At 45.9% G+C, this 101,196-nt stretch overlaps 2 protein-coding genes and 2 long non-coding RNA genes across 5 annotated transcripts in view; 1 reads left to right on the forward strand and 3 right to left on the reverse strand.

The window, feature by feature from the left end:
• Positions 1-30,320: 30,320 nt before the first annotated feature.
• On the reverse strand, positions 30,321-55,205 carry LOC120100911 (uncharacterized). The gene is made up of 3 exons (XR_010064383.1): positions 54,545-55,205; positions 36,909-37,143; positions 30,321-36,342 (listed from the first exon to the last, which is right to left on the reverse strand). It is a non-coding gene; the product is annotated as an uncharacterized LOC120100911 (long non-coding RNA).
• Positions 54,814-66,889, forward strand: Kcna10 (potassium voltage-gated channel subfamily A member 10). The gene is made up of 2 exons (NM_001191713.1): positions 54,814-54,836; positions 65,158-66,889. The coding sequence occupies exon 2, from the start codon at positions 65,211-65,213 to the stop codon at positions 66,744-66,746; it is 1,536 nt and encodes a 511-aa protein (NP_001178642.1). The 5' UTR covers positions 54,814-54,836; positions 65,158-65,210; the 3' UTR covers positions 66,747-66,889.
• A 5,296-nt stretch (positions 66,890-72,185) lies between these two features.
• Positions 72,186-91,715, reverse strand: LOC102557194 (uncharacterized). Its single transcript, XR_591277.4, has 3 exons — positions 91,598-91,715; positions 76,633-76,748; positions 72,186-72,469 (listed from the first exon to the last, which is right to left on the reverse strand). It is a non-coding gene; the product is annotated as an uncharacterized LOC102557194 (long non-coding RNA).
• Positions 91,716-97,046: 5,331 nt separating this feature from the next.
• Positions 97,047-101,196, reverse strand: part of Cym (chymosin) — a 10,361-nt gene continuing 6,211 nt past the window's right edge. The window contains exons 5-8 of one of the 2 annotated variants that reach the window (XM_039102996.2): positions 99,944-100,057; positions 99,062-99,206; positions 98,429-98,527; positions 97,047-97,288 (exon numbers count right to left, since the gene is read on the reverse strand). In XM_039102996.2, coding sequence (XP_038958924.1) covers positions 97,157-97,288; positions 98,429-98,527; positions 99,062-99,206; positions 99,944-100,057 — 490 coding nt within the window. In that variant the 3' untranslated portion in view covers positions 97,047-97,156. The remainder of the gene's footprint in view (positions 97,289-98,428; positions 98,528-99,061; positions 99,207-99,943; positions 100,058-101,196) is intronic. The other variant, NM_020091.2, reaches the window with a different exon arrangement.

A 101,196-nucleotide genomic window follows, 5' to 3' on the forward strand; every position in this document is an offset into this window, starting at 1 on the left:
GTATGCGAAAAGGAAACAACTGATGGGAAGAACTGGGGTTTTGGAAGAAGCCAGACCTACATTTCAAACTCAAGGTGGACCAGTAGTGTAGTCCTGGGCAAGCTACAACCTTGGGATTTCTCACTGGCAACATGGATCAGTTTGACTTATTAAGCAACGGCTGCAGTGAGGCTTAAATAAGACAATAGGTTGGGAACGCCAAGACAGGATGCCAGGGGGTCTGTCTGTCCTCCTCCTCCTTGCTAGCAGCAAGTATCCAAACTCCAGGCTGAGAAAGGTAGAGGACCTCACTTGGGTTAAGGTGGCTGCTGCTGGCCCAGCCTGGAGCCTGTTACTGCACCCCCACCCTGTGCATGCAGCAGCCAATTTCAAACTATGTAAATATGCCAGGCTGCCGCCTCAGCAGGGGAACAGCTATACTTAGTGCAATTTGCATGTATTTTAAGCTGACTTGTTCCAGGCAAAGAAGCCGATTCATGAATTTAATAACATTCACAGATTCCCAGAATGTCAGCAGTGGAAGAGACGTCAGAGACCATCTAGCCTAGCCCCTCTTTTAGCAAAGGGGATGCCAAGGGTGGTGGTGTGTCCAAAGTCATGCAGCTGTGAAGGCTATGAGCCAGCAGAGACCCTTGACTTCCAATCTCGAGCCCAGAGATCTTTTCAGGGCTTTCCATATGCCATTCTATCCACCCCCATGACTCATTTAAGCAGGCTATGGTTTTCAGTCTTGGACCATCAAGTTCCCTGAACTTGAGCCTTTAAGGTATCCTTGAAAGCAGGAGGAGGTTGTGAGGGTGAAGGTAGACAAAGGAACCATTAAAGGGCAGGCCACATACAAAACACAAAGCAATACAATGGAGACCGAGTCCATAAATCCTGCCAAGGCATGGAGTGAACATGCAATGAAATCTTCTAAGCATTCCCCACTCCCCCGAATAGCCCATTAAGATGATGCATTAGATCACCCAGGGATTTACCTAGAGCATATTTTTAACTCTAGCCGACAGCAACTGCATTTGCCTGCCCAGCAAACCTGCTCCCTTCTGGTAACTGCACATGGTTGTTGCTTTATGGGAATAGTCCCTCACTCCTGAGTACACTGGGGCTGTCAATTAAAGGGCCTTAAGGGTCCTGCCATAGTGCTGGGCTTGGGACCTAGAGCCAATCTATTCCTTGGTTTAGAGGTGGTCATGTGACCCAAACAATTGTTTTCAGAGAGTGAGATGTGTGAGCTAGTCTCCTGGGAAAGAAAGTGTTGTTCTTTGCTCTGTAGCAAGCTGTGGGAGCTGTGGGATGTTGCAAATCCAGTGCCAACAGCAGTTGCCTTTGCAGCCACAGGGAAAGAGTCTGTCTGCGAGAGACACCAACGTAATGGAAAAGAGAGAAAGAGCGATGCAGAGTCGGTCCGCGAAAAACAACACGGAATTATCTGTATCCCGCTGCACCCGCTCCACTGCCCTGAAGCGCCCTTGTCTCCTCAAGCTGGCTTGGTTGGATTTCTTTTCTGGACTCTGAAATACTCCAAAATGAGGCTCTAAGCCACACCATCTCCTGAGGTAATAAAACCCATGAATTGACCTCCAGCCATGTTAGAAAGCACTGCTCTGTATGAGAAATCCTTAACTGATCTTCTTAAGCACAGAGAAAGTTTTCTCATTCTGATTAAATATTTGTACCTGGAGCCTACACTATGCTTGAGTGGTAAGGATTTAGTCACTTGGATATTCTAAAATTGTTCTGAAATTATCACTGTCATCATCATTATCATCATCACCATCATCATCATCATCACTATTACTATTAACCTGTTAGGCTTATGACAGTCAAGTACATTTACTATGGCTGCCTAATATTTAGATGTCAGAAGTAGCCTCAAATCTGGGTATTCTCACTCCCGATGCACTAATAGGAGTATCAAATGATGATAACAAAGATGATTGCAGCTGTAATTATGAAACATTCTCTGTACGCCAGGCACTGTGCTGTGTATATCTCATAAACCTATGACTCCTCCCAGTAACCTTGAAACTTGACAGCAGAAAAAACTGAAACTCAGATTATTTTGTTGACTCACTTCATCATGAGCGGGAGCTGGGGCTGCCTTTCACCACAACACTGCTGGCCCTCACCTCAGGATACAGGTTTTGGATGTGATATTTGCATCTGTCCAGACTCTAACTGAACTTATGGACACGCGTAACCCGATTGGTCTCTCCTCTCCTGCCCACTTCCTTCCCTGGGCTTTTTTCTCTCTGGACCTAGAAAGGACGACCCCCACCCCAGCCTTAGAGCTATCCTCAGTATCTAAGTTGAAGGTTAGATATTGGGTTATTAACAATTTTTCAGTTATCCTGATCTGCACAGGCACGAACTCCATCACCTGGACCCTTCCCCCTTCAGAAACTAAGGCCAGGTGACAGGGTTGCCTGAGACTCCTTTGTTCACTGCTTCCAAAGTACTACTCAGAGGTTGCCCACGATGCATACTAGGTTCCATGCCTCTAGCTCTCGTGGGAGCTCCAGGAGCCCTACCTGGAGGCATGCTGGGCTGTGGGTCTCAGGGGTGTGGGCTATGGCTGCACTGCATTTATTTACAGAGCAAGAATGGTGCCCGCCTGGAACACGGGCACACTGCCCACCTTCCAAGAATAGCTCAGTGACCTAGGCCAGAGAGGCCCCATATTTGGCAGAGTGAAGAAAATCTTTACGCAGAGAGCAGCAAAATGGTTGAGAACTGCTGTCCTTTGTCAAAAATCCTTCTCCTCAGGCTCCAGACTCCTGCCCCAGTCTCTGGGGATGCTTCCTGTCTCCTGCCAAGGCCCTGGATATGCCTCAGAGTAGCAAACAGTTAACAAAGAACTGTTTTCTGTTGGCTGTGGCCCGCCTGAGATGCCAGGGGGACATGTAGGTAACCACCTGGCAGGCACAAACTTGGTCTTTGGTCACCTAGTTGGCCAGACGGTCTTTCAGGCTGGGATTGGACTAATAATGCCAAGTCTACCCTGGAAGGAAACATCCAGAACAGCAGACACAAATGTCTCCATCAGAGCTGAGCCAATGAGACGTCCTGTAGTGCCTGTCGGGGTCATTTTGTCCAAACTGTAGCCTCTACTTTGGCCGTGTGTTAGAAGTTACAGACGCTGTTTCATAGATCCTTGGATTCCTCTAGCCTGAGTCTACCCTTCTCGCTCCTTGCCCCTTGTATGCCTCTATGTCTTATCACCAGATCCTCAAGTGATAGAAGACAGCTCGAAGGAGTGGACAGAGCACCAGCCCTCTCATCTGTATGAAAAAGATGATACTGTTCGCCTCCCCTTGACAGATAGCTATAAAAAATTAAAAATTATCTATATGCTAACTGTCTGGTACAGGTCATTGCTCAATAGAGGCCAGCTATTACCACTCTTGTTACGATTCTCCAACTTTCACCCTGTTAATAGCCAGTCTTTCTCCCACCAGACCTCACACCTTCCACAGCTGTTTTCCTGGATAAACATTTCTCTGTGCCCTTTGCTTATACCTGTGCAAGCCCTGGCCTTCCTGAGGCTTTCTAGAGACACTGATTGCCTCATTCCCACCTACTGAGTCCAACACCTGCTCTTATCCCTAGGCTGTTTGATCAGGGATATCTGCCTTCCCCTCTGGCCTGACTTTAGACAGACTTCTGCACCACCCCCAAGCTCTACACAGCAAGCTATCAGAATGTTCACGAACACTCACACCATATGTGAAAACGGACTCAAAGTTAATCATAACCCCAAAGGTCAAACAGAGCCATAAAACTTACGAGAGGAGACTAAGGAGAAAAGTCACAAAGTGTCTGTCACAAAGCGCTCAGAGCTCAGAAGTGCTAAAAGCACGCTCCATATCGTGAAGCTGGTGAGTTGAACTCTGCTGAAATGAAAACTGTTTGCTCCATGAACGAACGAGATGGCTGAGACTGAAAAGACAGACCACATGCCAGGAGAAACACTTTCAAACTGTGTGTCTGTCAAAGGACTATGTCTAGTTCGCATTTTTTAACTCTCAAAACTTGATAGTAAGAGCAACATAGTCCAAAAATGGGGAAAACATTTGAACAGACTCTACTGCACACGCGCACACACACACACACACACACACACATGCACGTATGTGTATGTGTCTGTCTGTGTGTGTGTGTGTGTGTGTGTGTGTGTGTGTGTGTGTGTGTGTGTGTGTGTGTGTGAATGGAAAAGAATCCCATGAAAACGTGATCGATTACCTTAGGAGAGATGCACATTAAGACTACATATGAAACACCACCACACACCTATCAGAAGAGTATAAAAGATTCTGACAATCTCAAGAGCTGCCGCTGAGAAACAACGGGTCCCTATGCTGACGGCAGACTATGCAGCCACTCGGAAAATAATCATTTCCTATAAAGGCAAGCATACAGGTAGCCTTGTAACCCCACCCTTGGATATTTCCCCAAGAGAAATAAAAATGTAAATGTTCACGCAGACCACTGTGTGAATAATTACAGGTGCTTTATTTGTAATCACTGTGAGCTGGGAACAGCTCACGTATCCTTCAGCCAATTGCCGAATGAGCAAGTTAGTGCGTTCAGCAGTAAAGCGGAGTGGACTCTGTACATACACACAGTGACGTCAATGAATCGCAAGTGCATTTTGCTAAGCAAAAGCAGTCAGGGCCCAAAACCTTTATAACAGATCTCTTCGCTTATTTTTCTGGAAAGCAGCGAACGAAGGAACAGGGAACAATCCCTCGCAGAGAATAGAGGTGTGAGCCTTGGGAGGAACTAGCTACAGAGATTGGACCAAAGGGGATGATTCAGGCTGATAGGCCGGCTTGGCATTGGTCAGAATTCATCAGGAAAGGTGAAAAGAGAACTAAATCAGAGAGAAGTGGAAGCAGTCTGGTAAGTGAAATGAGTCAGGCTCCAAAAGACAAATGCTGCATATTTTCTTATATGCAAAATCTAGACTGGGTGAGGGGCATGAAATCAAAGGGGGCCTATTTGGAAGGCGAAGAGATAAGAGAGTGAAGGATGAGTAAATAGGATCGAAGTCTGTTGGATATACATGCCATAATATTTTGTTTTATAAAAGTAACATATACTAACAATCTATTTTAATTTTTAAATACTGAAAATATAAATTAACCAAAGATAAATAACTAAATAACAAGTGAGCTGTTTAAATGCTTTCAAGAAGATGTCAGTCAGGACAGTGGAAATTATGAAATAAGAGAGGAAAATAAATATTAAAATATAATAAACAAAAATACCCAAAGACAAAGTATCATCACCATGTGCAGAGAGAATAGATAGTAAAACTGATATAGAAAACTTAAAGACAGTAAAATAAAACTTTCCCGAAAAGTCTTGCATATCAAAAAGCAGTAACAGCAAAGGGGCATAGCATTCCAGGAATTGAGAATGTATGAAGAGCAACCTATAAGTAGATGTTCTACTGAAAGTATTGAACTTTAAGGATAAAGAATCATAGGCTATTAGAAAAGAAATAAGCTACATATGATGTGAAAACTGATGACTTCCTAGTTAAGTTGTTAACCGCTTGCCCATGCTAGATGTGAGTTGCTTCAAAGTAATGAACAGAGCAAAGGTGGTTGTTGTTATTGTTGTTGTTTTGTTTTGTTTGTTCATTTGTTTTGGTTTTGCACAGAGACAGGGTTTCTCTGTGTAGCCCTGGCTGTCCTGGAACTCACTCAGTAAAACAGGCTGATTTCAAACTCAGAGATGCCTCTGCCTCTGCCTCTGCCTCTGCCTCTGCCCCTGCCCCTGCCCCTGCCCCTGCCCCTGCCCCTGCCCCTGCCCCTGCCCCTGCCCCTGCCTCAGCCCCTGCCCCTGCCCCTGCCCCTGCCCCTGCCCCTGCCCCTGCCCCTGCCCCTGCCCCTGCCCCTGCCCCTGCCCCTGCCCCTGCCCCTGCCCCTGCCCCTGCCCCTGCCTCAGCAGTACTGGAATTAAAGGCATGTGTCACCTACCACCCAGCTCAGAGCAAAGTTCTTAATCCAGAGCATCTTTCCAGTGAGAGGAATGGAGGAAAGAGGCATCGGAAGCATCAATCTCCACAATCTAAGTGATGAGGAGCACTAATACACCATGTTCAGAGGAAGTATCCTAACAGAGGTTTATTTCCTACTGTAGAGGTGGTTAGAAAAAGTCTCCTGGATGGGGACACTTTGCAACCCACGTCTGAAGGAAATGAGAAGGAAGCAACTGATAGGTTATTTCTCCACTGCCAGTGAAATGAGCCAATTTAAAGCAGATTAGATTACATTTAAGGAAGTTTTATTAGAAAGCTGCTCTCTGGTGGGCTAGTTTACTGGCCCCAAGAACCAAGGCCAGGGAAGTCTCCATGGGGAAAGGGGATGGAGGGCCAGGGAGGGGGAGAGAAAGAGAGAAAGGGCATTTGTGCACAGAGTGAGAAGGGGAGAAGAAAAAAGGAGGGAAAGGCCAAAAGGTCTGGATTATATAGGGAGGAGCCTCTGGGGGAAGGGCAGCCCAGCCCTGGGCTGGAAAGTTCAGGGTATGCCATGTACGGTATGACTGAGGAATGCTGGGAGAACCTGGAGGCCAGGTCTGCTTTGCTATGTAAAATATAGCCTCAGTCCCTTGTCTGGGGTCCCAAAACCAAACAGCTGGAGGATAGAGTACTCTGAAAACTAAGTAAGAAAAGAAAAACCCTAAGTTGGGATGCTGCATGCTGTTTCAAGGATCAACGAAACATGGTCAAGGCACATCGAGTAATTGGCTGGTGGCTGGCAGAAATGATGTCAGAGGTGTCACCTGGGTAGGACAATCTCTGGTCTCAGGGAATATATTTATTTTAAATGGGATGGGAACTATGAGAGGCTTCAGGCCAGACAATGATACAGTTCAATTTTTTAAAATGGTATTTTTTTTTTGGTAGGACGGGATAGAACAGTGCCAAACAGAAGCAAGAAATTAGCTAGGCAGCAATCACAGGAGTCTGAGATATTATTGGGGTTTTTTGTTATTGATTATTTCCTATCCTTTACATATTCTAGACATTAAATCTGTGTCACATGAATGGCTGCTACATTTTTTTCTTCCATTCTATCAGTTGTTTCTTCATGCAACTGCCTCCCTCTTAGTTCCAAATGATCCCATAAATGCTCACAGAGGTGAAAATGCTAATTTCCCTGATGTAACCCCATAAATGTTCAAATGATGAAAATGCCAATTGCCCTGATGTGGTTTCCTCATGCTGTGTACACATATGAAATTAACACACACACCCCCAAAACATGTACAACTAAAATAACAACATTTAGTAAAAATAGGTACAGAAAAAAATTGTGCAAAAGACAAGTGCAGTGATGACTTGTGCTGACACAAACAATGGAAGAGATGCGGGGGAGGGGACCTCGATTTGCTGTATTTTGAAGGTAGGGTAGTTGACTTTGCTTAAGGACTAAAAATGAGGTGTGAAAAGACTGTGAGGGGCACAGGGATTGGGGGCAGGGAGAGGTCAGTTTAGGTTACAGTAACTTTGAATATTCAGACTATCAAAAGGGAAAAACAGGCTTCTCCTTGCCTACACTCAGTCCCACAGACAGAGCAGGATGGCCGCAAAGAGACGAAAAGCATCATCAAGAAAACCAGGCATCTTAGCACTTGGAAAGCAGAGGTAGACAGATCTCTGAGTTCAAGGCCAGCCTGGTCTACAGAGGGAGCTCCAAGACAAGCAGCATAGGCTACATAGAGAAACTCTATCTCAAACAAACAAAATAGACCTAGATATGCCATACCTCCAAGTGATATCATCATGCGTACAAAATTAGGGGCCTTTCTCAAAAAAGAAACAACCAACCTGTGACAATAATCTTACCACCAAATAGTAAATCAAAATAGTTCAAAGAGCGGCGTTGTGGTTAAGTAACCACTGTCAGTGAGCATTTCACAGTAGTCCACAGCCCATGGACTAAACAATTAAGAATTATAGCCAGAGAACAAAAGAAGCATGTAATTAAGTTCAGCAGCACCAAACTAACACATTGAGTAAATCTTGTAATGTGGAAGGGAAAATAACAACATGGCAATTTCTTCATATTTTTTAACAAGTGTCTAAACCTAAAATCCTGCTTGAAACTTTTATTCCATCTTCTTAATCATTTTATTTTTCTTAATTTTACAGGTTATCTTAAGAACCAACATTTCTCTTTTCTATTGGATATTATACATTATATATTCTATTTATATTTCAAATATTATCCCCTTTCCCAGATCCCCCTCTCCCATTCCCCATCCCCCTACTTCGATGAGGGTGCTCCCCCTTCCTCAACACCCTGGCATTCTCCTACACTGTGACATCGAGCTTTCACAATACCAAGGGCTTCTCCTCCTATTGATGCCAGACAATGCCATCCTCTGCTACATATGCGGCTGAAGTCATGGGTTCCTTCATGTGTACTCTTTGGTTGGTGGTTTAGTCCCTGGGAGCTCTGGGTGCGGGGGTGTCTTGTTTGTTAATATATATAGTTGTTCTTCCTATGCTATTGCAAATCCCTTCAGCTCCTTCAGTCCTTTCTCTCACTCCTCCATTGGGGTCTAATGGTTAGCTTCAAGCATCCTCATCTGTATCAGTAGGGCTCTGGCAGAGCCTCTCAGAAGACAGCTATACCAGGCTCCTGTCAGCAAGCACTTCTTGACATCAGCAATAGTGACCGGGTTTGGTGGCTGCATATGGGCTGGATCCCCAGGTGGGGCAGTCTTTGAATGACCTTTTCTTCAGTCCCTGCTCCACTCTTTGTCCCTGTATTTCCTCCTGTGAGTATGTTGTCCCCCCTTCTAAGAAGGACTGGATCATTCACATTTTGGTCTTCCTTCTTCTTGACTTCATATGGTCTGTGAATTGTATTGTGGGTATTCCAAGCTTTTGGACTAAAATCCATTTATCAGTGAGTGCATACCATGTGTGTTCTTTTGTGACTGGCTTACCTCACTTGGAATGATATTATCTAGTACCATCCATTTGCCTAAGAATTTCATGAAGTCATTGTTTTTAATAGCTGAGTAGTACTCCAGTGTGTAGATGTACCACATTTTCTGTATCCATTCCTCTATTGAAGAACATCTGGGCTCTTTAAAGATTCTGGCTATTATAAATAAGGCTGCTATGAACATAGTGGAGCACGTGTCCTTATTATATGTTGGAGCATCTTTTGGGTATATGCTCAGAAATGATATAGCTAGAACCAACATTTCTTTTTTTTTTAAGATTTTTTTATTTTATGTATGTGAGTACACTGTCGCTGTCTTCAGACACACCAGAAGAGGGCATCGGATCCCATTATAGATGGTTGTGAGCCACCATGTGGTTCCTGGGAATTGAACTCAGGACCTCTGGAAGAGCAGTCAGTGCTCTTAACCGCTGAGCCATCTCTCCAGCCCGAACCAACATTTCTTATTTAAAAAAAAAAATCTATCTGATGTTCAGAAGTTCTTTGTCATATCCTGAGTTTCTTTTTTTTTTTTTTTTTTGGTTCTTTTTTTTCCGGAGCTGGGGACCGAACCCAGGGCCTTGCGCTTCCTAGGTAAGCGCTCTACCACTGAGCTAAATCCCCAGCCCCATATCCTGAGTTTCTTAATGGATTATTTAAATTATTTAAAGTTCTAGTTAAGTTAAATTTAATACATCTTAAAGAAATATTGCAGGATAGATTTCTTTTTGATAAAATCATTTTTCTCCATCTTATTGTACCCATCTATGTACTTCCCACCTATGAATCTCTACATAGATAGAAACTTACTTCAGATGCTTAGCTCAGATTTTTAATAATGATTCTTTAGGGATTAGTAATTTACTTTACTTCAAATATTTTTTGAAATATTTTAAAATATTTCAAAATCATAATTTGAATTTTTATATTTATCTTTTTATTTATAAGCACTTTCTAATATTTACAATATTCAAATATTTTCTTTTATAATTGCTTTTATATAAGCAAGGGAGAAAATTCTACTAATAGTTAAAACTAAGTAGCAAATGTAGTCTCCAAAGGTGAATGAAGAACAAAATGCAAAAGACCCAAGAGAATGAAATAGTTTCGTAGCCATCAATCATCCAGTCCCTAGTCACCATAGGGTCCAGCTTTCCATAGCCACCATCTGGTTCCAGCTTTCTATTGCCATCATCCGGTACCACTCTCCATAGCCATCATCCAGTCCCATCTTTCCTGGACATGAGCTCCATAGGAGGAAATCATTGGCCAAAGTCATAAGTCAGTGATCAAGGTCATGACGGAGTCCTAGGAAACCCAGAGCTTCCCACACTGAGGAAATTTTGTACTACTGAGGATCAGAGATGGGTGTGCTATGTGGCCAGGACCAAGATGTATTATAGGTGAGGAGAGGGATCCGGGCACTCCACTGGCTGAATCTTACAGTGGACAATCCCCACTTTCTCTCATCAGCTATGATATCTGTGAGCTTTTAAAACTCTAAGAAGCTAGGAACTAAATAGAAGCAGTGAAAACCCAGCCAACAAGGTTCTTATGTGATGAATCGGCACCTCTGGTGTCAGAAAGATACTCAGCAGAGCCTCTCACAACATCGTGTGGACAACCTCAAGAAGTTTCCAGAAAGCAGAGTCATGGAGGCTGCATGGTGCCCATGTTGGTCCTGTCCTGATCAGCATTCTTGGTGGCCCTTTGGATGAGGCAATTGATGACATGCTGATCAAACCTGAGATGGCATGAAGCCACAAGAGATGTTAGTGTCCATCTTCTTAAAGTCCTTAGGTTGAAACAATGTGCTGAAGAGTAACAATATCAGCTGAATAAATGGAAAATGGGAAGTGCCTACCATGGGAACATTTCCCCACTCAAGGACTCAGAACTTTAGTTGACTCATACCCTTATAACCTACTCAGATCCAAAAAGCCATTACTTGCAGATCCACACACACTGTCCTCACTTGAGTTTTCCAAAATATGCAGTCTCTTCTACCTTCATTGCCCTTCATCTTCATCAAGGTGTACACTTGTCAGTATCCAAGTGCCAGTCAGTGACTTCAAAAGGCCTTCTACCCACCACCACAACTCTTCTACAGTGTTTATCCCAAAGCTGTTACATCTCTTTCTTTATTTACTGTAAGTTCTTTTGCCCTCTGTGTTCCTATCACTGAATTCAACACCTAGTACATAATAATGAGTAAATACCTGTAGATGAATGGCTAGAAGAAGGGATGAAGTGCAGTGGGGGACTCAAGCAAGGCCTAGAGACAAATGGCCCATATTTTGTTTCCACGCCCTCCCAATATCAGTCTCCCAGTATTAGTGGCCTCATCACTAACACAAGCTCAGAGATAGAATCTCAGCATGATGGTGGTGCTTCTGAGGTTTCTGGACAGAGACAAAAGTGGTGAGCTTAGTGTTCTCACATGTGAAGAGCAAATGGTGTTGGCTGCTCCAGTCAAGGTTCTTGAACAAGATTTGAACAAGGTTCTTGGAATTTTCATTTTGCACTAGGCCCTACAATGATATAGTGAATCCTTCTTGTTTACTATAACCATTGAATGACTATGATTCTTTGATGAATATTGAAACCACCAATTTTCATCTCATTTTTGTCAATTCATTCTACAAATACAAGCCTATGTTTTATGTAATTATCATCACAAATGCATAAGACCTCGCCCCTTTCCAATTATTATTTTGTACATACCCACTTATCTATACCTTAACAGGGTTTCCATATCTGTCGTTTTTAATATTGACATAATATTCTAAAATGTAAATACACAATGAGCATTAAGCCAAGCTTCAATATCTTGGCATTTGAATTGCTTCCAGTTTCTATAAATAGCATTTGTAAGGGCAGCTAAGTACAAATTCTTTTCTTTTTAGCTTTTTTTCCCTTTGAGTATATTCTCAGAAGTGAAATTATCAGGTCAAGGGTTAGAAATAATTTTATAGTGCTTAAATATTACTAGATTATTCTCTTGAAAAACTGGATCATTTTATGGAATACTCAACAATATGCACATGTAGCTGCTTCTAAAGTAATGAAATAATTGTTTTACTAGTTTAATAGGTGCATAATGATTCTTAAATTTGAAAATAGCTTAAATGTTCAGTGGTAAGGAAGCAAGGTTTTCAAAGCATGATAAATCTTTAGATATTTTTAATATGGTCAGTAGAATCAGTTCTTAAAGCTCCTGACCTGACTCATGGTCAGTCCTCCTTTTCTAGCATCAACTAATTTGTTCTATTCAGTGGCAATGGGTGGAATGCCTGTGTCCCATCTCTGCACTATAGTTGCAGACAGGACAAGGTGAAGTCCTAGCACCAGATCTCCAACTCTCTTTTTCTCTGTGACACCCCCACCTCCATCTTTACCTGTGAGTGGGAGGTAATGTCAGCCAACCTCACAGTGTTGAGAGAAGAGTACACATGGTTTTAGTTGTTGCTTGTTGTTATAATGAAACACTGACCAAAAGTAATTTGGGAAGGAAAGAGTTTAGTTGCCTTACCCTTCTCTATCATTGAAGGGACTCAAGGTAGGGACTCACAACTGAAACCTGGAGATAAAAACTAAAGCAAAGACCTTGAAGGAATGCTGCTTACTGACTTGCTCTCTGCAGCTTGCTTGGTGTATTTTCTTATACACCTGCCCAGAGATAGTAACACACCCAATGGACTGAGCCTTCCCACATCTACCATCAATAAAGAAAATGTTCCCACAGGTATGCTCACAGGTCAATCAGACAGAGGCAATTCCTTCTTCCCAAGTGACTCTAGTTTGTGTTAAATTGACAAAAACTAATCAGCACAAAAGCATCACGTAGCAAGCAGGCTCTCTGAAAGCCACCAGGGTAGTTGCATAGTTGACTTGTACAATCACTGTTCAACATTGACTTGCCTAGTGTAATCTCAACCTTCCTCAGAAGGTTCACAACTGTGATCCCAATCTGTGGTCCTGTGGAAGAGAAAAGGGCAATCTGATGGCCACTCCCACCCTCCTGAACTTAATAGCGATATGTATTTATCCAGCAAATGTTGATAAAGTGCAATATGCTGTGTAATCTTCATTGTTTGAAAAATTAACCATTTAATCACCCTAGTCATGTGGTAAGGAAGGAAATATCTCTAAATTACAGATAAGGAACTAGAACATGCAGCAGTTAAGTGGCTTATTCACCCAGATGTCTAGAGGTCTAACCAAGATTCAAGCCCAGGCTGTGTATTCTAGCTCACAGTCTACACACAAATGTGGTTCACACTGTGCTATCTCCAGATGAGTAGAGGAACTCTAGAACCAAAACAGAACGTAGATGTCACAGACTCCAAACCCTTCTCCATGAATAAGTTAAATAGGGACTTAGAAGAGAAGCCACCTCAACCCAAAAGGTGAAGTGATTTGAGACAGATGAAACCCAGGCTCCTAACTCCAAGTACAGCTCCATATCACACCCACTATGACACTACCATTGCCTTTGGATCTATGACAGGGTTAAAAAAAACTTGTTCTGAAGTTTCTATGGGATGACCCTCAAGGCTTCTAGTCCTGAGGACCTGAGTACAAGAACTGAGCAGTCTCCATGGTGATGGAAAATCAGACTAGACAGGTCAGCAGTAGACAAGCCAAGCTGAGACAAGTGCTTTCTGGAGAAACACCAAAACCATATTTTGTTCTGACAATGAAACCATTTCGTTCAGGTTATTTCTGTCCAGGGGAGTCAAGGGCTGGGCACAGAAAAAAAAACTAAATCATATTTATTTCAAAGAACCTAATGCAGAGTGACAGAGGAGGGAGGATTCTCCAAGACCTGCTGCATTCACCCAGGAGAGGCTCTTTCTATCAGAATCAGTGCCAGGCTAAGCCCTTCCATGCTCCTTCCCCCTCCTCAGTTATACTCATCCCTCAAGTCCCACTTGAGGGACTCCACTCACCCCCCAGTCCCAGCTTCCTCACAGCCAACCCTTCCAACAGAAGCCCAGCCTACTCCTTGGAGAGAATCTCTATTGCCTCCTCCCCCTCTACTGCTGTGTACCTTCTCTGAGTTCCTGCAGTTATAAATAAATGATGTCTAGATTGATTAGAGGATTGGCTTTCCCTCTAGCAACAATCCTGGCCTCCCATTTCTGAAATCTTGCTGCCCACTAGTGCCACTCAAGTTCCACTTGGCCCTGGGATATTAGTGGAAAGAGTCCTCATCTGGGAATGCAAAATCACTAAAACCTGGGGTCAGAAAATGTAGTTCTGCAAATCCAGGGTTTGCAGAAGGCTCTTCATCCTTGACTAAGGTAGTCAATGCTCAAAGCCACAGTTTACTCCAGGAAATGTGAGCTGTTTTTCACTCTCTTTTTAAAGAATGTTGGGAGAAGTAAATAAGATGTGAAGATACCATGAACTGTAATGCCCAGTGTAGACCATGGGCTGTTCTATGCTGCAAGTGACAGCACAGTGTCCTGAGGAATATCCTGTAACTTGGCTGGCCTGTACTTTCTACTCAACATTAGGTGCAGTCACACTTGTTCTTCTTCCTCGCCTCCTAATGTTGTTTGAGTCGAGAGACAAAAATGTCCTATGCATAAGGATAATGTTGAACACTATAATCTCTCTATACATTTTTAAATGATGCTTAATGGAGAAATCTAACATATGAAGAAAAAACTCAGGGAAGCAATCAAAGGAAACATGATTCTATCAGCAGATACCTGGAGTATTAGTGTTTTTTACATGAATTCTTTTTTCTTTCTACCATGACAGTATATGATAATAACATGTTGAGGGAGAAAATAAAATGTGTTTTATTAAGTTTTGCTTTTTGTTAAGTTGTTGAGAATTGTCATTCTTGAGTTACTCAGATGGAGACATATCATGGCAACCAAATCAATTTCATGAAGGCCGTTTGCTGCATGAGGGAGTAAGGACAGTAGACCATAAGAACAGCCAGCCCAGGAATATAAAGGCATTTGGGTGTGACCCACATATAGAGCAGTGCCTATTTGTGATGTCGTAGGACAGCAAAGCTAGAGGGGTCTCACAACTCACTCATCTGCATTCCTCCAAGTCCTGGTTTTTGGACAAAAAAAAATCTGAAATCAAAATAAAAAAAAGAAATAGACTTATCTGAGTGCCAGGTGTTTTAGTACCTACTAATATAACAGCCCTTCTGTGTCTTCTCTGGGGTCTGTGGTCTCTTTGACCCAACCACCAGCACCCTCACCAACTAGAGTTGGTGCCTTTCTGCTTATTGACTCATATCCACCTGAATTCCCCGTTCTCCATTCAGCACATCCACGGAAGAAATCAGAGTCGCTAACAGCATGTGAACCTACCACACTGCTGTCCAGAAAATAAGGCGAAAGTAGACACAGTGGCTGAGGAATAAAATGCATAGAATTGGAGCTTCAGGCAGTAGCTTCATCTTGCAAGGAAGAAGACTGGGCACAGGGGCCTTGTGTAGATTCCATGTTACAAAGCTAGCTTGTGGGCGTGTCACACCAGAAACTCAATTCGTTTTACTTCTGTTCAGTGTTCTTCTCAACTATATTGTCCAGATCACCAAAGCAAATGAATGAAACAAGAGCAAATAAAAACAATAGTAGTGTCATAATTTGATAATTCTCACGGACTAGAATTTCTAAAACCTTTAGGACATATATAATAGTCAACATCTATATCTTTATATACAAACAATGGCTAAGGAGTACAAAGATATAATTCACAGGAGAATACAAGTAGCCAACGAAAATATCTTACTTTTCTAATGCATACTTCATGTAAAAAAGCTTAATCCCCAACACACTATTGAAAAGAAACATTGAGATGCCTTCACGCCTTAACATCATATATTTCTGGGGTTTTAAATTTATTATCATAAGTATATCGAAACTTTCCAAAAAAACTCCAAAAGATAAACAAATAATAAAGTACAAAATAAAATTAACATGATTTCAAAGACAAACCTTGCTTTAATGTTTGGAATTATCTTTAGTGGGGTTTGTCTATGTCCATGTGTCAACATATTTCTCTAAGAAATAATCCATTCATTACTCTCATCAAAATTAGTTAGAGGTACGTCAAAAAACTAGGACTGAAAAACAACTTTAAAATATTACACTATGGGGTCAAAGAGATGCCTCAGCTGCTATGAGTGTTTGCTGGTGTTCCAGAAGACTCAAGTTTGGCTACCAGCAACCAGGTCTAGCAGCTCTCAGCCATCTGTAACTCCAGCTCTAGAAAACCCAATGTCTTTTTCTAACCTATGCTAGTGCCTCCACACACAGGACATACACACAGTCTTTAAATTATAATATAACACAATAGAAAGGCTGGGGAGATAGCTCAGTTGGTAAAGTCCCACTAAAGCACAAGGTCTTGAGGTTCATCCCACAAAACACAGGGGGAAAGCCAAGTGTGTCGTTGCATGCTTGTCCTAGCTGTGATGGGGAAACAAAGACAAAGAGACTCTCCTGGCTTATTGGCCATCCAGCCTAGCCTATGTGAGTTCCAGGTCCTAATGAGAGATTTTAACTTTAAAACAACCCAGATGTCCCTTATGGATACAGAAAATGTGGTGTATTTACACAATGGAGTACTACTCAGCTATTAAAAACAATGACTTCATGAAATTCTTAGGCAAATGGGTGGGACTAGAAAATATCATCCTGACTGAGACACAAAAGGGCATGCATGATATGTATTCACTACTAAGTACATATTAGCCAAAAAGCTCAGAATACCCACGATACAACTCACAGACCATATGAAGCTTAACAAGAAGGAAAGCCAAAGTGTGGATGCTTCAGTTCCACTTAGAAGGGGGAATAAAATAATCATGGGAGGCAGAGGATGAAAGGGACCTGGGAGGGAGAGAAGACTGGGTGGGGAAAAGGGGGGCAGGATTAAGTACGGAAAGTGATAGGAGAGAAATCCAGAGGGTCAGGAAAATTAATAGAAATAAGTAGCAGCAGGGGGTGGGGAACAGAGGGGGTGGGGAACCACCAGAAAGTCCCAGATACCAGGGAAGTGAGAAGACCAACAGGGATGACATTAGCCAAAATACCCAACAAAGGGGAAATAGAACTGCAAAGGCCACCTCTAGCAGATAAGCATGGCCCCAGATGAGGGAAGGGGCCACCCACCCATCTCAAAAATTTTAACCCAGAATTGTTCCTGTCTAAAGGAAATGCAGGGACAAAAACGGAGCAAAGACTGAAGGAAAGGCCATCTATAGACCACTCCACCTTGGGATCCATCCCATCTGCAGACACCAAACTCTGACACTATGCTGATGCCAAGAAGTGCTTGCTGACAGAAGTCTAGTATAGCTGTCCCACATCTGCTGCACCACAGGGCTCAGGCTGCTTGGGAGGCAGGACACAGGAAGTTTGATACAGGAGGTTTAACCTTGGTTACCCCATGCCACAGGAGACAGTCTGTTGTTTTAAAGCGTTTCTTTTCATGGTGGAAAGTGGGTGAGTAAATCCAAACCCTACTTCTCAGAGTGGGCCTGAGATTAAATACCTTCCGCGAGGAGGAGCGTCTGGGAAGAAAAGGTGATTGGCTAAGCCTCCCGGCCTTTAGGTACCTCATTATAATGGGGATCTGTCTTGAGCCTATGTGAACTGTTGTCACATCATCTACCTATGGAGGGACTTGGGGCATTGCCCTTATGTGACTGATGGCCACAAATCTACGGAGGACTGCAGCAAGTGACTGGCCTTGTTTCCTGGGAGTCGGGCGAAACGCCTACCGTCCCTTTCAGGGTCACCAGGGTTTCAAACCTCTTCAACCAGGAACCAGGGTGCCTTTCACAGTTCCATAGTCCTCTGAGAGGCTTTGCAATTACCTAACTAATACAAATGCAGATACTCACAACCAACCATTGGATTGAGCCTTGGGATCCCAATGGAAGAGTAAGCAGGAGGCCTGAAGGAGCTGAAGGAGTTTGCAACCCCACAGGAAGAACAACAATATCAACTAAACGGACTCCTCAGAGCTCCTACTAAACAACCAACCAAAGAGTATAGCTCCAGCTATATATGTAGCAGAGGATTGCCTTATCTGGCATCAATTGGAGGGGGTGGGGGGGCTTGGTCCTGTGGCTGCCTGATGCCGGAGCATGGGGTATGCTAGAGTGGTGAGCCAGGAATGTGTTGATGGGTGGAGGAGCACCATCTTAGAGGCAAAAGGGAGGGAGGATGGGATGAGGGGTTTGCAGAGGGGAGACAGGGAAGGGGAAATGTAAATTAATAAAATAACCAATAAAAAATTTCGAAGTGTATGGCTCCCGAGGAATGAATGACATTTGACCTCCACACATACATGCATATGCCTGTATGCACATTCAAATACCCCCAACACACACACACACACACACACACACACACACACACACACACACACACACACACACACACAAACACAGTTAAAAGAAAGAAAGAGAAAGACACAGCAGAGCATTGTCTGCAATCTTGGACTAGGAGGATCTTTTCCAAATGAAGCATAATGCTCTAAGCCATAAAGAAAACGTTGACAAATTTCAACCAAATCATTACAAATTCAAACTTCCCTATAGCCAAAAAGTTTTAAGTGAAAGGACATGAGAAAAGATTTGGTTTTTGGGTTTTTTGTTTGTTTGTTTGTTTGTTTGCATTTGTGTAGCAGATAAAATCCTTAATGATGAATCTGATTAACATTCAATAATAACACACAGGCAGAGAAAATGACGGAGCCAGCCTCCTGCAAACACCATCAACTAAGGCGTTGTTGAGGTTGGGGTCAGAAAGGCATATTAAAGGTCATCAAATGTGTTAGCGTGGATCCCCAGGAAACAAAATGATTAATTGACAAGTATTAAGCAATAATTTTAAATCAATTTGAAAGACCAAATACCTAACATACATAAAAACAGGTAGGAGTTATTCTTAAAAGTCAGTAAAAATGATACTCGACTGGCTTGCACACCACTTAAGACCCTCCATTTCATTTATAACCAGAATGCATGTCAAAGATGGTTAAAAATTATAACCCATTCGTATTAAGGAACACCACAAAGACCTTCTTTTAATTATAAATGTAAGAAAGGTATCAAAAAATGTTATTCTGGAAAGCCATACAATCTCATTTATGCCTAAAACTTCATACCTGTTCTTGTGCACATACACACATGCCCAATGTGTGGGCAAGATTCTGAAAGAGTAGCTTTCACACTGCTAACTGTTCATCCAGACAGGAGAATGAAGCAGGTGGCTTGGGGACGAAAGGAGCTCCACCATTTGCTTTACCTAATGTATATGTTTCTTTTTATCTTTGTAAAACTATATTCCTATATTCGTATATTTTAGAAAGCAGCAAAGTAAGACAAAAAGAGAGATTGTTGTAGCCATGATTTTTCTTAAACCAAGCTGAGAAGAATTGTCTAGATCTTAAAAATAATTTTCTGAGATGAAAATGAGACAATTTAGAGTCATCAGGAAACTTCATCTAAAGCTTTCCTGGCGCCTCAGCTGGCCCGCTTAGTCTGTCCTCAGAGTGCGCCCCCTGCTGGCCAGACACATCTTCAGCTTCTTCAGACTGTATATGTCCCTACCTCCACTTCCCTTGCCTCTCAAGTTAGAACCCGTCTCTATCTCTAACCAGGATGGCTCTTCAAATATATCATCCATATGGTTCATCAACAAGTGAGGAACAGACACCACTGGTCAAGATCTAACCCAGGTATATGCAAGAACTAACGGTGAAAAAGCAACTTCAAGACCCTGCATAAAACACATGGCAGCACTCTCACCTCGGACCAGAGTAAGGATAGGGCCCTGGAGCCCTTCAGTCAGAAATGAAGTTTCAATTCCTGTGCAAGAAAGCCCAGCTGATGACATTTCAAGAGAAGAAAATTTACAAAGTAAACTGAGGCCACTTTTACTAGAGAGATGAGAATTTCCCCCACACAGAATGTTAAGGGACATCAGATTCAGAAGTTAGGTGTTGAACAGAACACGTGAGTATTCTCGGCCTTTCATCAGGGGCACTCGTTCCTCTCAGGCCACTCCAGCCCCAAGGCGGACAGCTTAGGTTGTCTACATTCCCCACGTGAGAATTCCAATCTCTAAAGGGTTCTTTTGACCACAAATCCACTCAGTTCCTCAAGAATAAGCCAAAGGGTTAGGGATACGTAGGAAAAATAAATGTGTTCCCCTCCTTTGTCATGTCCAGGCATGAAGAAGTTTGGAACTCCGAATATACACATCGGAGAAGCCAGTATCAAAGAAAGAGATTTCAGAATGAAACTAGATGTCACTGTGACTCAGACAGGAATTTCACTGGACACTGTGGAGAGCAGAGAGAGAGAGATCAGTAAGCAAGGTTTCCATTAAGGCATAGAACATGGAGGGGGTTCACAGAGGCTTCTCAAAAGCAGCAGGCCACACTACAGCCAGGGTGTGCCCACTGCGAGCCTCCTGAGTCCTTATAATCTTAGACCACAACGCCACACTTAGGAAACTTCTTTCTCACAGCGAAGAAATGTCAGGCTACCAATTATACTCAACAAGAGGGGCCCGACAGGCAAACAGAGCACCATGAAAAAGAGCATGACCCGTGTTAATTCAAACTTACAGCCTACAGTACCCCATACACCTTCGAAGAGACCAGCTGTCTCCTTTGCCCTTGACCTTAGGAAGCACAGCCCTACCTCACTGTATCTTTACAGTATCTTTATGCTCTGGGGGCCAATTCTGCTCTCCATGTGGCCTGTAAGAACTCCAAATTCTGTGGTGTATTCCTCCTTTTTAGGCCCACTTACTGACATATTCCTGTACTCTCTATCTTTCAGCCCGCTACTTTTGAGCTGATCCTAATGGCCACTTCTTGCAACCTCAATCCGTTTATCAAGTAGTCTGATCTAATTTCTGCACTCTTCATCCCTGCCTCTGGGACCGCTCCCAGAATCCACACAACTAGCTGCCCTCCCCACATCCTGGCTCCCCACTCTGGTATTGGCTGGGCCTGTCACATAATTCTCACTCTCTCATTAGCCCTGGCTTCAGTGGGGGCTACTCAGCTACATCAATGAATTAACTCATCACTGATTGCCTTCACTACCAAACAAATTTCTGGTACCCTCCGTTTTGGGGTAAAACCACCTCTTCTACCATTTTAACCCAAACCACTGCCCAGCAGACAGTCTTTATGTTAGATACTACGGAGAGGGGAAGTCATTCTCTAATCACAGATGGACTTTGGGGTCAGGATGGAGGATCTAAACTACACTGAAGACATATGCATACAGTTTGGTTTCTCTTCTTTCTCTGCATACACAAAATGCATGCCTGCCACACAGCCCTAGCCATTTAGATGAGGGCATTGTGTCAAAACACAATAAAAGCCAGAGCATCCATGTTCACTTTCCCTCCCCCAAATGTGGGTGCTGCAGATGCAGAGCTTGGCTGCCTGCCCAGGAAGCTCCCCATCCTCTTCAAACCCATTCACCCAGCCACCAGGAGCCTCCAGGAAACAGTACCTAACAAACTGACAGTGGCCACAGGCCGCCCCACATCCCCCTCCCCAGGCCAGAAAATCCCATTCAAGGCAGACAAGGCTTCTTAACAAACAATTAGCTTGAATTTTTCATTAGCTTCTACTTCCTTTGCAGTTCCTGCCTCCAGCCCTTTCATAGCTCTAAGCTATGTATAGCTGGGGAGGCCCTGGCCAGCCATAGAGGAGAGCCCACCGGATATGTGGGTTATAGCATCCATGAACTCACCTCTGAAGTAGACTCCTAATGAAGCTGATTGTAAATTAAACCCACTACTCCACATAGCCAACAAGTGGCCTACTTCAGACAGGCATTTCCGAGCACACCAGCAAAACCTGTCCTGTTGCAGGCAGCTTTGCTGTTGCCTGATGCTAAGGATCACAGTGATGGAGAAGATGCTAAACGTGGCGAAAACGGGACAAAGGCCTTGCACCAGTGTACAGCATCCCTTGCAATGCTCGCACAGACCTCATCCTGGCCCCCAAGCATCCCTGAGAGGTCACTGTGGTCATTAACATCCACCTGGGGACCTTAGAAGGCTATCAGGTGTGAAATGACTTCATTCAAGGGAAAGAAAACAAGTAAATGGCTAGGGCAGGGAACTGAATTGTCCTCCAATCATGTTTCCTCACTGAGATCTTAAAATTGGGAAGACTGATCACTTTCCTTTTCCTCTCTGGGCCCAGATCTAAGAAATACTGATGGGTCGACGAGTCTGTTCATGGATGATATTCTCAGTAGTCTTCTTGGGGGCTGAGAAGGAGAGAGGGAGAGAGAAAGAGAAAGAGAGGGGGGGGAGAGAGGGGGAGAAAGAGAGAGAGAGACAGAGACAGAGACAGAGACAGAGAGACAGAAAGACAGAAAGACAGAAAGACAGAAAGACAGAAACAGAAGAGAACCTCTGTTCCCACATATATACAGACTATCAGGAAGGAGCTCACACATATAATCTTACAAAGGTTCCCTACTGGTCTTCACAGAGGTGTCTAAATCTTATTGCTGCTTCCACCTCTATGGCCAAGGATGGCCACCTGAAATCAGAAAGACAGGGTTCTTCCCTGCTAAATGCCTATCCTTTGGGAGCCCAACAGAAAAAGAGATTCTGGAAGGAGAACAACAGGCCACCTTTCTAGCCCTGGTTTCTGGAACAGCTGCCACCTCACCTCTCCCTAGGACCCATTATTCCAAGTAGCCAGTCTATAGAGGATACTGTAATCTCCAGCTGAGAACACAAGTCTAGCCTGATCAAGTCACAGGTAGGGGGCAGAACTCTCCCCTGCCAAGGGCTGGTCAGGAGCTCTGGGAAAGAGGAAGCTACCTGCATTCCTATCCTGAAGTCTTTGCTGGGCATCTCTGCCCACTGAAACCTGTGATATATTTACAGCCAGCCAAGCAGGGGAAGCAAGGAGAGCTAGGGCATGAATTATTGACAGCTTCACTCTCATCTTGGCCTAGGCTGCTTGGCCGAGCAGAGACCCAGGGGAGACTCGAGGCAATCTGTGGGCATTAAGCAGTGTTCTTGAGGAAGCTGGGGGTAGAGGCTCCTGACTATCAGAGGGCCAGAAATGACTTGAGCCTTGTACCCCATGTCTCTTTGGGGTGCACAGTATTAGTCAAGTGAAATTAGAGTAATTATTAAAGAGCCTAGCTGCCCAAGACCCTCCTATCTAACCCCAACCATGCCACTCCTGCTTCTCCAGCTGCCTTCCAAGTGGCCCAAAGAGTTAGCACTTACTTTCCACCTCCCTCTCCTGCAAGCTGCTCACTATCCTGTCGTTACAGAAGCTGACTGCCCTCTCTGAGCTCATTCAAGACATCAGATCTGGTCCTGCACTGTACCAGAATCAGTTGACTGGCCCCTAGACCATCCCCAAAAGATGATTGGTCACATATTGCCCTTCTTAGACCAAAGGCAGAAAACCACAGAAGATGCTGACACTTCTCCCAAGCCTCCACACCACCCTCCAGGAATAAAATCCTAGGGAATTCTTCTCAGCTGGCTTCACTGGCTTCTGCCGAGGAGAGAAGCACTGGCTGCACTAGATGAAGTGCAGTGCTAGATGAAGAATGAGAGGACTCGATTCTGAGTTAGAGTTCATTTCCCCAGCCACAGCCCTGAGCCTCAGTTTCCTCCTCTGAAGCTGGAAGACATCTGCAGGAGAGTACAGTAATGACTCAACCCATACCTGTTATCTTCACAGCCCAGCTTCCCCTGCCCCCACCCCACCCCTGGCTGAAGCTGGCACATCAACCCTCCCAGGAACTGACAACTCGACAGCCAAGGTGGCAGGCCACCCAGTCGTGTGACTTGGCCCCAAGACCAGAAGCTTTTTATATTTTCACATTTGTCCTTCCAGGACATGTGGTGCTAGACTCATCCTCTCTCCCTCCCTTCCTCCCTCCCTTCCAAGCTATACTTGACAGCCCAGTTCTGAGTCCAGGGAAGGAACCTAGATGGGGAGGCAGGTAAGGTAACTCCTGACCCGTCATAAGGTAGCAATGGTGCTGAAAGCCCCACCTAGCTCACACCCTTGTGATGTTCTGCTTGAGGCATCAGGGACTCTACAAAGGAGACTAGAAAATGAAGGACAGAACTCTCCCAGAGGCCCACCCTCTCTAGCCTTTTGGTCAGATCTCCTGCATAGGCAGGGAGTCTGCCCCACAGGTAGAAGAAGGTCTAGCTACTTCTCACTTACTTTCCACCTCCCTCCCCTGGCTCACAGCAGTAACTCCAGATCTTCCAGAGAAGGAGAAAGGGGCTGTGTGGGGGGGGAAGAGAACAGGACAGGGAACCAACCACTGCAAGTGAGAGGTATAAAATGACCGTTTTGGCTGAACTCCATTTCTTAGGGAGGACGCACTTTTGGAGCTGGGAAAATTCTTGCTTGTACAGAGCTGTCCTTCATTACGGGACTCCAGAGCATGTCTCCCTCCTGGACATGGTCCTATATAAAGCACTGCCTGCTCCAGGTAGAATTATAGCCCCCAGACTTTTTGTGGTCTCCAGGGAGACGGCACTGCCCCATCCAGAACCATTAACAAGGGTTCTGTAGAGAAAGAACCAAGCCTCTCTATTGCTCTCTTAAACAACTCCTTTTGCCATAGCGTTAGTGATGGCTGCACTAGGGCATCCCTATCGTGGTCTCCGTAGGCAATGCCCTCCACTAGCTCATGTGCTGAAAACATGCTTATCTGGTAGGACTATTTTGGGATGTTCTGGTAACTTTAGGAGGTGGAGCTTCCCTCATGGAAATAGACCTGAGGGGATGTAGCTCTGAAGGTTATAACTCTCTCAGTGTCCTCCTTGCTCCCCGATTCCTGTCCACCAGAAAAGAAGAGACCCTTCCTCCACACTCTGGGATGCTCTGACTCACAGTAGACCAAGAAACTGTGGACCAAACTCTCTAAAAATAAAAAATAAAAATTTTATTTTTAAAAATAAAAATGTCCTCTTTTAACTTGTTTATGTCGAGAATTTCACCACAGTGGGGTCTGGGGGGGTGGACAACTGACTAGTGTGGTCCCTTATGGACAGACCCCAGCTGTCTCACCAAAGTGGCTGTCAACCAACTATTTCTGCCTATCAACTACCTGCTTGCCTATCACACCAACAAACAAATGCAAGATCACGCTGGAGCAGGAATTTCTTGGAATGGGAGCATAGAACTGCACCCAGACATGTTCCCTGGAGGGTCAGAGCCTCCATAGCCTCTTACAAGGTACCTGGACCTGATTTTTTCCTTGGGGAACTCTCTATCAGTCCCTTTAAGACACAGACACCATAGCTTCTGGTTCCCTGTCTCCAGGGTTTCCTCAGTAAAGTCCATCCACCAAGTGCCCACCTCTCCCTGATTCAGCACACAGCATTTGTCCTGACCTCAGGGATGTGTCAGAGTGAGTAATGACCGAGGACCTTCCCTGCAGACTCACGCCATGCAGGTGAGGACCTGCAGGGGCAGCACTTCCTTAGTCTCAACTGAGCAAGATCACAAGGGCTGCAAGGGCCGCAGGTGTCTCCTCCCCAGTTCTTCCCTGATTGGTTTGGCGTTTGTGAAATGTTAGTTCTTGTCTTCTCACCCTTCATCCTGTCCTCTTTGCAAACCATGGCCTTTTCCACAGTTTATTATCCATCTATCCATCTTCCATCTATCTATCTGTCTGCCCAACCAACCATCTACCTATAGCAATTCATGAACTCAATAGTCAGTAATTCTTAAACAACAAGGTGCCACAACTGACTATTGTCAATGAACCACCCCTAGTATCCCTGATTAAATATTCTTTAAAGGAGTTTTTTTAACTATGCCATTAGAAGTATACACTCATTCTATCTACTTTTATTGATCATCTACTCTGTGTCACGCACTGTGTTAGAAGTCATGGGTATGAAGAAAGGATGTGTTATCTGCTTACCAAGGGAAAGTAAGCAAGCCATTAAAGTAAAGCATATTTCTATTTAAGAATGGTGAAGTACACAATATGTCGGAGGACAAAGTCACAGTCACTAGCACTGGGGTGGAGCTCAGCAGATGTCTGGCACTTTTCTGAGTACTGTTTATACATTAACTCATTATCTCAGCGAAGTGGCTCTTACTCCAAGGATGAGAGGAGAGTTGTGCAAGTCAGATAGAAAGACAGTTTAAGTACAGGTAAGGTGGTGTAGTGATTTGAATAAAAATGGCCCCCATAGGCTCATATGTTTGAATACTTAGTGTTAGGGTTTATATCTCAGCCTGTGCCCAGACAGAACACATCCAGACAACATGGTTCCACGAGAGGTTTAATGAGAAAGGAAGAAGAGAGGAGAGGAAAGTCGGCCGGCCATGGGCACATGGGAAGGGGGAAGGGGGCCAGAACAGAGAAGAACAAAGAGTAAGGGGGCTAAGAGGGGAGTAAGAGGGGGATAAGAGAGGTAAGAGGGGGCAAGCAGCCCTTTTAGAGTCAGGCACAAGGGTTGGGGATTTAGCTCAGTGGTAGAGCGCTTGCCTAGAAAGCGCAAGGCCCTGGGTTCGGTCCTCAGCTCTGGGAAAAAAAAAAAAAAAAAAAACTTTAGAGTCAGGCACAGCTGGCTGTTGCTAGGCAACTGTAGGGCGGAGCATACCTGGCTGCTGCCAGGTAGCTGTGGGGGTGGAGCTTAGACAGAATACCAACACTTAGTCAACAGGGAGTGGAATTCTTTGAAAAGACTAGAAGGATTAGAAGGTGTGGCCTTTTTGGAGGAAGTGTGTCATTGAGGAAGGGCTTTGATGTTTCAAAGGCTCATGACAGCTTCTCCATCCCTCCCTATCTCCCTCCCTCCCTCCTTGCAGATCAGGATATAGAATTCTCAGTCACTTCTCAACTACCATGTCTGCCTGTGTACTGCTATGCTCTATCCCCTCCCCATGATGATAATGGACTAAGCCTCTGAAACTATAAGCCAGCCCTTAATTAAATGCCCTCTTCTAGAAGAATTGCTTTGGTCACGGTGTCTCTTCACAGCAATAGAACAGTGACTAAGGAAGTTGGTCACAGGGACCCATAAAGAACACAAAGGAGGGAGGCCTTAAAAGGAGGCTGAAGATAAGGACAAAGGTTACCTTCATCCGTTTTCAAAACTTGGCCACCACTATGAAGGAACTAGGCTTGTTATTTGGTCTTGGTTGGGTGACAGAGAGTTAATTCACCCCCCAGTCTACTGAGGATTTAGAAAAAGCCTCTGCATTCCAAAATGCACCTTTCCCTGGGTCCTGCTAAGACTGAACCCCCAGTGAACGAGACTGGTGGGGGGAGGGCGGCAATGGGGGGAGAGTTGGGAGGGGAACACCCATAAGGAAGGGGAGGGGGGAGGGGGATGTTTGCCCGGATACCGGGAAAGGGAATAACACTTGAAATGTATATAAGAAATACTCAAGTTAATAAAAAAAAATGCACCTTTCACTAAGCTAAGGATTATTGTACCAAATGGTCTTGAAATTCACTTCTCCCTCTAATGTCCTATAAACAGGTAGGAAAGAAAAAGGTATGAATTGTCCTGCCCTAGAAGTGTCCAAGAGATCAGTATTGGTCACAGAGACTGATCAGTAGTATTAGACACTCTGAGAGCCCTTCCAAGTGGAGTGATTCGCCAAACAGACCAATTTGCAGGTTGCACACCTCATGCCCACAGGTACTGGCAGCTTTTGGCTGCTGACCACTTACAACTGTTCCCTTCCACAAGTACTGCATACACCAGCGGACACAGGTGCATGTGAAAGACACTCCCATCCAATGACCAGTTGGTGGGCAGACATGATGGCTTTGCTCCTCAACCTAAAGAAGGAATCACTGAGAAGGGCCATCCTTCTCAAGGCCCCCTGTAAGGTCAGTTGGAGCCCCAACTGTGGCACAGAATGGCATTCTGTCCCCCTGAATCCGGCTGTCATTGTATCAAGCACCCTGTCCAATAAAAACATCCTGCATGAAAAATCTTTGTTTCAGGAAACTGACCTGTGGTGATGAGCCACGTTAATCAAGGCCTTTTGATGGTGCTGTCTGGGCTAATCAACCCTAGCAAAGTCTTCCTTCTCAACTCACTCTGGTCCTTATTTGGCAGGACCAATAAGGAGAACTGCTCACTGTTCTTTACATATCACTCTTTCAGCATCTCTGTATGGGGGTGTGACTGGGGGGTGAATTAACTCTCTGTCACCCAACCAAGACCAAGAAGCCATGGTCAAATCTCCCCACTCTGCAACTGGTTGTAGATTTAATTAACCTGGCCTCTGACTCCATCAATTCCACGACCTTGGCCCTCAACCCTTTCCTTGCCACTTCTTTTTTGAGAACATGTTTTTTGTTTATTTCTTCCCAAAGTCTTCCTAGGCTACTTTCTCCTAAATTTGAAGAATCCAGAGTCTGGGGCACTTGAACTCCCAGCTGTTGTTAGTTGGAAATATTTTATGGGTTTACAGATAATTATTTAAGCCACACTTGTGGATTTCTTTGAAGTCTGTCTTTGTATGTGTCACTGTTATCAGATATGTGTGCCTTGCTTCTCCAAAAAAATAAGTGAGTGTAGAGAGTCTCCAAGGTCAAAGTCCTCCCTCACCAGTCTCCTCTGTGCCCTCTGCTTGGCAACCACTTGATTGCCCACAAAAATGACCAGTGCAAAATCCATGGCAGTTCAATAACTCAGCAGGAACTCTACCCACCTACTTCTAGTCTTGTATTTCTGTCAAATACCTATGAATACAGTCCCTCTAGACTTCTGGGGAGAGCATAGGACAGCTACCATTATCTCTATTTTAAAGGTGGGTGTGTGGTTCAATTGCAGATACCCATCTAGCATGTACAAAGGTCTGGGTTTGGTTCCAAGTACTTCAGTGTGTGTGTGTGTGTGTGTGTGTGTGTGTGTGTGTGTGTGTGTCCATTGTATAAATGAAAACCCTACCAACAAAGAGACGAAGAGCCTTGCCCAAGGACAACCCAAGTCTCCTCACTCCTAGTCCATAGCTCCTTCTGCCACACTTTGCAGGGAGGGGACAGCCATGCATGGTGCGTGGGAGCTAAGGAATCTGGTCTGCAGTCGAGCATCATGCTCCCGGCAGGCTATATGGCCCTCGCCCACCCAGAGGGGCTGGATGATGTTGGCAGGCATTTGCGGGGGCATTCCAACTGCTATTCTTTTCCCAGATGGCCATGTACAAAGAGCTCTTTCACTAGACATAGTCACCAGAGAGGCCTAGGGAGCCACAGCTACAGGAAGGACCCACAGAGTCCTGTAAAGACAGTGCCAAAGACTAGGCCCATCTGCTGAAAACAGAGATGTAACCAAACACACGGCACTTCATTGTACCACTCCTCAAAGGCTTGTCCTTCATAACCTCACTTAAACCCTGGTGAGGGCACCAAGGGTCCACAGACCCATGAGCTTCACTAAGGTAGGACAAGAGGTAAAGAGAATGCTCCCTGAAGACCATTCTCTGGCAGCAGATAGTCAGTTGTTTGGCTATGGTTGGTGGAGGAGCCCTGTGAGAGCTTAAGGCTCCTTTCTGCTGCAGTGAGGTGCACTAGAGGCTCTAAGATCAGTAGAGAGCGTGACTGAAAGAGCCTTGCTTTCCTTTGGTAGACTTTGGGACTGGAAAGACGTTGGCATTGACATCAAGAGTAGATAACAAGAACAGCCCTGACCCTGTGTCAGGCTCTGTCCCCAAACTTTCTATTTAGGGACTCGTAGCACCCCCATGAGGCAAGTAAGATCACTGCATGCTTTGTACAGCAGCAGAGACCATGATGCAGGAGGAGGGAATAACTTGTCAAGATGCCCAACTGAAAATGGAATGGTATGGATTCAAAGGCAGGCTGCCTTCATATTTAATATCCTTGCTGCGAGGCCCGCCAAGAGTTTGGGGTATTCTTACTCTAAAATGCAACCGCTAACCCACTTTCCTGCTTCCCCCTAACCCCGCATGCACGCTTTGATAATGGTCTGTCAGGTGTGCTTCAGGAAGCAAAAGCTCGGGTTTGATGTTTCTGGTTGGGCTGGTCTCCGCGGACCAAGAGGTACAGACTAGGAAGGAGAAATGGCAGCAAAGCCCAGACAGATATCTGCAGTCCCGCAAGGGAGAGGCGTAGGGGTCGGAGCCCGGGGCCAGGGCGCATGGCCAGGCATATTGCACTCAGCACCACCCACCCACTGCCACCCGATCTTTCTCAACAAGATAAAAACTGTAGCATGCTCTAAGCGCCCAGCACCGGACTACAGGAAGACGTCTGAGAGAGGATGCGGGGGCGGCCACGGAACAGCTTACTCTGCAAGCCGCATTTGTACCCGCCCAGTGACCTCTGCTGGCCAGGCTAGCCATGTGCACCAGGGAATGGCCTCTAGGGAGGCAACAGCCCTGCAGGTACTGGCTCTTCTACCAAGGGAGTTTGTATCTTTGGACAAGAACCCCTTAACTATCCCCAGCCGGACCTGTCTGGTTAACTTCAAAAAGTGGGAGGAATGCAGAACCCCATAGAGCTGCTAAGATACACAGGCTGAGCCAAGAGAGGTGGAATTCTGTCTGTCCACACTGCCCAAGGTTCTGTGTGCATCCGTTTGCAAAGTTAAACCTCAGGCCAGGGTCATTTAAGAACTAAACGTAGTGAGGTGTGTTATGGTTCCGATAGATTCACAGGAATAATGATCTCTCCTCATCAGCACAAAGAAAGACTCTGAGCATATGCACTGGATTGCTCCCTACTGGTCCCCACTGAGACTAACCTACCCTCTGTGGGAGCTGGGACAGATTAAGTCTCTCTTCTAGGTATGGCTCTCCCCATAGCACAGAGCCTGCGAGATTCCAAGATACCACTCCATCTGAATTGCCTGTAGATTTCATCTGTCAAGCAGAGTCCTAACCCCTCCTCATCCTCCTCATCCTCTTCCTCTTCCTCTTCCTCCTCCTCCTCTTCCTCTTCCTCCTCCTCCTCCTCCCAAGACTCCCTCCTATTCAGGTGGGCTCTGGGAAACCTGGAATGTGCATTTTTAACCCCCTACCTCAATTTACCTCATGGCCAACGGAATTTAAGAAAGACTGTGCTACTCCAAGGCCCTTTAACCTTACTTCTGTTGAAGAAAAGGCTTGAGTTGATGGCTGAGATGGGGATGGGGGGGTCCAACCTGGAAAGGCTGCCATCTCTGAGAACAGCTCAGAGATTTCTCCTGTCTCCACTTCTAGTTGGCAGACACCCTCAGTGACCTTCAAAATCTCCACTCCCCCTGCCATCTAAGAGAATCTGGTTTGGTGAGGCTATCCCTTAATGAGAGACTATGGAGTAATCCTAATTCATTCAAGTTAATAATACATGAATCATACTGTGGACTGGTTTTGGCCAAGAAACTGTGAAGAGAAGTTGAATGGGGCACTGAAAATGATTACTTTAAATGGTACCCATATACTCATGACTGTATGTGATGTCTGGAACTTCAGCAGCCATCTCTTGCCTATGAGGAAACAATTTGACAACAAAGTCTCTTAGTGAAGTTTGGAAGCAGGAAAGAACTTGTTCCTTTTGTTTCATTATGGAGCCATTAAATTAGCTAATCTTGGAGATAACTCTTCTTCCAGATGTTGGGTTTTGTGTTACAATAGAAAATATTTTCAAATACACTCAGCACCTCCAAAACCTTTGCACCATGAGCTACCGGCATGGTTCCTGAAATAGGAAGCATCCATCCTTCCTTCAGTCTTTTCTATCCCATGGACTGCCAGTGTTTCTCGACTTCACTCATCCTCCTATATCTACACTGCCACCACAACAATGGGAGATGTTGCGTTTGCCTCTTTCCTGGTCCCCACTTGCTACCCTTCCCTCTCTGCCACCATGGTCCATCCCATGAGATGTTCTCCCTCCTGCTTCAGACCCTTGAATGACTTTCTGTTTTTCTTAGACAAAACTCCATGTGTTCCCTCTACACACACACACACACACACACACACACACACACACACACACACACACACACTGTACTTTCTTCCTCTTTCCCACCCCTGCTGTTCTGCTCGCTCCACATGGTGCTTCCCTCTCTCTGCCCTCTACTCTACTGGCCTCCTCTGCACTTCCTGAGCTCCACTAAGACTCTTCTAACCACAAGGTCCTCTCTGCCTTCCCCAGCCCTGGCCTCTCCACTAACCTGGCTTTTCTTCTCAAACATCCATCCTCCTCAAACACCACCAAAGAACTACCTACTCTGGACCAAAGCCTCCTATTCCTTGTGAATTTTTTTTCTCATCCTGATAAGCTATGGCTTTAATATATCCATCAAAGCCTACAGTTACCCATTTGTAAGATTATTTGGCCAGTTCCTATCTTCTTGACTAGAAAATAAACTTCACAGCTCAAGGACTCTTGCTCATGACTGGAATTTAACCCTAGCACCTCACATGTGAAAAAAAGGAACAAGTACATGGCCTATCTGTCATTGTCCTTTTGGAGGAACAGAGGAAGAACATAGGTCACATAGCCAAAAGTGTCCTGAAACTGGAACTGACTAGCTGGATCTGACCTCCTACGTCAGTCTAAGCTGAGGCTTACAGGTGTGTGGTCTTCTTCAGAACAGCACTCTTCTTCACGACCAAAGAATGATTGTGACTATCAGGAAGTTTTCACACAATAGATGGACTCCCTATGTATGCTCCATGTGGGTTTCAAGGAAGGGCCCAGACCTAACCAGGGCATGGGTCGTGGCCTCACATAGTTCCTGTCTGATTAATTTGTTCAGTGTCTCCCTCCCTCTCATTGTTCCTGACCCAGTTCCCCATCTGTTCTCTGGGCATTAACAACAAGACAGACAACAGTGACAGGAGGGACATCATGGGGCCCTATCCCTCTTGGGAGACACCTGGGGCCTTCCTGAAGCTTCAAACTATCAAAACAGAAAAGTGTCCAACCAGTGCTGTCTAGGGGTAGATAGCTATGAATAGCCCTTCACACCAGTCAACCAAAGCAGGAAGGCACCATGGAAAATCCAATGTACAGTGTGGATGCCTTGTAATTGTCTGTTTCCCACAGGGTAATCTGCCTCCTCAGAAGCAGGTACTTTGGGGGAGGATAATAAGGAGAAATTGAAGGTCCATCTCAAAAGATAAAAATGCTAAGGCTGGTCCTCAGCTCTCTCCCTTGGTACCTCCTGGCTCCTCTATAAGAAGACCAAGCTTTTCAGCCTGGGTAGGGAAGTCTGAAGACAGATGCACAGACAGCTGTGTCTTCCCACTTTCCAGGAAGGAGTTGAAGATACAGAGCTGAGAGAGCTCTCTGAAACTCTTCCAACAATGGACCACAATTTTCCAGCTGGGCACATGTTCCCCAGGCTGGCTGGACGCTACCATCTGAGCTTCTGCAGCCACCAGTGCCCTCTTTTGGTTTATTGTTTCACTTCACATGCCCCAGAGTAGATGCCACCATCAGAGGAGCTTCCACATGATGACAAGTTCAAAGGTCTGAAAATATTCACCCTTCTCTGAGTTCAGGTGGCTGATTTCAGCCAGGTGACCTGCTGGTGACAGCCAACTGGGAAAGAGTGTGGAAGAGGAGGGCTCTTTAATCTCTGAAATGTCCTCTCTCTACCTCCACCCTCCTGTCCTTCCTTCTACTCCCTCCTCCCTTCTGCTTGCTTGCCCCTCCCCTACTCCTTTCCTCTCCTCTCTTCCCTCCCTCATTTTCTTCCTCTCCCCTTTCTGTACAGAAAGTCTTTCTACCTTTAAACTAGGACTAGGTTTTCCAAAACTCTAAAATGCTCTTATTAAGGAAATTCAAGGGAAAAAAGAAACTCATCTTAGTTTCTTTAAAATGCAAAGTAGATGAAATTGATGTCACAGCCCCACCCCGTACTCCCCTCAGAGGAGGGCACGGTGCTTATCACCTATATGTCCCTGGCTCATATCAGGCAGCAGGATCAGCATGGACAAGGCCAGGCCCAAATTTACAGACTCTCGTCTGGTTCCTGAATCTCTCTTTGTGTCCTGCATTCTGCTTGACAAGGGAGGTTACACCAGAAAGTGCCTTTGGAATCAAAATAACACCTCCTCCAACAGCCCTAGGCTGCTCCCTTTCCCCTTGAACCTCAGCTAACCACACAGATCTTCATCACAGCAGAGTTGTCAGAGTCAATTTGAAGGGGGTTGCACTTGAAGCAATGGGATCCTGTGTCCTGTGAAGAGAAAAAAGCAGAAAATGACTCAGAAAGGGTCCGTTTTTCCCAGTAAGAGTAAACAAAGAGGTTAGAGTCACGGATATTCATTTTCTGGATTATTTTCACAATCTGATAAAAATGGTAAAATGGGGCTGGAGAGATGACTCAGTGGTTGAGAGCACTGACTGTCCTTCTAGAGGTCCTGAGTTCAAATCCCAGCAACCACGTGGTGGCTCACAACCATCCGTAATGGAATCTGATGCCCTCTTCCAGTGTCTCTGAAGACAGCTACAGTGTACTTATAGATAATAAATAAATAAATAAATAAATAAATAAATAAATAAATAAATCTTTTTTTAAAAAAAATGATAAAATGTGTCCTTTAAAATGTCTGTTCAAAACGAAAAATTAAAACACACATGCAGCAACTTCAGTGAGACCCTTGAACTCAGGTTAGTAACCCTATGTTAAAGAATCAAGCCACTGTCAGACTCTTCCAAGAGGAACCATACCCTGAGCCTCATGCCTTCAAGGGCTCAGCTCTGTTCCCCAATCCCAGGCCCTCCTATGGAGTAAGGGACTGTTCACCCCTGTACCACTCTGCAGAGCCTTGGGACCCAATTTCAGGGCCTACAAGGGCTCCTCACCTGATTCACCCTGTAAAGGGTATGTCCTACCATGATGCTTAGCACCACCCTTACATGTCATCTGTTGGCAAGGAGACGTCGAGTCCACACTGTGGGACCCTGCAGGAGACAGGAAAATACAAAGATGCCCCATCCCAACCCCAGGAATTGGGATACATTACCCAGGAATACATTATTTTACATGACAAAGGAGGATTTTAGACAGCATGATTGCTCCAAACATCATGAAATTGAGAGACTGCTCTGTATTATCCAAAAGGTTCAACATAATTAAAACAGTCTTCCTAAAGACTATTCCTGAAGAACCTAGGGATTGGGAGAGGCGCCATTGTTGGATTTGAAGGTGAAGGCTGACTAAAACAGCTTCTAGAAGCTATAAAAGGTGCCCTGGAGACTCCAGAAGTAATGCAGACCTACCACGCATTACTTCATGATACTACATTACTGATCTTGTCTTCAGCCCACTAAGATCCAGATCTCTGACCTACAGAAATATAAAAGAATAAATCTGGAGTTTGGGGTGATAACTCAGTGGCTAAGAGCACTTGTTGCTCTTACAGAGGACCAGGTTTAGTTCCCAGCAGCCACATAGTGGCTCACAGCCATCAGTAGCCCCAGTTTAAAGGAATCCAATAGGCACAGATATGATGTGAATTCATGCATATAGGCAAAACCCTCATATACATAAAAGCAAAATAAATCAATCTTTAAAACTAAGAGGAAAAACTCTTATTAAATTACAAAGTTTTCAATAACTTTCTACGTCAGCTGTAGAAAATCTTTACATACCCTCGGTGGGGCCAGACAGGGGACACAATACAAAGAGAAGGAAGCATGTGGCAAGCTTGGAAAAGGAGATACACAGTCAATGGTGATTTACACACTATATTGGTTATTTCTCTTATTGTGTAAAAAATCCTAACAGAAACAACTTAAAGAAAAAATATTTATCTGGGATCAAAGTTTAAGAAGAAATATGTCAGGACTAGGAGGTGACTGTATAAAGTCGGAGAGCAGAGAGAGAGGAATGTTGTGATGAGCTGATGTTCTGTTCTTGGTGTTTGTTTGTTCTATTCAAGCTGGGACTCCAGCCTAGAGGACAGTTCTATCCACATTCAGGATAGGTCTTCTCTCCTAAGACATGCCCAGAAGTGTCATCTGCTGGTAAGGGGTTCATTTTATCATATAGATCACAGTGCATCACGAGATTCTAAACCCTGTCAGGTTGACAAAAGCTATTAACTGCAAGTTCACTCCTTGTCGCCTTGATGCACAAGCATCACTTTAAAAATAAAATATACAAACGGTAGTGTTTGGGTTTCTGTGTGTCTGTCTTTCTGTCTGTCTGTCTGTTTCTATAGAGAAGCTCCTTTTAGTTTTTGTCTCCCGTTAGCATATCTCTTACATTTTTACTTTTACCTGGCATCAACAGAAATGGCATTTTCTTATATGTAGCATGACATAATCCTCATTTTATAGTGGTTTTCTTCTGTGGGTCTGCATTTAGCCTCTCTGCTGGGGTGTCAGGATACCGCTGAGACACTGCTCGGGGAGGCAAAATGCAGTTTAAGATAGGAGTCCCAGCCCAAGTTTCTCCAGGTAAGAAACATCAGAGACTGGGATAAAGGCCATGGTTCTCAAACTCCTATGTACCCAGACACTGCTGAAGACCGTGAGGAGTTGGGCCCTGGAAATGGGAGCCTGCCAGTCTGAGATGAGCCTGGGGCGGGTGGGGGGTGGTTCAGGATTAGATCAGGGTGAGTGCCAGGAGTGCAGAGGTGCCTTCTGTAGGAGACTTAGGCACAGCTCTGTATGATGAAGGCCTCCCCCCACCGAGGTCCTTGATGAAGGAGACAATCCTTAGTTGTCCAAACTATTCATAGCACGTGAGGATACATACAACTTACTCAGAATAAACCAGAGATTAAATACCTTATGCAGGAAGGGATGCCTAGGAAGGGATGCTCACTGGGGCCTGTCTACCTCATCAGCATGCAGAACTCCGGGTTTCCCTGCTATGTGACCAGTTGTCATGATCCCCTTAATGGAGTGTAGCAGTCATGTGTTCTAGGACAAGAACCCAGTCAGGAACTGATTTAAATGCCTACCGTTCTCAAATAGGAGATTTATTGATTTTACCAGTTCTTCTGTCTGGTGGCACGGTTACACTTGCCCCACAGTTAGAAGAAAATGATCTTTCCATCTTCATGGTGTCCATAATTGCCTTCATCCTTCATGATTTCTTCGTCCTGGTTTCAGCATATACCACAGGCAAGTCTTCCAGTGCCATTATCTTTTTGTCCACCTGTCTTGTATCCACTTCTCACCTACTGGGCCTGGATTCTAGACAACAGGAGGCAGGGAAAGCACTAAACCTTCAAAGGGACCTCGTAAGGACCATAGTAAGCACAGTGTCCCAGATGATGCCTTATCCTTTCATCCTGTCTTTCTTTAATGGCCTTTCCCTGCTCGGGACCTTCTAGGTTCTCTGATGCTCTTTGTTCTTTGCATGAAATGCGCTCATTAATTCTTACCGACTTTGCCAAGAGACTTTTATGCATCTTTCCCTCTTGCTGCAGGTGTGGGAAACTGATTATTTTAGTTTGCTTTTATTGCTGTAATAAACACCATGACAAAATACAACTTGGGGGAAAGGGGGTTCATTTTATCAAATAGATCACAGTGCATCACGTAGGGAGGCTAAGACAGGAGCTCAAGGTAGAAGTCTGGAGGCAAGATCTGAAGCAGAGACCATGGAGGAACTTTTGATGTGTACTAATTTGCCTTTTCTTGCTTGCTCGGCATGCCTTCTTATAGAGGCCCACCTGCCCAAGGATGTCACCTTCCTTTGTGCTCTGGCCCTCACACATTAATCAACAATCAAGAAAATTCCTCACAGGCACACCTACAAGCCAAACTGATGGAGGCAACTCTTCAGTTGAGATCCCCTTTTTCTGGTTATGTCTAGGCTTGTGTCAAGTTGACAGAAACTAACTGTGACACTGGTCCATTGTGCTCACTTCACAGCACAGGACACAAGCCACATTCTTCCCTCAGGCAGCCGATAAGTTGCCACACAAGACGGACTTGCAGTCCAGTCAGCTCCCTGCTCTTTTTACCAAATGAGCAAAGGCAGATAATGGAATATCAGATCTCAAACTGCCAGGCCCAATTAGATTCCAGGGCTCATAAAGGCCTTGGAGTCCAATTCAAGGGTGGCCATTGACCCAGCCCCATGATCTGTAAGCATGTCCAACAGCAATTTGCACTACAACTGTCCAAGGCTGTCTAGGACAACCTGACCAGTGGGAGTGACCCCACATAGGGTTACCAAATCTCATTACAAATTACACACACACACACACACACACACACACACACATGTATTTTTCAAATTTAACTGAATTATATAAGTTATATGTATCAATTAAATTTGAAATATAGATAAACAACAAATCATTTATAAAATAATTATGTACCAAATATTGAATGAGGCATATGGCTTTTTTTTAGTCATCTATCCGGATTTCAGTTGTAACCCAGTGCCCTGCATTCTGTTGGGAGACTCTAAACTCCAACACTCAGGTGTGGCCTTAGTGGTAAGGACATGAAGTTCTCTTTATACATTACTGGGGACATAGGTATCCTGGAACGATTGGGAAACACAGTCCTTTTACTTAGGGCTCCCAAGTCTCCCTTGAGGTCAAAGGACAACTTGCCAAAGTCAGTTCTTTCCTTTTACCCTCATGGACTCCATCTCAGGTCACCAGACTTGATGGCAAGCATTTTTTTGCACACTGAGTCATCATGCCAGCTCTCCCTTAATGTCTTTTTGTGCCCTAAGTCACCTTCTGACCCTTCTATTTGCCTCTCCTCAGACACCACTATCCTCCCACTGCCCATAAGGCCACCAGGTTCAGCAGGCCCCTTTCCGCTGAGCCCAACACATCTAGTCTACGGTTCAACCAAAACCCAGCCTGAGTCTCCTATGTCCTGATGTACCAAGCATGAAGCAGTCAGATCTCCAAACCAGCACAGATGCCTGGGATGCTGTAGAAGCCTCTAAGGCACACCACAGAGCTTGTCCCTGTGGAGCTGAGAGCTTGTGGTAGAAGGGCCTGGCTCTGAAGCCAGGACAGGCAGCCAGAAGGACTCTCTTCTGTCTCCATTCTCACCCCTGGGGATATGGAGGAACATTCCACAATCTCCAGGAAACTGTGGGCAAGTGTTTGTTATGCATCTTCCTTGAATGAACAGCTACCACAGAAGAGGGCCGGGGTAAGAGGACCTGAATGGATTGAGGGAGATAAAAAATGACTGCTGGAGTAATGGGTACAGCAGTGACACAAAGGCAAGGAGGCATCTAGAAAGTACCAACTGCCCATTGGAGAAGGTGGTCCAAGGGTATGGTCTCTGTCTAGGCTGATCCCAAAGCTTTTAAACTGACCTGATCTAGAGGATGGGTCATCGGATGGGCAAGCTCACCCCCTATCCTCAGTTAAGGGCCATCTCTGTGAGGACATGCCTGGAAGAGGCAGGAACAGAAGTCTATTTTGACCCTCGTGCTAGCACACAGTAACTGTGCTTCATTTATCCCAAATCATAAACTCTGGTGCCTTGGGCCCCAGGATATTCTTCTCATTATAGATGATCTAGGAGCAGTCCCTGGCTATCTCCTAGGACTGCAGTTTGTGGTGAACATCCATACCAAGCCCCCTACAGCCTGACAATTCCCAATTATGGGGACAGATATAAGATAAATGAGAAAATGGTGAACAGAGAGAAGAGAGATGGGGACAGCTTCTCGGACTAAGTAACCAGAGATGGCTTCATGGGAGGGGCTGAGCACCTGGAGGACAAGCATTCCAAACCGGAGGACAGCAAATGCACAGGCCTTTGAGATATCTAAAGATCAGCAAGGAGGCCATTGACACACCTAGGAAGAGGGAACCTCACTTGAAGAATTGCCTCCATCACTAGGCTATGGGCATGTCTATGAAGCATTTCCCTAATACTAATTCATAAAGGAGGGCCCAGCCCATTAAAGGCAGTCTAGACAGATAAGCATGCATTACTAAGAGGGATAGCTGAAAGAGCTTGAGAGCAGCCAGGAAGCAGTGTTCCTCCACAGTTTGGGCTTCAAACTTCTGTCTTCAGTTCCTGTCTTTGCTTCCCTCAATGGTAGACTGTAAAGTGCAGGATGGAAGAAACCCATTCCTCCTCCAAGCTGCTTTTGGTTGATGTTGGTCGGTTGTCACTGCAATAGCAAGACAAACTAAGACAGAGAAGCATAAAGCTTCTTAGTCATTGAAAGGACTTTGACTGGACAACCAGTGACATGGGGAGGACATTGGAGGACTCGAGGGAGAGGAGACACGAGTTAGATTTATACCAGATCATTTTGGCAACTGCTTAGCAATGGCTTTAGGGGATGGATGACAAATATTGGGAGACCAGTCAGGAAGCTCTTGGGACAGCTCAGTGTCATGCAAGAGTCTGAAACACAGAAGAGTGTATCGGGCAAACTGGGTCATAACTTGGGCACGTGTTGTAAGTAGAGCAACATTTCTGTAGAGTGAGCAAAGGAGGGGCTGAGAGGACCACCAGAGAAGCCAATCTAGACAACTGAAAAATGGCATTGCCACTAAGACGGGGAATATGCCGAGATAATCTGGTTCTATGGGAATGTCAGAAGATGTGTTTTAGACAGGTTGACTTTAAAAAGGTTTGCTTGGTATCAGAGTAGAGACATGGGATGGGCAGATAGGAGATGAGCTTAGAGTTCAGGAGAGAGTTTTGGGCTGGAAGGAGGGTTTGGAGTGGCCAGCATGCTATAGGTGCTAAACATATGCTAAATATAGATAGTAAAAGCATGCGACTGGATGAGACACTGGGGGAGATCACGTGGCTCACTACCATATGCAATTCTGGGAACTAGAAGCAGCTAGGGAGAGAGACTGAGGAGGAGTTGCAGCCCTGCAGACACAGCTACATCTGTGGTTCTGGTTTGTTAATGACTCCAATCTTTGTTAGTGGCTACATCCATGCCACTTAGGTCCTCAAGAGTGAAGGATACTGTCTGAGCCTACAGAAGGTGATGGGTCTGAAAATTAGATAATCATTCTCCCAGGTTAATTTTACTTCAAACCAGGTACATACATAGAGATAAGAGGTTGGGAGGAGTTGGGAGAAGGGAAAGGTAGACATTTCCAATACATAGAAGACAAAGAGGAGGGGAAGGGGGCAAGACATACTGTGACACCCAGGCAGCCACCTTCTTCACACAGCTGAAAGACAGAATAACCAGAGACAATGAGGAGACCAAAATGTGTTTAACTGCTGTCTTGCTTTTAAAGGATCAATTATACTCATATAATTAGGATGCCTTGTTTGATTGAAGGATGAAAAGCCATACTTGATTAGGACAAAAAATAATTAAAGAGGGCCACTCAGGAGCCGCATTTTATAACCAGCTGGCCCCTTTGTTTCTCATCCTGAAGCACATAGGAAACAGTATCTGGCAAAGGTGTGAGGTATTGTGTTTAGATGCACAGAGGTTGGAAGGCACCCCTGAGGATTGTGGTGAGTTGAATGTGGAAATGGCTCTTATACAGAGACAGCCCTCCAGGTACAGAGCCAAAGGCTCTTTCAACACCAGTCAAGAGGTTAAGCAAAAGCCTGACAAACAGATGACAAGGTGACAAGATTTCTAATGTGTCCTTGAGGGAAAGAAGAAATTATCAAGACCAAATCAAAGGACTTCATATTCCAAGGAGAGAGATAGGAGATGGTCAAACATGTGGATCTTAGAGTTGATGGTTGTTGTAGAACAATCCTTATGCTATCAAGATCAAATGTCTATAATAAAAAAAGACCACCCACCTTTTATTGAGCATTATCAAACATCAATTAAACTCTATGCATAAATTGTCTTATTTAATTCTACCAACAACCTAGTGTTATTTTTAATACTTTTTTACAAATGTATTTAGACCAACCAAAGGGTCATTTACACAGCTATTAAGCATCTAAGATGGGCCTTGAGCCTTGGCTGGCCAACTCTAGAGTCCCCAGTCACAGTCCTGTACCATTACCTCCCTACCCAACATTTCAAGGCTATCCATCTCAACTTCTTCCCATCCCTTCCTCTTTCTGGCCTCTCAGGCTGGCTGCCAATCAGCCTTCAAATCCACTGAGCTCATGGACAAGCATAGTGGTAAGTACTCCTTAGATGTTCAAGGATTACCTCCTGAATTAAATGACCAGGACCAACCTTGACTTGAATTCCCTGATTGGGAGAATGAAGAAGCTCTGTCCTACAAGAAAAGGGAAGGCAGAGAATTGAAGATTTTAATGAGAATAGAGACATCCTGAGATAGTCAGTTTCCCGTGACTCTGGGAACCTTCCAAATCAACCAGTGGGTATCTCTTAGGCCATCAGTGACCTCCTTTCCTCATCCAGTATCAGGCGACTGATTCATATGACAATCCTCATTCTGTCATCACTACTGTTTCAACACAGTGTCAAAGCAACTAACTGGTCCACTAAATACCTTAGGGTGGAGGACATTTTGTGTTACATTTTCCCCTTAATAACTCTTGTCTGCTGACAGTCAGCAGAACTCCTGCAGGGCTACTTTGTCTTCAGCCTTCTCACCCACAAAATATAAGCTCACAACATAAGTTAGGCATGCCCTGTAGTCAAGTTGTTTTTCTACACACACACACACACACACACACACACACACACACACACACACAGGGGAGGAAGGAAGAGAAGGAGAGGGAAGGAAGGAGAGGGAAGGAGGGAGGGAAGGAGAGGGAAGGAGGGAGGGAGAGAGAGGGAGGAAGGGAGAGAGAGAAAGAGAGAGAGAGAGAGAGAGAGAGAGAGAGAGAGAGAGAGAGAGAGAGAGAGAGAGAATGAATTCTGGTAATACCTCACCTCATCCAGAAGCTTTACAATATCAACACAAGAAACATCAAACAGATTCTACCTACCCCGGAGTTAGCCCTCAATCTAGACCCATCAGTAGACATGAGACTTTTAAACTACTGCCATAGCCAATAGATAGCATAAGGATGAGTTATAGACATATAGCAAAATATTATGATTTCAGGAGCATTGTAATGACTTATTGAAGGCATGAGAAAAATGATTACCTAAACTCCTGGAACCTACCATCATGCCCTCAAATTCCAGAGTGAGCCTGGGAGGCACTGTCTTAAGTGTTCAGCAAACAATTCCAAATCAGATTCTTTAACAATGGATAGTTCTGTGAAAGGCCTTCAAGCCCAAAGTCTGTGTCATGCTGGGTAAAGGAATATTTTAGGAAATAACTTTTTGGAACTATCAAAAATTTTCAGTGGTACTCCATTTCTTCACATGTATGTGAGAAGCAGCTCCCTCCCACCCCCCCAAGGTGACCAGTGGTCAGTGACGCAATGTACAGGATCTCAGCACCAAGGACAGAGCCCACACAGTCCACGTGAGATGTCCAGTGTCTCGGCTTTTATTATCAAGACAGTTTGGGTGATCAGAAATGAAACCACAGAATTTTAGTGCTGGAGACCATTAAGAAGCTCAACATTTCTGTTTTATAGATGAAGATCTATGTCATTAAAGGAAAATAAAATGGCCTGCTTAACATTCCAGAGCCTAGACCCTGGAATTCAAGCCCTCTAACCCCGAGCTCCTTGCTTAGTGCCTGCACCACTCTAGGGCCCAGAGTTTCATAAACACCCTCACCCTGCCGCTCTGTTTTAAACTTGCCCTCAGCTCTCAGGACTCAGACAACATCAATGCAAAGACTGACCATTTTAGGAGGAAGGGAGAAGTAGAAAATACAAAGGAGAGCCATTTCCATGTCTCCCCAGTTAGAAGAGCTTTTCTCATTGCCTTCTGGGAGTAGGACCAGTTGGAAAGCAGGGCAGGTAATGAAGCACAAGTAAGTGGATGGTTCTTGCCAAGAGCACAGCTTGGAAGAATGGATCGCAGAAGGGAAGCCCCAGATAGCCAAACCCAAGTCTGAGAATCTGGAAAGACCATACCCTAGCCCCAAACCTCAACTAGTCCACAGCACTTACTGACATCCCTGACAGATGCACACACAGCAGGTTCTTGATGGTAAGCCCAGGCGTGGCTCATGCCCTCACAGGGGAACGTGGCCAGCCTGCTTGAGTCATCAGTCACACACAGTGAGAACAAATTGGTGGCTCCTTCCATTGGGAATCTCCTATGCAGAAGACTCAGAAACCATTTGAGTTTAGGCAACTTTATATGAACTCTCTTGACCTCACTATCCCCAGCTGTAAAGCAAAAGGCTTGAGAAAACATTCCAAAACTGACAAACAGGGGCCGGGAGCTTTTGTAGGTAGCAGGTCACAGAATCTGAAAGTCAGGCCCAATGCCTTTCCCACAACCATGGAAAGACACCCTTTAGTCTCACTTAAGATGTATGTATATATCAGGGTAACAGTGGCAGTTGTAAGAATACAAAGACTGGTGGTAGCCACACAAAGGCTATGCAAGGACAGCTGGCTGGACACCCAAAGGAGCTTTTATTCTGATGAGCTGGCCATCCGCTGGATAAATTCTCCTGGGATCCTCAATCACACTTGGTTAATTTGTGGATATGGGTGCACACCAACCTTGCATGAGCAGCAGTAAGGAAGATCTGAATGTTGATTAACCCAAAAGAACTGGAACTGTCCAATAGGTTACGAACTTACTCAATCTGAACACGGTATCTCCATCGGAGCTACATGATAGAGACTCTGAAGACTCATCCAAGGTAAGTTACTTAAAATGTGTCATTGTGTTAGTGGGCTTACATGGCCACTTGCATCAAGATTCACCATTGGTAGATCAGTTCCTCTCAACCTTTTTATGATCTCCATCCAAAGGCACTTTAACCTGATTCTCCTCCTCTCCACCACAGTTGCTTATTAGTTTTCTTCTATTTATATCTATTTTATTCAATCTTTAAGAATCTTGCACATATTTATAATGTGTTTGATCAAATCCAATCCACCCCTAGTTCCCTTAAATTCTCTCAAGGCACCATCAGCATATCTCCCTCCCAACTTCATGGACTCTCTTTTAGACCACTGAGTCTGGTTGGTGTCTCCAGTGTATGTTCAAGCCTTGGGCCATCCACAGGAACATGGACAGCCTACCCACAGAAGCATTCCTGGAGAAAACTGACCTTCCTTCAGCCAATAGCTGCTCAGCTAAGAGTGGGACTTTGTGAGCTTCTCTCCCATATGTGCTTCAGTTTTGATTGCCTTGACCTTGCCCAGGCAGGTCTTCTAGAGGGAACCCTCTGAATTCATGTGTACAGCAGATCTGTCATGTCTAAACAACATAGCTTTGCAGGAATCCTTTGCAACCTCTGGCTTTTATAATCTTTCTTGATAATCCCTGATCTTTGGGAAAAAGGGTCAGAGGTTGAAGGGGTTGTGTGTGGGTATGGGTGTGCACTCACGTGCACACATACACATGCTGCCTTGTGTCATTCATTCATTCACTAATTCATTCATAGACACTGAGCTTTCTCGTCTTGATGGCTTTCTCTTGCTCTTTGTGTCTTTTTTTAAGATTTATTTATTTATTAATTATATATAAGTCACTGTCTTCAAACACACCAGAAGAAGGCATCAGATCTCATTATAGATGGTTGTGAGCCACCATGTGGTTGCTGGGATTTGAACTCAGGACCTCTGGAAGAGCAGTCAGTGCTCTTAACCGCTGAGCCATCTCTCCAGCCCCTCTTTGTGTCTTTCATCATAGCCAGGCATCTTGACTGTTGCTTTCTTACTCTGTCAATTATGTATGGTAAGATCACAAACCACTCCACAAACTCAGTGGGGTTTGAGTCAATCATTTCTAAGGCCATGTGCATCTACGGGTTAGTTAGTGTGACCCAGGCCTGTTTCTGCCAGTGAGGGTCTGCTGAAAGCCAGTTGACCAAAACTCTAAGGGAGGTCAAGGATTGTGGTCTTCAGTCTTGCAATATCATGCCTAGCCAAGAATTATGATCAAGCTTAAGAAACAGATGGCTGTCATTGAAGAATTTCGAAAAGGGGGATGACAGATCAAATTTGCATACTGCAGCAATCACTCAGAATGGTGTGTGTATAAAGATTGAGTGATAAATCTCCAGTCTCAAAAAGACTGAGCTAGTAATTTTATCTATCAAACAAAATAATGTAGCCTACTGTCCTCTCCCCAGCCTCTGCCCACATATACTCAAGTTAGTAAGAAATAGGCCAGTGTCCCAACTCTGATCACCAAGCAAATGAAAGGAAAATGGTTCAAATACATCTGGATTCTTCAGCCTGTTCACACAGACCTAATAGAGACAGCCCAGAACAGGCAAGCCTTAAACCTGTGTTCACCAAATGCTACCTGGTCCATAGGAAATACCAAACCAAGGGATAGGCATGGGAGGGTACACAGCTGTCATTGTTTGCTTATGGGATGAGAGAGGCCTATCTAACCCCAACCCAGCCAAGGCAGCTTTATTTACAGTAAGAATGTAAAAACATGACCCAACTGGCTCCAAACACCACAGTTGTTTTCTTCTGTTTGTTGCCATGGTTTCCCACCATCAATGTGCCTCTCCTTTTAAAAGGGAAAAAATATATATAAAACAAAAACCAAAACACCCAAATGGCTTATGTGCTATAGCTCTGCTAGCAAGGTGAAACCAATTCACCAGAGAGGAAACCAGCTAAATCTTGCCAATCCCCAAGGAGCGTGCTTTCAGATTCAGAGGAGACCCCTTTCCCACTAAACCTCTGTAACAAGAGTTACTGGTCTTTGCTCTCTACCTTGGGGGCTCCCTTCATCCTACTGGCCAGCCCTGGTCTCCCTGCCACCCCCCTCTTCATGCAACCTTTTCAGGTGTCTCCCTCGTGCCAGGAGCTGAGGAAGCAAGGATGACTAAGCCTTGGCTGGGGGCCTGGAGCTGCTCGCACTGAGAGGCCTATTAGGACCAGCCTGCTCTGGCAATAGGAATCTGGCCTCTGTGGAATGTTCACGCGCTTTTGGCAGATGGAGATGAAGAGGCCTAGGCCAGAAGGAATGCCTACAGGACAGGCTACGAAAGGAGTTCAGATTGTGTATCGTCGCCGCCACCCCTCCTGGGAGAGGCCAGAGAGGAAAAAAAAGTGCCCTGGCCCTCCCTGAGGACAGAGACCCACTATTTTCCCCCTTGGACTCCACCGACCTGACTTCCAACCTTGCTCACCACTTAGAGAATCTGTGAGTTCATAGAGCTGTGTATGCAGGATTGAAATGAGCAATTTCTATGAGTAGCCCCCTGCAGCGTATTAGTAGCAATAGACTCCTGTGGTCACACTTCCCCATGTTAGATCTTTCCTGGAGCTGGATCCTCTGCTCCCTACCTTCTTATTCCCCAAAGGCTGCACTGAGGCAAGGAGCATCTTCCGAGGGTCAGATGGCACCCATAAGTCAGGCTTGCTGAGAGACCAAGCCCCCGTCTACCTTCTTCAGACTAGAATCTAGTGCTCCTCAACCTACCCAATGCTGTGACCCTTTAACAAAGCTCTTCACATGTGGTGAGCCTAACCATGAAATCATTTCATTAGTACTTCATAACTTCCATTTTGCTACTGTTATGAATCATAATATAAATAGAGGATATGCAGGATACCTGATATGCTACCCTTGTGAAAAGGTTGCTCGACCTTCAAAGGGGTCAAGACCCACAAAAACTGAGCTATCCAAACCTGATCCACAGTGGGTTTTTTTTTCCAATTTGGCTTAATTAAAGTCAGTATTACCTGAAACTCAAAACTAATGCTTGTCTACCAGGACTCCCTGGTGGCCCTCTCCAGCAGACTGACTGTCCCTCCCTACAGCCCTTAGAATCAACCTAAACAGGAAAGAGGTGCCATTATCCTCAAGGCCAGGAGCCGGGCCTTTGCTGTGAGCCACTCTGCTCAGTCTCAGGGCATCAATATTTCATGTCACTGGAGCTGTCTTTGTTTTTATGCAGATTGCCCAGGCCACCAGATGGGCAAAGGCTGGCAGCCACATCCATCACCAGGCTTCTCCCTCCTCGGCAACCTTGCCGGCTGCCAGAGCCCCGCAGACTGGCCTCAGCTGCGGCCCGTCCTCTTGCTTGGTCTGCACGGTGGGACACGGCTCCATCCTGAACACTGTAGGGGACAAAGATGAAGGCAGAGGCCAAGCTCTTGCTGTGGGGACTTGCAGATGGAAGGACCTCATGACCGATAAGAGACAGCTGGTCACTTTGACACCGTGCCTCATTGCTTTATTATAAGCAATAAATGAATGAATACATGGGTAGGTAATAGATAGATGATAGATAGATAGATAGATAGATAGATAGATAGATAGATAGATGGATAGATAGATAGATAAAACAAACCTGTAGGAAATGCTGAACCTGGATATTATCCCCAATTTACAGATGGAAAGCTGAGGCACAGGAAGTCTAACAGGATTGCCGAAGGCTACACTAAATACCGAATAACAGGCCTGATCCAAAATGGCCTCCAGCATTCCAAGGTCTTACCTCTAAACCAATACCACTGAGTCGTGAACCCAGCCTAGTGGAGTCTGGCTGGACAAGATGGGGTTAGGCAGCCTGTTGTGACCTGCATGGTCCCTAGAGTCTGTAGTTATTCATTTATTCATATAGATGGGCCGGCCCTCTTACACAGCTAGCAGCCTCCTCCAGACCCTACTAGCCTTTCCCTGTTCCCAGAGTCTGAAACTACAACTGGGGAGTTTGCAGTGACCAGGTCCTCTAGCATAAGGCTTTACCTTGCTCCTTCCTTAAATAAAGTAGGAGTGATATCCCAGTGCTGATGCCAGAGAAATTCCCAACTGCACGTCCTATACTGATGTATGCGCACCAGCATCTTTGGCGGCCTGGATGGTGGAGCATAGCTACCTGTGTCCATGTTCCCCTAAATGCTAAATTCTTAGCTAAAGTAACAACTTTAAGGTTCCTCAGCATGACCTCCTTTCTATAATGTCTGCCAGCCAATCCCACATTTTTACCCCACCAGCCTACTCTAGTATGTCCCTCTGCCCCAGTTTCCCTGACTATGCAGGGACAACATCCCAGTCACAACACTCTGCACTGCCCGGCCCATTCCACACTGCTGGATCGGATGGCAGTATCGGTGATATGAGTGGTGCATTGTGAATCCAGGGACTCAGCCTCCACATCCGGAGGCAGAGCTTGCAGAAATTGGTCAGTTTCCCCCAGAGACTGTCACTAATCAGGAGGCAGCTAAGTCAAAGACTTCTGGGAAATAGACTTGCCATATAGAAATTAAGAGTACTGCCCCAAACTCACTAGGTAAGCTTGGGTGAGACACAGCCCCCACACACAGTCCTGTGTCTGTACAAATCAGGAGTTGTATTGATGACTTATAAGGCCCTTCAGAGCCTGAATCAATAGCCAGTGGCCATTCAACTCCCTGCCTTCTCATCATCTCCTCTTTTGGCATAGTGTGGATATAGCAATGGCTGTAGTAGAGATGACAATGGTCTACTGACCTTGGCACCGGCCTGATGTGTTATACAAAGGATACCACCCAACCATGAGGTTGTAGAGCAGCTCCCACACCGAGAAAGAAGTGAAGTAAACCATCCTAATACCTTTCAAGTCCAGAATTCCTGGTTTCAGATTCTGTGTTTCGTGCCAGAAGCAGGAGCAGAGACCTCATTGCTTCTTCTGAGCCTCAAACCACAAAAAAAGACCTAGCGAGACAGCAACTTCCCCTTCAGTGCTGGAGGACTGAGTCACAGAATGGCCAAGAAGAACACCATTAACATTGTTAAAATTCTAACCTGTACCTAATCTGAATCCAGGACTCTCAAGTCTGTGATACTGTGTTATGGAGAAAGCCTGGACATTTCCAAGGTTGAATCGCTTCAGAGAAGCCAGGCACAAGTGCACCCCTCCTTCCTTCACCATCCCCAGAACATGCTTCTCGATGCCCCTTACTCTACACACAAGTTCCTTCCCTGCTTCAAGAGCTCCCATTTATCCTTGGATTCAACATCACCTGCTCCCGAGAGATGACATCTTCCCACCCCTCCATTGTTTACACTCCCTCCTCTATGATTCAGTAGAAATTATTGACATTATTTTCATCAACACGGTTCTGTCTAGTGCAAGCTTCCCATGTTGTAGGCTCAGAGCGAAATGCATGCAACATTCATCCCCAGCATCCTGTGAGGTGGCTCTCTCTATTTCCATGTAGGCATGAGTCTTTTTTGCTGTCTGCTTCCCTCTGTCCCTCCAAGTTAGCCAATACTGAGCACAATGTCATGGTATACAGCTCTCATTTGTCTGCATGCAAAGAACCTGCTTGGTGCAAAAATGTCTTTAGATGCAGAGAGATAAAGCAGGTCTATGCTGGTCCAGAACAATATAAATGGAAATCTAACCCTGACATTCAGATCAGGTGATAGTTCATTGACCTTGCGAAAAGAAACAGCTTGTTGGCTCAACCTTTGACCTCAGTGCCCCTTCTCCTCCGGCTGCCTTTCCCTTTCCCAGCCAAGTCTAATTCCAGAACATAATAGTTAGGGTGATGGGGGCTTCTAGATGGTTGTGCAGCCCTGTTCATTCTTTTACCCCAGAAACTGGAGAACAGGAGTTTGGGATCAGGAGGCCAAGCTTAGATGGAAGCCTGAGAGGCCCCAGGATCTGATAGGGGAGTTCATTTTACATGGCTCAGTGTCCATGGTTGGTCAGATAGAGGCACCGGGCCTCTGGCCCTGCTCCAAAGCTGAAGGCGGTAAAAGATCCAGAGGTCAGAGTGGAGAGCAAGGAGATCAGGTTCTCAGGCAAGGACAAAATGGCACCATGTCACTTGTCTGCTTGCTGCAGAGAAGAGAACAGAAGACCTCTCACCCAGGCAGCACCAGAAACAGCCATGACGTTGCCAGTAGGAAGACTGTGCTCTGAGAAGCTGGCAGGACTCCAAGAATAGGGAACCAGGAGGCCAAGCAGGCAGGACTCGGGATTCTACCCTTCATTCACCTGCTTTAAATATTGGACTCTGTGGAAAGATTGCTCTGAATAAAAAGTGATGATGATGATGATGATGATGATGATGATGATGATGATGATGATGATGACGACGACGACGACGACGACGACGACGATGACGACGACGACAGCGATGACACAGATAAGGATCCACCTTTCCTGGATATAAATGCCCTGCCTCTTGGATCCCAACTCCTTCCTCCCTGGTCATCCAGCCTCAGGCTCAGCCAGGTTGGGTGGGTGCCAGAATGCCTTCTAGCTGGTAACCAGACCATACCCATACCATCAGTCTTGAGTATGCAGTAGCCTGTATAGGTGCTACCCAAATGTCTTAGTTTTTTATTGCTGTGACAAAACACCATGACCAAGGCAACTCATAAAAGAAAGCATTTAATCATGCTAGAGGTTTTAGAGTGTTAAAGTCTATGATGGCAGAGAAGAAGTATGGCTATAGGAACAGCTAAGACCATAACCTTGACCTTCAAGAAGGAGAGAGAGAGAGAGAGAAAGAGAGAGAGAGAGAGAGAGAGAGAGAGAGAGAGAGAATATACTGGAGGTAGTGGGAGTCTTTTGTAACCTCAAAGCACTCCCCCAGTGACACACCTCCTCCAAAAAAGCCACACCTCCCAATTCTTCCCAAATAGTTTCACCAACTAAGGGCCAAGTATTCAAACATAAGAGTGTATGGGGGAATTCTTATTCAAAGCACCACACCAACTTATTCAAAGCATACACCCTTCCTTCCTATGCTCCACACTTGTGTCACAAGAGAATTGCTCTCTGGACTTTAACTGTATCACCCTCAAAGATTCTCCTCTCTGTGGAATGCCTTCTTCCCTGCACCCTTTTCTCAATCTCGATCACCTCTTTTTTGATTCAGATGCTCCTTTGCAAAGAAGTTCTCACTGCATTCCTCGAGCAGAGTTCTGTTGTTGTAAAAATATATAAATAATAAAAGTATAGTGTTGTCTTTTACCCTGCTAGGTCCGCACCACGGAATCACATCCCAACTCTGCGGCGGCCCATTGTCTCCTGCCAATACACACTTTCCTACACTCAAACCCTCACATAAAAGAACACACAACACAATAATCTTAGATCCAATTGGTAAGATATAATTGCCCACTTAAACATACATTGCCTGGTACTATCCATCCCTTGAGAACATTAATAACAACCTGTAAATACACAGAGCAGAATCTTAACATCACCTGCCATCTTGTCCTGCCACAGTCTCTCCTCTCTCTCCCCTAGTCTCCTCCTTCCTTCAAACTTCTCTCTCGCCCATCCTTTCTTCTCCTCCAATGACAGGCCTCCTTCTATCCTGTACCTGCCCTTCACCAGTACTTTACAAATTCAATGGAGAGGTGGTTCTGGTGAAGTCACCTGAGTTCTGAGTCCTTGACTAGGCAGCTGTCCTTGGGGCAGTGGAATTAGCATCAAAATACAGTAACTTCAGGGCAAACCACAACTGAGTTCATTCCTCCACCACACAGCCACTTGCTTCCCTGCTTGCGACCCCTTCAGCCCATGAGCACAGAGCTGATGTCTTCAAGCCTGAATTCCCAATCAGCTCTGATATCCCAAAACTTTGAGCAACTTAACTTCTCCAGCAACTCAGTCTCCCCTTTGGTAAAACTGGAATAATCCTAGAACGCACTCCTGTTGCCTGTGGGATTGAATGAACTAACACAGGCAGAGCACTAGGCCCTGTACCTGATCTGTCATAAGTGCTTGAGAAATATTAACTGCTGGGTGTAGTGTTCAGTAAATGCTATGACCAGCTCCAGGCTATCTCCTGTGTATTTTCTCTGTGAATGTGTTTGCACATGAAATTCAAACATATTCATGTTTTACTTTTCTCAATTGATTCTTCTATGAATAGAAATGTAGAGAGTAAAGAACACATAAGATATGAGAAAGGTAGGGCTTTCTTCACCCATAGAAAATCTGTTCCTTGTGGAGCCCATATTCTCTCTGATTATCCAGCTGTTATTCCAAGAGTGCTTGATCAAGGGGACCAACATCCCTTGAGATCATCAGTGACTTGGTGCCTATCTCCCAGTAGAAAACTGACTGGTTCTGTTGGAGCACCTTCTGGACCATAAGCACCTTGAAAGGAGCTCATGTTTGGGCTCCTTGTTACTCAAGCATCCAGAACAGTTTCTGCATCCAATAATTAATGTGATGGTTTATCTCAGTTATCAACACACCTGGACCAAGAAGCACACTTCTAAGTATGTCTGTGAGGATGCTTCCAGAAACACTGGGTATGTGGGTCAGTGAACCCAGATGCAAACCCCCATTCTGAGAGTGAGTGACACTGTCTTGTAGGCAAGAGGCAGAAAGCAGAACTCACAAGCAAATGCCCACTTGACCCTGTCTGAGTGGGTATGTCATTTGCTGGTGTCACCTGCAGCCATCAATCTCCTCATGCTTCAGCTTTTGCAGACAGACTTGTACCAGCGATACTCCAGAGAGGTCTGAGACACAAATCTGGGACTGGGGTTGTAGCATTGGTCTCTCCTGCCAGACGGCTTCTAAGTTCTTGAACAGCTACTGCTTTCCCCAGCTCTCCAGTCTGTAGACAGCCATGGCGGGACCATTCAACCCCTGATTGTACAAGTCAATCTAATGAAGTCACTCCTAAAGTTAATAAGGCCCCTCCTCTTGTATTTGCATTCAATTTGTTCTGTTCCTCTGGAGAACTTTAGCCAATAGAGCCAGTTGGAATACATGAAAATGTAGCAAGTTAATAAATTGCCACCACCACCAACCCTTCCCCCATCCTGGTAGACTCAGCAACTGAGTCCCATCCAGACTCCCACATTCAAAGAGGAGCCCCAGCATTCCCAGTGAGTCATTACATGGTCTGACTGGGTCTGAGAAAAGAAAGGGATAGTTGGCCCCCAAATATCATCACATGCAAAATATGGCAGGAGGCCTGGGTTAGAGGCAGAAGGAGAGTGTGAAGTCTGTGTTCTCAGTCTGGTGGGGACATTTACAGTGCCACCAACAGCAGCTGGGCTCTCTGTTTCTGAGGTCTGGTGTTCATTTCTCTCCCAGGTCACTGGCTCTAGCCAAGCTGGACAAGGCCCTTTCTCTGTCACCAGCTGTGAATGGATGGCTTCTTGGAGGTCAAAGTCAGCTGAGCTTTGATTTACCCTACTGACAGGAGGAAGACAATTTTACCTGTGGTCACACAATTCACTTGCCACATGTGAGCCTGACAACCTGGGTTTAATCCAAGGAGCCCACACTGGATGGAGAGAACTTACTTCTGAAAGTTATCCTCTGATTTTCACTCTCTCTCTCTCTCTTTCTCTCTCTCTCTCTCTCTCTCTCTCTCTCTCTCTCTCTCTCTCTCTCACACACACACACACACACACACACACACACACACGCACGCGCGCGCTATCGTACACTCACATGCACATATTATACAAACACACATAATAACAACAACAATAACAACTCAGGATACTGCCTAAAACTACCTTGTGGTAAGGTCTTTTGGACACTAGCACTCATGTGGAGACACCTGGTCCCACTGCTCAACTCCATTACCCGCCTGTTGTCATGTTAGCTTTAGAAAGTATCCCAAGTTAGTGACTAACTCAGCTTCCTGGTCAGTAACTGAGCGGTGTGCCTATGGTGATGAAGCTGCCAGTTGTCCTTACCTTAGCTCACCCGTGCCCTGTGCCCTGTGCCCTGTGCCCTGCCCAGGCATTCTGCACCGTGCCACCCAACAGAGCTGGATATTCTCGCTGGAGCTTCCTCCATGGGCAGAGAGAAGCAGAGAGATCCTGTTTCACTCAGGGATAGGATTTCTGAATCCCAAGTATCTGCTGACCAGGATCCTCCCTGCTAGTCTTCCTGTGGACCTTGAGAGCAGCACATCCCTTCTGCTATGGCCAGCTGACCCCTGAAGAGCTGCGTAGGCTCACTAGGTCGGAGACAGCACTCCTGCTGGTGAGTGCTAACCCATGCTTTCTTCATTGGGCCCTCTTCAGGCTCCCATTGGCATTCTCCTAGAGGTCTGGAGGCATTCTGGGAAAATTCAATTGCATGCATGGCAACAAGTGTCAGTCAGCCAAGCTGGCTCACTTCCCAGCATGCTCTTGGGAAGCTGCATTCTTCTTATGATCTGCTTTCCCAGCTGTTTAGCTTGAGGTATTCCAAGAACACCAGCTTCAGTCTGGGTTTTCTTTCTTTGAGAAGAAAGCATAGCTGTTCACCACATCCTCATCCTCTGTGCATGCTCCAGATATTCTGGAGTCCTGCTGGGACTTAAGGAGCCCCCGGAAAACCCTCTATAACCTTCCTGCTCAGTGCTCCACAGGAAAGTCAACCGAAGAGCAGACCTTGGGAAACTAGAGGCAGGAAGACACTAGCTTTATTGTATTCTGTCAGACACACAGCAAACCCCTCCTACCACCCCACTTCCATAAGCCCACTCCACTCCCATAGGCAAATGCCTACAATTCTACTATAAGTGCTTTGTTTCCCCAAATGATGCTTTTTTGTCCCAAACAATGAATTATTCAACAAATATTTTCTTTCGGTGGTTCTTCTGTGTTCAACATAACATATTGTTCTAAGGCCTTGGGTTAGGCAAGGATATGAATCTTTCTCCCAGATCTCACTGCAAACATTGTTATTATGCTTGCTTTCCTGATTAGGGGATTTAAAAGAAAAGAGTTGAAATAACTATCTCAAGGTCACATAGCTTCGGAAATCCTGCAAACAGCTAGCTATGGTGTCATACACCTGTAATTCCAACACAAGAAAGATGAACCAAGGACATCATGAGCTCCTAGCCAGCCTGGACTACACAGAGAAAACCTGTTTCAAAAACCAAAAACAAAGAAGAGGAGGGGGAAGAAAGAGGAGGAAGAGAAACAATTTTGAAATGTGAGGAAGTTTGGAGGTACTTACAAAAGAGAGACGATGGCATCTGTCATGTTATATCCAGTGTCAACATGAGGACACAGGGCTTGGCGTTCTGACCATAAGCCACCTACACAGGGAAAGGGGAGCAATGGAGAATGTGTGGGGAGTGACTGCTGCCAGCTGGAGCAAGGGTCAAGCTTACTGCTCTCCTCTATCCCTTGATGGATGTCACATGAGTCCACACAGATGGAATTGGTCCCAGGGTCCCACCACAACACAGGAGACAGAGGCACTTGGAGGATGCTTGCTAGAGTAGGAGTAACGGGATTCCCCTGAAGACCTTCAGCTTGGATGCCTGGGTCCATTCTAGTTGGAAGAAGGAACTCTCTGGGAGCTGAACAGGGGGTACAGAAAGGTTTAAGGATCCACAACAGACATCTAGATGAGAGGAAATGTCTGAACAGGTCATGGTAAGACAGGTGTCAGGGAGGATCAGGCAGACAGGAGACATCACGAAGGCACATCTCAAAGGCTTTGGAAATGACCGAGTGAGATGGCTGTGAAGAAGGAGGCCTTTACAGAGCAGTGAAAGACTAGGGCATGTCTTGGGGGAAGGGAAAGTCAGGGTGAGCTCAGCATGGGAGCAAAGGTCAGCCTTAGCAGTATTATCAAAACCAAGCCAACAACTGGGAGAGGTGCACACACCTGTGACCTCATAACTCAGGAAGCAGAGGCAGGAGGATTTCAAGTTTAAGTTTAAACTAGGTACCTGTGTCAAGCTTATGATGATAATGATGGTTATAACAATGATAAAAATTTTATACATACAGCCCAAGGCAGCTAGGCCCAGCCTCTGACATACATCACAACCAACTTTTACATAGTACATGTCATGGTGTTTAGAGTTTTCCTAAGAGTTCGTATGCCCCTATCCTCTGCACCATAGAGAAGAAGAAACAGAGAGGAAGCAGCCTGCACAGGGCCACAGGAAGTGGAGTTTGCCAACAGCCTCAGCATCCATGCTTGTGACCACATGGCTAAGCAAAGAGCCTCATCGGAGGATAAAGGAAGGAAGGGGTAGGGGCGATCCTAGGTTAATTCATCCATGATGAATGGCAGCACATTGTCAGATCTTAGAAGATGAAAGGGCCTATCCTAAACCTTGGTGTAGGCTTCCAAGAAGCACTGGCAAGAACTAGGCTCAGATTTAAACACCGTCAGGTCCCTGCCTCACCTTCCCTAACCACTCTAGATGAGAAATACCCCCATCTTTAGATAATAGCAGTCTTCCCAGGTCAAGTCCACCTGCTGTGTCTGTCAAAAGAAAACAAGAATACAAAAGAAGTCCTTAGGAGTTGTACAAAGCGGCATGGGACACAAGAGTGGAAGGGTCGCGGAAGCTGCCGGCTTCTCGTGCCTTGATTCCTCCAGCCTCTTCATGCAGGGACAGATGTAGCAAGACTGAAAGTCTACTTTGACTACCTGTCGTGTCACATGTACTTCGGTCAACACAGATCGGACCTGAGTGGGCAGGCAGGTGTTTCTCTGCCTATTTTAAAAGCAAACAACAAACACGTAGATTTCCCTAGTGTTACACAGCTAGTGAGAAGCAGAGGCCACACTGGGGCTCAGGGCCCTGGAGTCCATACCTGCTCTGTTTCCAACTAACAAACTGGCTGTATGAAATCAGTGGCTGTTGGCAAGGTTAAGCAGGAGTAAAGAGTTAAAAAGTCGTATCACCAGTAATAGATTTTTCCTAAAAAAAAACATTCTTTCTTGCATTATTTAGGATTAATTAGAAACAGCTTCACATTTGGGGGCTGGGGGAGAACTTTTACAGGAACATAGGCCCCACCTTACCTACCGTCCTGTTCTACCTGAGGCAGCTAAGTGGGGGTGACCAGCAGGAACATTCAGAGGGGTCATCTAAATTCCTGACAGGACAAGTAGTAGGATGCAGAATCTGCATGGGAACCTGCTTGAGGACAAGGTGTGCTGCTCTGTAGACCATTCTGGGCTCTGCCTCGCTTCCCTGTAGAGGTACTCCTGGATCCACACATTCCCATGAGCCTGTTTGGGAACAGCCACCATGGGAACTCTGCAGACAGGAAGCCCACAGTTAGTTCAGTTTCACCACTTTGGAACCTGCAAGAAGGCATACAGTATCCAAAAGCAAGGCTTCGCCATATTTCCCCTGGTGTCTAGAAACCTGTCACCATAGAGACAGAGGCACCCTTCTCTCACAGGCAAATAGGGAGGCAACGTGGGCCCTTAATGCACAAAACCATGAGGTCCAGGGCAAAGAGTCCAAGAGACCTTTTTTCCTGGCTGATTTTTGAAGTAAAATTATTTTCCCCAAGATCAGTGGGTTCTGGTCCCCATGGTTAACAGCAGCTAAATTGTAAGCCTCTCATCGCTCCTGGAATGAATTATTCTGGGATCATTCCTTTCCGAATTGTTACTGCTACTCGGGGTTTAAGTGAAAGAGCTCTTGCCTGCATCTTTCCATCCCTTTAGGAAGATAGCTTTGTCCTTGAGCAGTCCTCACAGGGAGAGAGACACACTGCCCACGCTGTGCCCATCGCCACTCTAACAAGGAAGAGAGCCACGTGACCAGCCATCTGAGCCCCCTCCAGTCCTCTCTGCCTTCTTCAATTGCTGCAAGCAACAGAATCTTCTCCTGTTCCGAGAGGCAAAAAGATTAGATTGGAGAAAGGGGCCAGGCACCCCTGGAATAGAAACGTCTGTGCAGTGTGGGTGGTGGTGCAGGAGTCTGCCTTTATGTATCTGCATATTTGCTGAGATGTCTTGGTAACTGTGTGTGTAATATGCATGTGTCTGTGAGTACTTGTACAAGAAGTGTGTGTCTATGTGTGGGCATATGTTGTTTCACATGCATGCAAGCACATGTATGCATGCCTCTGTGTGTGTGTGTGTGTGTGTGTGTGTATCACAGTTTCTAGAAAAATTGAATGAATTCACATGAGCATCACCCATGTGGGTCTGCTGTTGTGGAATTAGAGGGTAATAGGAAGAATGTTGAGTTTGGAATTTAAACACCCGTGTGTGAGTCACAGCTTCCTAGCATGGACTAGTCATACACCTTCCTGGACTTCATTGTCTCTCTATGTTAAATGAAGATAAGGGTCCTTGCCAATGACAGTAGACAGTGCCAGGTTCAAACCCTTTATGGATTTCATATGCATCGTTAATCTGAGGTGAGCAATCACCTCACCCATTGTGCCAGGACAGGAGGAGATAGTCTTACCAGAGCACAAAGGAATAGCGATCAGGCCACAGAAATTGGCCTCTGCTGGCCTTCTTCTCACTCAGCATCACATGCATCTCAGGCAGCTTCTGAGAATGCTCTGCTACTGCACCAAGAAGGGTAGAACATGGTACCAAGAGAGGGGAAGGTGGAAGGACCAATCTCACCCTGACACTATCAGCATCCACAGAGCACCTACATCACATGTGAGGTGCTTCTGTGTGGCATAAGTCCCTCTCCAGCAACTCTTGAAGCAGAAAGCAAGGAAGTCGCCATAATGCTGAGGGACCTTAAGTCAAAGGATCCTCCAGCTTGTCCACAGTCACACAGGTAGCAAATGGGCAGACCATGCAAGATCAAGAGCCACGCGGAAACTGAGAGCTGGCCTTTGTCTCTGCCCCCAGAGCCTGTACCCACAGTCACTCAATGTGGCAGTGTTTGCTGAAGAGAGAAAAGAAAGTGGTAGTCTTGAGAGCTAGCCTGGAGAGGACCACCAAGACTTGGAGCTAGCTGGCCATAGAGGGTAGAAGAGGGAAATCAAACATGAAAGGAGCACCAAGGCCAGGAATTGCTTCCAGTGAGACAACAGCGCCCTCTCCTGTCCAGACAGAGCAGCGCCACAGTCAGTCTTCCACCTCCTTTTCTGGCAATCCTCCACTCAGAGCCCCACAAGACAATGAAAACCCAATTCCAAACTAGCCCTGCCTGAGAGCTCCCTGGTCTGGTCTCCTCCACCAACTGACAACCCTGAAATATCTGACCTTGCCAGTGACAAATACCCGTGTGCTCCCTGTCTCTGAGACACGGGGCCCCGAGGCACAGAATACACAGTTGTCTCTGCGGATGACTTCTTGCAGTCATTATCAGACTCCCTGACAGCTGCTACCTTACTTGACTATAGAGGAGGTGTTGGGTTGCTAGGCAACCAAAGACAACCTGTGTAGAAAGGCCAAGGAATGGGCTCCAGATCCTTCCTGCTTAGTACAGCTCAGTGACCTTGCAAAGTTAGACCTGCAAACGACTGTTTTAGAAGCCTGTGGTGGAGCGTGCAGAAAGAGGCTTGGTGATGGTGGAGACCACCACACCACAAAGACTCATCAGCATCTGTGCATGGACCAAAAGTCCAGACATGTTATAGAGTAACAGAGAAGCTGGAAACACTGTGATCTAGGCAAAGGCAGTGAAAATGGCTTAAAGGGGCTTCTCAGTATCTAGATGATGTGCCTCAGGCCATACGACAAGTCTGTCTGGCTCTGGGGAAGAGCAATAAGATAACAAGTAAGTCCCAGGGTATTTGACATACCCTAGGACAGTGGATGGGCTAGACTGCTCCTGAGTGCTACATGCTGTGAGACACAAGCATAGCCACCCTCTGGAGGGAAAACGTGAACCAACAGTACTGGGCCCTGAAAAGTATAGACAAACTTTTAGAGAGCTCTCAGGAGGACAGAAGTACCTCCACCTGGCACCCTGCAGGAAAGCTGTCCCTTCAGGCAAGGTTAGAAGAGTGGCCTGCACACATGGTGGCCTAGAAGGAGGAAGTGTGCCATGGGGAAGGAGGTCCATCTGCACACCGATGCAGCCAGCACTGTTCTGGGCGAGCATATGGATGATGAGAGGAATCAGACATTGTGATCCCTTCAGATGGGTGAGAGCTCTGCCTGGAGTCAGAGCAATTCTACAGAGGCCTTAGAGGCCCAGCAAATAAAAGCCAAGACTGCTATTAGATGTCACACCAGCCAACATAACAACGGAAGCTGCTCCAAAAATTCTCAGCTCCTTCCTTACTGAGGGACCTTTCTAACCCAGAGAACAATACCTCAGGCTGTGAATCCAGGGAAGGAATGAAATTCAATCTTCCTTACTACAAATGACCATTGGAACAAAGTGAATTATCTCTAAGGAAAGGATTCTCCCATATTACAAAATGGCATGAGCATGGGTTTAGGATGGAAGGTAGTTTGTATGGCCAGAGGCTGCATGCACATTTCAGACGTTTCTCTACTGGATTCACACACACACACACACACACACACACACACACACACACACACACACACTCAGAGGGGCAGCCCTCCTCTATGAATCCAGAAAGCACAGTGAGCCCAGGTCACGGGTTGCATTCCCTCTTGCTAAATATCCACTGATCCCAGCCAGCTAGGAAAATGGTGTCTTTTAAACATGACAGAGTTGACAGAATTTTAACAATATGATAACCTAAGCAAGATCTGCATAAATACCACATGCCATCAGGGTCCTTCACAAGTCCCTGCCCCTCTGTGAAGAAGAGGTCAGACAATGGCTTCTGAGAGGGAGAATCTGTTTTCTCCAAGGATAAGTCCCTTAATGGAGTATTCAGTATCAAGTGAACAGCGCTAAACACATGTACATATGAGCAACACTAAATAGATCCTGTAGATCATACAGATGCATAGATCATATCTATGTATAATGAAGATAGAAGAGGTCATGAATTTGTGAGAGTGGAAACATAAGATGAATTGGAGGGGGAGATACAAGTAATGTAAACACTGTACTCATAAGTGAACTTCTCAAAGGATTATTTTTAAAAAATATCTGCTGAGCCCTTATAATGTGGTCTGTCTTGGAGCTGGGCACCATGTGAGTTCCACACAAGAGCACACATGCAGCAAAAGAGCACACAGATGCAGCCCATACAGCCTTCAAAACACACACACACACACACATACACACACACATGCACACACACGCACACACATGCACGCACACACACACACACATGCACACACACATTCACACACACACACACACACATGCACACACACATTCACACACACACATGCACACACACACACACCATGTCATTTCCCTTGGTCCTTACCCAGATCTTGCAGAACAGAGGCAAAGCATGCACTCTGATCTCTGTTTGCTTGCTCTCCTTTGACCCTTGAGGATTCAGGATACCACGATGCACACTAGACCAAGCCTGCAGCCTGGTGCTTTCTGTGCTGTGTATGCGCCTGTGAGACAATCACTGGCGCCCACGTTGTAATTCCTCCTGCTTTCCCACCCTTCCTCCCAGGCCACTGCCGCTCAGCTTCCTGCTGCTGTAGGTTAAGGAACGTTTGAGGTTTTGTATTCATGAAATTACTCTATACATTTTCGTCTGGCTCCTTTGACTCAGCCTATTTTCTTATTATAGGTGACAACACAAACGGAGGCTTGATGAGATACGCAAGCAGTTAGTGTAGGCAATGCAGGTGTCCTGGCTCGGAGCCGAGTATGCTGCCTGTCACTCAAACTTACCAGACATCAACTCCATCGTTCAATCACCAGACATTAACTGAGCACTTGAGTTGGCTGACTGTGTAAAACCAGACATGATCCCTGCCCTCAGGAACATGCAATCATTCCTTCCTGCCTTTATTAACCAACATAGCAAATAATATTTACCAAATAACCACTCAGTGTGGATGCACTGCTTGAAATGATGCTGTCCCCCAAACCCTCCACCATCCTCCTATCTGCCACTTCAGACTGGACACTGGTACAGAGAGTGATTCAAGGTAAATCCTGTCCTTCAAGAACATGCAAAAACAGTAGTGCCCCGCACTCTGGGCACTTGCAAGAGGCTTTAGGTACAGAGACTGAGCCATGCAGAGGGAGCCTATTGTCCCTCCACATGGAGAGCCAAAGAGTATTCAGTGCAGCAAGCCAGGATACAAGAAGGCAGATAGAGCTAGACTGGCCAGTTAGGCTCTGTGGCAGGATATAGACTGTCCATATGAGCTGGGAAGATGACAAAAGAGAGAAAGTGGCCTAGAAGTGGGACAGCTTAGAGGTGGGTCAGGTAGAGCAGATGGGAAGAGTATAGAGCTGAGATTCCTTCTGCATTTCCTCACCTGAACCCCGTTCTCCCCCTTGAGTTTTCTGTAGTGATGAGGAAGGGAGGGTGGAGGGCAGTTACCTACACTTAAAGAAAAGATAGCTTAGGGGTTACAAAGTTACACCCTAGTAACTCTCAATCTCTCTTTGTACACTTTCTTTTGGGATTTGAGTTTGCACATGTGAGTTCAGGTGCGCCTGTCCTATGCCCAGAGGGCAGAGAAGGCCATCTAGTGTCCTTCCTGCTTTGTCTGTCTCTGCCTTATTCCCTTGAGGTAGGAATTCCATTGAACTTGTAACTCACTGCTTTTTTAGTGGGACTGGCTAGCCAGAAAAATCTCAGCAAGCATATAAGCTTCTTTCTTGCCTCAACACATACGTGCACACACACACACACACACACACACACACACACCACAGAACTGAGATTAGATGAGAATGTGACACACCTGGGGTACCAGGGATCCAAGCATATTTCTTCATACTTGCATTTCAAGCTCTCTCACCCACTAAGCCTCCTCCCAGCCCCTCAGCATGGTCTTTGAGATGGGAATTACTAATTCTTCTTATCCACTTCATATAGCAGAAAACTAAGAGTCATAAAAATCCAGTAGTTTATTCGAAAATACACATCCCCTGAGTAGTGAAACTAAGCTCCAAGCCAGTCCACTTTCACCCATGTTAGGGGCACATATATAGACCCAGGATTTGAGCTGCTGGCTCTGTTCTCAAAAATCTTACACACAGTTCCGTCCCATGTTCCAACCACTTGCTCTTTGCCAAGCCTCACGCAAGGTGCACACGTGGGTATATCTTCTGCAGTCTATAGAGAAGGAGTAGCTCGGTGAAATGAGGAAGCCAGCAAAGGCCACACATGTCTAAGAGGGTGCTCAGCTCCTGACCTAACCATCTAATCACTGTACATGGACTGCAAAGCGGGCAAGGCAAGCCTCCAAAGAGCTGAGATCCTGCAGTTCCATAACCCTGGCTCCCTACACCTCAGCCCCCTGTGGTGTAGTAGCGATGGCTCTGGGCCAAGACACCACCACAGAGCTCACAGGACTCTGCAGCACTAGCTACAGAGTTGTTGAAAGTCACTTGCCCACTTGATACAATACAGCTGTCTTCTAACTATTGCCATCCAGCGCGATAAGGGAATGTGAAATCACTTTGAAGAAACTACAACACTGTACACAGCAGGGACTCCCTGTCCCCTGTAATGTAACTATTCCAAGGCCATGGCCACTACAGATGCCACCTCAGGTTAGGTCACTTACCTCTCTCTCCATATTCACTCTAGACTGCCTGACTAGTGTTCTTCAATAGAAGCAGAAGCTGGCAGGAAACTGGAGAGAGTGTTCGTCTATGTTCATGCATATCCAAGCCTTTGTGCTTTTTGTCCTAAGCCTACCCCAAATGCCCCCTACACAACAGAGATGGGAGAGGAAGGGAGGGAGGGAGGAAAGGCTGAAAAGAGAGAATTCCACTGAAAATTATTCACCTTGATTTAGAGCCAAAAACTTCCACTGGCTAGTGACTTCCAAATTTCCTGTGACGTGGAGACACTGGCAAACACAGCAATAGATAAAATCCTCTTTCTGCCAAGCATTTCACACATGTATCACATTAACGCTACCCTCAACGATCTCCTTCCAGATAAGGGGCTCCAGTCACAAACAGCATAATTTTTATGAAGTGTGTAGATCAGCCACCCCGCCTCCATCTTCTTAGTTTTCTTGAATACCATCCCAGACCTCAGGACGTGGTCCAAGAGGTAGTGATGGAGTTGACAGAAAAGAGAAGAGCTTTGGCTAGGAAGATTTTTAAGAAACTGACTGTTGGGCACAGAAGAGTTAAGAGTGACAGTGGGTGTGGAAATGTGCTGGATATAATGACGGACTTGACAAGAATACAAAACTATGCACATTATTACCAAGGAACATTAACTTTCTCTTTATGGAGACCGCCTTTATGCCACCATGTTTCTAACCTTCCTATTCTGGGGACAGCTTGCCCCTCATCCCTAGGATCATTCCTTGTACTTTTTTTAAACTAGTAGTTGGTGGGTACAAACTCAGAGGAGCAAAATAATACCAAGGATTTATTGTTGCTGGAAACACCACAGCATTCTTCCTCAAGCTAATGCTAAATACTGTATCTTACACTATAAAGCATATTCATTTTACTGCTGTGTCTTGCCTCAATGGTCAAGAACCAGTATATCCTGCCCTGACTCCCATATAATAAATCCCTTCTTCCCCACAGCTTCCAGTGTGTAGTAGACTGAGGTCTTCATGCTGCTGTTCTGACTCCCTAGAATGGATGTGTGTAGCTGGAGAGAAATGGAAGTTGCTCTGGTCAATTTTGATAACTCAGATGAAATCCATGAAGAGCCAGGCTATGCCACAGACTTTGACCCAACCAGCTCAAAAGGCCGACCTGGTAGCAGTCCTTTTTCCAACTGGAAAGTCCTTATCAGTGATAATATCAGCCATGAAACTGCCTTCTCCAAGATCCCAGGAGAGTATGTGGATCCCCCAGGGTCTGAGCCAGTGGTCTTGAATGAGGGAAACCAAAGGGTCATCATCAACATTGCTGGGCTGAGGTTTGAGACTCAGCTCAGAACTCTCAATCAATTCCCAGAGACACTCTTGGGAGACCGGGAGAAAAGGATGCAATTTTTTGACTCCATGAGAAATGAGTATTTCTTTGATAGAAACAGACCTAGTTTTGATGGAATCTTATATTATTACCAGTCTGGTGGGAAAATACGGCGGCCAGCCAATGTGCCTATTGATGTTTTCGCTGATGAGATCTCTTTCTATGAACTGGGTAGCGAGGCCATGGACCAGTTCCGGGAGGATGAAGGCTTCATTAAGGACCCTGAAACACTGCTGCCCACCAATGACTTTCACCGGCAATTCTGGCTTCTCTTCGAGTACCCTGAGAGCTCCAGTGCAGCTCGAGGTGTGGCTGTGGTCTCGGTTTTGGTTGTAGTCATCTCCATCACCATCTTCTGCCTGGAGACACTCCCGGAGTTCCGAGAGGACAGGGAGCTGAAGGTGGTCAGAGACCCCACCATCAATACAAACAAAACAGGCCTCTCCCAGACCATGTTCACTGATCCTTTCTTCATGGTGGAGTCCACCTGCATTGTGTGGTTCACCTTTGAGCTGGTGCTCCGGTTTGTGGTCTGCCCCAGCAAGCCTGACTTCTTCAAGAACATCATGAACATCATCGACATCATCTCCATCATCCCCTACTTTGCGACCCTCATAACAGAGCTAGTACAGGAGACCGAGCCAAGCGCCCAGCAGAATATGTCCCTCGCCATCCTGAGGATCATCCGTCTGGTGAGGGTCTTCCGCATCTTCAAGCTCTCCCGACACTCTAAAGGGCTGCAAATCCTGGGGCAGACGCTGAAGGCTTCCATGAGGGAGCTGGGGCTACTCATCTTCTTCCTCTTCATTGGGGTCATTCTTTTCTCCAGTGCAGTCTACTTTGCTGAAGTGGATGAGCCAGAGTCCCATTTCTCTAGCATTCCTGATGGCTTCTGGTGGGCTGTGGTCACCATGACAACTGTAGGCTATGGTGACATGTGCCCGACCACCCCAGGAGGGAAGATTGTGGGTACACTGTGTGCCATTGCCGGTGTCCTCACTATTGCCCTCCCTGTGCCTGTCATTGTCTCCAATTTCAACTACTTCTACCACCGTGAGACTGAGAATGAGGAGAAGCCAAACATCCCAGGAGAACTTGACAAAATCCTCAACAGCATGGGTTCCAGAACGGGGAGCACTGAGTCTCTTAACAAGACCAATAGCAGCCGTTCTGCAGAGAAGTCCAGGAAGTGACCAGCCCAAGGCTTCTAGATTCTCTGAACTTCTCTCTCTCTCTCTCCCTCCTTTCACTGTTTTCCTAGGATGAAAATTATGTCATGTGGCCAAGAGGCCATCTCTGACTGTGAGCTCTCTTAATAAATTCATACTTCTGTTCTATTTCCCGGGCTGTTTGTTCTCAACCCATTACAAGATTTCCTCTCCTTTCCTGTGAAAGTATTAGTTCAACCTGTGGATGTTACTTGTTCGTGTGAAAGTGCAGATGCCAAGCCTGCCCAGGCCTAGGGAATCAGAATCTAACTTTTAACATAATAAAGTTTAAGAAGTATGAGGTTTGGTCTTCCTTTAAATGCTGCATATTAAAAGACCAGAACTGGGCTGAGGAGGTGGTTAGTAAAGAGTTTGCCATGTAAATTCGAGAATCTGAGTTTGAATACCCAACACATACATACAAGCTAGACAGGTATGGCCTAGTGATCCTACTACTAAGGAGACAAAGACAGGAAATCCCAGGAACAAACTACCAGCTAGACCAGCCCAACTGGCGAGTTTCAGTTTCAATGAGAGACCTTGCCTCAAAATATAAGATGAAGTGTGTTGAAGAAGACACCTAACATCAGACTTGTGAAAGTGTACTGACATGAATGTGTACTGACACACACGTGAACATCCATACAGATGTGCACTCACACCACCACATATGCAAGTAAATATATACATATAAAATAAAATGTAAATAAGTAATATAAAAATCCAGAACTGTAACAATGAATATAAATGAGTTCCTAGTACTGACACCTGTTTAGCATTACATAAGCTAAGTCCATCCACTGAGATCGTATCACTGCCTCCCACTATAGCATGCACAGCAGGCTGGATTTATGTCTCCCTTGCCAGCCTGTCTGGTAGAAATGAGAAAATTCTAAAGAGGTACTCGTGCCCCCTCCCTTTGGCTACCAGACTATCCAAAGTACTTCAAGAGATTGGAATCTCACCTCAGGAGTCTCATGCCAGGGGAAGGAAAATACTGAATCCTCTCACCAGCCAGAGAAGGAACTGGTCTTCAGAAAGAGATTTACAACCTGTCAAACCATCTTGCAGGAGAGACTGGAGCAGAGACGGTAATGGGTTAATAATCCTTGGGACCATGTCTTAACTGAGACTGTTTAACCATACTTGCCTCTACCCCTTTACTTAAATCTATCCTTCAAGCTGGAACCCCCAAAGTCTCTCCATTGAAATACTAATCTTTTACATAAGGTGTGGTTTCTACTGGGAACTTTCATTCATACACTTCTAATTTGGCTCTTTAGATTGGCTTACTAAGGATGAATGGTGGGGCCCAGCTCTTTAGGGCTTTCAGGGCACAGGCTGGTAAGTCTGGTTGCACTCCATATTACCCTCAAATATACCCTGAGGTCACCCGGGAACAAGCATTCAGGCTCCTGCCTTTGAGTCTTGCTTTCTTTGCCTTAAGGAAGAGGGTTTGAATAGATTGGGGAAAGAGTGAAAGGAATTTGAAACTGACTTTCAATCCTCATTTGTCCCCAGATCTCTTCCCAATTCATAGATATGGTACATGCCCATCCCCCTTGGTCCTTAACCCTTTCCTTAGACAGTGGGCATGAAACATACTCTTCAATGCTTTTACCTGGCCTACTTCCAAGGAGCAGCTCAGACACTGGAGATTCTAAAAATGAGTATGAAATGTGCCAGAGGACAGTTCCAGGATTATAGACCTGTCTGCCTACCTTGGGCTTCATCTCCCATAGGATAACCAGGAATTGGCCAGTAGCCTGAGGAGCAGCTGGAGCAGAAAAAGCAGGCATGTGTCCAGAGGCCAGGCTTACCAAAGGATGACAGCTGTGTCTAGTTGACCTGAATTGAAACATGGCTTTCCTGAGAGAGGAGTTTAGTCAACCCACCAAGCTCCCAGGATAAGAGAATCAGAATCCTAAAGGATAGGAAAGGAAGCTGCTACTCTGTCCCTCCCAACCTACCTCCTCAAGTAAGCAAAGCTTGTGCCTCTCTCTATCCCAATACCCAAATTCTAACCTCATAACAAAGGTAAGTCAGTGCAAGAGCAATGCCCCGGGGCCCTAAGTCACTGCACAGCCCACAGTACACAATTCCTCCATGTATGTCAGAGTTCTTCAGAAAAGTAGAACCAAAGGTGGATGGGCCTGTGAGTATGAAGGTCTGCATACAAACATTTGCATAAATAAGCTTATACACGCACTTACAACATTATATATGTGGTAGTCCTTTTATGTACTGTGGATACCTTTTAAGGCTTCTAAGGTTCATGTTGGTAACCTACATGGGTAAGCAGGTGAGCTGGAAACCCAAGAGAACTAGTAGCATAGTTCCAGCTTGGCGGCGGGCAGGTACAAAACCCAAGTAGAGTCCTCAAATGCTTCTTCGTGTATTGGATTACAGTTAATACTGGTACTCGCAGCTAGACGACGTGCAGAGAACAAGTTCGTGGAGTGCTCAGCCATGAATGAGGCATGTGTATCACCCATCCTTCCCACAGGCTCAGGGGGCATCTCCAAGGAGGGGAGGTGATGCTGCAAGTCAGGGAAGACTAAGGCAAAACAGGCTCCTCACCAGGACAGGAACACTGCACTCATGAGCTCACAACAGCTGTGGTTGGCTGCCCAGGCTCTTGTCAATCAACCTTCCAGCATAGAATGACGAGAACGCCATGAGCCCCTCCCTACTCTACCTGAAGGGCTATGGACAGTTGGTGATTGCTAAAAAGGGAGTCAGTTTTCTTCGGAGATGTGGTCCCTGGTAAGTTGACTGTGCTCCAGTAGATGACCCCACACCCATTCATATATGGGCAGCTCAAACAACTCAATGGGAGGTAGATGATAGATAGATAGATAGATAGATAGATAGATAGATAGATAGATAGATAGATAGATAGATAATGTGGGAGGGTCCACATAAATTAATGAGTTATTACTTTATAAGTGCTTTCCTTTGGAACTAATTAATAGTTACCAGAAGAACTTGCCTTTATAGTCGCAGTCAAAATGCAGCCCTCAGCAGAAGGAAATTGAGTCTAGGGACAGCATAAAAGTTGATTCATGGGCTGGGAAAATGTGTGAGTCAATAGAGTATCTTACAAGCACAAAGAACTGAGTTCAATACCCAGAGCCCATGCTTTTAAAAAGTCCAGGGTGGTAACATGCATCAGTAACATCAACACTGAGAAGGCAGAGGCAAGCAGATCCCTCAGGTTCTCTGTCAGTCAGCCCTGCCTACTTGGCATATTCCAGGACAGTGGAAGACCCTATCTCAAAAAAAGAAAAACTATAGACAATATATGAGGAGTGACATCAGATGTTATCCTCTGACCTCCACAGGCAAAATAAACACAGATGCATAAAAGCTCATACATACACATAAGACAATCAAATTATCTGATGTAGGATGCAGACTATAGCCAGAATCCGGATATCATAAATAATAACCAGCTGCCCTGTTAGCTGCTTTACATGGGTGGTTTATATCTCATCTTAACTACTACAAAGTAGGGATTATTTCCATTTAATTGGTGAGATATCAAATCTTCATCAAGTTTAGTAATATTTTTCCTGTGGCAAAGTCACCTCAGTGGAAGGGACACCAAATTGGCAGCTCTGATAATAGCCAAATTATGGTTTCTCACACCTTCTTGGTTAGAAACCCAATACCTGTGTTGTAATCCTCAATCCTCCCTCCTCCCAACCAAACTAAAGGTGTTTCGGCATAGTCCTGCATAGCTCGCTCCCTGAGCTATGGACAGGCTGGTTAGAGTCACCTCTGCTGTCCCAGCCTCTCCCGGTCCACACTTGTATCCACTGGTCTGGGAAGGAGGATTTTACAAGATTGCATCACAATCACCTGGGCACAGACTCACCATGGCCTCCCAAGACAGTTGCTCACACAGACAGCTGCCATGTGCTCCTCATAGATTCTCAGAAACTGGCCCTACTGGGCCATGCTGCCTTCCTCAAGTCCCAATTGGGAGTGCACAAGCTGGAGCAGGAGTAAATTAAGCAGGATGCTTTCAGTCACAAGTGACAGAAACTTAGCCCAAACTGAACCAGTTTTGTTTAGATTGTATGGCTCCCAACTGAGCACTGCCAACAGAAAGGCCAAGAGTGGGGTGGTGGCATCTGGGGACTCAAACTCTACTTCAGAGCTCTCGATTCCTCCTCCCGTGTTCTGCTGGATGACCTCCTTCTGCCCGGAGTGAACATTCTCAATAGGGCAGGAAGACTAGCAGTCCTCAGTTCACAGTTTTATCCCTACTTAATCAAAACAGGAGAGAGAGAGACAGACAGACAGACAGACAGACAGACAGACAGACAGAGACACAGAGACACAGAGACACAGAGACACAGAGACACAGAGACACAGAGACACAGAGACAGACACAGAGAGACAGAGAGAGAGACACAGAGAGAGACACAGAGAGAGACAGAGAGAGTTATATACATAATGTCCTTTATTAACTGATTCCTCACTTAAAATGTTAACATTAAAAGGGTGGGTTTTTTATTTTAATCCAGTTATATTCAAAGTGCCTGTTTATAGTATATGCCAGGTATTTGATATTTGTTGAGTTAATTATCCCTTTAAGCTCTTTTCTAATTACCCTAAAGAGAACAAACTGAACCTCATGGTAGATCCTGAGAGCTCCCAGGCCAGACAGTGTAGCCAAAAGAGGAAGACTCTTCCTCAGTGAGAGACCCTGCCTTGCCTGCTTCTCCCCTCAGGGTGTCCATGCACCATTGTGCACCAGATCAGACTAGAAGGAAAGAAGTTTAGTCCCCTGGATGCGTTACACAGGACCTTGGTCTGCAGTGAATGAAGGGAGAAACAGTCTCCCAGATTTTCGTGGAACAGCTCTGTTAATTGGGCGTGAATACGGGCTATATAAACCCTAGGGGTGGGTAGGGATTTTCGGGGTACATGCACATCACTGGCTGGGCTGAGGGGCTGGGAATGCCTCATTTGCTTGAAGAGAGAATCCAGGTGCTTGCTGGACATGTCCTTATATAGGAGAGAGGAAGTTAAACCTGTAATTTGGCCACCAGGCTACATGGCCATCTCAAGGGTGGTAGAGATGGGGGTTGTATAGGCTATGTGCACCAGGACATATAGGTCCAGAGCAAGAAGGAAACAGTCCTTTTCCCGCCGGTCTCAGGATGACATTTTCAGGGTTTGGACACACCTCAACCTCACTCTTGCTCCAAACTGGGTCCTCTAGTCTCACACTTTACAAACCCACCTTGGAACAACACGGTGGAAAGCAATAGAGAAGGCACTCAGCAGCTTGTTCTGGCCTCTGCATGTATGTGGCTGTGAGCACTGCACACTCATATATGCATGCCACACATGCATACAAATATGTCATTTATTGAAAATTATCGGATGCCAATGGGGTATTTACGCAGCTTATTTTTACGATGTTTATTGTGATGTATGTCTGAAATTTTTGTAATAGAAAATGTTTAACTCTCTAGTTTCCACTGGGAAATTAGATGAAGGCCCTGCGGTGGTTGCTTTTTGTCTTCTTGACACAAGCTGAGATGATCTGGAAAGAAGCAATCTTAACTGAGAAAAATGCCTCATCCAATTGGCCCGTAGGCAAGTCTGCAGGACATTTTCTTGATTGATGATTGGTATGAGAGGGCCCAGTCCACTGTGGGTGGCACCATTCTGGAGAATTGATCCTGGACCTGTAAGAAAGTAGGCTGAGTAAGCTACAGGGAGCTAGTCAATGAGCAGCATTCCTCCATGGCTTCTGCTTCATTTCCTGCCTTGGGTTCCTGCATTGGCTTCTCTTGATGGTAGACAATAATCTATAATAAGCCAAATAAACCTTTCCTCCCCAAGTTGCTTTTGGTCTTAGTGACTATCAAAGCAACAGAAAGCTAACTAAGACGGGCCACCCAGAGAAGCACAAAGAGGGGAGACTGCTGTCCAGGTCACCACCTCTGGGGTCCCTGACCTGACTGCAGAGAGTTGGTGTCTGGGTTGGAGACACTCAGAGTAAGTATGTAGAACTCCCCCCTGAGAGAGTTGGTGTCTGGGTTGGAGACACTCAGAGTAAATATGTAGAACTCCCCCCTGAGAGCTGCTGGCTGCCTGCTGAAGTAGTTTTGTTCGACTGAGGCAGGAAATGCATCTAGAAGTTCAAGTTGTATTATGTGCTCTGGTGTATACAATGATTTATTGCCATGGAGTCTGTAGCTCTGTAAGTGGTGGGGAGGAACTTTCTACCAGAGAAGGAGCCCACAGGCAGGACTCAGGCAGACCTTAGGAGGGCAAGAAGGAGGAAACCTAAAGGCAGTTGAAGGTGTCTCTGAGGGCTTTGAGGGATTTTCTTCAAGGACTTTCCTTCAAGAGGCTCTGGACCAACAATTTGGTGGTCCCTCTCCCTCAACCCTGGCTACTTGCCTACCAACTGGAGTAGCCTCTGCCCATCTCAGCAGGCTCCAAAGAACAAAGCAGCCCTCCCCTGGGAACAGGGGGTACACCCAGGCCAGATGTCAGTGTCCTACCCTCTCCCTCCCTATGGAATCCAGGGGCTGGGGAGGGGAAGGAAACTCACAAGGTGCCCTTCCCTGCTCAGCGGTTGAAGCCTACTGAAAGATGAAGCACATCCCATCCACCAGGCTGAGTGGAGTGCTCAAAGGCTCTTTGAAGGGAAAGGAAGAAAGACAGCCCAGTCTCCCTGGGGACTGCTGTCAGGAGAACGTTTGCCCTCAAACAGGGAGATGAAAAGGAGCTGGGGGTGGCAAAGAGCACAGCGATGGGGAGAGGAAGATCAGACAAACTTTTGTTACGGAATCTCAGGGGAAGCGGAGGTAAAGGCTTCCTTGGAAATGTCACGAGATAATGAATGCTATTTTACTCCCATTGCTGAAGTGTCAGTCAGAGGCATGGGGAGAGAAGGTGTGACTCTCCTTAGGAAGGAATTCTGGGTGATCTTGTACTTCTTAGAACCAGAGGGGTGATGGCTGAGCTCTCCTCTGCAGTCCCCAGGGCTCCCACACACACACCATATAAATATGGCCATACAGTAGTAATAAAATACACCACGCTGGTAAGATTATCATGAGACTTAAACAGGGTGCTCTGTGAGACTCAGCAGGCTGTAAAGGGTACTATGCAAAACAGGAGTGTGCAAACAGCGAGTTGACACTTAAATGACAGATACATACTCTGTGGATGGCAGGTAGCGCCTAGGATAAAAGCCGGCCTGTAACTTATGAACCCTGCAGGGGTCACATCCTTTGAGTGTAATAACTCCAACACTGTGTTGGGTACCTAATAGATGATCAGGAAATGAAGGACTGGGGCATAAATGGACCGAGTCAGAGCCCTCAAAGAATCCCCATGCCTCCCAAAATGGCACCAAATTGACATTAATTATGGTCCACCTGGAAAATTGTTTCTTGTGTGGTGGTGGTGGTGGTAGTGGTACCGATGGTATGTATGTGTTCATGTGTGTGTCTGTGCAAATGTATGTGCAAGTGACATGCACAAATGTGCATGTGTGTGGAGGTCAAAAAACAACCTCAAATGCCATTTCTCTGATGTTAACTTTTTTATTTGTAGACAGCCTCTCTGTGACCTGAAACTCCTTGCCAAGTAGGCTAAACTGGCCAGCCAACGAGCCCCCAGGACCTATTTGCTTCTCCCTAACAAGTCTAAAGTATCGTGCCTGGCTTTTTTATTTTTATTCTCAATTTGATTTCTGGGGATCAATCTTTATGCTTATGAAAACCCATTATTAACTGAGGTAACTTTGCAGCCATGTTGTTGTTGTTGCTGCTGCTGTTGTTTTTCCTAAGACCCAGTCTCTGGGTCTTATACAGCACAGACTATATAGCCAAGGATGATCTTGAACTTCTGATCTCCTGGCCTCCACCTCCAAAGTGCTGAGATCACAGGCATGCACACGACTGCCAGTGCTATGCAGTGCTGGAGAACAAACCCAGGGCCTTCTACACTCTGGGCAAGCACTCTACACGCTAAACTACATCCCTGGGCAAACCCAGAAAGCTTGGTTTATGTAACTTGTTGGTTCTGAATTTTGTGTGCAGGCCCTGAATTCTCCATTTTTTTTCTCAAAGTCCAAGCTGAAGATAACTGATTCCCGACAGGATACCGAATACTAGCTTGGTTGGGCTATAGACACGGAACTGCTGGTTTCCTCAAGTATTCCGCAGGTTCCTGCTATGGCCAGATGTTCAGTCTGTCTCGGGTTACAGAGACGGCCTGGGAGGGGCATCTCTGCCCTTGATTATCAGCTACAGAAGATTCAGGAACTCTCACCCCCCCTGTGAGTAAAAGGCCTTTCCTTGTAGTTTCCCCTTCTAATTTCCTGATCTCCCCCTGTGAGTTCACAGGAAGCCAGCCTGCCTCCACCCCACCCGTACCCTCTACCCATCAAGCGGCAACACCGACCTTCTGTGAATCATCCCTAGATGTGAGGAGTATAACTGAAGAAGCTCATGCTCTTCTCACTGAATGACAACACATGGCCACAGCCAACTTGAAAAGACTCTGGAGCCTGGGAGGGAGCTCAATGTTGACCATAAACGCAAGTCGAGGAAGTTCCAGATGCAGCAAGAAAGGCAAACGGTGTCCCAAGAACAAAAGTCAACAGACTTGACTTTGGATTGTTTCCAGAGAGACAGAGGCAGAGATGGGGCATGGGGAGAGACAAGGACTTGGGGCAACAGGAAGACAGACTAGGAAGATGTTTCTTCCTAGGGCACTCAAAAGCACATGAGAAGAGAGCGAGGATCTGTTTTTAGGTTTAAAGAACTAGAAAGAGCAAAGTGAGCAACCTTCTCCTTGGAGTTGGGTAGCGATGTAGAGGTACAGAGAGAGAGAGAGGGAAAGTAAATGGTTCCTTAAAGAGGAAAGGGGCAAGACAATGGCTTGAAGAACACAACTGTAGCCTTCTCTGCAGTGTCTTTAAATGGAACTCTTCAGGTTGAACTAGTTTAAAGGTGGTGATTTTTGTTTATAAAAATTGGCATACTGTGTTTGTTGGAGAAACCCAAGCAGGAGATACCATGATGGTTCTCCTGAGGCACTATATGAAGGGGCTTTATTAGGCCTAACTTCAAAATCTCAACTTTTGTGAATGACTATGACCAAAGCAATCAAACTCTCGGTGACTGAATCCTGTCAGCTGTGTTCTGATTCATAGTAAGAAAATTAAATAAAGGGGTTGGGGATTTAGCTCAGTGGTAGAGCGCTTGCCTAGCAAGCGCAAGGCCCTGGGTTCGGTCCCCAACTCCAGAAAAAAAAAAAAGAAAATTAAATAAAATGTTGCCACGTTTGTATCAGACCTGTCCTCCATGAGCCCATGTGTCACAAGTGTGGTGGAAGGTGGATGAAACTTCAGAAGATGAGAGATTTGGGGCCAGTGTAGGCCACCAGGGATTGTACCCTCAGAAGGAACAGTGTCAGTCTCTCCCTTCTTTGGTGCCCATATCTGGCCCTGCAGTGAAGGGGCTGCCTCTACAACAGTTTCCTCCATAATGTGCCACAGTAAAACCAAATGATAATGGGATGAAGATTCCAAAACTGTGATTCCTCTTTATAATATCATTATAGATATTCTGTTATGGTATCTTAGCTAGGGTTTCTATTGCTTCAAAAATAAACCAAAAAGCAAGTAGGGGGGAAATTATTTGAATTTTACTTCCATATAGCTGTTCATCATTGAATGAAGTCAAGACAGGAACCCAAACAGGGCAGGAACCTGGAGGCAGGAGCTGAGGCAGAGGTAAGAGAGAGAGAGAGAGAGAGAGAGAGAGAGAGAGAGAGAGAGAGAGAGAGAGAGAGCATCTTGTTCCCTTAGTCTCCTGGTGCCTACCTCAGGTAAGATGGAGGTCCCAGCAGCATCCAGATGTGGTGGCAGGTCTGATGGCGCAGACCTGTAATCCCAGCACACACAGCATATGCAGATGTGACAAGAGAAGGGGCTCTGAACTGCAAGATCAAAATTAACAGGTAAGAAGCTAGAGAAATGGCTCAACAGTTACATGCGGTATCTACTCTTGCCGAGGACCCAGGGTCAGTTTCCAACACCCAAGTAGAGGCTCACAGACATTTGTAACTTCAATTTCAAGGACACAGTAGCCTCTTCTGAACTACGCATGTGGTACATACGCGTACACACAGACAAGACACTCAAATAAATAATTCTCAAGTTTTTGTTTTAGTAAAATAAGACAAACCTATGAAAACGAGTTAGCAGATGAAGACAGGAAGCCCATCCTTACCTGGGCTATTTCTAGACACAGGGTACAAAAGCACAAGCTTATTATACAAATGTCCTATAAAGGGTAGCAGGCCACATGGCCAGAGCTTCAGCAAATCTTTCCTCAGATCACTACTCCATTATTGTGGTTACTTTTCTTTTCCACATACGATGGCTTTACTGTGTTCTTTCTTTTCAGATTTTTAAACTTCAGTTTTAAAAGAATTTCACCTTCATGTATGTATGGGCACCATGTGCATGCAATGCCTTTGAGGCCAGAAAAGGATGTCAGGTATTCTGAAACTGGGGTTATGAGTGTTGTGAGTGTTGAGAACTGAACTTGGGTTTTCTACAAGAGCAACAAGTGCTTCTAATTGTGGAGCCATCTCTCCAGCCCCCCTGTTTCTATTTCTATTTCTATTTATTTCTATTTCTATTTCTAAAAATGTATCCCTGATACAGTCCTTTGCCCTGGAACACAGGGCCTGGAACCCAATGCCCGTTGAGTTCAGATCTGCAACTCAGCACTCCTGACATTCCACATTTTCTCCCTGTTGCTCTGACCTCTGTTTAACTCTAAGGCTTTTCCTCCTTCTCCTCTGTGGACACTCCTGGGACCTCCAGCTTGACTGAACTGTTGTTTCTCTCTCAAACTTTAATAAAATTAATCCTCAAGTTTCCTTTTCAAAACTCCTGTTTTGAGTCTGTTTCAAAATTCCTTTATTAATGAGATTAAGAACCCAAAATAGGAACCCCCATTTCCCTGGTAAGATAGGGAAACCCTGTCAAAAAAGAAAAAGGAGGACGCACTCACTGATGGGTATTAGCACAAAAGCTTGAAATATCTAAGGAAAAATCATAGATCATATGAAGCCCACGAAGAAGGAGACCAAAGTGTAGATGCTTCATCCCTTCTTAGAAGGGAGAACAAAATACTCACGGGAGGAAATACAGGGACGAAGTGTGGAGCAGGGACTGAAGAAAAGGTCATCCGGAGACTGCCCCACCTGGGGATACATCCCATTTGCATCCACCAAACCCAGTCACTATTACTGATGCCAAGAAGTGCTTGCTGACAGGAGCCAGATATGGGCGTCTCCTGAGAGGCTCTGCCAGAGCCCTACTAATACAAATGAAGATGGTTGCAGCTAACCATTGGACTGAACAAGAGAACCCCAATGGAGGAGTTAGAGAAAAAACTGAATGAGCTGAAGGGGTTTGCAACCCCATAGAAAGAACAACAGTATCAGCCAACCAGACCCTACCAGAACTCCCAGGGACTAAACCACCAACCAAAGAGTACACATGGAGGGATCCATGACTCCAGCCACATATGTAGCAGAGGATGGCATTGTCGAGCATCAATGGGAGGAAAAACCCTTGGTCCTATGAAAGCTCCTTTCCCCAGTGTAGGGTAATGCCAGGGCATTGAAGTGGGAGTGGGTGGGTGGGAGGGGGAGCATCCTCATAGAAGCAGCGGGGGAAGGGAGGGATTATGGGAGAGTGGGGAAAGGAGATAACATTCGAAATGTAAATACATAAAATATCCAAGGAAAATAAAATTTAAAATAAAATGGAAGAGGGTAAGAGAAAGAGGGAAGAGGCATAGAGATTACATCTCTATCTCTATTTATACAGATATAGTTATGTATCATATTCTCTCCCTCTCCCTCTCCCTCTCTCTCTCTCTCTCTCTCTCTCTCTCTCTCTCTCTCTCTCTCTCTCTCCCTCTCCCTCTCCCTCTCCCTCTCTCTCTCTGTCTCCCTGGTGCCTGCACCCTCCCTGAGCCACTATGACTGAAGGGCAAGGGGAACATGTATTTGACAAATCGCAAAAAGGACTTATCAGGAACCAAGAGTGAGTGAGCTGGCCACCCTCTGTGGCAGAAATTCCCCCTTTTGATCATCTGCATCTTTCTAAAATTTTCAGTGGGTTGCTCCTGCCTTAGATCCCCAGGCTGCTTTGAATTCTGAGTCTAGGAAGAGTGGATAGCCTGACTGGACACAGAGCTGCAGGAGGCACAGGCAAGACCTCAGTCTGACTGGGGACCCGAGCCCTCCACAGCAATTTACCTCTGCCCAGCCTGCAGAAAATGCAAACTGCTGACACTGTGGGAAAATCGTGCATGCCATATGTCCCCAGAGGTTTCATGGCCCTAACTGCAACCTCCCCGGGCTTCCACTTCCCTGTTCCCTAACAGTTACAATAAACACAGTCACGCTCCTGACACTGTAGTGAGAATCAAACAATATACATCATGATAGTCTTTAGTGAACTGTAACAGGTGCTTCCAAAGCAGAACAGAGGTAGATGGGGAAGTGATCATCCCATGGCAGACGTGAGGAGATCAGCCTGTGAGGTGGAGGTGCCTGGGACAAAACCTACCTGCAGTTTGTGGTCAGAGTCACTCACTTGTGTCCTTTAAATATCATTAGTATAGTATAGTACAGTATAGTATAGTACAGTACAGTATGGTATAGTACAGTACAGTACAGCGCATTATATATTAGCCTGATTCATAGCACATGCTCAGTATATCTTTGTGAAATGCAAGAACAGAGGAATGAGCAAAGAATTGCTGACAGACTAACAGTGTGTCCCTCTACCACTGAGCTAAATCCCTAACCCCTGAAAGTAACAGTTTCATCCTTTGTTCTAAGACATTATTCCGATGCTCACCAACTTAAAAACAACGTGATACCTCCCAGACATTACCTGCATCCCCAGGAGGCTGTCCTGTGCTTCTGACACCTCAAGGCTTGCCAGCTCGTTAGCTAGAAGTCAACCTCAGACCTTTGCCACAGAGACCCCACCACACCACTGCTCACAACACACTTCTTGCCTCCCCAGAGTGAACAAGAAATGACAGAAGAGGATCCCAGAGTCTTTGCAGCCCAACTTCAGAAGCGATGCCCTGTTGAGCTGCCTTTTCTATTTGCAACCAGCTAGTCCTTGGATCCAGCCCACATTCAAGGGGAGAAGACTGCAGGGCTTGCCAGAGGCCACTCAGGAAGGTGAGCCTTACTATAGGTGAGCCTTGCTCACAGGGTAAGGCATTTTGTAGGCTAGTTTCATTTGCCCAGGCGGTGCTGGATCCAAGAGAGGAGTAACTAAGAAAGCTGGAAGTCTCATCATGTGAAAATACTCAATCTACAACAGTGAAATCACCACTAGGTACCACCAAGGTGCAAGATGTAAGGAAGTGCAATTGTCCTCCTGGTCCCCAACTTCCTGGGAACTGAGAGCTTCTGGCCTGCTCATATTCCCACATTATGACTAAGTTCTGACCTGGTTGCTTTCTATACAAAACACTTTCATGTTCTCTGCCTCACTGTCTCCTTATGATGACCACTGTCACAGTTCTTGTGTGATTCAACTTTATAATCATGGCCCCAGAAAGGTCCAATTTTATAAACCATGACCTAGGAAGGTCAAGGTCACATACCCCAAAGAGTTGAACCCAGTCTAATATCCCCAAATGTATCTGAACGTTATAGTTTATTTCTACAACTCAACAGTACCAACTCTATTATCTATATGCGGTAAGACCAGAATTTTTTGTTTGTTCATCTAAAGCTTAGTGTCGAGGCAATACCCCCATGTGAGATTTCTGGTTTTGGTGACCAGTTCCCTGTCCACATGGAAACCAGCCTCAAAGTGGGCTCAGGTGGCAGTCCTGGGACACAAGGTGAACTCCATAGCCTCCAGGACTTTAAAGGTGTTCACTCCTTCCCCTGCTGGTGTATGATGCAGTCTGCCATGTCTTTATCTCTAAAAGCCCACTCTTCCCCTTCCCCTCATAGAAGCAGCTCTCACAGAGAATGGAGGGACAGCGTGGGTGAGATGGGACTTATGGGGAGGAGAGCCAGTGGTCATGGTTTAGTTTCAGGCCCTCTGGATGGACTTGTGTTGTCTGGGATAGATTGAAGTTGGAGATCCCAGGTAGAATTCTAATGATGTGGCCTGCAGCAGCCACACAGAGGGTCATGCCCAGAGAAGGCTCTGAAGGAAGTGGGTTCTTGGACTCTGTCATCTCATCAAAGGAGAATATTATAGGCAGATGGAAGGGGAGCCTCTGTCTCTACTCAAATCTCCCCCTAGGACCATTTGGATCTCAAGAAGGGAAACTGAACATGAGTTGCATGGCGAAGGGCAGCCCCCTCCCCAGCATTGCACACAATGCAATTCCTGCAACCCTTTGTGTGTGACCTTCCATAGCAAAAGACACTCTGAAGATGCGATTAAAGCTGAGGATCTGGAGATGGGAAGGGTCTGGAGCATCTGGGTGGCTTCTGTGTCATCACAACGTCACTTACAAGATGAAGGATGTCAGAGTCAAGAGATGTGACTACTAAAGCCTGGGTCCTGGTGAAGGAGTCGGAGGAGTGGAGGATTCCCCATACTTGTGATGGGACAGGGATGTTCAAAGGACCATGTGTGCTGACAAAAAGCAGTAGACAAAGACTCCCAAGGAGGTGACCATCCTACGATGTCCAGACTCTGGTATACAAGGGGTGAACACCGAATGGTTTTCTACCCGGAAAGTTAAGTCTTATTTCACCCAGAAAAGCAGTCATGGCCTGCCTACACACACACACACACACACACACACACACACACACACACACACACATCTCTGCCATTCTGTGCTATGGCCTAGAGAACTGGAAAGAGAGAGCTCAGCTCCACACTGGGATGACCATCAATCAGACTAGAGTGAGAGTCCCAGCTGCTGAAAATGTCAAGGGCATGTCCTGGGGGCAATTCTGATCCTTACCCTCAGGGCAGGGTTGAACAGCAGTCTGCTAACTGCTGGATCCTCTAACTGGATCTGCTGAGGCCACCATAACACAATACCACAGACTGGGAGGTTCAGACCACACTTTTGGAAGTTAGACATCCAAGATCAAAGTGCTGCCATGGTTGGTTTCTGATGAAACTTCTCTTCCTGGCTTTCGACTGTGTCCTTTCACTGTGTCCTCTTTCCTCTGTGCACACACATGTCTAATGACTCTTCTGCTACTTTTCAGAGAAAGAAGGCCTGTCTCCATGAACCCAATTTAACCTTAAAGGCCTCATCTCCAAATCCATTACACTGGGCGGTACAGCATAGAATATGGATTTAAGGAGTAGAAGTTAGCCTCTAGGGGTTGGGGATTTGGCTCAGTGGCAGAGCGCTTGCCTAGGAAGCGCAAGGCCCTGGGTTCGGTCCCCAGCTCCGAAAAAAAGAACCAAAAAAAAAAAAAAAAAAAAAAAAAAAGAAGTTAGCCTCTAACCTTCCCCCTTCCTTCCTGTCTCCATCATATCGAAGCTCTTAGGTCCTCCAATCCCTGTTAAGGTGACAGAGATCACATCCTATCATCTGGAGGCCTTTGCAGGCTGCAGAGAAGCTAGAGAAGTCCAGGTGTTTGCTCCATCTGGACCAGCAGACAGGGAAGAAGGCAGACAGGCCCTACCCTGGCTAGGGTGAGCTAGATTTCAGAAAAAGAGCACACACTTGGAGTTCTCAGAGCCCAGGCCACAGCTGCTCCTCTTGCCAATCAAAGCCCTGCTCCACAGCCGGGCTCTGAAGCACACACTGGATGGAAAACACAGCGTCTGGACCAGCAACTAGGACACCGGGGCCTGACGGAGATTTCCGTGCTGCTCGTTGACATAAATAACAGTGTGGCAGATGGGATCTGATTTCAGAATCACCAGTTTTTCTAGGACACTGCAACCAACTGAGGGGACAATGGGACAGAGTATTAAAAACATAAACCCAAAATATTGTCCTCCCAATAAACGTCACCAGGAGAAAACTTCTAATAGCTCCCACTTCCTGCTATAGTTGAGATCTGGACTGTCCCCCAAGGGACATGTGTTTAATGTCTGCTCCTCTGCATATGGGGCTAATGGGAGCTGGTAGGACCTGTAGACAGTGCCTAGTAAGAGGGAGTTACATCATGGGTGTGTCCATGAAGGGGATGTGGGGACCCTAATACCTTCCTGTCACTCTGTCTTTGTTTCCTGGCTTCTATGACATGAACTGCTTTGCTCTGCTGCAAACTACCTACCATTATACATTTTCTCACCACAGAATAACACATTCACCAACCAGAGACAGAAGCCTGTGACACGCCCCAAATAAGCCTTTCCTCCTTGTAAATCCGTTTTCTAGGGTAGTTTGCCCCAGTGACTGAAAGCTGACTGGCAGATTCTATAAATCTCTGTGTGGATGAGGAATGACGCTTTGGTTGCCACTGTGGCTTTAGCACCTGGTGCTAGGCACACCCAGGAAGGAGCAGATGAGACAGAAAGGTACCTTAACAACAGGACATACAGCCTCAAGCCAAGCCAGCTATGTGAAAAAGATGACAGTTTCCCACCTTCCTACATCGGATCTCTGGCTACCTGAAGACCTCTCTGCCCCTGAGCCCCGGCAGGCTGGGATCCATGGGTGATTGCTGTTAGGAGCTCTAGTGGGTAAGTCCTGCTGGCTGCTGGTGCAAGTTGGAAGACATGAGGAGGAGAAAGGACAGCTCTTGTAGGATGCCACACCAAGCAAGCCTCTCTTCTAAGATGCAGGACTTGACAGAAGAATGCCCAGGAGACATACGTGCAAACACCCCCTAGACTCCACAGGGACTGCCTCGTAAGCTGCACAAGTTCTTCTTGTCCCTCTTTTTTTTTTTTTTTTATTAACTTGAGTATTTCTTATACACATTTCGAGTGTTATTCCCTTTCCCGGTATCCGGGCAAACATCCCCCTCCCCCCTCCCCTTCCTTATGGGTGTTCCCCTCCCAACCCTCCCCCCATTGCCACCCTCCCCCCACCAGTCTAGTTCACTGGGGGTTCAGTCTTAGCAGGACCCAGGGCTTCCCCTTCCACTGGTGCTCTTACTAGGATATGCATTGCTACCTATGAGGTCAGAGTCCAGGGTCAGTCCATGTATAGTCTTTGGGTAGTGGCTTAGTCCCTGGAAGCTCTGGTTGCTTGGCATTGTTGTACATATGGGGTCTCGAGCCCCTTCAAGCTCTTCCAGTTCTTTCTCTGATTCCTTCAACGGGGGTCCTATTCTCAGTTCAGTGGTTTGCTGCTGGCATTCGCCTCTGTATTTGCTGTATTCTGGCTGTGTCTCTCAGGAGCGATCTACATCCGGCTCCTGTCGGTCTGCACTTCTTTGCTTCATCCATCTTGTCTAATTGGGTGGCTATATATGTATGGGCCACATGTGGGGCAGACTCTGAATGGGTGTTCCTTCAGTCTCTGTTTTAATCTTTGCCTCTCTCTTCCCTGCCAAGGGTATTCTTGTTCCCCTTTTAAAGAAGGAGTGAAGCATTCACATTTTGATCATCCGTCTTGAGTTTCATTTGTTCTAGGCATCTAGGGTAATTCAAGCATTTGGGCTAATAGCCACTTATCAATGAGTGCATACCATGTATGTCTTTCTGTGATTGGGTTAGCTCACTCAGGATGATGTTTTCCAGTTCCAACCATTTGCCTACGAATTTCATAAAGTCTTTGTTTTTGATAGCTGAGTAATATTCCATTGTGTAGATGTACCACATTTTCTGTATCCATTCCTCTGTTGAAGGGCATCTGGGTTCTTTCCAGCTTCTGGCTATTATAAATAAGGCTGCAATGAACATAGTGGAGCACGTGTCTTTTTTATATGTTGGGGCATCTTTTGGGTATATGCCCAAGAGAGGTATAGCTGGATCCTCAGGCAGTTCAATGTCCAATTTTCTGAGGATCCTCCAGACTGATTTCCAGAATGGTTGTACCAGTATGCAATCCCACCAACAATGGAGGAGTGTTCCTCTTCCTCCACATCCTCGCCAGCATCTGTTGTCCCCTGAGTTTTTGATCTTAGCCATTCTCACTGGTGTGAGGTGAAATCTCAGGGTTGTTTTGATTTGCATTTCCCTTATGACTAAAGATGTTGAACATTTCTTTAGGTGTTTCTCAGCCATTCGGCATTCCTCAGCTGTGAATTCTTTGTTTAGCTCTGAACCCCATTTTTAATAGGGTTATTTGTTTCCCTGCGGTCTAACTTCTTGAGTTCTTTGTATATTTTGGATATAAGGCCTCTATCTGTTGTAGGATTGGTAAAGATCTTTTCCCAATCTGTTGGTTGCCGTTTTGTCCTAACCACAGTGTCCTTTGCCTTACAGAAGCTTTGCAGTTTTATGAGATCCCATTTGTCGATTCTTGATCTTAGAGCGTAAGCCATTGGTGTTTTGTTTAGGAAATTTTTTCCAGTGCCCATGTGTTCCAGATGCTTCCCTAGTTTTTCTTCTATTAGTTTGAGTGTGTCTGGTTTGATGTGGAGGTCCTTGATCCACTTGGACTTAAGCTTTGTACAGGGTGATAAGCATGGATCAATCTGCATTCTTCTACATGTTGACCTCCAGTTGAACCAGCACCATTTGCTGAAAATGCTATCTTTTTTCCATTGGATGGTTTTGGCTCCTTTGTCAAAAATCAAGTGACCATAGGTGTGTGGGTTCATTTCTGGGTCTTCAATTCTATTCCATTGGTCTATCTGTCTGTCTCTGTACCAATACCATGCAGTTTTTATCACTATTGCTCTGTAATACTGCTTGAGTTCAGGGATAGTGATTCCCCCTGAAGTCCTTTTATTGTTGAGGATAGCTTTAGCTATCCTGGGTTTTTTGTTATTCCAGATGAATTTGCAAATTGTTCTGTCTAACTCTTTGAAGAATTGGATTGGTATTTTGATGGGGATTGCATTGAATCTGTAGATTGCTTTTGGTAAAATGACCATTTTTACTATATTAATCCTGCCAATCCATGAGCATGGGAGATCTTTCCATCTTCTGAGGTCTTCTTCAATTTCCTTCTTCAGTGTCTTGAAGTTCTTATTGTACAGATCTTTTACTTGCTTTGTTAAATTCACACCGAGGTACTTTATATTATTTGGGTCTATTATGAAGGGTGTCGTTTCCCTAATTTCTTTCTCGGCTTGTTTCTCTTTTGTGTAGAGGAAGGCTACTGATTTATTTGAGTTAATTTTATACCCAGCCACTTTGCTGAAGTTGTTTATCAGCTTTAGTAGTTCTCTGGTGGAACTTTTGGGATCACTTAAATATACTATCATATCATCTGCAAACAGTGATATTTTGACTTCTTCTTTTCCGATCTGTATCCCCTTGACCTCCTTTTGTTGTCTGATTGCTCTGGCTAGAACTTCAAGAACTATATTGAATAAGTAGGGAGAGAGTGGGCAGCCTTGTCTAGTCCCTGATTTTAGTGGGATTGCTTCAAGTTTCTCTCCATTTAGTTTAATGTTAGCAACTGGTTTGCTGTATATGGCTTTTACTATGTTCAGGTATGGGCCTTGAATTCCTATTCTTTCCAGGACTTTTATCATGAAGGGGTGTTGAATTTTGTCAAATGCTTTCTCAGCGTCTAATGAAATGATCATGTGGTTTTGTTCTTTCAGTTTGTTTATATAATGGATCACGTTGATGGTTTTCCGTATATTAAACCATCCCTGCATGCCTGGGATGAAGCCTACTTGGTCATGGTGGATGATTGTTTTGATGTGCTCTTGGATTCGGTTTGCCAGAATTTTGTTGAGTATTTTTGCGTCGATATTCATAAGGGAAATTGGTCTGAAGTTCTCTTTCTTTGTTGTGTCTTTGTGTGGTTTAGGTATAAGAGTAATTGTGGCTTCGTAGAAGGTATTCGGTAGTGATCCATCTGTTTCAATTTTGTGGAATAGTTTGGATAATATTGGTATGAGGTCTTCTCTGAAGGTTTGGTAGAATTCTGCACTAAACCCGTCTGGACCTGGGCTCCTTTTGGTTGGGAGACCTTTAATGACTGCTTCTATTTCCTTAGGAGTTATGGGGTTGTTTAACTGGTTTATCTGTTCCTGATTTAACTTCGATACCTGGTATCTGTCTAGGAAATTGTCCATTTCCTGAAGATTTTCAAGTTTTGTTGAATATAGGTTTTTATAGTAAGATCTGATGATTTTTTGAATTTCCTCTGAATCTGTTGTTATGTCTCCCTTTTCATTTCTGATTTTGTTAATTTGGACGCACTCTCTGTGTCCACTTGTTAGTCTGGCTAAGGGTTTATCTATCTTGTTGATTTTCTCAAAGAACCAACTTTTGGTTCTGTCGATTCTTTCTATGGTCCTTTTTGTTTCTACTTGGTTGATTTCCGCTCTGAGTTTGATTATTTCCTGCCTTCTACTCCTCCTGGGTGTATTTGCTTCTTGTTGTTCTAGAGCTTTTAGGTGTGCTGTCAAGCTGCTGACATATGCTCTTTCCTGTTTCTTTCTGCAGGCACTCAGCGCTATGAGTTTTCCTCTTAGCACAGCTTTCATTGTGTCCCATAAGTTTGGGTATGTTGTACCTTCATTTTCATTAAATTCTAAAAAGTTTTTAATTTCTTTCTTTATTTCTTCCTTGACCAGGTTATCATTTAGTAGAGCATTGTTCAATTTCCAAGTATATGTGGGCATTCTTCCTTGATTGTTATTGAAGACCAGTTTTAGGCCGTGGTGGTCCGATAGCACGCATGGGATTATTTCTATCTTTCTGTACCTGTTGAGGCCCGTTTTTTGACCAATTATATGGTCAATTTTGGAGAAAGTACCATGAGGAGCTGAGAAGAAGGTATATCCTTTTGCTTTAGGATAGAATGTTCTATAAATATCCGTTAAGTCCATTTGGCTCATGACTTCTCTTAGTCTGTCTACATCTCTGTTCAATTTCTGTTTCCATGATCTGTCCATTGATGAGAGTGGGGTGTTGAAATCTCCCACTATTATTGTGTGAGGTGCAATGTGTGTTTTGAGCTTTAGTAAGGTTTCTTTTACGTATGTAGGTGCCCTTGTATTTGGGGCATAGATATTTAGGATTGAGAGTTCATCTTGGTGGATTTTTCCTTTGATGAATATGAAGTGTCCTTCCTTATCTTTTTTGATGACTTTTAATTGAAAATTGATTTTATTTGATATTAGAATGGCTACTCCAGCTTGCTTCTTCTGACCATTTGCTTGGAAAGTTGTTTTCCAGCCTTTCACTCTGAGGTAATGTCTGTCTTTGTCTCTGAGGTGTGTTTCCTGTAGGCAGCAGAATGCAGGGTCCTCGTTGCGTATCCAGTTTGTTAATCTATGTCTTTTTATTGGGGAGTTGAGGCCATTGATGTTGAGAGATATTAAGGAATAGTGATTATTGCTTCCCGTTATATTCATATTTGGATGTGAGGTTATGTTTGTGTGCTTTCATTCTCTTTGTTTTGTTGCCAAGACGATTAGTTTCTTGCTTCTTCTAGGTTATAGCTTGCCTCCTTATGTTGGGCTTTACCATTTATTATCCTTTGTAGTGCTGGATTTGTAGAAAGATATTGTGTAAATTTGGTTTTGTCATGGAATATCTTGGTTTCTCCATCTATGTTAATTGAGAGTTTTGCAGGATACAGTAACCTGGGCTGGCATTTGTGTTCTCTTAGGGTCTGTATGACATCAGTCCAGGATCTTCTGCCTTCATAGTTTCTGGCGAGAAGTCTGGTGTGATTCTGATAGGTCTGGCTTTATATGTTACTTGACCTTTTTCCCTTACTGCTTTTAATATTCTTTCTTTATTTTGTGCGTTTGGTGTTTTGACTATTATGTGACGGGAGGTGTTTCTTTTCTGGTCCAATCTATTTGGAGTTCTGTAGGCTTCTTGTATGCCTATGGGTATCTCTTTTTTTAGATTAGGGAAGTTTTCTTCTATGATTTTGTTGAAGATATTTACTGGTCCTTTGAGCTGGGAGTCTTCACTCTCTTCTATACCTATTATCCTTAGGTTTGATCTTCTCATTGAGTCCTGGATTTCCTGTATGTTTTGGACCAGTAGCTTTTTCCGCTTTACATTATCTTTGACAGTTGAGTCAATGATTTCTATGGAATCTTCTGCTCCTGAGATTCTCTCTTCCATCTCTTGTATTCTGTTGGTGAAGCTTGTATCTACAGCTCCTTGTCTCTTCTTTTGGTTTTCTATATCCAGGGTTGTTTCCATGTGTTCTTTCTTGATTGCTTCTATTTCCATTTTTAATTCCTTCAACTGTTTGATTGTGTTTTCCTGGAATTCTTTCAGGGATTTTTGCGATTCCTCTCTGTAGGCTTCTACTTGTTTATTAATGTTTTCCTGTGTTTCTCTAAGGGAGTTCTTCACGTCTTTCTTGAAGTCCTCCAGCATCATGATCAAATATGATTTTGAAACTAGATCTTGCTTTTCTGGTGTGTTTGGATATTCCATGTTTGTTTTGGTGGGAGAATTGGGCTCCGATGATGCCATGTAGTGTTGATTTCTGTTGCTTGGGTTCCTGCGCTTGCCTCTCGCCATCAGATTATCTCTAGTGTTACTTTGTTCTGCTATTTCTGACAGTGGCTAGACTGTCCTAAAAGCCTGTGTGTCAGGAGTGCTGCAGACCTGTTTTCCTCTCTTTCAGTCAGTTATGGGGACAGAGTGTTCTGCTTTCGGGGGTGTAGTTTTTCCTCTCTACAGGTCTTCAGCTGTTCCTGTGGGCCTGTGTCTTGAGGTCACCAGGCAGGTCACTTGCAGCAGAAAAGTTGGTCTTACCTGTGGTCCTGAGGCTCAAGTTTGCTCGCGGGGTGCTGCCCTCGGGCTCTCTGTGGCTGCAGCAACCAGGAAGATCTGCGCCGCCCTTTCTGGGAGCTTCAGTGCATCAGGGTTCCAGATGGCCTTTGGTGTTTTCCTCTGGCGTCCGAGATGTATGTGCAGAGAGCAGTCTCTTCTGGTTTCCCAGGCTTGTCTGCCTCTCTGAAGGTTTAGCTCTCCCTCCCACGGGATTTGGGTGCAGAGAACTGTTTATCCGGTCTGTTTCCTTCAGGTTCCGGCGGTGTCTCAGGCAGGGGTCCTGCCGCTCCTAGGCCCTCCCCCACGGGAGCCCAGAGGCCTTATACAGTTTCCTCTTGGGCCAGGGATGTGGGCAGGGGTGAGCAGTGTTGGTGGTCTCTTCCGCTCTGCAGCCTCAGGAGTGCCCACCTGACCAGGCGGTTGGGTCTCTCTCTCACGGGGTCTGGGAGCAGAGAGCTGCTGCGGGCCGGGATCCGCGGGTGTGGGACTTCCGGTAAACACAGAACGTGCCCGGTCCTAGAGGAGTTCTGCTTCCGTGTGTCCCAAGCTCACCAGGCAGCTTTCTTGCAGCAGAAAAGTTGGTCTTACCTGTGGTCCCGAGGCTCAAGTTCGCTCGTGGGGTGCTGCCCACGGGCTCTCTGCAGCGGCAGCAACCAGGAAGCTTCTTGTCCCTCTTGAATCCAAATAAATCCTCCAAGGCTGGCCAGATCTACAGCCAGGCTGACGTGCTGGGCATGTCCATGTGATGTCCTACGTCCAGCTAAAGACAATTTCTCAAGAGTCCAGATTCCTACTCTGTCCCCTCTCAGCTGGCTGTGCTGAGGGCTTCTGGGCACCCTGTGGACTCAGGAAAACACTTTTCTCTATTCTTTACTTATTGCCCTCATGCATAGGGAACATGCACTGAGATCTGTGCTCCTGAAATCTGGTATGTAGACTGCAGCTGTGGTTGGGGGTTACAGGGGAAGACATTACTTTTAGATTGTTCTAGAACTAGTTCAGAGCTGCAGGAGGTATGGCTGACCCTACAGAGCACTGCCAGAGACACATACACTTATCTGCAGACTCCCTGTTCCCTCTCGTGGGCCTCAAGAAGAAAGCTCTGATGACACAGTTATTCTAGTCTAGATGCTAAACAGAGTCCTGGGAAAGAAGGGGGTTCTCAAGTGTTGTGGCCTGAACTTGGAGCCCAGGGATAAAGCTTCTGGCTACTGGAGATTGCATCTACCATGCCAGAGGAGACAGCCAAAGCCCCCATAGTCCTCAAAAAGGAAGTGAAACTCTACCAAAAAGAAGAGAGGAGTGAGTTTTCCGTTGTGATGGTTTGAATATGTTTGGTTCCAATAGACACATGTATTTGAATGTGTAGCATTATTAGGAGGTGTTGCCTTGTTGGAATAGGGATGGACTTGTTGGCAGAATTGTGTCTCTGTGGGGGTGGGCTTTGAGGTCTGCTGTGCTCAGTCTCTACCCAGTGTGGAGCCAGTCTCCTCCTGGCTGCCACAGATCAAGATGTAGAACTCTCAGCTCCTTCCCCAGCACCATATCTGCCTAGACACTGCCATTCTTCCCGCTATAATGGACTAATCCTCTATAAGTGTAAGCCAGTTCCAATTAAATGTTTTGTTTTATAAGAGTTGCCTTGGTCATGGTATCTCTTCACAGCCATGGAATTCCTGAGACACCCATCTCATTCAGGCCCCAAATCCCCATAGGGTCTAGCGGGTCAGATGCTAGCACTGTAAATGGTGAGAAGGGGTGGGGCAGGATTCCTTGCTGACCAATGCTGCCCCTGAATCCCTTAAGACACACAGTAGACACATTCTCGTCGGAACAGCTCAGCTCAGCTCAGCTCAGCTCTCAATCCAGTACCACAGCAATCCAGAAAGATCAGAGACAGGACAATTAAAATCAGAAAGGCTAACCAGAGATGTCCAGAGTTAGAGGTGGAGGACAAGGACCTTCTTCTTACCTATCTCCAGAACAAGCTGCCACCATGCTCTGCATGAGGGAGACAATCAAGTCTATGGTCTGCTTGACCACTGCCCGCAAAGTCACGTGAAGTGGCAAGAATGTTCCAGGGTATAAACAAAATGCTCTAGGTCGGTCTGGGCACTAGAGGGCGCTCCAGGACTAGAGCTGCTCCTAGGCTGGAAAATTGAGGACTGTGTGTTGTTTATTCACTCAACATTAAGCTACAGGACAATTCAATACCAACAGTAAACGCTATAAAAAGGTTGAAATGACTCATCTTTCACTAGAAATCCAGACAATATAAGCAAAAACTAGTGTATTCATGTTTTCCCATGAATGAAAAAAATAAAATTAAATTTAAAAAAAAGGAAGAACACGACTGCTCCTAGGCATGGCAAAAGAGAAACCTCACTGTAGAGAAAGGGCTAAAGGGGTTGGGGATTTAGCTCAGTGGTAGAGCGCTTGCCTAGCAAGCACAAGGCCCTGAGTTCGGTCCCCAGCTCCGGAAAAAAAGAAGAAGAAAAAAAAGAGAGAGAAAGGGCTAGCATCTGGGAGAGTCCTGCGTAGACATGACCCTGAGCCAAGTGAGAGGGGAAAAACAGACCAAGAGGCCAGGAGGGTGAAAAGAAAGACTCAGGTAACCAAAATGGTTGGATTATATAGGGAAGGGCAGCTAGGGAAAGGGCAGCCCAACCCTGGCTGAAAGAGTTTAGGGTAGGGGCAGGGGGTGCCAGTCATACCCTAAAGCAAGTAGGGACTGAGGGATGCTGGGAGAACCTGGTGTCTGCTTTGATGTGTTAATGGGCACTTCTTCAGTTATCGGTTGACTTTGGTTTGAGACCTAACAACCCACTGGTTCTCGCCCTCTTAGTGCATTGCTGACATTCTTTCATATATTTGTCCAGCTGTTGCATTCTCATTGACCCTACCTCTCTAGCCTCACTTTCCAACTCAATATTCCCAGTCTTGTTCAAAGCCTCCACTCAACCCCACTGACAACTGTTGGCATTTAGTCTAGGCTCCGCCCCACAGTTACCTGGCAACACCCAGGTGTGCCTGACTCAATATAAAAGGGGCTGCTTGCCCCCTCCTCCTCTCTGTCTTTCTCTGTCTCTACTCCCTCAACTCCCCTCCCCATGCCCTGAATAAACTATTCTATACTATACCATCCATCCATCCATCATAGGGCTGGTTCCTCAGGGGGAAGGGATACTTCAGCATGGCCCACAGAGGCACCCTTTCCCAACACCTGTCTGTACGTCCACCAAACATATTCCTCCTCTCTCTTATCTCTTTATAAAGCACAACGAATAGCCACATGCACTTTCCGTTTGCTTGATTTAGGATGTTTTCTTTTGCCTAGTCTGCAGCACCGAGGATTGAACTCAGGTCCCCGTGCATTCCAGGCAAACACTAGTCAGCGATCTTTGCTGTCAGGCCCTCATAGATGCATCTATGTCTGCACGTCTACAAAACACAAAAGACCACGGGAGAGGGTCTTTCTGTGTGCTCCCCAATGGACGTGGTGCCTAGAGCAGTGTGTCCCATTGTAAATGACAAGTAACAATTTAGGGATAGGATTCGGCCATCGATTATTTAGGAAAAGAGAGTTTGGGAAGAAGAGGCACCTTCTCAGAGGAGGTGACACTCAAGCTGGCATGAAGGATGAGGAGCATGTGAAGGTAGAGAAGGCGAGGAACACAGCGTGTCTAGGGACAGCAGTGTCTAGGGACAGCAGAGAAGGCAGAGGCAAGCTGGGTGAGGCTGGTCAGACACAGGCAGATGGACAGCCCTGGGTCCCTCTTGGCATCGGTGCTGTGCTCTCACCACAGTTGCTGCATGAAATGGCCCTCAGGGATGAGCAGAGCTACCTGACAGCAGGGAGGGCTGCCGCCCTCAGCCTCCCTCACCTTTCCCAAGTCCTCACTTCTGCTCTCAGTACGGATATCACTGAGCTGTACCATTCAGGACTCTGCCATTCCTGTCCATTCTGTTTTCTCTTCTGCCACCAGGAAGAAACAAGCTGCACAGCTCCAGGAAAACAATCCATCATTTTGTCATAACATTTCCATTTCAAAGACTTCCTTTCTCTGCAGCTCCCTGGGCTAACACTTCCTCTTATTAGGATGAGAACTGGCAAGGGGGTGAGTGATGGGGATGCAGAGGGGCTGGAAATGGGCATGAGCCTGAGGTTTGTGCTTACAGCTCAGGGGAGGGTGTGTGTGTGTGTTATATGTCTGTGTGTGTGTGTGTGTGTCTTTGTGTGTATGTGTGTCTGTGTGCTTCTCGGTGTGTGTGGTATGAGTGTGTATGTGTGTATATGCATGTTTGCATGTGTACGTGTGTGTATGCCTATGTGTGTGTGTCTTTATGTGTGATGTGTTGTATGTGTGTGTGTCTGTGTACATCTATGTGTGCATGTCTCTGTGTGTCTATGTATCTCTGTATGTCTATGTGTATGTCTGTGTGTGTGTGTCTATGGGTATGTCTCTGAGTGTGTGTGTGTGTGTGTGTGTGTCTTTATGTGTGGCATATGTGGTGTGTGTGTCTGTGTGTGTATCTGTATGTCTGTGTGTGTCTGAGTGTGTATCTGAGGGGCTGCCTGAGGAGTGTCTGGGAGGTGTCTGGGGGTGTGCCCTCATATTTCTCACACTCAGTATTCATTCCATCCTATCGGAGGTGTCTCATCCATGTTACAAAGACACAGCTGACAGGGACAGGTAGCCTCAGTGTTGTGTCAGGAACTCCATCCTACCACACATCAGAGAATTCAGAGGACAGACAGACCCCACCCCCACCGTCCTGCAGCATCCCCAGAGATATGTGACTCAGATGTTGTTTTACATAGCGCTGCTGAGTGACAGATCAGGGTCCCCTCCTAGAGCAGATGATACATAAGTTGATCTGAAGAGTGAGGAGAGCTGAAGGTGAGAGAAGAAGAGAAGCACAGAAAGCCCTGCAACTGAGGACTGGGTGAGGCGTACACAACAGTCCCCCGGGGGCCTCTGCTATTCTCCCCTCAACCTGGTCCACCACCAGACACAGACAGTAGGAAGTATTTGTGTGGCAGCCCAGCCCTGCAGAGCATCTCCCTCACTGGCCCCCAGGCACACCACAATTATATGTGCCGGTGGCTCCTTCTTTCATCCCTAGCAGAGCCCCCGAAAAGTTGAGCCCAGGCCCGGCACTCAGGAGACCCTTTGTAAATAGTAATTCTCTAAAGGCGACTCGTGCTTCTGCCAACCATATGATCATGACCAAGCAAGAACATTCTGAAGACAGGCAGTTTGCTCTGAGAATTGGGAATGACTGAAATGCACCCATAGGGTGCTAGCACGGAGAACATGGCAGGTAGTGCACTGTCTTGAGTCAGCAGAAGAATCAAGGCCACAGCTTGCCATGAAGCCCATAACCAGAGAAGCCCAGGATGGGGATGCTACACCAGGCTTACTGTATCCTCACCAACAGCTCATAACAGAGAACAGCACCAGGGCTAGGTGAGCACTGTGGGGTGATGCTGTTCTATCCAAGCCTCACATTTATGACAGTCACCACATTTAGACTTTCCCCATGGTCTCCAAATGAGGCTTGAGTGCTTAAAACACAATTGTTAAATGTAAACCTTTAAAGCACATAACAAGATTTGTGTAAGTTACCCAATAATGCTTGGCTTTTTTTAAATCTATGCAAAGGATGAAAATAATGAACATAGCCCAATTCCGCCTCACTCTTCACAAATAGGCATATTGGTCTATGAAAGTGAGACTTAGGGGAGCCAGACCTTACCCCTCCTTAGCAATGACTTTGCTTTCCTGGCTCCCTGAGGCTCAGAGACCAGGGCCTGACCACTGCAGGCACCACCCCTGTCCTGAAATCCCTTATAGTCTCATGACCTCTGCCCAAGCCACCCCTGACTCTCAGCTCCCAGGGATATAGCTGGAGTCATTCCTCATTCCCATAGCCCAATTCTGTGCCTTAGCTGTTAGAGACTACACCTGCCCTTCTAGAGACCCCATTGCCCTGGTCCCTCATCTTGATAACTCTGAGATGGGCCTCCAGATGGGCCACTCAGTAACATTACACTATTACCACCACTGCCCTGTCTAATCTCCTCTGAAGTATCACTGCCAATCAGGAGCTTCCAGCCCCTGAGACACTGCCTGTCTTATAGCTCTGCCCCCATCTGCAGGACAAGCCAGTGGTCAAGACAAAGTGGGTCTTCCAGGAGGAAGTTGGTCAACTCCATAAGTACAACCGAGACTATCACTGTCGCTATGTGGTATCACCGTGACTATAAAAGACTGATAACGGGAGTCTGAGCTTTCATGTCATTCTAGGGAAAACCCATCAAATGAAGGCAGTGCCAGGGCTTGGTAGATGGCTCAGCCAATAAGGCACTTGCTTTCCAAGCATGAGGACCTGAGTGTGGGTCCCAGAACCCATGTAAAGGTGCTGGGTATATTGATACAAACCCATAAGCCCAGCACTGAAGCAGAGACAGGAGAGTCCCTGAGGGTCTTAGACAGCCAGTCTAGCCTCGTTGGTGAGCTCCAGGGCAACAAGAAATCCTGCCTCTAAAGAAGTGGACAGTGTTCCTGAGGATGATGCTCAAGGTCATCATCTGATTTCCACACGTGTTCCTGCACACATACATACACACACATGCAAAGAAAAAGAGAAAAGGGAGTTGAAGCACATGTGTGCAAGCCCAGAAGAGTCAGCGCAGACCCCAAGCTCTGAAGAGCTACCATGGAAACCTGTCTGCCTGTGCCCCAAGGTGATTGAGGGGAAAAACAGAACAAGCAAATCTACTTTTAATCCCTTGCTCTCACCCTGTGAGGTCTGGTTCTCCAGAGGGGCCCTTTCAGGAAGAATGTTTAAGGCTGAGGGCGGAGGTGCTCCATCTACTCGGCACCCAGTCCTCATGGGAACTTAACTCCTGGTGCCTCAACTACCAGCCTCAAAGCAGGCCAACATGAGTATACCTGAGCACTGATGGTCACCCAGGGTCCTAACCACCCAAGATAAACAGCAATTTATGATCATGGGCCCTTCCAAGGCATTTAGCATCTCCTATCCATGTCTGTAACAGCAGTGAAATCCTTCTTCTTGTGAACCTGGAGACATCGTCTCCATGGGCTGAGTGTTCTCTACTCAGCCCTAACACCATACCTCTACTCCATTTCTAGATACCATTTTATGGTATGATATCATAGATACCATTTTCTAGAAAGTTCTTAGAGTAGAAAGACAGGTGGACAACACAGGCCTAGTCTCCTCCATCTCAGTTCAAAATAGTCATCCTCTTCATGAAAGTTTTCTACCCACCAACCATATTCCCATCCCTCCCCAATTTACTTGGCCTCAGCTCTGCCCTAATGGCAGGCACAGCCCAACCTCATATTGGTGCAAAGCTCCAGTGCCCTTGAAAACAAGAGAAACCAGTCTTTGGAGAAATGCAGTATTTATTGGGAGCGTTCCACTTGATAAATCGTGTGTGTGTGTGTGTGTGTGTGTGTGTGTGTGTGTGTGTGTGTGTGTGTGTGTGGTTGTATAATCAGATAGCCTTGGCCAGTCCGACACGATTGTTGGCCCTGTCAAACACACTGTAGAACTCCCGAATGAACACATCTCCAAGGATCCACATCTGGGAGCCATGCCTGAAGCCACTGGAGCAGGAGCCCTGGAACTGGAAAAAGCAAGAGTGCAATGAGGTTGGATTCAGCAGCGAGAGTTTTTCACTCAGTTACTCTCCCTTGTCTCATTGCATCCTGAAATCACCTTCCTAGGTAAGCAAGGAGAATGAAATCTGTCACACTCAACAGGTGAAGAAAGTACGGAGTGAAGAGATTGCCTAGCAATCACCAGAACTTGCTTAAACCTCCTGTGAGTCCAGCTCCAGGGGATCTTATGCCCTCTTCTGGCCTCTACGGGCAACTGCATTCAAAAACGCATGTGCACACACACACCTTAAAAATAGTTAAAATTAAAAGCAATGAGAGAGGGCTCAGGAGTTATCAGGCACTTGTTGCTTTTCCCAAGAACCCAGTTTCAGTTTCCAGCACCCACATGATGGCTCGCATCCACTGGTGACTCTAATTCCCAGGGATCTGACATCCTATTCTGACCCCCATGGCCACTAGGTTCACATACTATGTATACATGCATGTGGGCAAAATGCCCAGATAGATAAATTAAAATGCTGTTCTGTTTTTTGAGACAAGGTCTTTGCTTGCAGTCCTGGCTGTCCTGGAGCTCACCATGAGCACCAGGCTGGCCTCAAACTCACAGAAATCCTTTTGCCTCTGACTCCCAAGTGCTGGGATTAAACTCTTTAATAAATAAATAGAGCTTAGGAAAGTCACCCTGACTTAATCTGCGGTGGTTTGGTGAGTCCTGGCCCCATGTGCTGTACCCCACATTCCCAACCCATTATCATCAGACTCTCAGCACCCATCACCCTAGTTGTCATTAGTTTAGGGTACTCAGGATCCGGCCACATTGAGACCAGCAGTCCCACAACAGCCAAAAAGAGCTAAGGAAACCCTAGACGGAATTCTAAGCCACCATGGCTTGGAAGCTTGAACTGTGGGTAGAGGTCCCAATGGGCAGTTTGGATCCAATCTATATCCTTCCTCCAAGCCCTTGGCTCTCTGTCCTTCCTGTTTTCTGTTTCTTTTCAGCAAGACTCACACAAAGTGGTCACACAAAGAAGCTCAAAGATAAATCCTATGACCCATTCAAGGGGCCCATGCCATTAGCCTTCGCTGAAGTCCCAGGGCAAGGGATACTAGGTGGACCCAGAGCATTGCTCTCTGGAAGTGCATACCTGGTTGGTATAGGCAGAGGGTGGCAGTGGGAACTCCCTACCATTGATCTCAAAGACAACCGTGGGCATGAAGTTCAGCCTCCAGCAGTCAATGTCAAACTAAGAGAAGGGAAAGAAATGTCATTTATCAAGAAAGGCACTGATGGTGCAGAACTCCTTCCTCCACACTGTGAGACTCTATTCAGAGGGAAATGGGGAGGCTGTCCAAACGGGGCCGAGTCTCAGAACATAGTCCCACTGGAGGTATCAGCTTTCAGCATCATAAGGACGGGCCCTAATATGGGACAAAAAAGGCTTGCCTCCATGGCTTCCTTATAGGACTAGCCAGAGTGTACAAGTATCTCAGGAGAAAGGGAGAAGGGTAGACTGGTGTAATGGTGGACCAAGTAAAGCAAGAAGGTGTGGGAAAGGTTAATGAGCCATAGGCTCTCAGAGGATGAGGAAACAGAAGATAGTCACTATGCAAAGAAAGTATAAAGCTCCCTCAGCAAGGACAGACCAAAGCTGGAAGGGAAGTATTGGCCACTTTTTTAAAATGCGCTCACCCAACATTCTCGGTCAACATTTCTTCTGTGGAGAAAGGGGCTCTTGATTCAGGAAGCTTTTGGAAGTAAGGGGATGGCCTGTCCTTACCTGGTCATGTTGGCCCTGCACAGCTCCAATGGCGTGCTGAATATTGAGGATGTCTCTACCAGGCCCTGTCAGCAGGGCAGTGCCTGTGTCCAGAACAGCAGGGCAGCCACCTTGACAAGCCACCACCTCATCATTGATTGTGATCCTGGAAGATGAAACAGAAGGGCTTCGGGGTACCAACCTACATCCAGCCTTCTCCCTCTGGGTCCTTCCTACCCTTATCAGGATCCTCAAGGAAGGAGGGAGGTCCAAACCCTTCTTTTGAGCCTCTTCTTGAAACCCCCAAAACTTCCCAAGATCAAAGACTAAGTATAGTCTCAATTGGTGGCTGAATTGAGAACAGCTCAAATTGGAAGGATTCAAATAGCAAAACAATTCACCCACGGGCCATTCTGTGAGTGGACTGAGGACTCCCTAGATGCCTAAAGAATCAGTTTCAAGCTTTCTCTGCCATTTACTCGATCCCTGTCTCAGAAGTCTCCCACCATTTGTATACTTGGGCTTCTCATGAACAAAGTGGGTACATGAGGAATCCACAAATCAGCTTCCTCAGATGATGATCATGAGACCCAAATCAAAAGTCTACAATCTACACACTGAGGGCAATCCTGGCACCCACCCCCTACAGGTTCAGTGGCAACCAAGGAGACAGCCATAGAACCACTCAGCACAGTGCCTCCAGGCAAGAGGCAGTCGAGGCAAGATTAGATTTGCAGTTTAAGCACTTGCAAAGGATTCCAGCTAGCTATCAGAATCCATCGGTAACCTCAAAGCTACTGGGTTCAACTCTTCTCAGCCTTGTGGTGTGACACCTGAGCCTCCATATCCATACACCAAAAGCCAGCCTCTAGCAGGGGTCCATACGAGGTTCTGCTCACCTACCTGTCCACTGTGAACTGCCAATATCCTTGTACAGTCACAGGCACCCAGTGCAGTGAGCCTATGAAGTAGGACTGATCGATGGCCCCCAGCGTGAGCATGCTCCCTTGGTCATTCCTGGAACCAAGAAAGGCCTCTCTGTAGCAGCAGACACCCTACTGGGGAAAACTGTCCAGTCCCATCCCGAGACAGATGGATGGAGACCTAGAGGCCTCTCGCTGCCTCTCTCCCAACCCTGCAACCTCAGCAGGCTTCACGGTGACTCAGCAGCACCTTCCTTCTCCTCTCAGCCTCCCGGACCTGACTCAGCACTGCCATGGGGAGGGAGTGACTCAGCACACAGGTCAGGAGGCCACCAGGTTCTGACTCAGTTCCTCCCAGCAACCCCTTGAACCTCCACCCCAGGAGGGTCTTCAACAAGGCCCCACACTTTGGATTAAAACTGTCCCCATTCTTTGCTGGGGCACGCTTCTCACAACTGCTTGATTACAATGTGAATATCTGTGTGCTGTCTGTTTCCCTTGCCAAAACATATCTTCCAGCTTGTCTTGTTTGCTTATGTGTATACCCCATGTTCTGGCCTAGCTTCTGCATATAAACGGCCTGGTAAATATAGATGGAATACATGAATGAGTGGATGGATGGATGGATGGATGGGTAGATGGATGGATACGTGGATGGATGGATGGATGGATGGATACGTGGATGGATGGATGGATGGATGGATACGTGGATGGATGGATGGATGGATGGATGGATGGATGGATGGATGGATGGATACGTGGATGGATGGATGGATGGATGGATGGATGGATGGATGGATGGATGGATGGATGGATACGTGGATGGATGGATGGATGGATGGATGGATGGATGGATGGATGGATGGATGGATATGTGGATGGATGGATGGATGGATGGATGGATGGATGGATAGATGGATACGTGGATGGATGGATGGATGGATGGATGGATGAATGGATGGATGGATGGATGGATGGACAAATGAAATACACCACCTTACTCTTTCCCTGGGGTCCCCTCTCCTCAGCTGTCCAGCTTCTTCTCCAGGGGGTGGTCTCTCTCTCCTTATGCAGCCACCTACCCCAAGTCTGAGAGGAGGTAGGTCATCACAAGGAGGAGGAAAATAAAGTGGCAGCACTGTAACAGGCTCCCTGGAATCCAGGCCTGGCTCTGACACAAATTCCTGAATAAGCAATTCTCTCTCTCTCTCTCTCTCTCTCTCTCTCTCTCTC

Source organism: Rattus norvegicus, chromosome 2 (genome assembly GCF_036323735.1).
Source record: "Rattus norvegicus strain BN/NHsdMcwi chromosome 2, GRCr8, whole genome shotgun sequence".
Lineage (NCBI taxonomy): Eukaryota > Metazoa > Chordata > Mammalia > Rodentia > Muridae > Rattus > Rattus norvegicus.

Excerpts from the sequence above, each read along its gene's own strand:
- Kcna10 (NM_001191713.1), top strand. The coding sequence starts at position 65,211 with ATGGATGTGTGTAGCTGGAGAGAAATGGAAGTTGCTCTGGTCAATTTT.